Below are 141,037 nucleotides of genomic sequence, written 5' to 3' on the forward strand. Positions count from 1 at the left end.
TATGAAAATAAAAGGGAGTGTATTTTACATTTCTTTCCCTTAAAATGCTTGTTTTCTGGTACACTGAAAGAACCAAAAAGGTTTATCTGAGACTCATATGTTCTAACATAAAACTGTTTCTCCTGGATCTCTAAACAGATGAAATAATCTGGAATTATCTATACACATATCTTCACAGTCATTTAAAGCGCGTTTAGAGATAACTGAAGACAAAATAAATAAAGAAAATAAAAATAAAAATAAAAATAAATAAAAATAATAAAAATATAAAAATAACAATAACAATAACAATAACAATAACAATAACAATAACAATAACAATAAAAATAAAAATAAAAATAAAAATAAAAATAAAAATAAAAATAAAAATAAAAATAAAAATAAAAATTAAAATTAAAATTAAAATTAAAATAAAAATTAAAATAAAAATTAAAATAAAAATAAATAAAATAAATAAAATCTTGCAACACTTTCTAGAGACAGGATTAATAAAACAATTCCAGTATCAAAATGTATGCCTAGAATTATTGACTTTTAACTATTTTAGAGGTTCTGCTTATTAAGTACCACCAATGACTTGTTATAACATTTTCATTGAACTAATTGTAAATTTAGAAAATAGGTAGACCTACCTCTTTGGTTTTCCAGGTGAAATAGCAAGTGAGCATATTTTTCTGCCCAAATTAGCATGTTTGAATTCCATGTAGGTATGCTAACCTGTAACTCTCCCACCAGCTACAGGTCTGGTTTGGACACTACATCTTTATGGCTCTTGATTCTTTAAACTCTGAATTAAAGAGGTATTTCTGACAAAAGCAACTGTCCAACATGGATCCTCTAAAAAATTACACTTTGAAAGAGCTTGCAGTGTATTTTGTAACAATACCATTTAAACAAATCACTTTTGTGTTTATAAGAACATGGAAATTGAGAACAAAAAGACCAAATTATCCATCTTGCTATCCTAGAAAAATGTCAGGTTTTGAGTCTCACACATCATCAAAACAATGACACTAACTGTCTCTTGAGTTCCAGGAGTTTTACAAGCCCAGAGATATGTTGTGAATTTCTGTGCAAAGAGATCAGAAAGTTAAACATGGGAAAACGTTTTAGAATAATCAGAGGATCAGTATCATCGATATTTTTAGTGTCATGTCTCCAGCCTCTGTAAAGCCTATTTTTATGGTTAAAATATGGTGAAAACCAAACAATATTTTATCTAATGTATTTAGATCAGAACTCCTTGCAACCTAGGAATACGGTGAAACATTTTAAAATACACATAAAATGGAGGAAATGTATCTTTCACAAGAAATACGTGAAATCTTAATTTCAGCCAAAGAAGCAGGCCATGGAGATGATAAATGGCATTGTTTAAAAGAACCAAACAGAAGACTTAATTCCTATAATTCTTCCTAGACATAAAGAATTCTATCCAAATTAACAGAGGCTCTTCAAACAAGAGACATTTATATGAATCCATGTTTATCTAATGTGCTGGTACCTCACGGTATTTCTGTTCAAGACTTGGTTCTAATGCAAAACTTAACACTTGATTATGAGATGGGCTGTTACATGCATACACTTACAATAAACGTCTGAGGTGAAGGACTCCTGTCACCGCTCACAGATGGAGAATAAAAACTACAGCGAAATTAAGACCACTTCTATAGCTTGAGATAAAGGTGTACTGTCTTAATTACAGTTTGACCCTGTAATTTACAGTGGAGGATTGTCCATTATCATCTTCAGGAAGAGGTGATGAAAAAATAAGCAAACTCCTTTTCTTTCAGTCTTCCAGAATATTGTGCTCTGAATTTGTACAGATGCCTTTGAAGAGATAGAGTTGCAGTCTTAATTGTCAAACCTTATTAACCCATGATGTTTGCCTGTTTTGTACTAGGATGTTACACATTCCCAGAGAACATTGCTGAGACCTGGAACTCAACTATCAGTACTGTTTAAAATGCTACATTTGCTGCTGGTGACCTTTTTACCAAGACCAACCAACCTTAACACAGTGCAGTAGTTAGTTTGGGACAAGGGTCGCATTCAAATTGGATGGATCTGAAATGTTTTGGAAAGTAAAGGAGTTTATGTTGTGCACATTGTTGGACCATGCCAGTTGTCTTTAAGCTGAAGAATAGGCTCTGAGACATCAAGTTGAAAGCAGAGGTGTGCTGCTAATTGCAGTTCAGTAACACTGGTTTTACTGCCAGCCAGTAACACAAGCATCATGACTGTACACAAGAAACAGAACACACGTGCATTCCGGTATTAGTGTACTCTAGGAGAGGTTGTCCTGATTCTAGCTAGGATAGAGTTAATTTTCCTCCTAGTAGCTGGTATGGAGCTGTGTTTGGGATTTAGGATGAGAATAATGTTGCTATCACAGTGATGTAATTGCTGCAGAGCAGTGCTTACACTAAGTCAAGGACTTTTCATCTTCGTGCTCTGTCCTGCCAGTGGGCACGCTGGGGGTTCAGCAGCAGTTGGGAGGAGACAAAGCCAGGACAGCTGACCGAAACTGACCAAAGGGGTATTCCATACCATCTGACATCATTCTAAACAATATATAGGGGTGCCTAGCTAGGTTTGGGGGCCGGGGATAGGCTGGGCATTGGTCAGCGGATGGTGAGCAATTGCATTGTGCATCACTTGTCTTGTACACATTATTAGTAGTAGTACTATTATCATTATTAATATTGTTTTCCTTTATTTTATGTCCTAATAAACTGTCTTTATCTCAACCCATAGGCTTTCATTTTTTCTGATTCTGTCCCCCATCCCAGAGAGGGAGAGGGGAGCGTGAGCGAATGGCTGTATGGTGCCTACCTGCTGGCCGGGTTAAACCACAACACAGGTTTTCCCAGCTAGCTCTGTATTTCTGCTCTGTGGCTCCCTTGTGTAAGTGTCCTCACTAGCAATAGCCCTCCCAGAGTTACCAGGCATCCATTAAGTTTATTCTGTTTCAGAAGTACCTTTGGCCAGCAAGACCCCTGAAGACACCGTTTGTTTCTCCCTTGAATAAGTTGTAAAAGAGAAAACATTTTCATCCTCATGACCTCTTGAAATCAGTGAGTTGATAGCCCCTTCTTCACACTCCTACCATTCAGACAAGTTTTTCCAAACCAAATATGAAGTTCCAGTTTTTGACCACAAGACCATAGCAGAATAATGGGGCTTGTGGTCAAAAACATCTAGTTTGAACCCAAACTGGTGTAGCTTTGTGCTGTTCCCTCACATCCTGCCATTGGTTACAAAGGAGAAGAGACAGATACCTCCCACCCCATTTTGCTTCCTCAGGAAGTTGTAAAGAGTAATGAGGTTACCTCTTAGCCTTCTTTTCTCCAGACTAGATAAACCAAGTGTCCTCATCCTCTCTTTATAGGACAAGCCTTCCAGCCTTCTTACCAATTTTGTTGCCCTCCTCTGGTGCAATCAAGTGTCATAACATCTTTTTCATATTGTGGAGCCCAGAACTGCACAGAATGCTCAAGGTGAGGCTGCACCAATACTAAACATATTAGGAGAGTCACCTGTTTTGACAGGTTGGCTATTCTGTGTTTAATGTACCCCAAAATGTGCTTTGCCTTCTTGGCTGACAGGCACACTGCTGACTGTTGAGCATCCTGTCAAACAGAACCCCCAGATCCCTTTCTGCTGAGCTGCTCTCAAGCCACTCATCTCCCAGTCTGTACCTGTATTCAGCATTACTCTATCCCAGGTGTAGAACCTGGCATTTACCTTTCTTGAATTTCATGCCCTTGATGATTTCCCAGTGCTTCAATCCATCTAGATCACTCTCATCCCTCTGGAGAGTCAACCCAGTTTAGTATCAACAGCAAAACTTAGCAAAAACTTGCTAACGATTCTCCTGCAACCAGATCACTGCTAAAAATGTCAAACAGAACCAGACCTAGAACTCAGCCTTGGAGAACACCTTTTGTGACTTGCCCTCTGGAAGCAGACTTCTGTCTTACTTACAGAATATGGCCTTCTGAGTAATCCTATCATGAATTCATTCTGAGGGCAATTATTTCCTTTTATTTATATAAAAGCATCTTGCAAATACAAATCACAAATACGTTCTGACAGACAACAAATCTAACCTATAGTGGTTACTTCAAAGTTAGGCACCTAACTAGTTGTTCAAAGAATTATTATAAGAGGAACCAAAGCTATTGCTGATGGTTGTCAGAGTTGCCTGGGATAAATTTATAAATTACAATTAGAAGACAGTTTCTTTGTAATTATAAAGGAAAAATATGTTACTGAAAGAAAATTCTCTTACTGAATTATGTCTAATCTGCTAATATATTTACTAGGAATAGACAAACAATTAGATAATTTGAGAAAACATATTCAGGTGGCCAAGAAGGCCAACAGCATCCTGGCTTGCATAAGAAGCAGTGTGACCAGCAGAGTTAGGGAAGTGATTGTCCCCCTGTACTCGGCTCTGGTGAGGCCGCACCTTGAGTACTGTGTTCAGTTTTGGGCCCCTCGCTACAAGAAGGACATCGAGGTGCTCAAGAGAGTACAGAGAAGGGCGACAAAGCTGGTGAGGGGTCTGGAAAACAAGTCTTATGAGGAGCAGCTGAGGGAGCTGGGCTTCTTCAGCCTGGAGAAGAGGAGGCTCAGAGGTGACCTTATCGCTCTCTACAGATACCTTAAAGGAGGTTGTAGCGATGTGGGGGTTGGTCTGTTCTCCTACGTGCCTGGTGACAGGACAAGGGGGAATGGGCTAAAGTTGCACCAGAGGTGTTTTAGGTTGGATATTAGGAAGAACTTCTTTAGTGAGAGGGTTGTGAGGCATTGGAACAGTCTTCCCAGGGAAGTGGTTGAGTCACCATCCCTGGAGGTCTTTAAAAGAAGTTTAGATTTAGAGTTTAGTGATATGGTTTAGTGACCTAACACTTGTTAGTGTTAGGTCAGAGGTTGGACTCGATGATCTTGAGGTCTCTTCCAACCTAGAAATTCTGTGATTCTGTGATATATTCCTTTTATAATTGTTCTATATTTCAAAGATGTAGTGGTCAATGTCAAGAACAGACATTACTCTGAATCTGAGGGAATCATCGCTTCTACCAGACTCAATTAGGTGTGCTTTTACTTTGCTGCAAGACTTCCTGCACAAAGCAGAACAATGTATGTATACATTAAATCATTTGCTGCTTCGCTCAAACATAGATAAATCAAGGAAAGGACAAAGCAAATTTACTTCAATTTGAAAAAAGCACCACACAACTGGAGTTAAAGAATGTGTAAGAAAATAATATTTTTTGAAATATTTCAAAGGTCACTTACAGACAATTCACATCCGGTAAAAAATAAATAAATAAATCAGCAGCAAATGGAAAAAGGTTTTTCTCAAATATCTCATAGACATTGTTCTTTTATACTAAAAAATAACAAAATATGAAATGTCTGTCATACCTCACATAACAGTTTTGGAAAGAAGTCAATATTTTTGAACTAAAATTTGCAAGAGTTGTTTAGGCAAATAAAAGAGGATATTCACCCTCAGAATAAAATAATGATAGGATTATTCAGAAGGCCATTTTCCATAAGCCTTCCTCAGTAAGTCCAGGTAGTTACTTGGATGAATTTATACACTGACCTCAAATATGTACTACTTCATATTAAGCTGTAGACACAGAAGAACCAGGGCTTGTTTTACTGTTATTTATTACGTATCTGGGATGAAGTGCACATATCATGTCTATATTGGTAACGAGTTCGTGCCAGCTACTGGTACCAGCCACAAGATATGCCTGCTTAGAGAGCTAACTGCTGAAGACAGCTACATTAGACAGCTACAGACAGCTACATTACAAGTCAATGCTCCCCACTGTGGATGCACAATGCTTTCCCTAGGGATGACTTCAAACTCAGCTACACCAGGAAGAAAACTATTTCAAGTGTTCCTGGTGTGCATTTAAGCGTGTATCAGCAGATAGTAATTGACAAATAAATTTGTACCTAAGAACTCATCCAGTGTACTAAATCATTATTGAAAATCCACTCATTGTATTACTAGATTACTTTTTAGAGCAAGGTCATGTCTCAGTTTCCATCGCTAATAAAATCCTCATATGTTTTCCTAGTAAGCAACTAGAATCATAGAATCACTTAGATTGGAAAACACCCTTGAGATCACCAAGTCCTAAAACTACCAAGCCACCATTAAACCACATCCCTAAGCACTACATCTACACATCTGTTAAATACCTCAAATGATGGTTATTCCATCACTTCCCTGAGGAAGCTGTTACTGTGCCCAACAGATTTTTTCTGCGAAGAAAATCTTCTTGATATCTAATCTAATCCTCTCATGGTGCAACTTGAGGCTGTTTCCTCATGCCCTATCACTTGTCACCTGAGAAAGAGACGTATGTCTACCTCATTACAACATCCTTTCACGTACTTAAGGAGAAAAATGAGGTCTCTCCTCAGCCTTCTTTACTCAGGGCTAAGAAAACCCTGTTCCCTCAGCCACTCTCCATACGTCTTGTTTTCTAGTCCTTTCACCAGCTTTGTTGCTCTTCTCTGAACATGTTCCAGCAACTCAATGTCTTTCTTGTAGTGAGGAGCCCAAAACTGACCACAGTGTTCCATGTGCAGTCTCACCAATGCTGAGCATGGAGGGGCAATCACTTCCCTAGTCCTGCTGGCTGTGCTATTTCTGATACAAGACAGCTCATGTTCAGCTGTCTGTCAACCAGCAACTAGAGGTCCTTTTCTGCTGGACAACTTTCCAGCCACTCTTCCTCAAGCCTGTACCACCACACGGGGTTGTTATAACCCAAGTGCTGAATCTGGCATTTAGTCTTGTTGAATGACACACAATTGCACTTGGCCCACTGATCTAGCCTATCCAGACCCCTCTACAGAGCCTTTCTACCCTCAAGCAGATCAATACTCCTGCCCATGCCAGCATCGTCTGCAAACTTACTAGCGGTACACTCGATCCCCTCATTAAGATCATTAATAAAAATATCAAACTGGCTTCAATACTGAGCCTTGAAGAACACCACTCGTGACCTGTCACCAACCAGATTTAACTCCATTCACAATGAGTGTATGGACCTCGCCATCCAGCCAGTTTTTCACCCAGCTAGCAGTACATCCATCCAAGACATAAGCAGTCAGTTTCTCCAAGATGAATATTGTGGGAGACAGTATCAAACACTGTGTTAACATACGAATAAGAAACATCCACAGCCCTTCCTACATCTGCTAAAGGTATCATCTTATCATAGGAGATAAGGTTTGTCAAGTAGGACCTGCCTTTCATAAACTGATGCTGATTGTGCCTGATTTATCTTGGATTTTTAATTATTTGTTTTCTAAAGATGTTTAAAGATGTTTATAGATGTACTCTCCTAATTTATCACAAATTACCTTTACAGAAAGTGCCTTTTAAGGTTAAAAACCGTATGTTTCTTTTATTTATATTAAAATATGTCTTTTCTACAGTCATTAGGTGAATTATATTGCTTGAGGTAAAGCATATTCAAGGATCTAATCATAAATAAAACCAGGTACATTACAATTACTATTGTGATGTTTATCACTGATGGAGCTTATGATTGCAATACTATATAAAAATTTTTAGAGGTTACCTTAGCTTAACGGTGTTCTTCCCTTCTACTCACCATCTATTTCTTATTGCAAACATCTGCTTGGAAATAAAAAGGGTTTTATATTTCCCTGGGACATACTTGGCTCTACAAGAACATTGTTCATTTTATTTAAGAAATACTTAAGTTTAATCAAGTTTTTAATTCCAGAAATATTACAGCCACTCATCTTGAATGACTTACAACTCTAATCTATATATTTTAAAATGTCATTAATGGAAAAGAATAATGTAATACCTATTGTTGGATTACATAGCAGAAAATGAACTTCTTTCCTTTCTCTCTTGATTAGTGCTCTGGCATTTATTCAGTGGCTTGTTCATTTTAGCCTTGATGCAATAATAATAACAAATGAACCCTATTACTCTTGCTGATTATTTACTTCTGTTCTGATGCTAAGGTATTCTCCAGTTCATCTTGTAAATTATAGTTAATATAAGGAAGAAATATCTCTATGTGTATAAAAGAAAGCAAACTCCTTACAAACTATACAACAATCTTTTAAAATAAATCTAAGAGTTTAGGAGAGAAGAAAATTATGTGTTTTGCACTCGCGCTGATGAATGCAAAAAATATATACCGTATTTTACTTACTAATATGAACTAGTAAAATTCATGGCATGCTGTTTTACAGGCAGTAAAATACTTTTTCCAGATGTGACTGCATAATTCTCCAAAGACTATCATAGTTATCATAAGATTTATGGAGGATAATTTATTAATCACATTTTTTTAACTTTGAAAATCTGTTTAGTAAGATGAAAGAGAGCTTTAAAATAAGTCATTTTAACCAAATGTGGATGGTATTATGATATCAAGTTACCCCTTTTGTTCAAATTATTTTTAATGACTTTATTTGTTTTATAGCCTCCAAAAGTCAGTACCAACTTGGTAGTAATGATATATCCGGCAAATCTCTAACATTTTGAAAAACAGCAAGGAAACTTTTTTTACTATGCTAAATTAATTGAACTGTGCTATACTACTGTTATAGTTTATTTAGGAATATGTAAGCTACTTAAACTTATTTTTATAAGATTTGAAAGATACAAAGCTTATAAAAACTCTGCCTCACTAACTCAGCTTCCTTAATGAAGTCTATAAGTGGATCATATGCATAAAATAATGTAATGAATAAAAGTTGATTTAAAATCTGCATTTTAGCATCAAATTTGTGTTGTTCAAGCAGTTCCGTTAAACTGGATGTGAACATTAAAGTCAAGATAGGTATGATGCCTGAAGCTATTTCATGCACAGATGGCCTGATCCAAAGCATTGCAAGGTTAGGGAAAGTCATTTTCTTAATCTTTGTAAACTTTGGACCATAAACAGAGGTCCTAGTTAATTGTTTTCAGCACCTGGGCTACTACTCCTTGATGGATCAGTTCCTTCATTGGTACCTTCACCTGAACCATGTGAAAGGTGACAAATATATATATATATATATATATCTGTATGTTAGATTTGTGAACATCCCAACCACAAGGGCTAAAGTTCAGTCTCCTACAGATAGGCTTTCAGTGCCTAGTGATTTGCTTTAGTGTCCTGCTAAGCCTCCAGCTGCTGCTAAAAGAGAGTTCAGATCTCCAAAGGGCTTGTGTCACACCTTCCAGCCCCATCTGGTTGTCTTAAGAAAGCTTAGGGTGTTCTAAATTGCATTACAGATTTATTTGTAAGCAAACCAGTTGAGCTTTAGCTCTCCCCAGCTCTAATGGGATCTCAGATACTAGCTTGTAGATACCTACTTGCTGACATCCATATATGGGTGTCTTAACTTTAAATCAAATCGTCCTCTGTGTGTCATGAAACCATGGGGAAAAAAAAAAAAAAAAAAAAAAAAGACATTATGGCAATTTGATACCCAGTTTACCCAGTTGACATTTCTCTTACTGAGTGCAACAGGAAGAAAGGTTTAAAACAGGTTAGGGTTACTGGCTCAAGTTCTAGGGAATATTGTCAGAAAAGACTGTTTTGATGGAAGAAACTGGAGGAAATGGTAAGTATTACACCATCTCCTCCTATGAGAAATGATTCAGCACTTGCTGTATGGGTTTCTAAATTGGTGGTCTTAGGTAGAAATGTCAGAACTATTTTTCATCTATACCATATGACACAAGCCAAGCTTCAGCTTTGTGATGTGAGCACCGAGATAATGCTTTTACCACTTCACAGCAGACTTTATGCAAACAAAAGAGGAAATTAGGTGTTCACCTGACTGTTAAAGATTTTCACACAAACTTTAGAACCCCTTATGTTTAACCTTTTATGAAGCACTGCCTAAGAGCTAAGCAACCCCTTAACACAATGAAATTATTTCTCATGGAAAGGGTTTCTTATGATTTTATAATATACGGATTAAAATGGTTAAATATTTCCACAGTTTACCTTGTCTGTTATGTACTGTAAGAAAGTGCTTGTAGCTAGTAAGGTCATTCTTACCAACCTTCTGGTGCAGAGCTCATCTCCTTTTAATTTCCAAACACATGTATGAATGAGTTGGGAGATGGTGTGGCATTTATTTGGAGCTGGGGCTTACAAAATAAGTGAAGAAACTTTCTATTCCCAGTACTGTTAATGCCGTTTATTATTTGTTTATGTCTTTAACATTAATTTCACCTCTCTCTTTAATACTAATGATGGGACCTGGAACCACTGGAGCCCTGGGTTGAAAGCCCATGATGGGGAAGTGATAAGTTTCCAGCTGACATATATAGGACTTGCTGGTGCAACTGAATCACTTAAATCTATGGGGCCCCATGGGATTCATCCCAGGGTACTGAGAGAGTTTACAAACGTTATTGTGAAACCTCTATGCTATAAATAGCATTCCCAATGATCATGGGAATCTGGAGAGGTCCCAGGTGCTGCAAGCTTGCAAATAATGTCATCTACCCAGACTTGTGAAAAGCATTTGAAACTGTCCCACACAACATTCTTCTTTTTAAATTGGAGAGGCATGGGTCTGATGGATGGACCACTCAGTGCATAAGGAATTGGGTGGGTAGCTGCACTCAAAGAGTTGTGATCAAGGGCTCAATGGTCAAGTGGATGCCAGTTGACGAGTAGTGTCCCTTAGGAGTCTGTATTGAGACAGGTGTTAATTAACATCTTTCTTAAGACAAGGACAATGGGATTGAATGTACCCTGAGCAAGTTTGCAGATGACACCAAGTTGGTGGACTCGCTGGAGGAAAGGGATGCCATCCAGGGGGACTTTGACAGGCTTGAGAGATGGACATATGTGAGCCTCATGAAGTTCAATGAGGCCAACTGTTAGTTCAAGCAACTGGGTTGGGGCAAATACACTCTGTGTAATGAGTGGATTGAGAGCAGCCCTGAGGGGAATGACTTGGGAATATTCTTCAGGGAGTGTAGTAATAGGGAATAGGATAATATTTTTAAACTAAAAGAGTGTAGATTTAGATTGGATATTAGGAGGAAATTTTATACTGTGAGGGTGATAAAGCACTGGAACAGGTCGCCCAGAGAAGGTGACGTCCCTGAAGAATTCCCCATCCCTGGAAGGCCAGGCTGGATGGGGCTTTGAGCAACCTGGTCTAAGTGGGAGCGTCCCTGCCCATGGAAGGGGGGTTAGAAATAAATGATCTTTATGGACTTCTTCCATGCTCAGGATCGGTGCATCCCGAGGAATAGGAAATCAGGGAAGGGGGGCAGGAAACCCACATGGATGAGCAAGGAGCTCATCAGTAAGATCAATAGGAAGAGGATGGTCTATGAAATGTGGAAAAAGGGCCTGTCCTCTTGGGAGGAGTATAGATGTGTTGTCAGGGCCTGCAGGGATGCGACGAGGAAGGCTAAAGCCCACCTAGAGATGAGGTTTGCTAAAGAGATAAAGGATAATAAGAAGAGTTTTTTCAAGTATGAAAACAGCAAGAGGAAGACTAGGGATAATGTGGGTCCCTTGCTAAATAAGGGGGGTGTCCTGGTCACGGGAGACTCTGAGAAGGCAAAGATACTGAATGCTTTCTTTGCTTCAGTCTTTGCTTCAAGGACACTCCTCCAGGACTCCTTGCCCCTAGCAATAGGACAAAGGGTCTGGGAAATGGAGGGCTCCCCCCCGGTGGATGTGGGAGTGGTTCGGGAGCATCTGAGTGGGCTCAACACACACAAATCCATGGGTCCCGATGGGATGCATCCACGTGTGCTAAGGGAGCTGGCAGATGTGATCGCTGAACCACTCTCTATCATCTTTGAAAGGTCCTGGAGAACAGGTGAGGTGCCTGAAGACTGGAGGATAGCCAATGTCACTCCGGTCTTCAAGAAGGGCAGGAAGGAGGATCTGGGAAACTACAGGCCAGTCAGTCTTACCTCTGTCCCTGGAAAGGTATTGGAGCAGCTTGTTCTGGATGCTGTCTCCAAGCAATTGGAAGAGAAGAAGGTTATGAGGAGTAGTCAGCATGGATTCACCAAGGGGAAGTTGTGCTCGACCAACCTCGTTGCCTTCTATGATGGCATCACCATCTGGGTAGATGGTGGGAGAGCGGTGGATGCCATCTACCTTGACTTTAGTAAGACTTTCCATACTGTGTCCCATGACATCCTACTAGCAAAGCTGAGAAAGTGTGGGATAGATGAGTGGACGGCAAGGTGGGTTGAGAACTGTCTGACTGGCCAAGCTCAGAGGGTGGTGATCGGAGGAGCAGAGTCTGGCTGGAGGCCTGTGACTAGCGGTGTTCCCCAGGGCTTGGTGTTGGGTCCAGTCTTGTTCAACATCTTCATCGACGACCTTGATGAGGGAATAGTGTCTGCCCTCAGCAAGTACGCTGATGACACAAAGCTGGGAGGAGTGGCTGACACGCCAGAAGGCTGTGCTGCCATTCAGCGAGACCTGGACCGCCTGGAGAGATGGGCAGGAAGAAACCAAATGAGATTTAATAAGAGCAAGTGTAGAGTCCTGCACCTGGGAAGGAACAACCCGAAGTATCAGTACAGGCTGGGGGACAACCTGCTGGAGAGGAGCTCTGAGGAGAAGGACCTGGGGGTACTGGTGGACTACAGGTTGACCATGAGCCAGAAGTGTGACCTTGTGGCAAAGAGGGCTAATGGGATCCTGGCGTGCATTAAAAGGAGCATGGCCAGCAGCTCAAGGGAAGTGATCCTCCGCCCCTACTCTGCCCTGGTCAGGCCTCACCTGGAGTACTGTGTCCAGTTCTGGGATCCCCGGTACAAGAAAGACAGGGATCTCCTGGAAAGAGTCCAGCAGAGGGCCACAAAGATGATACAGGGCCTGGAGCATCTTCCTTATGAGGAAAGACTGAGAGACCTGGGTCTGTTCAGCCTGGAGAAGAGAAGACTGAACGGGGATCTCCTCAGTGTATATAAATATCTGAGGGGTGGGGGACAGAAGGATGTAGCCAACCTATTCTCAGTTGTTTGTGGGGATAGGACAAGGGGCAATGGCTGCAAATTAGAACACAGGAAGTTCCTCACTGACATGCGAAAGAACTTCACGGTGAGGGTGACAGAGCATTGGAACAAGCTGCCTAGGGAGGTTGTAGAGTCTCCTTCTCTGGAGATATTCAAGGCTTGTCTGGATGCCTACCTGGGCAGCCTGCTCTGAGAAACCTGCTTTGGCAGGAGGGTTGGACACGATGATCTTTCGAGGTCCCTTCCAACCCCTAAAGTTCTGTGATCCTGTGACTCTTCCAACTCAGACCATTCTATGATTCTAAATGTTATCCAATTTTCAGGAAGGGAAGGAAATACCACCCTAGTCTCACTTCAGTGCCTGGGAAAATTATGGAGATTATTCTGTGAGATACTGAAAAAAGATGATGCAGTCATTGATCAAGACCAACATGAGTTCATAAAGGGAAAGTCATACTTTACTAACTTATTATTTTTTTTATTTCAAAGTTATAGTGGACAAAGGGAAGGCAATGGATGTGGTTTCTTTGGATTTCAGTAAAGCTTTTGATACTGCCTTTCACGGTATCCTTGCCAAGCTGTCCAGCCTGCAGGTAGACTTGTACACAATACTGGGGGTGAACAATTGGCTAAAGGGTTGGACCCAAAGAGTTGTAATAAATGGGGTGACATCAGGCTGGCTGCTAGCTGCTAGCTCCCCAGAGCTCAATTTTAGGGTCAGTTTTCTTTGGTGTTTTTTACAATGACCTGGACACAAATGTTGAGTACACACTAAGTAAGTTTGCAGACAATACTAAATTAGGAGCAGCTATTGATTCCCTTGAGGATAGAGAGACCTTGCAGAAAAATCTTGATGGATTTGAGCTCAGGACAATTACCAACCACATGAAAATTAAAAACAGCAAAAGCCAGATTATGTACCTGGGACAGTGTAATGCTGGATGTACATATAGGCTGAGGGACAAGTGGCTGGAATGTAGCTGTACACAGAAGGATCTGGGGGATTTGGTTGATGGCAAGCTCTGTATGAGACAAAGATGTGCCCTAATGACAAAAAGGGACAACAGCATCATGGAGTGCATTAAACATTCTATCTAAATTGTCAAAAGAAGTCATTGTCCCACTATACTCAGCACTAGCGCAGCCTCCCCTTGAGTACTGTGTGAAGTTTTGGGCTCCACAATGTAAGAAGGATATAAAAATATTACAATGTGTTCAAAAGAGAGCAACAAAGATGGTGAAAGGACTAGAGGGCATGACATATGAGGAGCAGCTGAGAAGACTTTGTTCAGCTCAGATAGAGACTGAGAGATGACCTCATTACTGTATACAACTCCCTCATGACAAGGAGCAGAAAGGGAGGTGCAGATCTCTTCTCTCTAGTGGCCAGTGATAGGATGCTAGGAAATGGTTTCAAGCTGCATCAGGAGAAGTTCAGAGTGGATATTAGGAGATGGTTCTTCACTAAGATGTCAGTCAAGAATTGGAAAAATTGTTTGTGACTCCACAGATGCAAGTAATAGAGAGTACTCTTTCTGAAATTTTATGATATGCCAGTCTTAATAGAAATTATACATCCTGCATATGCACAAAGGTAGATAGATACATAAATGTATGCTAAATACACAAATTTTGAGGTAACAAAGTTAAACCTAAAGAAATCCAATCATGTGGCTGATTTACATAGCAGAATTTGAAGTACATGGTCGACATATTCATACACAGTTCAGATAATTTATTTTTTCTCACATAGCTAGAAAGTCTGCTGTGATATTTGAAATAATAAGACATCAACATACTGTTCTAATCTTTCATCTAGAGTTATTTATTTTCTAACCGATACTGAAGGAGCTGGAAGGTAGTTCACAGCCTCTAACAGCAAGTTCACACAAACCTTTATATTTTCTGTGAAACCCTACTCAATGTTGGTACAAAGAATATTGGAAAGATATTTTCTTGGAGTCCTGTACAAAAATTGGGAATGTTTCTGACATTTACTTATTTTTTTCCTTGACAAATAGTTCAGCAATTAAAGTTCACTTTAAAGTTCACTAATAGATTGTATTATGAGAATATGCATTTATTTTGAGAGTGTTTTTCAGAACATTCAAGCTATGATGTGACTATAATAATTCAGGCCCCACAACTCTACAGAAACATTAAAATATCACAATTTTACTACTTATTCACGGTTTCTTTTTTTTAAAGCATCTCTTATACCATCATGAGGGGTAGAAAAACTGTTTACTGTTTGCAAATGAATTTTTGGATATTTACATATTGCATTTCTCAGCAACAAGGGAAGGGAGAAACTACCAAAGATCACCATACCCACAGGAAAAAAAAAAAAAAAAAAAAATGGGAGCTGAAAATCCTGTGCCATTCTCTAACAAACTATAAAAGGTTTACAGACCACTGTGCCTTATCAAGCAAAGATGTTAAATAGAAACCTAGCTTTGAAAATGGAGATCAACAGGTTGGCCTTCGTAAGTCTGAAGAATACCCATTAGTTTCATTTTAGATTTCATTGCCAGACAAGGTCTCCAAGACTAATCTCACTGAATTTTAACACCTAAAATCATCAGTCTAATCTATATTATGGAGCTTGTTCCTTCATGAAACAATGAAAAAAAAAAAAAAAAAAAAGAGTTTTTTCAGAGTATGACTCACTTATTGGTGAATAATTCTCTGAAAGTGCTCATTTCTCCCAACTTAGGGACATGTTTGTGAATCTCAGTGTCACTGATTTTAATGAAAAGTAGATCAGACTTAATAGACATTGTGGGGTTTGCTGTGGTCACCAACCTCACTGAAAAGCTGTTTCTCACTCCTTTCTCTCTCAGCTGCATTTTTTCCCCCATTTCTTCCATTTGCTCTCTCAGAGGCAAAAATAACATTGCTCATTGGCTCAGCTCAGGCCAGCAGGGTCCCCTTGTCTAACATGGAGAAGCTTCTAAACTCTTCTCACAGAAGCCAACCTTATGCCCCCCCTTAAGCAAAACCTTGCCACGTAAACCCACTACAAAAGTGCACAGAAAGCAGCGGGTGAGAGGGAGTCCCCAGTAGCTTCAGCAGCACCCACAAACCCAAGGCATGGCCAGGGCCAGGCCCATGCCTGCCCCAAGCCTCCTGGCCCAGGCTGGCCAGGCCCGGCTGGGACACGGCCTCCCCTCCCAGGCAGGGCCTGCCTCAGCACCAGCCCTGACTCCTACCTGCGGCTTCGCCCTGGGCATCAAGAAGTAATAGGCAAACACCAACAGAAACAGCCACAGACATAATGCAAAGAAGGCTTCTGGGCTGGGGAAGAAGCTCATTCCCCAGGCATCAGCCATGCCTGTGACGTGCCACATGGAGCCAAACTTGGCTGGCTTGAAAAGGATCAGCTGGACCGCACTCACGGTCCCCTTGCTCCACCTGCCCTGCTCAAGCTTGTCCCTCTTCGCTCGTCAGCTCGCGGCAAAATGGCAGCCAGCCTTGCACAGCCCCACTTACATAATCCGCCCTTGATTGTGATGCGCGTGGACTCGGGGCTGTCATCCCTCACCAGTTGTGGTGACAGCAGCGCTCAGCCATGGCAACGTTTGTGATGCAGGGACAGCGGGGATGAGGTGGCCCTCCCTGAGCTGAGCTAAACCCCAGGAGGTGACCTTCACCCGAGCACCAGGCAGCAGCCAGCCCAGCTGGGCCAGCTCAATGCAGCAGGGCCATGGCCAGCCCACCCCAGTGCCAAGAGCTGGCCCTGCGCAGGGCCCTGCAAAGCCCCTGGCCTCTCCCTAGGTAGGGTTGAACCCCTGGTCATGGGATTTCAACCCCCATGAGCTGTGCTCCCCCTTCTGAGAGACCATGAACTTCTTCATGGCCCTCATGCATCCAGCGAAGCAACCATGGTGACACAGTGACAATGGTGAATGCCCAAGGGAGCACCCCAGCCAGGAGGAGCACTACTCCCCAGAGTATGACCACTCAGCGGTCCTTTGCTGAAACGGGAATTAAGGTGGGGAGGGCTCGCTGTGGCTGGGCAGCCAGGAACCCCCACAGCCAGCTCAACTCCCTTACCCTTACTCCGAGTGGTACCAGGGAGATAATGTGAAGGACAACAGTGAGAAAACTCCTGGACTGAAATAAAAGCTGGGCCACTGGTCACTGACTACTTTCACAGGGATGGGTTACTAAGCTTAGAGAACTCAATTTTAAGCCCCAAATTAATGGTTTGGCATAGGGAAGTGAAGGTCATAAATATTTCCACACTTAGTGAAATGCAAGTGTGGAAATGCAAGACTTTGCAAGAGCACTTGCAAGAGGGACGTGCAAGAGCTTTTCGCTGGTGTTCCCCTGTGTCAGCTCTCACTGCTCTCTTCCTCTGGCTTGGGGATCCTGCTCATGTCCTCCTCCTTGGCCTTTTGCTCACCTCAGCACATGCTAGGGCTGGTAGAGCTGCTGCTGAGTCCCAGAGCTCAGGGCTGTCATCCCAGCAACCTCCCAGGACCTTCAGACCACCACCTCCATGCTACAACCCCGACCCTCCTTGAATGGGAGAGGCAGGGGTTCAGAGGAGATGGGCCCAGCCTATCCCACAGCAAGAAGCAGAAGTCCTGCCCACAGAGGCGTCTGTCTGCTGTTCTGCCTGTCCTAGTGCAGCCAGAACAAGAGGCACCGGGCCTCCATCTTCTGTCCCTGGCAGACACACAGCGTGCTTTCTCTTTGCCATTTGTTGTCCTGAAGGACCTACACTGCTCCCAGACCCAAACTGTAGTTGTGGTGTGCAGGGGACTTCCAGGGAGGGGGGCAGCCCACGTTGCCTCTGAAGGCCTCGGGTGGAAGGCCAGCCCTATGTCCCTGCTACCAGGCACCTGGAGCGCCATCCTAGTCCTGGCCTCTCCTCCAAAAGGTGCTAACAGAGCTGCCCACCTTGCTCATGCAATCAGGTATGAGCAGTGAGCAGGGAATGGTGCCTCTGCTCATCCAAAGGAAAGAAGAGACACACATGAGGTCGCTTGGAAAGAAACATTTATTGGGAGAGCTCCTGCTCCCTGGTGACTCCAGGCAGGGATGGTTGCAGCTTTCCATTTCTGCAGGAAGCCCAAGCAATCCCCTAATCCCATGGTGAGACTCTGCTTTCCAGCACTGGTTCTTTTCCTGTGAGGCTCCTCATCTCACTTCTTGATGCGGGCAAGTAGGGCCTTGCCTGCATCTCGGAGCGTGGCCCAGGCACACTGAAGGCAAAAGCAGATGGGGGTGAGCACACAGCAGAGGCTGCCTGGCAGAGGTGGTGTCTCTGTCCTAGGGCTCCTGTGTCTGGCTGCTGCACGTCTGGGGAGCCTCTGTGTTCCTGATGGCAGGGTCCAGGCAGGGGCTTGCTCGGATGGAAGCCTCTCCTGCTCAACTGGAGGGATCAGTATCACCTTTTTGTACAAACGGATCCCCTCCTGCTTCTGGGTGGCAGCAGCAGTCACCTTCTGGCCCTGCTTCCTCTTGGCTCTTTCCTTGGGTGGATGCCTCTCTCCTGATGTCCTGTCTCTTCCTGCGCCTGGGGTTGCAGCCTCAGATGGAGCTGAAGGCCGGGAACCATCGCTGACAGGCAGGTTGTAGTGCGGGCATCTGCTGCACTTGGGGCAGCGTCTTCTGGAGCCAGATCCATCTTGGGTGTGCCTCTTGCTCTTCTGTGATTCTTTTGGTCTTCTATGTGGTGAGGCAACGGGGTGCTCTGCTGCATGCTCCGTGCTTGAATTCTCCTCCAGCCATAAAGCCAGCAGCTGGTTCTGCAGGTTTTCAGCAGCTGTTCTGGCCATGAAGCAGTCCACGAGTGTTGTGAGCAGCTCTTCCAGGTAGGGGATCTGAATACTGGTCCCAGCAGAGTCTGGAGGCACTGGCAGAGCTGAGGGTGTCTCATCAGAGCAGCGCTGTGTCTGTGGGGAACTACTTCTTGGAGAAGATGTCCTGTTGGATGGCAGCTCAGGTGACCACACATCCCCACTGATGCTGCTCTGGCCTTCCTGGGAGTGCTCTGCTTCTCCCGTGGGAACATTCTTCTCCAGTTGCAATTCTTGTGTCTCAGTGGAGATGATGGGGCTCACACAGTCCTGTCCTGATTGCCCCTGGGGAGCTCCCTCGCTCAGTGGCGGTGCCTTCTCTTCCTGGATGGAAGGGGAAGTACCTTGACCATCACTTTGTGTCCCAGAACCCTGATCCTTCTTGGTGCAAGGCAAAGTCTTCTTGCTGGTCATGCTGCTGCTTCTGGCTGTTCCTCCATACTTCCTTTTCCAATGTGGTCTCTTCCCATCCTCCTGAGGCATCCCTTGTGCCACTCTTGGAATAGCTGCTGGCACAAACTGGGCTGGTGTCTGTGTCCCTCGTGTGCATGTATTCTTCTGGGCTGCGGACTCTTGCTGCAGGCCCAGGGGTCGTACTGCTGACTTTGTGGTGCGCCTGTCCCACTGCTGGAAGGGTGACCGGTAGGGCTGCCCAGTGCGCCTCTGCGAAGATGGGGGCTGGGATTCTTGTTGCTCCAGGATAGGTTCTAAAAAGTCCTTCTCATAGGCCAGGACCTTTGCTGGCAGCCCAAAGCACCGCTGTATCTGCTTTTTTATAATGTGACGCTCCAGCTGCCTTTTTACAGCCTCATCCAGGAATGGTATGTCCTTCACAATGGGAACCACTAACACATCAGGCTTTGGTGGTCGCTGAGGCATTTGAGGAACTGAGGCTGGGCTATCCTGCCAAGAACACACCCCATCGGTCGGCAGCTCCAGCTTCACCTCTTCTTTCCTTCTTGGGGCAAGGCAGTGCACGGTCTCCTGGGTTTCTTGATGTGGGACAGGCACCTCTGTTTCCCTGGACTGGGGGTCAGGCACCAGTGGAAGTGGGGTGGGAGCACCCTGCTGGTCCTGGACTTGTTTCTCTTGCACCTCCGTTTCCACGGACTGGGAATCAGGCACCAGTGGAAGTGGGGTGGGAGCACCCTGCTGGTCCTGCACTTGTTTCTCTTGCACCTCCGTTTCCATGGACTGGGAATCAGGCACCAGTGGAAGTGGGGTGGGAGCACCCTGCTGGTCCTGGAGTTCCTTCTGTTGCTGCTTCACTCTGTAGGCCCTGTGGCAGCTGGCCATCTCTTTTGTGCAGGGTGGATGTGGGCCCATGTCATGCTGCTCCTCTGGGACAGTACTGGGAAGTAGACAGGGCTGGACTGTGGAAGCTTGAACCATGTCTGCTCCATTCAGAAGAGTTGTGAGTGACAGCTGTGAAGCACTTTCACTCATCCTGGTGTAAGTGTGGGAGTCGTCCTTGTATGGGATCAGTGGGGCCTTTGAAGAGCAACTGGCATTTGTTGCCACAACGGCAGCAAGGGAGTTGTCACTCCAAGTGGAAAAGGAGGCCCTTGAAGAGCAGCAGGGATCCATGTCCAAAACAGAAGTGATGGATACATTGCTACAAGATGATGGAGAGGTCTTCGAAGAGTGGTGGGCTTTCATTTTGACGACAGAAGTGCAGGAGTTCCTTCTCCCAGTGGACAGAGACATCCCTGAAGAGGAGCTGGTTTCCGTTGTACTGATGGGATTGAGGGAGTCATCAGTGCGCTCAGTAATCTCGAAGCTGTACCTGTGGGAGGAGGAGGAGGAGGGAAAGGCTGAGTCCAGGACTCCTGAGCACTTCAGGGCTCTACTGCTGCCTCAGAGGATCTGGCAGGCAGTGTTACTGCCATGGGGTCCAAATCAGTGTGTGCCAGTGACTCCCTCCCTACCCACCGCGTACAGAAGTTCAGGACAAGTGAGGAATGCTGTCAGGCTCTGAATTTTTCTGGTAAATCCATTGCCTCTGTAATGGCATTGCCCCTCAGACTTGAGGTCCGCAAATTTCCCTGTGTCCTCCCCCAGTCTTTTTCCCCTGACAATGTTCGCTACTCCATCCCCTTCTCCCCTTCCCATCCCCTCTTCAGTGGCCTCACATTTCAATGTATCTGTTGAGGTCCTCGAGGATCGTGTTGAACTGTTGGGTTAGTCTAGGCACACCATCCAGCTCCGGGTGTTTGGGACATCTGTGAAGAAGCAAAGCACAGTATTAGCAGGACCTCATTTCGTGGGGTTGACCAGAGAAGGCTGTCACACTCCAGAGTGAATGGCTCCACTTACGGTTTCTTTGAGGGCTGTGAAGAGTCATGGGCATCCCGAACTGTTGGCAGAGAAGACAGACAGTCAGTGGACTGGGAGCCCCTGGTAGGGCAGCTGGCACATGGGGCCAGGCGGTATCTTTCCAGGGCACCTGTCCTTGTCCTGGGCTGCTCACCTCTGCGAATCTCCTGGTTTCTTCTGTAACGGCGTCTTCTCAGCCTCCTTTCCTATATGGGCACAGAAAGCAGTGGGTGAGAGGGAGTCCCCAGTAGCTTCAGCAGCACCCACAAACCCAAGGCATGGCCAGGGCCAGGCCCATGCCTGCCCCAAGCCTCCTGGCCCAGGCTGGCCAGGCCCGGCTGGGACACGGCCTCCCCTCCCAGGCAGGGCCTGCCTCAGCACCAGCCCTGACTCCTACCTGCGGCTTCGCCCTGGGCATCAAGAAGTAATAGGCAAACACCAACAGAAACAGCCACAGACATAATGCAAAGAAGGCTTCTGGGCTGGGGAAGAAGCTCATTCCCCAGGCATCAGCCATGCCTGTGACGTGCCACATGGAGCCAAACTTGGCTGGCTTGAAAAGGATCAGCTGGACCGCACTCACGGTCCCCTTGCTCCACCTGCCCTGCTCAAGCTTGTCCCTCTTCGCTCGTCAGCTCGCGGCAAAATGGCAGCCAGCCTTGCACAGCCCCACTTACATAATCCGCCCTTGATTGTGATGCGCGTGGACTCGGGGCTGTCATCCCTCACCAGCTGTGATGACAGCAGCGCTCAGCCATGGCAACGTTTGTGATGCAGGGACAGCGGGGATGAGGTGGCCCTCCCTGAGCTGAGCTAAACCAGCCGGTAGCAGCCAGCCCTGCCAGGCCAGCTCAGCACAGCAGGGCCATGGCCAACCCACCCCAGTCCTGAGAGCTGACCTGGCACAGGGCCCTGCAATGCCACTGGCTTCAAAACACAAACAGAGTGAGAAAACTCGTGGTCAAAATAAAGGCAAGGCAAACTTTCTCTAACTACTCCTGTGGGTATAGTTTACTCATCTTGGCAAATTGAAATGTATTTTAAACATCAAAAATTTGTTTATTGCATTGGGAAATGAAAATCATAAACTTTTAAATGTTTAGAATTAAACACTTAGTGAAATGCAGTGGGACTGCAAAGGCTTTTCGCTGGTGTTCCCCTGTGTCAGCTCTCACTGCTCTCTTCCTCTGGCTTGGGGATCCTGCTCATGTCCTCCTCCTTGGCCTTTTGCTCACCTCAGCACATGCTAGGGCTGGTAGAGCTGCTGCTGAGTCCCAGAGCTCAGGGCTGTCATCCCAGCAACCTCCCAGGACCTTCAGACCACCACCTCCATGCTACAACCCCGACCCTCCTTGAATGGGAGAGGCAGGGGTTCAGAGGAGATGGGCCCAGCCTATCCCACAGCAAGAAGCAGAAGTCCTGCCCACAGAGGCGTCTGTCTGCTGTTCTGCCTGTCCTAGTGCAGCCAGAACAAGAGGCACCGGGCCTCCATCTTCTGTCCCTGGCAGACACACAGCGTGCTTTCTCTTTGCTACTTGTTGTCCTGAAGGACCTACACTGCTCCCAGACCCAAACTGTAGTTGTGGTGTGCAGGGGACTTCCAGGGAGGGGGGCAGCCCACGTTGCCTCTGAAGGCCTCAGGTGGAAGGCCCACTGCATTCTGGTGAGGCCGCACCTCGAGTACTGTGTTCAGTTTTGGGCCCCTCGCTACAAGAAGGACATCGAGGTGCTTAAGCGAGTCCAGAGAAGGGTGACAAAGCTGGTGAGGGGTCTGGAAAACAAGTCCTATGAGGAGCGGCTGAGGGAACTGGGCTTGTTCAGCCTGGAGAAAAGGAGGCTCAGGGGCGACCTTATCGCTCTCTACAGGTGCCTTAAAGGAGGCTGTAGCGAGGTGGGGGTTGGTCTGTTCTCCCACGTGCCTGGTGACAGGACGAGGGGGAATGGGCTAAAGTTGCGCCAGGGGAGTTTTAGGTTGGATGTTAGGAAGAACTTCTTTACTGAAAGGGTTGTTAGGCATTGGAACAGGCTGCCCAGGGAAGTGGTGGAGTCACCATCCCTGGAGGTCTTTAAAAGACGTTTAGATGTAGAGCTTAGTGATATGGTTTAGTGGAGGACTTGGTAGTGTTAGGTCAGAGGTTGGACTAGGTGATCTTCGAGGTCTCTTCCAACCTAGAAATTCTGTGATTCTGGGGTAGAATATGCAATTCACATGATATCTTTTAAAGTTTATTGTTTTGTTTTCTTTTTCCATTATGTGAATATTTAGTATTTTGCACTTTTTTTTTTTTTTAGTTTTATGTAGTTACTTAATTTTCATGTCTTTTTTTTTTTTCTTCTCTGTTAATGTAACTCAAGGTAGCAACACCATAAAATTCTTCTGTGTCTCTGCCTTTTCTAATTGTCTTCAGGAGGGAGAAGGATTATAGAATCACAGAATCACAGTGTCATCTAGGTTGGAAGAGACCTCCAAGATCACCAAGTCCAACCTCTGACCTAAAGCTAACAAGTCCTCCACTAAACCATATCACTAAACTCTAAATCTAAACGTCTTTTAAAGACCTCCAGGGCATTCATAAGATAAAAACAGCAGTTCTAAACAAACTTTTTGTTAATGCAATATGTCTCATGGTTTCAGACAGACATTTCAATCTTTACATAATAAATTGCTTGCAGTTTGAAAAGTCACAGACAGGTATATGAATTGATACCATATTTCTTTTTTAATGTTCAGATGGTAATTCAAAGGATTATTCAAGAAATTATACACTGATTTCTTGAAATAGACAGTTAAGTAGAAGCAATGTTGTACTTATTGCTGGGTTCTTATGATTTTACTGCTTGTAAACTGATATGAAAGACTGAAACAGTAGGAGAGGACCATCTTTACTTAATTTATACAGTTGATTCAACCAAAGGGAACATTTTTTCCCTTTTCTGGGAGTAGAATGGTGTCTTTTGCAGTAACTTTGCACACATGTTCATCATGGCTCATAATGGCGGGTGGTTTCTCATCTTCATACCATCTCTTAATCATAAATTTTCTGTGAATCACGGAATGTTTTCACTTGAAAGATTCACAGGATCAACATCTGTTGTGGAGATTGATACAGCAGAAGAAGACCTAATGCAGACTGTTTAGTGTTAGTTAAAGACTGGAGATTGCAGAGAACGCCTTTATACACACTCTCAAGCAATTTATATATCTTCCCCAACTTCTTCCCAAAATTTCTGTTCTATCTCAGTTTGCACTATTCATGCAACCTGTCCTTTTTCCTTTTGTACAGTTTTTAAAAGACAAAATGACTGATACAAGAAAGGAATGACACATGGTTCTATATAATCATGAAGAAAACCACTGCAGAAAAAATGTTTGTTACTTATATACTGTCTGAATGCATGAACTTTGTATTATTTATGAGACAGTAGTGCGCAGCAGAGACTTATTTAGTATAAAGTCCCTTTTGCTCATTTGCAGAGTTGTTTGCAAAGAGGTACTTGTATTATAAACAGTAAAGCTGTGGGAGAAAAAAAAAAAAAAAGAAAAAAAAAAGAGGAATTTTGTTTAAACCAAAACCTTGAAGAAGAAAATCCTGTAGTAGAATCAAAAATTGAATTTACGTAGGAGTTCTACCAGAAGTACTTATTGTGTCTTGTCATTGAAATTAGCTCATCACTACATTGAAGTTTTCCTGTTGAATCTTATCCAACAGTTTTGCCAATTACTAGACTGTGGCTTGGGAGATTTTCAGGTTCTGATGTAGAGTGTACATGTTTGTTTCTTTATGTTGGTTTTGTTTGTTTGTTTGTTTGTTTGTTTTGTGTGTGTTTTTTTTTAGTAAGAGATTCAAGAACAAATATAGGCATAGAGTGACAGTGAAAAAAAAGTAATTTACTACAGCACATCTTCCAGTTATGTATAATTTCTTTTGCATGTCATGTTGTTTGCATATGCAGATAGTGAGAATTGGTCTCAGCATGTGTACATGCAGAAAACTTCAAAGTGCTTGGAGCATGAAACCTGTATTTTCACAGTCCTAAAAATGTTAAAAGTTTGACACAGTTAAAACAATCATCAAATGTTTATAATGTTAAACTAAAATGATTAGGTTAGCATGCAAATATATTATACAAGAGATCTAATGGCTGGTACCATTATATAAACTTTTCAGATGGACATTTTCTCATTTTCTGATTTCAGGTACTGCTGATTTTTCATAACAGGTATGAATATGGAAGAAGATCAGAAATCAAAATGCACTGTATTCATGTCAGACTAACTACCAAATACTGAGTTCAGATGTTGCCAAAAGGTGGAACATAAAGTAACACCAAAAAATAATAATAATAATATTTTATTTTTTTTAAAGGGGGCTTTTCTTTTTTTTCCCTAGGTCTAGCTGCTTCTCATTACCTGTTACTCCAGGAATTTGACTGAGATGGTGTCCAGCCTGCCTCCATAGCCTAGTAATCCTTGCCAAGGGCAAGTCCTTCTGGGACTGGAAGATATTTGGATCTATGAAAAGAAAGTTCAATGCATCTGGAAGTTACTAGTAGGCAGCAAAGACAACACTGGAAGAAAAAAAAACATGATTGAAAGAGTATGACTGAAAGGTGGGAAATGAGACTAAGAGAGGAAGAAGGGGGAAAAAAAAAAAAAAGATTTGCATAGAGACTATAGGGAAAAGAAAGGGGAAATCTGTGCATATATTAGTAGTTTGGAGCTCACCAGAAAAAAGAAAAAAAAAAAAGGAAGCGGATTCTGTGATCTTGTTTTAGCACAGTGAAGCAAAATGACTGAAATCACCTGAATGGAAATGCTGCTGAAATAATGCTACTGGCTTACTGGCTTTCTGTTTGCCAAATAAGCTACCTTTCCCCACCATTTCTGTGTTTGCCAGGTTGTCTTGGCCTATCTGAAACAGTTCAGTGGCACTCCCAGTGAATCCATCTGCCTTTGGATCTTGTCCCACTGGGGAACTATTACACCAGCCTCTGAAATACAACCTTTCTTGCTTGAAACACAGCTATTGTTTAACAGTTCAGAACAACAAGCTGAGGGCAGGAACTGAAGAATAATGTCTCCTCTTGAAACAGCTAATTATACTTGTGTTGATCTAGTGTTAAACTTTTTCTGTTATCGTTGGCTAAACAATCTTGTGTATCTTGCCTTTGCTGAGGTTTTCTAGTGGCTTCATCTTGGGCTGCAGCCTGTATTATGCAGAAATGTGAGAGAGTCTTATTTGACACAAGCTGTGCCTTGCTTTTCTTTAAACGCTGCTTGCCAGGATGGCTGTATTTTTAACATCAGGTTACCTTCTTCTAGGATGGCACACCACGCATCTAAGAATGCAGGGAAGTTTTAATGCCACCTTGGATAAGTATTGTCAGTTAGCAGTAAGATCCTTCCAAGCTAGGGAAACATTAGCCAGTAATTTTGGTAGCAACATTCTGTGCTTTACTAAAAGAACTTCAGAATCCCAGCACCCATCTCTTTTTTAATATCAAAGTCAAGAATGGCTTCCTGAAATCAAATCTGAAGAGGTTGTCTTTGTAGTAGAACTAATGCAAGTAATCAGGACTAATATCTCTGAGGTTCGATTAGCTTAGCGAGCAATATGTTTTTGTTTTTTAAATAAGATAATGTGTAGTCAAGTTACTGAGTCCTTCCTATGGCTGCATTCATTCACAAGCAGAATCTGGAGGTGCCTTGTCACAAAGCCACCTAAGGTATTCATATCTTTCAAAAAACTGAGATGCTTGTTCTTCAGTGTCTTTCCACAGTAATCCATTTGTGCACAGAAAAAAGCTTCATCCAGCTGGATGAAGATGGGATCCAAAGCTTGTTCAATCAAGTGAAATAGGAACATGGGCTTTGGTTCCTTCATCATGAAAGCAGCTGACCTGCACTGAACACACTACCAGAGTTCAGTACAGCAATTACATGTTAAAAGCAGAAGGCAGATGTAATATCCAAGTACACTCTGCAATGGAGGCATACAAAACACATCTGAAAAGCTGTATGGTTACAACTATGAACTGCCATGCATTTTAGTGTAGCCCATTCAAAAGAATACAGGTGTAGACTGGTACAGAAATCAGAACATCTCCCATAAAGAAGAGTTCTCATGTATCAGGTTTCCAGGAGTTGTCCAAAATACATGCTTGGGTGGGAACTATTAGTCATCCTGCTTGAAATTTGAGACTTTCATAATTTCATGAGAAGAGAATGCTTTGTATTGTTTGGGTTCTGTGAAGCTGGATTTTCATGGCAAATATATTGTTCACCCACAATATATTTGTGGGTGAACTGCTCTTCCTTGATAAAAGCAACATTTTTAAATGACAGAAAGTAAATTCCCCTTCCCAGACTTTTAAGAGTAGCAGCAAGACCATACATCTGTTCCCAAATTTTCAAATACATATACTCTCTTTTTAACCTATTCTTCAGTACAAAAGGAAAGTCACAGAATCACAGAATTGTAGGGGTTGGAAGGAACTTCAAGACATCATTGGGTCCAGGCCTCCCCCCACCAAAGCAGGTTCCCTAGAGCAGGTTGCACAGGTAGGCATCTAGGTGGGTCTTGAATATCTTCTCCAGAGAAGGAGAATCCATAACCTCCCTGGGCAGCTTGTTCCAGCGCTCTGTCACCCTCACTGTGAAGAATTTCTTTCGCATGTTGGTGCAGATCTTCCTGTGATCCGTTTTTTGTCCATTGCCCCTTGTCCTGTCCCCACAAACCACTGAAAAGAGGTTGGCCAAATCCCTCTGTCTCCCACCTTAAGATATTTGTATAGATTGATAACATCCCCTCTCAGTCTTCTCTTCTCCAGGCTGAACAGACCCAGGACTCTCAGCCTTTCCTCACAGGGAAGATGCTACAGGCCCCATATCATCTTTGTGGCCCTCCACTGAGGATTCCAGGAGAGTCTTTTTTGTACTGGGGAGCCCAAAACTGGACACAGTACTACAGGTGAGGCCTGACCAGGGCAGAGTAAAGGGGGAGGATCACCTCCCTTGACCTGAAGGCCACACTGCTTTTAATGCACGCCAGGATCCCTTCTTGGCCACCAGGTCACACTGCTGGCTCATGGACAACCTGTCATCCACCAGGGCCCCCACGTCGTTTTCGGCAGAGCTCCTCTCCAGCATGTAAAATGATGTAAATCTTTGCAGAACCTTGTATTTATTTAGCAGTCTTCTTGAAATTGGTGCTTATATCAAGAACTGAGTAGCATAGCAGTGGTTTCTGGCTCTGTATAACACCTGGCATCTTTGACTACTTCCATATTAGTGCATTAAATGGGGTCAGATGTTAAATTATTAGCACACCTCTTGGAATAATTTTGATACAAAGTAATACCCTTCTAGATAATGCCACAGTTTTCAGGTCTTATCTAGTCCTAAAAACAACTGCCTGTTTGGAGGCAGCCACATGTTTTCAGAGAGTAAAACAGTTTAGCTAACTGACCGTGAGTTCACTCACATCAACAGGCCACAGAGCCAGAGGAGAACCCTGGTCCATTGTATTTACTGGTATAAATGTAGCCCCGGAGTTCTGCATCCTAACTGTACATAGTGTCATCAGTAACAGAATATTTGCTGTCTGGATTCTATTGCTATGTGATTAAGAAATATTCTACTTTTCAGTTATTACAGCAGACTCAGCAATCACCATCATTTGCATTAGCACAGCAGATGTCATAAACACAAATAAAAATGTTTGATTTGTCGTCTGTAGATAAGCAGAAAGTTTGGATAGCTCCCATCTTTTCTGAAGATATAAGTAGCCAGTAAAACAAAGGAAAAATAAAATAAAGAAAAGAAAGTAAAGAAAAAAAAAATCAAAGAGAGAATTTTATTCAGGGTGACTGCATGACAGATGAATAGCACAAGTATATTTCTCAGCCAGTAGGAAGAAACAGAGGAGACTGACCAAAGGTTATGGCTTACAGGCATAAATTTATCCTCTGTGATGAATTGTAACCAGATCCTACCAGTTTCAACTTTGAAGTTTTCCTGAACCTGTAAGGTTACAGGTCTGAACATATCTCTACCTCTGGTTGGCATGACTCTTGATTTTCTGCATTTTTTAAAATACAAAAATAAAGGAAAGAAACTAAAACAAACAATAACATATTAGTAATTTAAATCTTAACTATATATATATAATATATATATAAAGGTGTATTCATAAGCACAGTTAATGCTTCTTTAAAAATACAGACAGCAGCTTAATACTACAATCAGACAATCCATTTCATCCATATTTCTTCTAAAAAGCATGTATGCAACTGAAGTATAATCATGACATCTATTCTTGGGATAAGGTATGCATTTCTTCCTCTACTTGTGGAAAAAAAAAAATTGCTTTTTAAAGCTTCATAATTTGCACTCATCCTCTCTGAGCCCAATGTGAAACAAAAAAGCAAACAAAAAATCTAGGTATAGACAATGGTGGACAATGACTAAAACTGTCTGCTGTGTTTAGTGATATGGTTTAGTGGAGGACTTGTTAGTGTTAGGTCAGAGGTTGGACTCTGTGATCTTGGAGGTCTATTCTATAATAGGGAAATCTATTTTGCTACTAATATTCATCAGTAAAGGTGGTGAATGCTGTTTTTCATGAGTATTATTGTCAGTAGTTCTTTTCAGTATACACACAGAGTACATGTAGGTGAATCAGCCCTGTTATACTGAAACTTGCTTTTCTCCTAGAAGCTGGTCCTTGAAATGACCCCAGATAGAAAATGCTTCTTCTCACAGAGACTAAAAGTATCAGGATCTGCTCGAAATGCTCCATAATTTTCCTGCAGAGCTGTATGACGAGATGTGAACCTTGCCTGATATAACTGTGCCAAGAGGAGTTGTTTCGGTAGTATAAAATTTCTGTGTTATAATTTCATTTCACCCAGAGGAGACAGTATTGTTTCATTCTAATATAAAAGGAAACCTTCTTTATGTTGTGTGCTGGAATGGGATTCAGATCAGTTAGTGCAACAGTCTGAAAGTACAGGTCCAGTCTAAGACAGACTTAAACTTACATGTATGTAAAGTCTCTTTCTATTCACTGGAGAAAAAGCGGTACCTCTAGAAGACATCTTAGCTTTCCCAAGCCAGATGTCCAAGCAAAGTAGCATAAATCACCCTTTCTCTCTCTGCTGACAATAAAGGGAGCTGAGGCAACTGATTTTGTCTGGGCTGTCTAGCTTTCAGACCTGCATAAGGACATGACTGTGTGTATTGGGTTCAACCAAAGGTCCAGCTTATCCATTTTACAGTGTTCAGCAATAAGCTGTGAGTAAATTCACAGTTAGTATGCAAACACGGAAACATCTGCAAACCTAGCAATTTATGTCATTTAAGCTCCCACTGTTGGGATGCTTTGTTAGCACACAGCCATTCCTTCACCTGTAGAGAATGTTGGCCTTCATAGTCTTTCTCAGGAATTGTTTGAAAGTGTTTTGTTTGTTTGTTTGTTTGTTTGTTTGTTTAGGGACTAATCCAGTTTTGAAAATGAAAGCTGGAAAAGCTTAGATGGAAACACCATCACCTTTCTGGGGAAGGGAATGATTAGGTATGGATCTGGTTTGCCTTTATTATTCCCTGTGCCATTCAAACAATATGCATCTACCTGTTAGGACAGCCTGCAGTCAGCTTCTATAGTCAACATCGTCATATTGCACAGCAGTTCTGTGCCACAGGAAAGCAATATTCCAAACTTATAGATTCACCACAAAGTTAAAAAAAAAAAATGCAAACACATAAAAGCTTACAAGCAAAGAACGTTAAAGCTCCAATGTCAAACATCTGAAAGCTGGGGAAAATTTCAAATGAAGCATTCCCCATGCCACATGAAATGGACCCTCCTAGCTATGGTCTGGCTCATGTGATGCACAGAAAGGATCTAAACTAAGGCAGAGCTATCTCACTCAGAGCTAGTGAAAGGAATGATGATATGGCTTTCCCTGGCCTTCCATAGCTGAATTTTTCATTCTAAGAAACTTTTAAAACAGTAGATATGTGCACATGAATTCATCTGAGTAATATGAACTGTATTATATAGGCAGTCAATCCTCTATTGCTCATGTCCTCAACAATAAGCCTTCTGATAGATCAAGCCAGGAGAAATTGTATGCTTGTAGAAGACAAAGTTATAAGGGCACATGCCTGACACCTTCAACAGAAGTGGGAGGGACTATGACTGTTGCATCTGGAAGTTAGCGCATAGGTCTCAATGACCTCCATGAAGCTGTCATTTGCCCCGTGGTCATTTAGAGAATTAGAATCCTGATCCCCAGTGAAAAATAATTTATTACATAGAATGAAGCTTTTAAAATGCTGGTAAAATAACTAAGTGTTATTCCCCAAAAGCAAGGGTATTTTGATTAAATTACCTAGGGAAAACATTTATTTTCCATAGGCAATATGGTGTAATGAAAATGTAACATGTCTATTTTAATCTTAAGAATAGTTCTCCTCCCTTAGGATTCCCATTTGTTAGAAAATTCATATTGGGAATATAAAGAGCTGTAAATTTTGCTTCATCTTGATATTAACCCATTGCTCACTTCCATAAATTGTCATTCTAACCAACCACAGTAAGAAAATGACATGGGGTTTTGCACCCTCCTCACCTTTGAGGAGGCCAAAGAGATGGGGAATAAGTCAAAAGGGCTTAGATCCTCACCTGAGACATCTCCAGAGTCTGGAAAAAGCACTGGGTTAAACCCTAATAAGGGTGAAGCATCACCCAAACTTGGAGTCTCTTCTATAATAAGCCAAAAGTCTGTTTCTATTGGTCTCTCTTACATATATATAGCTGGTAGTGCTTCTAAGGGAGGCAGACAGCCAAAAAGCACATTGCTCAGTCATCTTGGTACTTTTTTTTTTTTTTTTTTCCTCACAGTATAGACCTATAGAATAATACTCTGAGAGGTAAAAAAGATAATACTTCCTAACATGCCTTCATTGGACCCACATCACTCCTGTCCTCCCAGGAGCATGACCAGCAGAACTGTTTCTCAAGAGTCCTGCTTTCTCAGCACAGGAAAACAGAATTGTTTTTATCCCTAAATCCCTCCACTGTTAAAGTTAATCTATAAGCCATATGTGCAAAAGATGCCTTCTAAACTAGTACCCATGCTCAAGTGAATTCTCAAGGACAACCTGTCAGCTGCACATGTGAACTCAAAGACCATATGCAAATGTTTTTTCTGAGCACTGACAGGGTCTAAACTGAGACCCTTTTAGAAATTTGTTTCTAGAGTTTAATAGTTGAAGTGGATGGACTTCTTAATTTAATATTTTCATCGATAAAGCAAGATTTATGTTTTTGGTCTCTGGCCATTACAAAAGCCTTTCTAATTCATGATCAAGATGTTTAAAAGAACATAATTTACCTTCAAAGCCCTTGATTTGGGATTATATTATAGTCTCTATACCTTTACAGAATTTCAGGGGTCTATATGTTTATCAAGGACATTTTTATTAGACACCTAGGATTTTAGGGATCCGTGATATGCATAATATAAAGACTTTTGCTAAGGTTATGCAAGTTGCTTTTGGAACAGGATCAAAACATAGTCCAAAGCTCCCTACCCCCTTTCTTACAGAACTCCTGTTATTGTATTTAGGTTTGGATAAACTTTTCTCTGGAAGGTGATTGCTCACAGCAGTTAATTTTAAACTTTCAGGCTTAGATCTGGCTCTATGTGTGTGAACAGGCTGTCATCATACATTCCAGGTTACTCTCAGAAATGAATGTGTCTTTCCTCAGTGTTTCTCAGTGCTGGGGTGTCAGACATTCCTTCTGCTCTGCATTAATCCAATTACTAAACACCTGCAGACATGCAATAACAGTTTTTGTGCCAAGTCCCTTAGAAATGGTTTTACAGGAGAATGTAATCTGCTGTCCTGCTATCAGGAGTCGCGTTACACACCTGCCAAGTCCTGAGCTGAAAAATAACAACCAACGTTCTAATTCATTGCAAGAATGTTTGGGGGCACATTAAAGAGACAGAATGACATTCTTCTTAATTTTACTGCCATGGAATCCATTAAATATTTTGAACTTGTAGTTAATTTTATTAAAAGCGAATTTCAGTTCTAAAATATTTACAGTATGGCATGATAAAAACAGGCTTCTTATGGCAACTTAGGCAAGTTCCAAAAGATCCATTAAAAAGAGAGCTGCTTCAAGAATATATATATTGTCATTCTAATTCTGTTCTTAAGGTTTTATCTGATAATCACCAAAATGCACTTCAAAGTGGAATTCTAAACTATGAAATAATTTGTTTTTCTTTTGCCTTCTTTATACTTTTCCCTAAAGGAATCCTTTTTTCCTTGTCTGTTTTTAAATGGGTTCTTCTCTGCAGATCTGAAACAAAACTTATTTCCAAAAGGAAAGACTTTTCAAGGAATGAATATTAGTTAAATGCCAAAGAATAATACAATAGAATGAAACAGATTTAGTAATATGAGTCAACTGCTGACTGCACCACAAGTTTTAGTACAGCTTTGGGTAGGTCATTTCATGCCTTTGCGGCACAGCTTTGTTTGTAAAATGCATATTCATGAATCATAGAAATGTCAGCGTGAGTAGTAAAAGAAATTAGGACTTTCCTAGAAAGCCTCTCTGTGTGTTCTAGAATTGCTACATGAAAGATAAGTGTGGTTATTTACTAAGCTAAACTGCTCATCTTTTCATCTGTAAGACTATTTTTATGCACCCACATGTCATCTTATTCCATCAGCCTCCATTAGGTTCAATTACAAGCGTAGGAATGCAAACAATGCAAAATTATTTAAATGATACAACAATTCCAAGCATAAATTTGAAAGAAAATCTCTATAATAATCTGTAAAATTGTTATCCCTGTTTATCTTGGCAAGGAATATGCACCAGTGATAGTATGTGCTCCATTCAGGAAGAGAAATTGGATTTGACCGGAGTCACCTGCAGTTTATAGCACTACACTCACTGCTGAGGGCTATACATAATATCCTAAGGGGTCTTTTGCACAGCTGTAGACAAGACAGCAAGAGACCGCTAGCCAACAAAGAGCATTCCAAGGCTACAGCCCTGTGTACTAACCCTTTCCAACTAACTTTACATTCCCCTATCCCATATGTAACCTTCATCCCCCCACTTGAAACAGGCAGTCTGACAATAATAATAGTAGTCACAAGAAAATGTAACCTCTGTCATACTAATAATTTTTGAAAACTTAAATGCCCAGGATGTGATTTTAATTAAAATGCACACTGCTTGGCTTGTCTGTTTCCAGGAGAAGGTTTTTCTCTCACAGAAAGAAGGTGATCCATTATGCCTATTTGCACTCCCATACTTAGAGGTCAGTCCCATCATTACACAGCCTGATTTGTAGGGAGCACATAAAGTGCTATATAAACATGGAAATTAATCTGTTTTGCCTTAAGTTTGGTTTTGCCCAATAACCTTTGCATGAATAGTATTTTGGAATGCTTAAAAAAGAGGATATTTTTTACTTAGCAGCTACAGTAGTTATTACATTTTTGCACTGTCTATTTTACAGCCTCTAGTAAGAGGAAGATATTTCTAATAATTACCTGACTATTATAGTTCACATAAGGCTAATACATAAGAATGGTGAGGTATGACTTTACAAGGGGAAGGACCAACCTCTTCCTTCAGAATATACCGTGGAGAAGCACAAACACAGTTTTAGTTCTCCACCCACCAAAGTGTAGCTGGTTCTAGGCTTGGGTATTTCTTCCTTAATAAATTTTTGTGGTTTTATATAACATTTTCCAGACTTTTTTTTAGTCTTGTTTTACAAGAGAAGATCCATATTCTCATGTACTTTTTGGAGGAGTAGGCATTAACTACGATCTGTGTATGTCCATGAGCATAGGTGAATGCACAATCAAAGCCTTTGGAACAAATCTTGAGTACTTTAGGTTTGATGCAGTACTGCAGAAGTTAGAAAACTCATTTTTTCCTAAGCATACAAAAACTTTGTATTTTTCCTTTCATAAAAATGCATAGCAAACTCTGTCCCAAGATGTTCATGATGTCATGGAAATTCTAAGAGATTGACACTGGAAGCTCAATATCACATAATACTATACTGGGATCCTCTCTCAAATAAAGGATTTGGTGCTTTATTTTATAATCAAGTGCTTTTCCTCAGCCCTTCCATACCCTCTATTCTTCTTCTAAAGGTATTGCTGTTCACTGCAGTGTCAATGCCACATTATCCAGTACTTTGCACATAAAAAAGCTCTATTTGTAAAGAAAATATAAAACATTGTTATGCATTTTCCAACTAATATGCATTTTAAACAGTCTCAATATTACATTTGCATGAGTAATTACTATATTATGGACTTTCAAGGATCTATATAACTTGTTGTTTTATTGTTTGTTTTTCCAGAGGCAAGCACAATGCCCAGTCCCCTTTCCACAGAAGTCAATGAGAGTCTTGAAACTTCAAGAGAAGGAAGGTCTGTCCCACGGAGGGTCCCATATTGCCTAAAAATTACATTTACATTTTGTACAGAGGAAGACCCAAATGTCCCATATGTTGGTCTCATGCTAGGTTGACTTATTTGACGCGAAGGTCAGCCTAGTGTACAAAGAGGAAGGGAGCAAACAATATGTTTGCTTCATCCCTGGGAGAGGAAGCTTGTTTCTAGGAAGTAGATCTGTATTTTTAATTTCCAATAGACCTAGCATCTTTCAGGAGTTGTTCCATCTTGGAGCCTTTACAGCCTTAGCGTGTGTCTTCGTGTGCTTTTTATTTATTTATTTATTTATTTTTAATTTTACCTCTTTTAAACAGAAACAAAATAAAACAGGAGTCTCATATTCTGTACTGATGGTGTACTTCAGAAGATGATGAAAGATATGAGCTCCAAAACAGGCCACATCCTTCTCCATCTATTGTCAACACTACAGTGTGAATTGCTCAGCCACAAAATGCATTTCAAGGATCTTCCTTCCCACAATATATGTGAATGTGTACATAAACACATAGGTACATCGTTTATTATTATTATGATTATTATTATTAGTGTGTGTGTGTGTGTGTGTGAATCAGCAGGTGTATTGGAGGACATAAACTTTATACCAATGGACTCTTTCCCCCTAGGAAACAGTTCCCTTTCTATGGCGGTCCATCAAAACATTCCCTCAGGTACTGAGTAACTTCCACAGCTGTGCTGTCTAAATGGCACAGATCCTTCCCTAGTCTTCCCTTTGCCTCCATAGAAGCAATAACGAACTGGGCATGATAGAAAATTAGATGCATTTGTCAGGCATTGGAGAGAAAATATACAGATAAGAAATCAGTTTGCTGTTAGTGATTGTTTTTGTTGCTTGTGTATCACTTGACTTCTTACAAATTGTGTATTGGTTATAAGATCAAAACCAAAATAAGTGTGAGATGTATTTTTTCTTATTTCAACAGACAAAGGCAGTAGTTTAATATTTCACCAAGAAAAAGAAAATCATTGCTTTGATCACCTGCCTTTTTTCCCCTTGCTTAGAATTGGGCTCAGGCAGAAGGAAAAATATTTAAAGCTGCTATCTTACATCAGAGTAAATCAGGTAGGACAAAGACTACTAAATAATCCTCACATTCCAAAGGGTAAGGTTTGCCAAATAAAATTTGTATTTATTTGCAACAATGCCCTGATGCCAGGGTTATTAGCTGAAAGAAGACACACATTAAATGCTGAAGGAACTGGAAAGATAGAGCACTGGAAAGCTGTCAAGAGAACAGATCCAGCCACAGGTAACCAGAATCTATGCACAGAACTGGGAGGTACTATAATCTCTCTTAGGCTTGTCCTCTTTCTTTGAAATCCGTCATTTACCACAACACATTAATGTAATGCATCTAAACTATGAGGGAGCAAGTTTCTACCAATCATCTTCAGCAGCATCTACTGAGATTTTGTACCTTGACCTCTCCTTTTCTGCTCTTCATGGCAGAAGATTATGACTGCCAGTGTCCCAAAAGATTTACCTCAAATTTAATTCTGCATTCAAAACAGACAAATTTTGAAGGCCTCCCTCAAAAAAGTCTTAAAATGGTGAATGCAAAGGCAACCTAAAAAGACAAGCTCTAACACACTTTCATGTATTTATACTACAAAATATCCTAGAGACATGTACTATCATTTTTAACCTATAATATCATGCAAATTGCATATTCACTGTACACTCACTGTCCATGTTAATATCTTAGTCTTCACTTGTTCAACACAACTTTGTCCCTGTATCTGGCTTAGGTGAAGGAGAGGAGCTGAAAACCATAAAGCAACTTTAACAACTTAGAGAAGTGCATCACTTTCGCAGAAGCTGTCACTGAAAAAATCAACATCATATGATACACAGATGTGTCAGTGATCCACCTCAGTCAGTAAACTGAAGGAACAATTGAAAACTTGCAAGGATAAAGCTGTGTTTAACACCAGCATTGAAAGCAAGGTTCAGCTCTAAACACAGTTCCAGATATTAGATATTACACCAGCCACCTGAGGATTAAGCAAAGAGGTAACACTTTCCAAAATGTTGGAATGTTTTAGAGCATTTCAGAAACTTTACCCAAAGTCAAAGAGCTGTATCAGGTCAGCGAATATTATGTACATGACATTTTGAAGAGTATTCACAAAGGCTCACTTTATCGTCACAAGATTAGTCTCTCTAGACATCCTCTATAGTGAGAGGAGCAAGATGGACTTCCCCAGAGGGCCTTTGTAAGTGACTCTATTAGACTAAGTTAACCTTTATGAATACCTCCTTTCAATGCAAAATAAACACTATATTTGGATTACCTCTCCTGATTTTCAGACCAACTCTAGCCATAAATCTAAATGCAATTCACAATGCAAGTCATGTCACAGTACCTCCTTCTTGGCTTGAGCCCAGGGGTTCTATGCTAAGTGGTTGGTTAAGTGCTTTGCTGGAGCACAGCCACGTTGCTCTGCACCTTACCGGATGCAGCCCCAGATGAGTATGTGTGTATCTGTATACACAGGATCATCTCTGAGGTCATCAAGGAATTAAAATTAGACAGTCCACCTACCACAGCCCTTTGAGCTGTGATCCTCTCAAATTTTACAAGCTAAACAGGATCAAGCTGGGTCATGTAAGAATCAGAGACATATAAATAACCCTAGAGGATGCAGGGAGTGATTTTAATGATATAGAAGATAGCACTTTTTCTCAGTGCACTAACACTGAAACACAAGTCAGATCCCCCAACCAATTGTGACCAGAAAAGAACCCACAAACAGTTGAGGAATGGGAAAAGAAAGAAGGGAGATATGTTCATTTTAATGTTTTAGCAGGATTCTGTTATAAGGTAACTGATACAGATAACCAAATAATATAAATAAATAAATAATAAAGTAAAATTTCCTACCAAAAGTCAAAAATAGATAAATGTTTTCCATTTTAACAATCAGAATATTAAAAAGTATTTTTCCAAATTTTGGTATAACCTTTTCCCATTTTTTTTTTTTCTAAACAAAAATATCATCAAAAACCTATATTTTTAATTAACAGGCAAACATGAAAAATGCCCTCATGTATTCATATGAAGGAGGGGGGAAAGTCATCCCAACTCTAATGATAGTCCCTACATTTCCAAATTGCTTAAATGGAATAAACAGTATTCACATCTTTTGGATCCAGAGAGTATGCACAATGGTGTTGGGCTCTTTTCAATTACTGAATTTTATTACTTTTTATTTTTAACTCTGAAATTGAGCAATTTCAGTGCACAGAAGCAGAAGTCTCACACTACATTTAGCAGGTTGCAAGTCATTTGGGGATACCAGTGACTGGAAAACACCAACACATAGTACCATATATTTATACCATGCAATACAGTCCAGCCATAAAGATGATGTCAATTTATTCAGCCACAAAAAGCCAATATTTTTAACCATTTATGTTTAATTCTTCGGTTAGTGGACAAAGAAGGTTCAAGCAGACAGATCCAAGGCTCAGAACCCAAGGTTTGCCACTCACTATTGACACATTGGGTGTTCTTGCTGGCACAGAGGACAACAGGTTTCCTAGCACAGGCCTCTCCACTGAGCACCTAGGCAAAGCATGCTCCCTGAAACGTCTACCCAAACCCAACTGCTTAGAATGCAATGCCTCTCTGAGGAGCTCTTCAGAGGGGAATTAGAGCAGGGAGGAAACTGATGCTTCTCCTGACAACTTTTCAAACAACAGCTTTGGTTTGTAGGCAAGTGAGAGCAGATCAGCGTTCAGTCTGTGCAATTCTTGCACGCCGTATCTGCCAGCGCCATCTGGTGATGTCTACAACCTCTCTCCTCCTTGCCTGACCGCCCAGGTGAAGGTTTCTAGACTGCTTTCCTCCAGCAATATTACAGAACTGGGAACAGATTTAATTACTCGAAGTTCTATAGTGGACCTAAATGAATTAATATGTTTGGCTGCCGGAAATGTCCCTGCTATGTTTTTTGTACCATCTATTGCAATCTTTTTTTTTTTTTTTCAGGAAAATACTGTTGGCAATATATTGCTTCCAAACTAAAAGAAATAGCTGACAGAAATGGATTAATTTCATGAAGAAACCCATGCTAAATTAATAGCAGCTTATCTTTTTTCTGGATTTAAACACAAACAAACAAACAACAACAACAACTGCAAATGGCTGCCCAGTTCACTCTTGAACACGGAAAGAAAAGGAAAAGCCCAAAAGACAAACTTATCTTCAACTCTCAGGAAGCAGATGAGAAGGCCAAACACATTCTGAGACTAGATCATGCCTCCACTGCATGGAAGAACATTCAGCCACTGATGTTGGTGTGAGCTTGTGGGTTTGGGGAACTGTCTATCTGATCGCTGGTGTCAGCCACAACTTAGGGTGGATGGAAGTGAGCATGGATATCCATGTGTCCCTGAAGGAAAAGAAAGCAAAATCTGACTATGCAGGAAAAAAATAATAATAATAATAAAAATTTAAAAAAAAAAAAAGAAAAATAAATAATTTAAAAAAAAAAAAAAAAGTAAATGAAAAGGGTGATGAAGTGAATGAAGATTATATTGCAGTAACAGTAAGAGCTGGATTTCATAAAATCATCAGTTCGTAAGTTCAAGGCTTGAAACAAGGCTGTTCAGTATAGCTTAGATACAGCTCCAAAATGAACAGTAAAGAAAGGGCATGATCATTGCATCTTTGCATTTTTCTCTCTCCATTAATAAATATTGGTATGTGGAATATAAATCTGGGAGGAAAACAATAAAAGTAAATAATAATAATAAAAAGGCATAACTGCAAAAGCAGTTTCTTAAGAACATTTATCTACCTGGTATGGTATACACATAATAAAATCTAAGTTCAGTAGAATAAAATAATTTTAAAACAATCTATCTGTGCATTCAGATGCGTTATAGGTTGCCTTAGATATGTTAAGGAAGAAAGCTATTTTCAGGGAACCAAGACTTGCAACCTGAAACAAAATAAAGAAATACTGTGGAAATCCCTTTTAATTAATCCAAGAAAGCATAATAGTAATAATATTTATTATTTATCCATGATATTTTATTGTTTAAACACAAAAAAAAAAAAAAAAAAAAAAAAAAACAATCACCAGAGTGTTTGAAGCATTCCCTAATTAAGTCCACTCAGGTTTTCTAATATTTAAGTGTTCTTACTGTGAATGAGTAATACAACTCTGACAAAATATATGAAGAGAGTTGCAAAGTATAGCTTCTGATGAACATGTAAACTGCATCATACTCTAGGACTAAAAGTTGGAGATCTGATCAAGTTCACCTAAATAAACCCTGTCTAAATGTTCTGGCCTTAGAAAAGCAGATTTCCCAGGTTAAGGTGTTATTTTTCCTGACAGTACATAAGTCACACAGGCTCTCCCTCTAGAGGCATTCAAATGCAACTATTCTTACTACAGATTGTACAGGAAACTCAGGCATTTCTAATAGGAGGCCTGGCTACCTCGAATTTAGGAGCAGGCTAGCTGGCAGAATTAAGAGAACCATGAAGAGCAATGGTAGAATGTTCCTGAAGAGCTAAAATGACATTTTACTGCACAAGTCATAGCTTGTTTGCAAACACATTTCTTCACTATGGTAACTCAAATATGGTTGCATTGGACAAGGGAGGTAGGTGCTATAGGTATAGGTAGGTGCTCTCCCTTGCAGAGACCTTCTAACTCCTTTCAAAGATCTTTTGAGGTCTCCAGAAGAAAATGAGATGAGAAAGACAAAGTATTAATTTCATTCTTTTGGCTTTGTTTGAGACCATTCTACTAGGCTGAAGCTCATTTTGCCCTCCTGTAAAATTTGTACAGTTGGTCTGTGGGAAATCAGACTCCAACTGTTTTCCAGTCTAACCTCTGGCATTGGTGCTACTCCAGTCTTAGCTTTTACCTGTTTTCTAGAGCATGCTGGAGTACTGCAGGCTGCCCTTCTCAATAACATGCAAGGAAAATTACATTGTTTTCTCTTGTCCATTTTATTAGGAAAAAAATACAGCTCATCATGATAAATGCTTGACATTTGTAAACTTTTTTTTTTTTTTTTTTTTAATTCTCTGTATCTATTCCAAAGGTTTTTCACCTGTCTTAGCACTGATTTTGTGTCTTTCCTTAGGTGGTTTTTGTATTTTATTCTATTTCAAACCAAAGGTGTGGGGTTTTATTTTGCATATTTGTTTGTTTGTTTTTCCCAGGCTTCTTATCGTTGAACCAGCTGAGTCATGAAAGAAAATCCCTGAGACATCTGAGGTGCATGAGAAGCCACCACTGCCCTTCCAACTCTTTCTGCATCTCTATATAACTGCAGTTTATATTTTGTGTGGGGCATTCTGCATTAGACACATTTATGTGAGTGCAGTCCGACTTTGTGGTTGCTAAACTTGGTGTAATAGCAGGTGAAAGATTCTCATTTTGACTAAGAAAGCTATTGTTACCAATGATGAGCATGTCATTTCTGGTGGTCCAATTACACTCCAGTTGCACCAACATGTTGTGGCGTCCTGTCTGTTGCTTCTCCAGGAGACAATCTCCCTAGTTACATTCTTTTTCTAAATTTCTTTATTATTTTATTTTATTTTATTTTATTTTATTTTATTTTATTTTATTTTATTTTATTTTATTTTATTTTATTTTATTTAACTTTTACTCCATTCTTTCATATACATATATATAGAGAGAGAGATTTTCCTATTTTTAGTTTTGGTTAAGAAATGTAGCTGAAGTACTTTAGAGAGATCATCTCATGCATGTCAAAAAAAATCAGCCTTTTTTCTGATAGGTTTGCATTTCATGGTTTGCTGACATTTTTTACATGAATGATACAAATGTTGTATCATGAGTTTACTCTTGATGGTTGTTATAGAATCTACATGGCAGAGACATCATGAATATTCCAAAGTGAGAAAAAATTAACTATTAGGTATCATAACTCTTCAGAGGAGAGAATCATGTATTCTCCATTAACTAATTATGAACATATCTCAAATTAAGCTTTTCTATGGTGTCTAGTTTCATTTTCAGCTGAGTTTGCACCACAGCCTTTCATCATCAGCGTTAATAAGGCCTTTGTCATTTACACAGCTGTCTGCCTTCACAGTGCATGCTGGAACTTCATGTCTGAAAGATATCTGAAATGTGGAAACAGTCAGCAAATTCAAAAGTTATCAGAGGGGCATCATCAATTATGCACACATTTAGTCACAGGTTTAGGCAACCCTAAAGTATTTGCCTAAGCTGCCGAGGATGTCCCTGGAGAAGGATAGGAAACCCCAGAATTTAAAAGGGAAATCCCATGGGTTTAACCTTATAATATTCCTACCTTACTTTCCTGACTGGGCAGTGTACAGGTTTGGGCTTCTCCTGAGGTGTCTGTATTTTTATACTATTATTAGTATTAGTAACTTATAGTATTTATATTATTAGTAGTAATATTTATAATATAACTAATATTTAATGTACTATTAATATTAAATGCAATTTCTTATAGAATTATTTTTATCTCCTGTCTCTGTAGACTTCTGGTCTGTTCTAGTTCTTAATACATTAACTTCAGTTCCTCAAGAAAAGTGAGACAGAATTTGGACTGTATTGGACTGTCATTGTGTTAGGAAGACAAGCATTATGTCCCAGCAGCAAACATCTCTGGCAGTGCATGAGTGATAAAATTTGCAAAGTGCCTATGGGCGTTTTTTGGTTAAGAAGAGAGCTGCCTACTACTTTGAGATGCCTGAGACTTAGGCAGGAGTTAAATACATTGGATGCTGCCACTTATCGCTCAGGAAACCAATCTAGAAGTATTAGTAAAAAACTTATGTTCTACGCATAATAAGCTTTTATCAGATAAGTGAAAGGCTAACAAGAAATGAGTGATGTTTTTTGAAAGAAATTATAAATATAGAGACTGATAATATAATAATATAATACAGATAATATAATCTATAGAGATTTGATACTGGCTAATGACACATCTACACTGGGGAACATCAGCACGGCTCACAGCATAAGTACTAGCAGACAGCTAAATCCAGCTAAATAAGCACCTAGAACCAGATTTCCCTTCACGTGCTAAATGAGTACATTTCATGAAAGAATAAAGGTGGAAGAGGTCCAATGGGAAAACTTACACTATATGCCAAGTATTTTGGCTGAAGACATTTAAGAATGCAGTGAGATTATCATTTTGTGACTCCCAGATTTCTGTTGTACATTTGTGTTAAAGTAATCTCTTTCCAGATGTACATCTTTTGTTTAAAAGCGTTTATGGCTAATTCTTTTTGATTCACATAAGGATTTGAATGAAGAGAGTAAGTAAACCTGAAGAAATCTTGTGAATTCAATGTCTAGTATCTTTTTTTTATTATTATTTTGTTTTGTTTTGTTTCTAGGTCAGAGGTTTCCATTGTTTGTTTGTATGATAATCTAACTGGAACAGCAGAAGGTGCTTTCAATGAATGAACCACCTGTACAATATTATAGGAAGCAGAAGAAAGATAGCTTTCAACATTATTTAATTGTAGGGAGGGGAGGGAAAGGGAGAGGGAGGGGGGAGAAGGTAAAAGGACCATTTATTTCTTAGGTAACTGGATGACTTTCTGGGAATTGTTTGGGAACACTGGATACAGATATGCTACATTATTTCCTCTCCATGTACACACACAATGTCAGTGAGAATGTTCAACTGGTTCTTCTGTGGCAAAAAGTTAAATTCAGTCTTCAGGCAATCACATTGTTCCTACCACTGAAAATTCCTGTCATTACATGCTCTTGTTTTTGCACTCTGCTGGATTATTATTAGAGCATAGCAAAAGTACTTTTCCAAACCTAAAGTTACGACTGCTCCCTTATTTTCTCTTGTTACCTTTCTCACCTGCTGTTTCTCTTTCTCTCTAGTTCTTCCCTTCCATTGCTAAGAAAAAAATAAGCTGAATCTTCTCCCAATTACTTTAGATGAATAAATAGGCAGGTATCAACAGATATCTATGTATATGTAATGTGAAGTTATAGGAATAACAGGAATCATTCATTTTAAAGGAAGACAAAATGAAATATTTTCCAGAATTTAGTTAAAAAACTAGTTTATAATGCTTTTATTTGGCTTTTGTTTGTCCCTTAAAATCAGCAAATAATAAATACCAAATAGTAATAAAATAATAAAATATTGAAAATAGTTTTAAAAGATACAGTTTAAGAAGTGATTTTAAACCATATTTAAACAAAACAAAACAAAAAGAAGTAAATCAAATGTGCAATCTCTTTCATACCAGAAAATATGTACAAAATAGCACTTTGATTTTGTAAATAGTTTTAGTCAGCCACCATTTTTGTGTGTTTATTCCTGGGTTTCTCAAACCTCAGTTGCTTACCTATGGCTTACTTATTAATATACCTATCTTCAGAGGAATGAGGTTTTTTATCCCTCTAAAACTTAGTTAAACCCTGAGCCTCCCAAAGTCAAAACAGAGAGCTTTGCTGACTTTAGTACATCTACATGATGTGTAGTTATTAAAACTTTGAAAAAAAATATCTTTCTGTTGTAATTTTATTCTTTTTCCTTCAAAAGTATATAATTTATAAAGCAGTTGCTATTTCTGTGCTGGTTGAAAAAAACCTACATTTCTCTCTTACTTTCCCTCATTTTTTAAGCATGTGAATTAGGACAGTTTAGACTGCATATAGTGGTATGATTTCAAACTAGTTAGTGCAACGTCGGCATTTTTGGCAAAGCATCCAGATAGTAAGCTCAAGTTATTATTACTATTGGTACACATTGGTCTGGTGGCCAGCATGTGCACTGGGGAAATGAAGGGAGGAGTAAAACTATCATGGTATGTGACCCCAAACCGTACATTTGGGGAAGGACTCTTTATCAGGGAGTGTAGTGACAGGACAAGGAGTAACAGCTTTAAACTAAAAGAGGGTAGACTTAGATTAGATGTAAGGAAGAAATTCTTTACTCTGAGGGTGGTGAGGCCTAGGGTTGCCCAGAAAAGCTGTATATGGCCTGCCCCTGGAGCTGTTCAAGGCCAGGTTGGATGGGGCTTTGAGCAATCTGGTCTACTGGGAGGTGTCCCTGCCCATGGCAAGGGGGTTGGAATTATATGATTTTTAAGGTCACTTACAACCCAAACCATTCTATGATTCTATGATATGAGTATGTTCCTCAAAGTGCTAAGTACATCAGAGTAGAAAACAGCAAGGGAGTCGAACATAAAGCCTATCCCGTATATACCAGGAGGGCTGCATTTGACTTCGTTGTAGTTACTTCTGATTTACTCAAGTGTCAGTTGGAGAAGAACCACAGCCCATGCTTTAAAATGTTTTTATATGCTCCTCTGAGTACAAAACTTGGAGAACTTTGTGAAAACAAGCTACTGTTGCTGGTTTGCCAGGTAGGCAACCTCTCTGAGTTCTGGTTGAGAGCTGGTCCAAATAAAATGTTTCTCACAGCTATGACTGCATTGCACTAATTCAACTAGAATCAACAATTACATCAGAAAAATGTGTTTACTTTGGTTCTGGGCCATAGAAACTGGGCCCAAATGTGATGTAGAACATATGCCTGTTGTTCTTATAGGGACAAATAATTTTACAGGTGGACCTCAACATTCCTTCCTTTTGCTAAGTATACTCCCTCTGGAAAAGGACCTGGAATACTGTGTTTATTATTTATGGAATTATACTTAAAATTACTTTTTTAAATAGGCAGTGTAAACAGTCACTCAAAGATTAGAAGTGATCAGAATAAACTTTTATTTCTCTCTTTGTTTACAGGTACGTGGCCACAATCCTCACATTAAATATGCATCTGCTGATATGGACAAGAACTGAGATCTTTGCTTACAATGGTGTAAATCAGGATTAAAGTAACCAAAGTCAGTAGAATTACACTCATGTACAAATAACATGGTAGAGATGGAGTTGGATTCTATGATTCTTGTGGATACCTTCCAACTCAGGATATTCTACGACTCTATGATTCTAGATTACAATCAGTCTTGCTCTTTGTTAGCAAACTCATCAAAGAATTGATCCAGACAGCCAAAAGTGAAGGAAAAGACTGTTTAGCCAGACTGTTGGTTCAAATGTCATACAATATCATTTCAGTCTAGAAGTTTCATCTCTACTGCCAAGGAAATTAAACAGAAACATTACATGATTTTTACTTGCCTAAGTTTAGCCATCTTGTTCCAGTATTGAAGTAGAGGAATTATAAATTGGAGTCATGTTTAAAAATCCTTGACTTAAACTATCTGAGAGCACAGGTCTTTGGTTTATTGGTAAACTTTCTGTCATTAACAGAGGTGAATATAAACAATCTGTATGGGATAAACTTTACAGAGTAAATATAAACCACTTAGGGGATACATCTGAATAAGGTATGACATGTACTTAAGCCATTATAATACAGCAGCTTTTATTCACATGAAATAACAAACCACTGGATTCTTTAAATTTTATCTTAAAAATAGAATGCGTGATTTAACACTGAGTAGAAGTGAGTCTGAACTACTGCCCACACTTATCCCATGTGTGAGAGGTTTTCTAATATGGAGTTTTGGGTTTAATCTATTCAGACAAAATAATGAGAGCTGTGCAAATTAATGCTATATCAAACTTGCATCTGCCTTTTAACTTGGGAATATGTCTATTAGAGAGAAATAACAAATGGGGATGTTTAGTTATTATCAATACCATCAGCTCATACAAAATAAAGCAATAAAAACTCATTTAAGTGAAAGAGCTGACCAAGCCAAATTGGAAGAAATAGGGACACTTCTGAACTTCATCTAGAGCCTTAAATTCAAACCAGAACCTATATGAAGTTCCAGAATTGCCAGAAGAGAAGCTGAAAGCAGAATTTCTGATGTTTCAAGAGTGGCTGCTTGCATATTTTTTCCAACCCCACAGTAAAGAGCATATACATTTAAATAACTCACATGGACCTTCATGCTTTTGAGGTTCTCCTAGTTCTCCCACATGTGTAGATTCCTTCCATTTACTTCACTAATCATGTGCAGTAGGATCTTAATGACATCACTAGTATCATAAAGTAAATGAGGGAGAGTCATTAAAGTGCCCAGAGTGAATTTTAAATACTTACCATTCTGTCCAGACCAAATTCTCATTTGGGTTATACTGTGCCTAGCCTTCATTCCCTAAGCAGTTGCATTTCAATGCAACTTGATTTTAAAAATATTTTCACAAACTGCTCAGAAGCACTTCAGCACTTGCTGAAACTAATGGAACAGTCATGAGGGTTTACTGATCTGTAAGTAACATAACAGGAATGTGAATTTTTTCATTGATTTCAAATATTATCACTTTGGGATATCCAATTTTAAGATGGATAAGAACCTTTTCTCTCTTTCCTCGGAGAAAGAACTAAATATCCAGAGAGAACGTGAACTGTTAAGTCTCCTTTGCTTAAGAATCAGAGCTGTTCAGTCTCCAGGTGTGCAGTTAAATAAGCACTAACATGAAGGGAAACTTCTGAGAATGTTGCTCCTTCCTGACAGAAGGTGAACTGAGATCCTCCAGTGTAAAGCACGTGAGAAAAACAATGTTTTCATAACTTATTTGCCACCTAAACTGACATTTTCTACATTGTATGAACTGCAAAATGGCTTATGTGTTGCTGAAAATGTCTTGATTCTATACATGAATGATAAAATTATAGTAAATTATGTTTGTGTGTTTTTATTAACCCTTGAACTGCTGCTGAGCAATGCATGTGTTTGAACAAGAGTTGAAAAGCTATTAAAATATTTGCTTAAATACTCTACTACAGCCTAAAGATTGAGCTCCAAAGCCTCTGGGATTTGTAGAGACACAAGAAAGTTAACAGAAGGAAGTCTGAGAGAGGTGAGTGAGCTCAAGCATATTCCTGCAAAATCCTCCACCTCCCTTATCAGCTTTAATAAACTTGCCTCCTACTTTCTGCTCTTGAAAATCAAAGAACACATGCAAAAAATTCACAGCTATGTAGGCTGTGTTCACAGTAATCTCATACTTGCTGTATAAACGTAGAATCAGTTAAATGTCTCAATCATTTTGGGTTTATTTGTTTGATTTGCTCCAGTTTCACACTTTCAGAGTCTACTGCAGCATTATAGTACACAAAAAGCAAGTCACCTGCATACTATGTAAAAAATGATATGAACCAGGGAACTATGATAGTACCTCTGATTTCCTTTATAAAAGTGAAATATTTTTCCTCCCGTGAGACATATCTTTTCTCATTTTTGCATTTCACATATTTTATCCAGGATTTATCTCATGCCAAACAGTAAAACTGTTCTTAGAATACTGGCTATAACCCAGTTCACTCACTTCTCCCTTCACCTATGCATGAAGTCTTTTATCACTAACATTCAAATGTCAGAATCCCATCTGGTCTCTCTGGTTCAATAGATATTTTAAATTTTGGCATTAAAAAACAAACAAACAAGCAAACAAACAAAAAGAACTACCACCTCCAACAAGACAGATGGAGCCTGTGACCAGGGTTAGGGTGCTTGTGGACAAGGTGGGAGATGTCATTCTAGAAGCCCACAGGGTGAAGGGAAACCTGAACCTCCTGTGCCAGGGGGACACAGCCACAGCTGTATGCATGGTAGAGGCCCTTGTTTGGAGTTCTGAAAGAAGAAAGCCATAGCAACAAGCAACACTTCGTTAAGATACTTCACCTGTCAGAGCATAATGGTGTGCTCTGAGAGGCCTTTTAGCATTGTAATTCCCAAAGGATTTAAGAACAGAGACACCTTACTTCTACAGCTTAGATACGTCCAAACACTAAGTAGGTGACAAGCTACTCAGTGCTGTCAAAACTGGGCTAGTTCTCTGTGTAAAAACAGCCAAAATTCAAGCCCTAGCATTCATCTCACATGAATTTAGACCTCTTCAAAAGATGCCTTCAATGTAGAAATTGACACCTCAGCCAGTCTCTTTCCAGATATTTTTATTGGCAGTAAAGTCTTATCTGCCCTAGTTTAGATATTTACTTCAGGATGAGATTACTGTCACCTCGGAAGTGACAGTTTCCCTCCATGGACAAAAAAAGGAGTGAGCTCAGATACAGATTTCTGTAGTGCAAATGACTATACTTGGTCAGATGAACCCCATCTCTGTGTCTAGAGAATATTCACACCAATAGTATGATAGAATAGTATGATAGAGAATATTCACAATAATAGTATATAGCACCTGGAGGCTTCAAGATGACCACTTTTTGAATCCTACTTGTGTGTGGACTTGGTGTTTAATCCTTTATGGAACATAAAACCTTACTTTCACTAAAGTCAGAGCCTTAAGCACCTTTGAAAATATTAACTTTCTTTCGTTATGGTAGGAGTCACCAGGTGGTTTTGTTAAACATAATCTTATACATTCCTTTTTAGTCTATGAGGAATACATGCACTCTCAAGGAATGTTGTACTATTAGTTTTTGGTGATTCACTTTTATGGGGGAGCTTTTGTAAACAACCAGAGAGTTCAGCCTATCTTATGCTCTTTGATTACATCCAGTTCTTGGTGAGAATTATTTCCTGAGAACTGGAAAGTGGCTTTTGGGTTAAGACTTCTAAATAAGGTTTTGCCTGCATGTAGTCTGTGACCACCTATGTTCAGTAACTATTGTATACAGTATAAATAAATGATTCTACAATATTCTACATCACTGGTTTTTCCCTGGTAGGAAGATGTATAGTATTTGGGGGTTTATCCTTCCTTTCCCAAATGTGCACAACCACCATGAATTTTCATTGAAATCACTTGAACTTAAATACAAAATAGATGTTAATTTGGGATGCAGTCATTTAATATAAGAACCTTCTGAGTCTTAGAATGAATCTGGGTTGTGGGTGGGTTATTTGTTTGTTTATTTTATTTCTTAATTTATAAAAGGAATGATGGCCCACCCAGAGGAATTTTCCCATCAAAATAGTATGAAACAGAATAATGGAATGCAAGATTGATTAGATGGTGTGCTTGTTGGCAATGCATGCATGTACGTCTTAATCTTAATGGATCATAAAAAAAAATCCTTTCATACTTACCATAATACATGTGCTAAATTGTGGGTTCCCAGCCAATGAAAAGAAATATTCTATGATTTCCAGAGATGCAGAGTAAGAATTTCATACAGCACATAAGTGGGGCCTCTGTTTAAATGCATAAAGATAATTTCTTAATTATGACAGTGATACTCATTAAAAAGCTTTCCAATAGTACATACAGTTCCCACACTGGTCTCTCTCCCACTGTCTGACAGACAGACAGCTTGGTTACACATGCTCAGAAATGAGGGTGGAGACCCAGATTCTTGGCTGTCTTGAAGTGGCCACATCCTGCCATCTGCAGAACCCTCATGCTATTGGCTAATCCAGGGAAGAATATTTCTGAGGTGTCTTAGAATATTCCACACCTCCGTGTTAATGTTTATGTAAGGACAAATATTGAAATACCTTCAGGGAAATAGAAAACAATTTAAAATGCTAAAAGGAAAAAAAAAAAAAAAAAAAAAAAAAAAAAGAGGAGAAAGGAGAAAGGAGAGGAAAGGAGAGGGAAGGAGAGGGAAGGGAAGGAGAGGGAAGGGAAGGAGAGGGAAGGGAAGGAGAGGGAAGGAGAGGGAAGGGAAGGAGAGGGAAGGAGAGGGAAGGAGAGGGAAGGGAAGGGAAGGGAAGGGAAGGGAAGGGAAGGGAAGGGAAGGGAAGGGAAGGGAAGGGAAGGGAAGGGAAGGGAAGGGAAGGGAAGGGAAGGGAAGGGAAGGGAAGGGAAGGGAAGGGAAGGGAAGGGAAGGGAAGGGAAGGGAAGGGAAGGGAAGGGAAGGGAAGGGAAGGGAAGGGAAGGGAAGGGAAGGGAAGGGAAGGGAAGGGAAGGGAAGGGAAGGGAAGGGAAGGGAAGGGAAGGGAAGGGAAGGGAAGGGAAGGGGGAAGGGAAGGGGGAAGGGAAGTGAGAAGAGAAGAGAAGAGAAGAGAAGAGAAGAGAAGAGAAGAGAAGAGAAGAGAAGAGAAGAGAAGAGAAGAGAAGAGAAGAGAAGAGAAGAGAAGAGAAGAGAAGAGAAGAGAAGAGAAGAGAAGAGAAGAGAAGAGAAGAGAAGAGAAGAGAAGAGAAGAGAAGGAAAAGCAAAGCAAAGCAAAGCAAAGCAAAGCAAAGCAAAGCAAAGCAAAGCAAAGCAAAGCAAAGAAAGAAAAGAAAAGAAAAGAAAAGAAAAGAAAAGAAAAGAAAAGAAAAGAAAAGAAAAGAAAAGAAAAGAAAAGAAAAGAAAAGAAAAGAAAAGAAAAGAAAAGAAAAGAAAAAAAGAAAGAAAAAGATCTAATTTTTAAGACACATACAATTCCATGTATATTTAGTGCAGAAATTCAGAGTAATGTTTCATTTTCCTACTCCCTCTCTCTCCTCTCTCCCTCTCCCTCTCTCCCTCCCTCCTCCCCCCACCCCTCCCCACCCCTTTTAAACAACCTTGGAGTCTCTTCCAATAATTTTCTCCTGTTTGTTATCTAAGAATTCACATTATTACTTTCCTACTTTTTTTTCCCTACTTTTTTTTCCTACTTTTTTTTTTTCACCTGCCACAGAATCACAGAATGGGTGGGGTTGGAAGGGACCTCTGAAGATTATCTAGTCCAACCCCCCTGCCAAGCAGGATCACCCAGAGCATGTTGCGCAGGATGGCATCCAGGTGGGTTTTGAACTTCTCCAAAGAAGGAGACTCCACAACATCTCTGGGCAACCTGCTCATGTGCTCTGTCACCCTCACAGTAACGAGGTGCCCCCTCATATTGATCTGGAATCTCCTGTGCTTCAGTTTGTGCCTGTTTTCTCTCATTCTGCCACTGGGCACAACTGAAGAGAGATTGACTCCATCCTTTCAACACCTTCCCCTCAGATATTTATCCATATTGATGAGGTCTTCCCTCAGAAGAAGTTGCTTTTGCAATCCACTTCATTTTAGACCTCAGTCTCAGAGCTGGTGTCTTACACCTCAAGACCTTCTGGGAAATAGCACTGTATTTAATCAAAATGAGCCTGGCCAAAAATACAGAGATTATTATTATTATTATTATCATTATTATTATCCGCAGATTATAGTTTCCATGCCATTTTGGTCTGGGAAAGCTTGATTTTGAGGATTGACCTTCATTGTTTCAGAAGTTAATATTTTCTCAATTCAGTGCTAATTTTATCTACATAAATGTTGAGTATTCCATTTTGATCAAGCAAAATTCCCTCTGAAATACATGATGTTTTTCTTTCAACAAGTACCTTTGAGCAAGACACTTAATTAATCAGCACTTAAATTTACAAGAATCACTGATATCTGCTATACCAACAGACTTGGTTTCACTTCCCAGAGGTGAGAGTATAAATCTGTTCCATCATAAGAACTTATGAAGACTACCTTTTTCTGTAATGTAGCCCATTACTTAATGGAAAAATAAAGAGTAATGCGTACAGTTACAAAATGGCTCAGAAAAATGCAACTCTTTATATATATATTAAATATAAATATATTTATATTTAATTTATAAATATATTAAATATATGTTTAATATTTACTTTACTTACTTAATACTTTTTTTCCATGTTTTTAAATGCATGCACCTCTTCTGGACTTGTATTACAGTTTATGGTGTAAAGCTGGTTTGAAAGTTGCCTACTTAGACTACATTGGGGTCCATTCTGCAATGATTGTATTGCATTACAATATTTTTTCTTTTAATACTAAGGTGGTTGCTGGAAGAATAAAAGCATATACAGATTCCTTAATGTTAACTAAAAAGAAGTGAATAAAAATTACATCATACAAAGTGATCATTTAAGGGTTATGTGTTTTGGTCATAAGCTCCAAGCCGTTTCTGAGTATCTGAGTAGTGCTAGATGTCCTGGGCCAAAACTATGCCAAGAACTTTGCTTATAATTTAATAGTAAAAAGTAAAACTAATTAATATAATTACAAATAGATAATTCCAGGTAGGATATCTGTTTCCCAGTTCTAGCTTTGCAAAGAAAACAGCCTTGTCTACAAAGAGAATTACTTCTGTAATTAACTTTATTTTCTACGACTGTTTGGGGTGGGTCACAGGCTGCCTTCATGACCTGAGCTATTAAAAAAACTGGAGATCCCCAGATGGACCATCTCTCTAAAGATTTGGAGGTTGGATCCTAGATTTTCTTAAGTCTTGACTTTCACATACCTATGTGACTTTATCAGCTGCCAAAACTTCATTCCCAACAGGAGGATTTGTATAAACTGCAGGCTGTCCAGTGCTGCCAAATTCTGGGACAAATTGCTCCCTTCAGAGAACTTTTGGATAGGACAGAAACAGAGTAGCCATGATTGATAATTATATTAAGAAATAATAACAATAGTTTATTGGTTGTTTCAGGCCAATAAAGAAAAAAAGAGACTGGTAAAATGTATGAAATATGAATTGCACCTTCTTCAAAAATAATCAGTAAAAGGTCAGGTATTCACAAAAGGTGGTGTGGGGGGAAAAAAAAATAAATAAAACCATTGGGTCCAAGGAACATCTTTCTTTCTCTCTCACAGACAACTGTACACTTCAAAATCCAGTGATACTACAACTACATCTTATTTTGCAGCTGCCGATATACTGTCGGCCAGACAATATATCCTGTAGGGTCTTGTAGTCTGAGTGAATTGTGCTGCAGATGCAAAGTTCATCCCTTTTCATCTGAATGGTTTTTTAACAATAGCCTCTTTTCTCCCCACTACCCAAACAGTAATATCTATAAACTGCAAATTCCCATCCCCTCCCTACAAAACCCCAAGGTATCAGAATGAATGCAGCACACATGGTGCTAAGTGTTTTAGAGCAAGAACATGCCTAATACATGCAAATACTGACATTAACCATTATGAACAGACATGATTTATATGCCTGTCAGCAAAACATCAATCATGACAACAGAGAGTCAGCAGCAATATCAACAACAGTAGCAGGAGTGGAGGGTCAGAGCCAAGATGGGATGGTCCTTCCCAGCCACCCAGGGGGAAGAGAAAGAGATGGATGAAGTAGTGGTAATCCCAATACATTATCTTTTAGGGAAATGGATGATAAATTTTAAAGCATCTCTCAAGCTCAGTTAATGTCTGACATTATTTCTTTGTTAGACATATAACAAAAAGACAACCAGTGGGGACATTTGGAAATGCCATCAGAGAAAGGATCTGGACATATCAAAAACAAGAGAGTTTAAAAAAAAATGACACCAAAGGTATTTAAAAGGATCTTCACAGGAGACATTTTGAACAATGGGAGCTCTGATTTACAGTACAGTACAGATGGCAAGTGTGTTTAACTATGAAACTATTCTTTACCACTGACACAGAAACCAGAGCCAAGAAAGAAACTGCATCAGAGCTATGTTTGTACAGATTGATTGTACAGCTCAGAGAACATAATACCTAAGACCATTCTTTGATAACTAACTTTGGCTTCTAAGTAATCTAGAAAATACCAGATCAAACTAAGAATAGGTGTGGAAACTTGTATTTGGATTTTTTTGGACTTTTGTTGCTGGTAGAAGAAGCCCGAGCAGGTAGATGTTGGCTGAGGTGTCAGTAAAAACAGTGATGTCTCAGGCTCCACTTGCTGTTGGCTGGGACCACTGGATAAAGGTGCCTAGATTTTGCTAATAAATTTATACAGAAGGAAATTTCTATACCTTCTTGGAAAAAATGCAGAACAAATTTTAAACCTAAAATAAATTTCTCTTTTAGATCAGGAGTAAACCATATATAACAGAATTTTTTTCAGCTCTTTGAACAACATGAAAACTGAATGGTTTTGGTGTTTGCTTTATTATTATTGCTGTTACTATCATTATTATTATTTATGTGTGCATAACAAGGTTTGATACTTTATCTATGATTTAACACTCCAGAATCTCAAGGGCAGTAGAATGATATTTATGCTTGTTGAAAAGCACCATTGAATACTTAGAGACATAGTGAAGTGTTCTGATGCAATAAAAACATTTTTGGACTCTGAAAGTCCACCAGTACCAAGTCAAGTCATCTTAATAGTGATCAGGAAGGAAACATTCTCCTAACAGCTTTCATGACCCAGAGAGATGAGACAGGATCACAAAAACAAAACTCCTGAAAGTATGTCTCTAACTCCACTGCAGTGCTAAAAGGTTACCTGAAGAAAGAATTACTTAATTACTTAAGGTTTTGGGTTTTGCATCCATTTGTCATTTCATCATCCTGGTTTGGTCACAAAATGTTCAGTATCTAATTCAGAAGCCTGAGTTCTCAGGAACAATAGTTAATGAAGGAAGAGCAAAATAGTAATACAGCTATGTTGGCTGTATAATAAACTCACAGTCATAACAAACCTATTATTCATGGGTCTCTGCACTATGACCTATGTTGTGGACTAAAAAAAGTAGACCAACTACATCCAGCAAAAATTAATTTCTTTTTTTTTTTTAGGCAACAAACAAGCCCTTATCATCAGTAACCCCATCCTACATTTAATATAGGATCCAGAAATCAAATAGATAGATAGATAGACAAACAGACGGAAGCATGCAGCATCTAAATACTCAGTGAGTAAGCACTACTCTCCCCAACTTTTCACCTGTTCCAAGTTGAAGAAATACACAAGGTTATACATCACAATTCTTCTATGATGTGAGTTTCAAAAAGTTTTGTAGTTGAACCTCAGTTATAAATCTATCTATTGCTTCCACTCTCCCTGCCCTGCCTCATTTTTGCTCTCTTTCATAAAACTGGCTTCATCTGGAGTGTATGTACACTTTAGATATGAGGGCCGTCTCATAGGTTAGGAGCTAATTCTTAGGTTGTGCTTTTCTAAGTCAGCTATGTCTTAGGAGTCACAAAAGCATATATTATACAGTATTTCCAATATTATACTGTAGTATTTCCAAGTAAAGTAGCTAAATTAATGTAATCAGTTGAGCTTTTTTGCCTAAAAAGTAGAAATACCGTGCCACACCTACTAGTATTAACATGTTTTCCTCTTTGGTGATGAAAGATATTCTGAAGACCTAAACTGTCTACAGCTGCGGTGATGGATCTGTCAAGTGAAATAGAAATATAAACACCTTCTTCTAGAACAAAAAAAAAAATGTCTATAATGGTTAACCCCAATGTAACTTGCTTTGCATAAAGGCAGCTGCCTAAGGCACCTAGGAAATATAAACAAAGACTCTTAAGAAGGCTTTCCCTCTTTTCTATCTACATTACAATAAAACTTATTGTTCAGGATTTTTAATGTTAAACTGTTCTGGCAAATCCTCTCTTACATACTTTGAGACTGAGTCTAATAAGCTACTAATTCTTCACAAGGAGATTTTCTCTTTATTCAGTATGTATGAATATTAGCTCTCATCAGTACATAAAGAGTTTTCCTGTTAAGGATTAATTGGTTAAAAATACCAACAAGCTTTCTGAAAGCAAAATGAGGGGTTTGTCCCTATAGCTGCAACTAGGAAGTATAAAGCAAAATAAAACTCCCTGTATCTAACTGCTGTCATTTCTAAGCACAGACATGACCTATTCATTAAGGTGCATTTCTGTTCTCAGCTACACCAAATCTGATCACTTAGAAACAGTAATTATATCTATGTTATATTATATGAACTATGATCTATGTTATGTTACATATGAACTGATATAATCTAATGTTAGTCATATTTGCAGAAGTGGTCCAGTTCTCCAAAGAGAGGAATCTTCATGAAGGGATTACAGGAATGAGCCATTTTGCCTGCACACTGTTTTTGAAGAGATAAAAAGAGACGGAAAACACTCTTAGCCATTTTCTTTCCTTAAAATATTTTAAGCTTCTTAAACTGCAGACTCAATATGTCTACAAAGGATTCAGGCTGAGGCCTCACTCAGCTTATGTTGTAAAATAAATATAGGTAGAGTCAGACTGGAGAGGAGAGGAGAGGAGAGGAGAGGAGAGGAGAGGAGAGGAGAGGAGAGGAGAGGAGAGGAGAGGAGAGGAGAGGAGAGGAGAGGAGAGGAGAGGAGAGGAGAGGAGAGGAGAGGAGAGGAGAGGAGAGGAGAGGAGAGGAGAGGAGAGGAGAGGAGAGGAGAGGAGAGGAGAGGAGAGGAGAGGAGAGGAGAGGAGAGGAGAGGAGAGGAGAGGAGAGGAGAGGAGAGGAGAGGAGTTTGTGTTTTGTGTTTATGGAGGGGAGGGGAGGGGAGGGGATGGGAGGGGAGGGGAGGGGAGGGGAGGGGAGGGGAGGGGAGGGAAGGGAAGGGAAGGGAAGGGAAGGGAAGGGAAGGGAAGGGAAGGGAAGGGAAGGGAAGGGAAGGGAAGGGAAGGGAAGGGAAGGGAAGGGAAGGGAAGGGAAGGGAAGGGAAGGGAAGGGAAGGGAAGGGAAGGGAAGGGAAGGGAAGGGAAGGGAAGGGAAGGGAAGGGAAGGGAAGGGAAGGGAAGGGAAGGGAAGGGAAGGGAAGGGAAGGGAAGGGAAGGGAAGGGAAGGGAAGGGAAGGGAAGGGAAGGGAAGGGAAGGGAAGGGAAGGGAAGGGAAGGGAAGGGACTGCTTAATCAGCACCTATGCAGAGGATGCTGACAGCTTTTATTGGACTGTAATGTCCATACCTCATTGAAGATAAAAGCAAGAAGCTTTAGTGTTGAGTTAGACCTCCTTCTGCATTGAGCTATCTGCCTGAACCATGCTAAGCCTAAGAACTGTTTACTATAGCTGGATCTACAGCATGCTAAGCAGTAAGATGCTGGCACAGTGTTCACAGTCTGGTATGAACACTAGGAAGTCATAGCAATATTGGTCAGTTCTTCATAACTTCATTTCCCAAATGTTCATAATTAAACAGTTTTATTTAAGTAATCAGCATGAAATCCTTAGCTTTGTTTTTGCAACCGGTATTGTGTTTATGGAGCCAAATATTGAGAACTTTGATACTGAATACCTTGTATGTGTTAATTTTGGCAACCCTTAAAGATTCTGTAGATGCCTTGCTATGTTACCACCACCCACTCTTCAACCCCCCTGGCCATCAGGCCCTCCAAACCACTGGGACATGTTTCTCTTTTAATACTTTCTTACAGTATTTCTCATGAAAATCACAGGGAATCGTGTGTGATTTCAGCAGAGTGAAACTTGATCTCAAAGTGTCTGTAGGACCAGAAGTTTTTAAAGAAAACATTTCTTAAATCTTGTGTTCACTGCTGCTTCAGCAGGCCAATTAGACTTGATGGGAATTCTAGAAAGCTGTCGCCAGGCATTGCAGCAGGAATAGCAAACAAGGCCCAAAGCAAATAAACGAATGGGTGAAGTGTGGCCATCCTCAGAACCTTCTCACTGATGACCTTCTCATCTTTGCACAGGGATGGTGGAGATACTGGATGAAGGGACTCCAGGTTAATTAGGTTTGACATTAGTTAACAGCAGCAATTACTAGAGAGTAATTAATCAGGGAAAGTCTCCAAACAGAAGGAGAATAAATAAACGGGCAGTAACATTCTGATCCATTTACCCCCTTAGATAAGGATGTGCCCCAGGTGTCAGGCTGAGGTGGGACTAATCTGTCTTGCTCAGTTTCTTCCTGGAACTTGGATGACTCTTCACACATCCATCTTCCTTCACATAGAGACAAACAAGAATTCACCAAGCCATTAACAGCACAGTTCTTACAAAAATCCAGATAAAAAAAAAAAAAAAAAAAAAAAAATAAGAACATTAAAATTCCTCTGGCCTCCCCAATTTCTTATCCTCAGCCCCCCTCTTTTTTAAAGAGCTCTTCAATAAAGTTATAGTGAAAGTGAAATCACTTTTCTGTTTTCACTAAGCTAACTATATCCACATTCCAGTAGTGGTGGTTTCTGCATCTACGGGTTTTCATTTCAGTCAGTACCAAAGATCTTCAGTTACCTAATTTGTAAACAGTGAGTCCCTGTTTTCTGCTTTTCATGTGGGCAAAAATGGAGAGATCATGTGGTATGTCCTGAAAAACTACAGTGTGCACCACTGACTAATTTAGAAATTAGCCATGCTTTTACCATGAGCACAGAGCATGATGCAGCAGGAGCTGCATTGCCCCAGGGGCAGACTACAAGACTGTGACTCAGCTGTAACGCAGTCTCTGGTCTCCATGCACTGATCAGCAAGAGTCCCGCACCTGTCACAAGTTATTTCCACTCTCACGTGCCAGCTCAGTTCTACTGGCTGGTGCAGCATGGGGATCAGATCCAAAGCTCAGAGCAATCCAAACTACACAGACCAGGATTAATGCTACAAAGGGTGTTCTCTTTCACAGAGCAAGCTAATAGGTAAGAATATTCTTTGCCAGGTCCTTTCTGTCTTAGGTAGATATGAACTGAACTCCAGTCCTAATCTTCCAGTTTATAAGGATATTTTTGCCCCTGGAATATTCCTGAATGTTAAAGGACAGAAGAGAGAAGAATAACACAATATGAACCCCTCTTAAATAAATAAATAAATACAACTTAATAGTTCAAGTTTTACTTAGCTGCCAATATGTTTGTGTGGAAAGAGAAAGTAAAGTCTTAATCAGAAAAACATGGCTGTTTCCAAATAGTTTACTGAAAGAAGATAAATTTATAAAACTCAACTCTGCAGAAGTAGCCAAAGCCAGTATGGAAAAGGAAAAAATAAAATAAAATAAAATAAAATAAATAAAATAAAAAAAAAAAAAAGGAGAGAGAGAAAGAACAAATTTATCAGAAGTAAACAGCACATATCTAAATTCTAAATCACTGCACTTTGGTTTGCAATTATTTTTTGAGCATACCTTCCACCACCAAATTAAAAATAAGCAGTGTAGACTTGTGGAAAGTGAAAGCATAATGCATAGAAAATCTGCCTGTGAAAATCTGGCCCCACTCAAGCCAAAGTCAAAATTCCCATTGACTCTAGCAGTGCTGGGTATTTTTCTACACATACAACCTCCCATTGACGTGGAGTACAGAAGCTAGCCTGTAATTCCTTTTATCTTTTGTATATATATGTTTTTTTGTTTTTTTTTTTTCCTTTTATAATGCTTGTCATCATGTGTTTGTTTTTTTTTGCCTGTCTCCACTGGCAAGTGCTCTAGCCACACCTCCCAAGTCATAAAATCTAAAGGTAAGGCCTGGGAGAACAAGGTACTGCCCACTGTAGGAGAAAATCAGATTTGAGACCTTTTAAGTAGCCCAAATGTGCACAAGTCCAGGGGATGTGATAAGATTATCCTGAAGGAACTGGTGGATGAAGTTACTAAACCACTATCCATCATATTTGAAAAGTCATGGCAGTCCAGTGAAGTTCCTATTGACTGGAAAAGGGGAATAATAACCCCATTTTTAAAAAGAAAAAAAAGAAAGACCTATCAGTCTCACCATTGTGCCTGGCAAGATCATGGAGCAGATCCTCCTGGAAACTATGCTAAGGAACATGGAAAACAAAGATGTAATTGGTGAGACCCAACATGGTTTCACTAAGGGCAAATTGTGTCTGACAGATTGGTGACCTTCTACAGTGGTGTTACTGAATTGGTGGCAACTGACTTCATCTACCTGGACTTGTACATTTGATACTCTCCTGCACAACATTCTTGTTTCTACAATGGAGAAATACGGATTCAATAGATGGATCACTTGTTGGCTAAGGAATTGGCTGGAAGGTTTCAAAAAGTTGCAATCAACAGCTCAGTTTTGAGACCAGTAACAAATGGTGTTTGTTTGACCCCTTAAGGATCTGTACTGGGACCAGTATTACTTAACTTCTTTGTCGGTGACATGGTTGTTGGGATTGACTGCACCCTCAGCAAATTTTCAGATGACACCAAGCTGAGTGGTGCAGTGGACACGCTAGAGGGAAGGGATGTCATACAGAAGGACCTGGACAGGCTTGAGAGGTGGTCCTGTGCAAACCTCTGGAAGTTCAACAAAGCCAAGTATTAGTTCCTGCAACTGGGTTGGGGCAATCCCAAACATGAACACAGGCTGGGTGATGACTGGCTTCAGAGGAGATGGACATGGGGGCGTTGATGGACCAAAAAAAATGAACATGAGCCATCAATGTGTACTTGCAGCCCAGAAAGCCAATCATATCCTGGGCTGCATCAGAGAAATGTGGCCAATAGGTCAAGGGAGGTGATTCTTCCCCTCTCTCCAGTCCTGTGAGATCCCACATACTTTGTCCAGTTCTGAGACCTTGAAAGTAAGATATGGACTTGTTAGAGTGAGTCCAGATGAGGGCCACAAAGATAATCAGGGAGCTGGAGCACCTCTCTTACAAAGACAGGCATGGGGCATCAACCCCATCACTAGCAAGCCTGTTCCAGTGTTTGACCATCCACATAGTAAAGGAGTATTTACTAATGTTCAGCCTGAACTTCCCCTGGCACAGCTTCGCATCATGTTCCCTCAAATCCTATCATTGGTTACCAAGGAAAAGAAATCAACAATTCCCTCTCCACTTGCACTCCTCAGGAAGTTGCAGAGCACAGAGGTCACCTCTAAGCCTCCTTTTCTCCAGACTGGACAACCCAATGTCCTCAGCCTCTTCTCAGAGGACATGCCCTCCAGCAATTTCAACAGATTTTTTACCCTTTCCTGGATGCTCTCAAGGACATTAGCATCATTTTTATATTGTGGAGCCCAGAACTGCATACAATATTTAAGGTGAGGCTGCACCAATGCTAAATATAGTAGAAGAATCACCTCTTTTGACCAGCTATCTACACTTAATTAAATTCACCCCAAAACGTGATTTGCCCTTTTGGCAACCTGAGCACACTGTTGGCTCATGATGAGCCTGCTGTTGACCAGCACCCACAGATCCCTTTCTGCTGAGCTTCTCTCCAGCCACTCATCTCTCAGTCTCTACCTGTGTCAAACATTACTCCATCCCAAGTGCAGCTCTCAGTATTTTCATTTGTTGAACTTCATGCATTTGCCTGTCACCCAGTCAGCATAGTCAATTCAGATGTGAAGATTCTTTCAACAGTTAACTAGTATCATCTGAGTTTATACAATCTCCTGCCAAAGAGTGCAGTAGGGCAACTCAAAATTAACTCATCTTTTGAACAAGTACAGCATTTGATCTATATGCTGAAGCACTTTTATAACCTAGCAGATAGGAAGAAGTGCTAGTATGAAGACAGAAAGATATCTGAAACATTAAATTCAGACTAGGATGCTATTTAAATTATTTAGATTTTGAGGTCCTCTAAGTCAGTGGAAGGAAATTGGCATCTCAGGGGGTTTAAGTTTGACATTTCAAGTAAAATAGGGTGGCTGCATCTGCCTTGGACACTCTGTGACCATGGATATGGTTAAGTTACAAGTCACTTAACCTTTCTGAGCCTCAGTTCTTCATTTGTAAAATGGACTAATTGCATTCCACACTTAAAGAGGAAATTGGATTACTGAAAATGCAGCAAAATGTCTGAAGTTTTCAGAAAGCAAACTAGTAAAGATCATAAAATTAGAGAAGATGATGGCTTATTGTAGATGCAAAAGGTGTCTGTGCATATGGGTGGAGTATAATGAATAGACACCCTTGATGGTATGCAGAGCAAATCACAGCATTTATGCAGAGCTGCACTGTGAGAAAAAGGTCTCAACTTCGAACGGGTTTGGTCACAGCAAGGAATGAACTTGACTGTCCTCTTTTTGGATTTCTGTCAGTATATCAGCAGGGTGCTGATGCATAGAAAGACTTTACTGACTTCCATTTCCATGAGCATAACCATATCTGTCCCACTCCACTGCATGATTGTAGAGTAGGACACACACAATTAACAATCATTGATTTTATGATTGATCTGTGGTTTTAGGTATAAAACACTGTGAAAGAGGTGGTTTGGAGAATTCTTTGAAGTAAAATTCTTTGAAGTAAGATGATTTTGTTTTCTATTGTTAAGTATAGTGTAACAAAGGAAAAATGAACTTTCCTTTTCCTACAGCAGTGCAAGTTGACACTAGGCACAAACACAAAGTTCAGTTTGTTGTTATTTAAACTTCTTTAATCCTGGCTACTGATGCTTGTGGAGAAGGAAGGCATACTTGGAGAGAAGCCATACTTTCTCAAATTGATTAAAAACACCTTTTGAACAATAAATAACTTTAGGGGTCTGACCTTTAAATGCAATGATACTACAGAGTTCTGCAGTATAAAATAAGATTCCTGTTCCCAGCATTTTTGAACGTTGACTTGTCAACTACTCTTTTTGACAAGCTTCCGGCTTAAAGATCAGTTTTTTACTTCTTGTCAAACAAGTATGCTTCCAGTAGACTTTACAGGTTAAAAATATTCAAGAGAAACCAGCATATCTTTGCTCAGTGTGTGGGTAACTTTGGTGCTGTTTGATCACATATAGATAGCACTGGATAAATTGCTGGCATTGTTTCTTGTCATCTGATAAAACAGGGCAATAAATTTTACTGCAGGTTGGCAGCAGGAAGAGCTGCTGCAGGTCAGGTCTGAGGTGAATGGTACTTTTATAAGGATTGAAGGAGACTGTAAAAATTAATCAAATTGAAGGATCAGTAGTAATCAGAGACAGCCTAAAGCCAAGTGGTTTGGACCCAGCTTTTTTTTTTTTTTTCTTTTTTTTTTTTTTTTTCCCCCCCAAATAATTGGTTTCTAAACTTGCAGTGAGAATGAGATTGCCTTTTTCTTGATCTGGTTTCATAATTGGTGTCTTCCACGTTCAATCCACAACATCCATTAATCATCATCACACACACCAAAATAAAAAAATAAATAAATAAAGGAGAAAAAAAAAAAAAAAAAAAAGAGAGAGAGAGGATAGCAAGAAAGTGACATACACAAACAAGGAATAAGGAAATTTAATGTGTATAGACATTACCTTACCCTGTGAAAGGACCTCACTCTGTCGGGATCTCACTTGCTTTAAAAGCTTGGCTGTATAAATGAGGAGTCTGAAAATGAAAGATATTGGTGTTTTCACAAATGTTCCCCGGCTGTGGGTGCTAACCTACTGTTACCCAGATGCCTACTGAGTTCTGCTTGCTTCTTTTTTCAGCCCCACATAAACTGATATAAAAGTTCTTGTCAGAAAGATATTTTAATGTTATTTCCCCTCAGTCCTAATGTATCAAGGCCCAAGTTGCCTGAACTAGCTCAGCTCTTTTCCAGCAAGAAATTTGCTGAAGCCTTTGTGTTTCTCTTTAGACACTCCTTTAGCAAACAGTTTCCATCATCAGATCTATTGCAACTTAGGATGAGGGAAGGAAGGACCTTTTACGCTTTTTATGAGTTTCAAATTGTAAATGAAAACATTGATCTCAAGCTAACTGTTGAGTTCAGTGTAACCTACTCTCTCTGCTATAGATGAAAACATTGGAACCGCAAATATCTTCTATGGGTTACCAGGTTCTATTGCAGTTTATAAAGAAAACACAAACATCATTAAAGCAAAGCATCTTCTTCAAAACTGTTTATTCAAGCTCCCAAGAGTCCTCTTCAAGACCTCAAAGAGAATCTAAATTTCAGAGATTAAGTATATGAATTCCAACCTAAGAACTCAAATGCTGCAATAGGCCCATTGCTTCTTGTAAGGAATGCTGTTTCACAGAATTGGAGAGCTAATTTGAGCCTTTTAAATGGACATAACACTTATTAAAAGGCATGCAGAAATTTAAATTCTGTATCAATTTTGTCTGTGTGACATAAAGCAGTGATGAATCATTAAGTCTAGAATACTTCAAAGCTAGATCATTATGTTATATACCTTGCATCTTCATAATTTGCAGTGAAAGACAGCCTTTGCAGAGAACAGCTAATAAAAAAGGAAAGTGTATCTGTAATTATTTCAGACTTTAACTGAATGATATAGGTTCTCGTCCTAGTCTAAAAGAATTTGTAACACCAAGCAAAAGAAAAACTTCTTAGAGTGAAACATCACAGATAAGGGGGCAAATACAGGTCATCCTTGCAAACATTCTCATGATGTTGACGGTAGACATTTTCAGCATTTGGCACAAAAAATGAGCTACTCTAAAACTGTGATCTACATTTTCTTGCATAGATAGCTGGTGCATTTGAGATAGACACCCTGAAATCTGTTAAATTGCATTAATTGCATTGAAACATTTCCAGAAGAACAAAAAAGCTATCTGTGAAAAAGTTGTGTTTTTATGAACAGGGCAGTAATTTTTGTATGTACATCTGACTATTTCAGGTTTACAAAACCACCAAGGTGCCCCATGCTTGTATCTACCATGATGCAAATTTCACGTTGGATCATTTAACAGAATGTGAAAGACCAGAGTCCTTGAATCTCAGGTACATTGCTTGTTACAATAGGTCTCTCCACTACACAACAGTCCTCTGAAAGCTCTTTATACCTATCTGAAATTTTGCATTATGAAAGGAAGGAAGGAAAGAAACAAAACAAAAAAGGCATTTTTTTTCATGCAAATATCTACAATATGTCAAAAAAAATAGTAACTTATACTTTTCAATATTATGATTTTAGATGCATTCTCAGTTCTCATGAAAAAAAGTACATTAATAATCCCTGAAAGCAATAATCTGACCAGAATTTTTGAATTTTAATTTGTGTATTTTGTTAAAATAGAGAATTTCAATGATAAATATACTTTTTTTTTTTTTTTTGAATTAAAATATTTCATACAAGTTTTTTTTCTAGAAATTCTCTGGTTTGGTAGACATTCTGTCTGCAAATACATGAATTCTACTTTTGTCTGGAAGCTTTCAAAGCTAATCAAAGTTCTGACATTCTTAGAAATTAAAAAGTGAACCTCATTTAAAAGGGGTGTGTTAGAAATAATTTGTATAATTGTTGTTATTTCAGCCAGCATTAATATTCATCTTCTTGAGCTAGAAAGCAATTCATTCTTTTTCAAATTACAGGCAAAATCATCCCCTGAGCCATAGTTCAGATGTATCAACTTTAGAACGAGGATGTTCTAATTTGAATGTGGAAAAAAATAGTCATTACAATAGCTATAAGTGGAGGACATTCACATTCATCCCCATTTGTGCTGAAATCTATAAATCCTACTAACTAGAATTAAACGTATTTACTAAGCTAAGTTATCAGCAGATTTGCCAACTTATCTGTTCTCTAAGTGTGCCTTGATCACTGAGAGGGGGGCGGAGAAAGAGATGGAGGGAGGGAGAGAGAAAAATATAGACTTTTTTCTATGGTTAGTTTTAATGACTGGAAGTTGTTTGTGTAACTCTTGAGAAACTTGCACTTTCAGGGTAATCAATCTATTGTTTGGTGACTCCATGGCAAGGTGTTAGCCCAAGGTCAGCAAGGACCAGGAGGGCTGCCAAAAGCTCAGCCATTTTTGGTGGGCTGTGTGAAGCATCCAGAGAGGCAGTCCTCATTCTTGGGATAAGAAACAGTATGATTTCCATTTCTACCTCAGTATTCTTTTAATACTTCTAGGAAACTTCTAGGAAAAAATGGTGGCTTCAGTCCTTGGGGCCTTCATTTCAATATTTGATTCAGCTCTTTTCATATCCCAGATAAACACCAGTTCAAAATACTAAATGATTTTCATGAACCTAATGAAATAGCAAATTTTATTCACATAACTTTGAAAATCTGCCTTTTCAAGCTCTATAAGCTCAAAGATTTTTCTAGATGACCCAGTGTCACTGTAGATGACACATCAGACCAACCATTTTTAACTTACATATAAGCTCAAACTGTGCCATTTAAGATAGTAAAACTGACCATCTCTGGGTTAGACAGTTTAACCTATATAAAAGTACTACTGAAATACTTTCTATTGGCTTTTACATGGTAAAATTTAAATGATGGAAAGTTTTGTTATTTTTTGTATAATGCACAAAACTCTTTTAATAGCTCAAAAGCTCAAAGTACCTATTTAACTTCACCATTTCTCAAATATCAATATCATGGACATTGTAGCAAGACAGGTATTCAGGAACAAAATTTACTTTTTTATTAAGAGAGAGAGGGAAAGAGAGCCCCCTAAAATTAATGTCTTATGATATTAAATTCCATGGGACATTATATTTTTGAGCAATTCAGTGTCTTTCAAGAAAAACAACAAAAAAATCGAAATTAATTATGAAAGTAGAATTCTAAAATAATTAAATGTTTTATTTGAAAATAACAAACATAATAAGTTTGATCTTACCAAAGTAGTTTTGTTTTGTTTTGTTTTATAAATAATTTCATTAAAAACTATTTCTTTTCATAAAGCAAGTTGATTTCAGTGAATCAGCAATTTTTCAGTGGTAAAAGATTCTGTGGGAAAATTTCCAAGAAACCCTAGTTGTGTTATCAGCTTTGTGGTGCTTGAACAAAATAACAAGGAGTAGGGGAGAGTGTACATACAAACCTAAGCAATATATAATTTATATTTATTTCTTTTAATGGGACTTTGAGGGGGAAAATATTTTGTTCTTTTTTTTTTTTTTCAAAATAATATTTGCTGAGATAATGTAAGTTATGCTCTGTTATCTACCAACATTTTTACAGGCAGGTCTTTTTAAATAAAAATTATTGATACATTTCTTGAACTGGCAGGCTACTTATGATATATTTATAAAATTGTTACTAAAATATTGTTCACATTTCCTGCATTATGAGGTTGAGACTCATATGCCCTTACAAATAAACACATACATGCAATCATGAGTTTGACAGCAAATCTTTGAGCAGTCTTTGGGCAACACTCTAATATCTACTTAGAAGAAGTATTCTGTGAGGTTTTATAAGCATAATATGTCAATGTAAAAAGCTCACAAGAAAAAATAAAGGAGTTGAAATATATTTGCAAGACAAACTTTTCTAAAGGCAGTGTTGTAACCCAGAGAGAAGAAAGAGTATATAAAATATTTTTATTTTCCTACAAATGGATTGGCCAGCTGTAACAAGCACCATGAGGTTATTTTTGCAAAGGCTGCTGCATGCAATGCACAGAGTAGCTAACAACTTTTGATCACTACCAAATTTGAAGTACGTGAGCTAGCTCTCTCTCACATCTCCCATCCCATGAGCTTTCTGTTTATTTTCTCCATTTTGTAAATCCTTTAAACATAAAAATAGAAATGAGGAAACAAGTCTAAAGATGTGAGGAAAACACAGGGGGATGGAAGGGGTTTTAACAAGTTTTTGAGCCAGACACATGTTACCACATGGTTCACATTACAGACCAGTGTATTAAGAGTAGACCACCACAACACACAGGTGGAAGTGTGAGTCTGGGAGCCACTGAAGTTAGAATACTGAGAATTTTCCCAGTGTATCACAATTACAGAAACATCTGTGCTGAATAACTTTGTGCCTATTGCTGTGAAAATGCGGTGTCCAACAGCCCTCAATATTTCTAATTTCTTATTTCTTGTAGGGTGGTCTTGTGTGACATACTATGATCACAGGTTTCAGAGCCATGAAACAGTTTCTTTTTCACACCTTCATTTTATATGTGTTTACTGATTCAGAATTCTTTCCGTTTTAACATATACCATGGTAGATATTGAAAAGAAAGTAAAAATTAGTTCAAAAAATATCTATGTAAGGGGCGGATCCTGTGTTGGATTTAATAGATTTAAACATACATTTACACTAGCTTCAGAATTAGAAACCAAAACTTTTACAGTTACTTTCCCCTGGCAGTCCATGCAGTGTTGTGCTCTGCACTAGTAGCAAGAATAGCATTGATACAACAGTATCTTGGCTGTTGCTGAGCAGTGCTGGTATAGCATAAATGCTGACTACCCCAACCACACACTCCCCAAAAGGCTGGCAGGCTGGGGGTGGGAAAGAGACATTGCCAGGACAGCTGACCTAATCTGACCAAAAGGATATTCCATACTGTATTATATCTTGCTCAGCAAGGGGAAGAGGAAAGAGAATGGGACTTACACACACTCTTGATATGAAAGTGTGGGTCTTCCAAAGCAACCACTACAAATACAGAGGCCCTGCTTCCATGCTGTGGCTGAACATCACTTGCTGATGAGAAGTAGAGAATATCTGTTTTCTCCTTTTGCTTCTTCACGGCCTTTGTTTCTATTTTTTCTTTTCCTTTAATTAAACAGCTCCTCATCTCAAACCATGAACTTGTTTTTCCTTGTTTTTTTCTTCCCTTGTTCTTTTGACAAGAAGGAGTGATAGAAACACATGGTAGAGTTTGGCTGTCTCCCAGTGTGAAACTACTACACCCGGGCACTTAAGAACATTCAACTGATATGGGTTGGTCCTTTACAGTTTTGGTGACCACAAAAGGAAAGTCACTACTCCCTCAGTCATGTCCTCCAACTCAGAGGACCGCACATCCAATATCTATCATTAATATTAAAAACTGATGTTAAAAAAAAAAAAAAAAAAAAAAAAGTCATTAAATGCCTTCACCTTTTCCTTGTCTCTTCCTGTTAGGTGACTGTCTTCTCCAAGTATCAGTCCAATGTTTTTCTTAGACCTTCTCTTGTTGTTTACATACTAAAGTGTGTAAAAAGCCTTCATTGTTGTATTACACCACACTGGCCAATGTCAACTCAAGTTGAGCTTTGGCTTTTCTTGTTTTATCCATACAAATATGAACTGCAGCACTGTAATCTCACTGTGAAGCCTGACCTTGCTTCCAGAGATCATATATTTTCTTTTTCTACTCAAATTCCAATAGGAGTTTTACCAGTGATGGCTGTAACTCCCACACAGGAATAGCACAAAGCAAGACTGTACCAACTACAAACTGTCCTGTCAGTTTGACCTCAGTGCCAGGAAAGCTCATGGAGCAGATCCTCCTGAGAGTCATCATGCAGCACTTGAAGGGGAAGCAGGTGATCAGGCCCAGTCAGCATGGCTTTATGAAAGGCAGGTCATGCCTGACGAACCTGATCTCCTTCTATGACAGAGTGACGCGCTGGGTGGATGAGGGAAAGGCTGTGGATGTGGTCTACCTTGACTTCAGCAAGGCTTTTGACACCGTCTCCCACAGCATTCTCCTCAAGAAACTGGCTGCTCTTGGCTTGGACTGGCGCACGCTTCGTTGGGTTAGAAACTGGCTGGATAGCCGGGCCCAAAGAGTCGTGGTGAATGGAGCCAAGTCCAGTTGGAGGCCAGTCACTAGTGGCGTCCCCCAGGGCTCGGTGCTGGGGCCGGTCCTCTTTAATATCTTCATCGATGATCTGGACGAGGGCATCGAGTGCACCCTCAGTAAGTTCGCAGATGACACCAAGTTAGGTGCGTGTGTCAATCTGCTTGAGGGTAGGAAAGCTCTGCAGGAGGATCTGGATAGGCTGCACCGATGGGCTGAGGTCAACTGCATGAAGTTTAACAAGGCCAAGTGCCGGGTCCTGCACCTGGGGCGCAATAACCCCAAGCAGAGCTACAGGCTGGGAGAGGAATGGTTGGAAAGCTGCCAGGCAGAGAAGGACCTGGGAGTGATGGTGGACAGTCGGCTGAATATGAGCCAGCAGTGTGCTCAGGTGGCCAAGAAGGCCAACGGCATCCTGGCTTGTATTAGGAACAGCGTGACCAGCAGGGCTAGGGAGGTGATTGTCCCCCTATACTCAGCTCTGGTGAGGCCGCACCTCGAGTACTGTGTTCAGTTTTGGGCCCCTCGCTACAAGAAGGACATCGAGGTGCTTGAGCGGGTGCAGAGAAGGGCGACGAAGCTGGTGAGGGGCCTGGAGAACAAGTCCTACGAGGAGCGGCTGAGGGAGCTGGGCTTGTTCAGCCTGGAGAAGAGGAGGCTCAGGGGCGACCTTATCGCTCTTTTTAGGTACCTCAAGGGAGGCTGTAGCGAGGTGGGGGTTGGTCTGTTCTCCCACGTGCCTGGTGACAGGACGAGGGGGAATGGGTTTAAGTTGAGCCAGGGGAGTTTTAGGCTAGATGTTAGGAAGAACTTCTTCACTGAAAGGGTTGTGAGGCACTGGAACAGGCTGCCCAGGGAAGTGGTGGAGTCACCATCCTTGGAAGTCTTCAAAAGACGTTTAGATGTAGAGCTTAGGGATATGGTTTAGTGGAGGGCTGTTAGCGTTAGGTTGGAGGTTGGACTCGATGACCTTGAGGTCTCTTCCAACCTAGAAAATTCTGTGTATTCTGTGTAACTAGGGTACTTATAGCTATAAAACATAGCACACGTAGGACACCCCAGGTTTGAGCAATTTCCACCTGGAATGAGGCAGAACCAAGAAAAAAGTTTCTCTGAGATTTGGTATTCACAGAAGCCACTCCCACTCCTAGAAGGTTGAAAATATAGTGTCCTCTCTCCTCACCTTCTCCATCCCAGGAATACTTTAAGTAAATAGCATAGGCTAACCCTGTTTTTGTTGTCATTGAAAAAGAATCATTTAATAAACTACTGAATTTGAGCAAGAGATTCTCACAGAATGAGAAAAGCAACTCCAGAGGACAGTTTATCCTGTCTTTTAATAATAATCATCATTATAATGTAGAATGCATCAACACCCGAAAGGACTGGTGTTTCTCCACTGACTACAGAATGAACAACAGTAACTAGTTTAAACTAGATGCTAACTTTCAAATGGGTGAAATCAGATGTAAAGGATTTTGTCATCAATAATGTTGATGGGTCAAAATTCATAGCAGCGACAGGCTTCTTCAAGGCAGTCCTCCAGCTGTGCTTCAAAACAAATCTCTTCTTTAATATGCTAGTCTTTAGCTGACAGGTGCTTAGTAGAAGCAACAGTCTATGTTAGGGATTAGCTCTGCCCTTTTCCTTCTAGAGGCATTCAGCATAATTTTGCACAATGGTACAAGCATGAAGACAGGAAAAGCTCTTCTAAGAAAAGTGATGCTGAGGGTATATCTGGGACAGAATCAAACCATTTGGCTTGCCTGGCTACATTCCTTTCAAAAAGGGGATCTGCTTATTTGCAGTGTATGTACAATTATATATTCAGTCAAATCAAACACAGATGTCAATAAATGCCCAGATGTTGAGTAAAACAGAGAAAGGTAGCAGAAATGGAAAATTCTACTAGTGCTGATAAGTAAAATGTATACTAACTTTATAGAGAGAACTGTCAGCCAAAGGAAAATTGAGATTTCGTGTAGATCTTGCATCAAAAGTAGTGTTTAGGATTAATGTAGATACCAAGTTAATATGAAAATTTACATCTGCTAACAGAAAATTAAAAAAAAAAAAAAAAAAAAAAAAACATTTAAACTAAATTTTTCTCCTTAGTTGAGAGTCTGTTCAAAATCTATACAAGAATGAAACCCTGAAAAAAGTGCTAAAATGTGACTTACTTAGATATAGCCAAAGGTTATATTCATAAAGGAGATTTAGTGATGTTGGATACCTTGGGTCTAAAAGTCTTGCTTACCTTACGAGCTTTGTGAAGGTTAGACTTCAGGTTCATCCACACAAATTTCCAAATGTTTTTCACCACTGCACAGCTAAGTCATCTCTTCACTGAGTGACAGCTCATAGCTGCACATAAGAAATCTACTGCATCTGAACATATCTTAGTTTCCAAAGGTTCACATTTTGGTCAAAAGGCAGTCAATGTCTACCAAATCACTTCCTCTCAAAAGAGATTATTTCCATGTCAATTACGTGCCAAATTTTCTATATGGAAAAGTGACTACAAGTCCATTTTTTCTATTGACATTTTCTCATTTATACCAAAAAAAGTGTTTGGCTCCTCATCCTCTTCCTGAAGCTATTTTAATGGAAGCTATGCATACAAGGCAGAGTCTTTCAGTTATTTTTATGGGAAAAATAATGGTTTTGTAGGATTGTTTTTGTTTTGGGTTTGTTTTTTGTTTGTTTGTTAGTTTTTGTATTTTTTTTTCTCAAGAATTGTTGGAACATTTTAAACATAGATTTCTGCCAAACAATCAGTTTCAGATGGGAACTATGAATATAAACTTTGGGAATGGATAGTGATCAATTTAAAAAGCTATGGGAGAATTAAAAAGAGGATAGAATGGAAGTGTTATGCAACCTTAATTATATTTGCCATTGCACTTCCAGCTATCAGCATCACTAAGAAAAAGTAAATTATGAATCCTTATAACCTTAATTTGTATTGTTGTTTCACATTATTCTTGTTTGGCTCAATGAAATAAAAAGTAAATACATAAGAAACTGTGTTTGAAATATTGTTTATTTCAAACTAACATATTACTACACCAAGAATATTGAGTCAATAGGAAAATTAATTTGATATTTAGAGTCATTAGCTTCACAATATCCATTCTAGCATTCTGAAAACATTCTAGAGTGATTGTTAGGACAAAGCTAGTGTACTAATGGATAGAGTGAATGACGATAGGAAGATGCACAAGAAGACAGATGAAGTCTAACTCTGCTTTAGGCCTAATGTTTCATTACCTTGCATATTAAATAATAATTTATGGAATTAACATTAAAAAAAAAAAAAAAAAGTCATGAAATGCATATTCAGGACAAAATATGAGAACATCAATATTATTTAAGATATATGGAAGCAAAAATAATATATTAAAATCTTGTTTCTTTATAAGTAAGTGAACAAGGAGATCAAAAAACAGGTCTTCTCAGCCCTTCCCTAAATAGGGTTGTGTGGCAGTTTCTTCTATAGTTTCAAAGACAACAAGCAGTTTGACTGATGAAGGGTTTTCCCTCATTTTCCTTGGTGTAAGTAGTGGTGTTGGTGTGGGGTAAAAATGCCATCTCACACTGATAAGAAATAACCTGGAGCCACAGAGATAACCACTCATGACATCCTCATTGTATAACCAGAGCCTAAAAAAATAGTAATCTAAGATGTTTCTAGGAAAGGAAAAATAAAGTGGATACCGAGATCGTGTCACTTCAAGTAAATAAAGCAGTCCAGGACCCAGTCTCTGGCTGCAGGCTGAAGGACGTGGCATGACTCACTCCCACACAGCTGCATCCCCCCACCGCATCAGGATTGGGACCAGATTGTTCAGGCAGTTCCCCAAACCTTGCCAGGCATTGTGCAGGAGACTGTTCACTGGCTGCAGCCAAAACTGTGCCCAGGACCAGGCTAATAGTTTAACGGAAATTGCATGCAAGTGCGCTGACTCCTTTCATTTGCCAGCACTGACACTGCAACAGGGAACTGATCTGGGGAGCAGTGGTAGAGGAGAAAGGCAGTGCTGCCTCTGCAGAGGGGACTTTTGTCTGTAAGCTTTTGTTACTCAGCTTAAAGGACTACTTTCAGGGTAAAGCTGTACATATTTCAATAGAAGATCAAGTCTCAGCAAGGGTTGCCTGAGTTCTTACTGTCTAATAAAGATTCAGCAAATTTATGTTGTAGTAAAAACAATTGGGAGTAAAATTTCTTTAAAAAAATACCCCATTCATCTGACTACAAAGTGAGTTGCAATAAATACAGTATTGAGAAACAGAGCAGCTTAGCAGGGTTGTAAGTGGTCTCTACATTCTTGCTGCAGCTCACACACACACATACACGCACATATACCATCACACTCTCCTCCTCGTGCTGCTAAAAGCAAACAGTGTAGATGACGGACAAACACTGCAAGCACAGATGTGTCCATTACAACCAGCATGAACTGCGCTCGTGAGGAGTACTGTCACTTCTGAAAACCCGAGTGTCTCCGGCTGTGAAAAAGCAGTGGGGTGTGAGAACAAAAGAAAGAGATGTTGTGATTAAGGCAGGGCTAACGGTTCATTAACAATATCCAAGGCCTGGCCCTCCAGCTTAGAAGTTGAGGATTTATCTCGAAATTACCTTTTTTTTTTGTCATTGTTGTTGTTGCTGTTCATTTCTTTTCTCTGCCTTTTGAAATGGATTTTGTTTCTACTCTTGCCCTTTTGTCTGATGGCTCCTAAAACATAAAGCAAATGAAAACACAGATTGAGTGAAAACAATTTTTTTTTTCTTCTTCATCTCTTTTTTCATCTCTATGTCTGATGTGTGAGTCTGAGAAGAGGATAGAGGGGAGAGGCAGCATTCCTTTCTTGAAGGATGGCCCTACCCTGGTTTTTAGGGTCTAGCTTGGCAAACTCAGGGCATCCTTTAGAGCAGGTACAGTACTGACCCAAACCAGTAACACCACTGAGACCTTTCCAACAGTTTAACAATGTCATGGGTGTGTAGCAGTGCCCATTTGGCACTGGATAATTTACTGTATAGACATGATGTTAGCAAGTCTCTGGAGTTGTCCAGATGTTCAGTGTTGTATTCATAGTTGCCACTCATGTTGCCTCAGTTGTCACTCAGCTGCCTCACTCACTGAGGCACACAACAGCACATACTTTTATTTGGATGCCACAAAAGCACCCTGCTGATGGACTGCTGCGTGGCTTGAAACTTGTTTCAAACTGTCTGAACTAGAAGAAAACAAGCATACACACAACCATAACATAAAGCCATAGAGATTGTACATAATGTCTGGAGGAGCCTCAGGGTCAAGTGCTATGCACTGGGAGGCCAGTCGGTCTGCTACAGGGGGAGTCAGTCATGAAGAGCTGGTGCATAACTGGGTGTCTGGGGTTGCTCCCTGCCTCAGTAACCAGCACAGACAGTTGTTGATGTTGGCGCTACAGTTCACAGAGTTCTGTTTTAGAGCACCCAGTAGTGACTCATAGCACTTAAAGTTTCCTTGATTGAAGCCACCTTAGGATGTAATTTTGAGATGTCGGGAGGGAGGAATCTTCCTGTTCTTCCTCAGACACCGGAACAGAAATGTGCTCAAGTATTTCCAGGTCTCATTTCTGTCTTCCCAGCCAAAGACATGTCACAGGTCTGGTCCTGGTCAGGTAATTCTTCCTATTTGTACTGGTGGTACAGAATGATGTAGGCAGAGCATACAAAAGCACTGAAGAGTATTTCAGGAAATGGTTTTGTAATTCTCTAGGCAACAGTGCATGTTAGCAAGGTCATCCGAAATCTTCAGTTTCATGTGGAAACCAATACAGTGTCACATCATTGCTGTGATGATTCTACTGTAAGTCTGGGGTGACCAAATAGTGGAGGTTATCCTCCACTACTGACAGCTTTCAGTTACAGAATCACAGAATCACAGAATTTCTAGGTTGGAAGAGACCTCAAGATCATCGAGTCCAACCTCTGACATAATGCTAGCAGTCCCCACTAAACCATATCCCTAAGCTCTACATCTAAACGTCTTTTAAAGACTTCCAGGGATGGTGACTCCACCACTTCCCTGGGCAGCCTGTTCCAATGCCTCACAACCCTTTCAGTGAAGAAGTTCTTCCTAACATCTAACCTAAAACTCCCCTGGCTCAACTTTAGCCCATTCTCCCTCGTCCTGTCACCAGGCACGTGGGAGAACAGACCAACCCCCACCTCGCTACAGCCTCCCTTGAGGTACCTATAGAGAGCGATAAGGTCACCCCTGAGCCTCCTCTTCTCCAGGCTGAACAAGCCCAGCTCCCTCAGCCGCTCCTCGTAGGACTTGTTCTCCAGGCCCCTCACCAGCTTCGTCGCCCTTCTCTGCACCCGCTCAAGCACCTCGATGTCCTTCTTGTAGTGAGGGGCCCAAAACTGAACACAATACTCGAGGTGCAGCCTCACCAGAGCTGAGTATAGGGGGACGATCACCTCCCTAGCCCTGCTGGTCACACTGTTCCTGATACAAGCCAGGATGCCGTTGGCCTTCTTGGCCACCTGAGCACACTGCTGGCTCATATTCAGCCGACTATCCACCATCACTCCCAGGTCCTTCTCTGCCTGGCAGCTTTCCAACCATTCTTCTCCCAGCCTGTAGCTCTGCTTGGGGTTATTGTGCCCCAGGTGCAGAACCCGGCACTTGGCCTTGTTGAACTTCATGCAGTTGACCTCAGCCCATCGGTGCAGCCTATCCAGATCCTCCTGCAGAGCTTTCCTACCCTCAAGCAGATCGACACACGCACCTAACTTGGTGTCATCTGCAAACTTACTGAGGGTGCACTCAATGCCCTCGTCCAGATCATCGATGAAGATATTAAAGAGGACCGGCCCCAGCACCGAGCCCTGGGGGACGCCACTAGTGACTGGCCTCCAACTGGACTTGGCTCCATTCACCACGACTCTTTGGGCCCGGCTATCCAGCCAGTTTCTAACCCAACGAAGCGTGCGCCAGTCCAAGCCAAGAGCAGCCAGTTTCTTGAGGAGAATGCTGTGGGAGACGGTGTCAAAAGCTTTGCTGAAGTCAAGGTAGACTACATCCAGTTAGAAGTTAGGCACTTCTATTTCCTTTACGATACCTGGGTTCCAGATGGAACTAACATATACATATATACATATACAATATACATAAGCATATACAACCAGGGAGGTTGTGGAGTTACCTCTTTAGATATTCAAGGCCTGTCTGGATGCCTACCTGGGCAGCCTGCTCTAAGGAGCCTGCTTTGGCAAGGCGGTTGGACCCAATGATCTTTCAAGGTCCCTTCCAACCCCTGAAATTCTGTGATTCTGTGATATAGAGCAGAGAAATCCTAAACAATAGCACAGATCTGGGAGCTACTTAAGTTGGTTAGTTGGGAAGCATTACATGCAAGGCTGTATCTTAAATCTCATGTTTTATAGTAATTCTTCAGGATATTCCTTTTTCTCCTCTTCTTATCCAAAATCTCCTCTGGCAGTTGCCCCTTATGCATTTGCTCTCAGATGTGTAGTGAGGGTGACTCCTTTATATATAGTTTTACAATCCTCAGTACAAGGCATATATCAATGAAAAAATGAGTTCTGCAAAGAGCAGAGGAGCTGCCTGGGCAGCCAGGGGAGTTTTAGGTTAGATGTTAGGAAGAACTTCTTCACTGAAAGGGTTGTGAGGCATTGGAACAGGCTGCCCAGGGAAGTGGTGGAGTCACCATCCCTGGAAGTCTTCAAAAGACGTTTAGATGTAGAGCTTAGGGATATGGTTTAGTGGGGACTGCTAGCGTTAGGTCAGAGGTTGGACTCGATGATCTTGAGGTCTCTTCCAACCTAGAAATTCTGTGATCTGTGATCTGTGATTCTGAGCAAACAAAGGTTGATTGGAGGACTCACCTTGTGAGAAGTTGAGAAAACTAACTTCGTTCAGCCTAGAAAAGAGGTAGTTTCAGAAGGACTTAACAACAGCTGGACAGTACCTACAAAGTTATTACCAGCAAAATGGAGGCAGATTTTTCATGGTGGAACATGGCATGAGGATGTCATACTGATAAATGATGTAAAATGAAAAAGAAGAGTTTCTGACTTTTTATAAAGAGAAGAGGTTCTGATTCTGTATAGGGAAAAACCTTTTTATTTATAGGACAGTCAGGTTTGGAAGATTTTTCCTAAAGATGTTCAGTCTCTATCATCAAAGGTTTTAAAGACTTGAATGGAAAAAGCCTTGAGAAGCCTCATCTCACCTCATAGTTTACTCCGCTGAGGAGGCTGCACTAGAGGCCCACTAAGATCCCTTCTAATTTGATTTATTCTATGATCTGAAACTTAGATGTATAAGTCATCATCAGCTTCTCTTAGTCAATGGAGAGAAACAAGAACCTCTGAAAGGTTATTCATCTGATCTAACTCAAATCTCCAGCTTGGGTTGAGCTGGCTTGCCTGTATAAATTCTTATTTCACTCAGTAAACAGAACCCAATGTAAGTAATTTAAACTTAGTCACCTAACATACAGATCACTCAAATCTTGTGATAAATATCTCAGTCTTGTGTCCTGTCCCTTCTTTTGCCTGTTAGGATTCAAAATTTCCTCTCTAATGATTAAATCCTAGGCTGCTCCTGGAAGCAAAGAGACAGCCACAGGATACTTTGTGCAGACAGCTGTTGTAAGATATACAGGCTATATCTGTATTAGAGAATAAAATGGGAAGAAAGAGCTGGCTAAAGCAGTGAATGACAATTGTACTCCTTAACTGTTAACACCCTCTCTGTAACAGCTGTAGTTCCTGCCAGATACCACTCTCAGGCATAAATCTCAGTACAGCTTGCGGACTGTGCCCAATAAGCAGTGTGGATATAGCTACCTTGTTTGGGAAAAAACACAGAAAACACAGAAATCCAAACTGTGTGGATACAAGGCATGCTTCCCCAGCTTGGGGACAATCCCTAGCCCTGGAGTAGGCAGTCTTGTTGCCCTAGCTTAGCCAGTGGACTGTCTCAAACAAAACTGGTGGGAGTGTAATCCTTTAATGATCACCAAACTTCAGTTTATAAAAACTATTTTATTTTCCTAATAACTAAATGACCTTCCTCTGCTAGCTTCATGACTGTAGATTAATATGCTCTGGGATCACTGCCCAGTCACTTCTGCCAACACAGGAGCCATTCCAGGAGACATGTTCCTCTGACTCCCTGGTTAGATTTCAGTATATTTCAATTTTCCATTTGTAGATTATATTTTTTTTCCAGCCCATGGTGTTCTGGTAACATACTAGATCTATTGGAAAGTAGAATCAGCAGCAGTTTCCCATGCTAATTCATCTGCCACAGTGGCGGTATCTAAATGTCCACTTGAAATCTCCCTGGATAAATAAATCATGCCCTATTGTAGTGAATTATGTAGTGTTTTTTCTCTTTGCATCATCCTACTTCAGAAGTTTTGCACTAAGGCTGATTCTTAGAGAAAATTTCCATAGTAAAACTGTACAGTACAGTATTCTGCATCAAAACGCTGATCACAAATGTGAACAATGCATCACTTTGAATCTGATCCTGCCTGGTTCTTCTTGTATTTTCAACTTGAAGTTCCTGTGGGAATGCCTACAAGTTATTTTAAGATGCTCCTCTAGAACAAATTAATTGCAGATACAGGCAGAAAATCTACAAGCACTTCCCAGGCATGGCTGGAAGCCACCCTCTCAAATGAGCAGAGCTCTTTAAGCTGTGGACAAAACACCTCTCATTTTAAACCAAGGAAATCATTTAGTGGAGTAATTAATTAGGAAATCACTAAGCTTGCCTGGACATGAGGTAGGTGGCTTTCTTACCATATTTCCCCACCTCTCCTCAACTTCAATATTTTTCTAGCAAATATATGAGTATATTCAACAATGTTATTAGAACATCAGACAAGTTTCAGATAAATACTAGTGGCATAAAAACCCTCCACCTCAGAAAGCATTTGCTTCAACAGCAGTAATGATATTAATCTTAGCTAAACTACCTGTATTAGAAGTTTGTAAATCATTATATGTGGAGCTTTTAAACTGTTTTGTTAGTGCTAATATCCAGTCCTCTCCATGTGCAATATTTTACAAGGATGGTGGGATAAGTACCTCACAAATCCTAAGACGTGTACCCCTGCAGCATCAGGAGTTGTGAGTGCCACTGCATTGCATATAAATTAACTGGAGCTGACTCTCTGAAGCATCTGGCACTGATGCACCATTTTGAAAAATATAAGCAGAACTACTCTTCTCAGAGCAACCTTTGTGCAGCTGTGTGCCAGGCGGGGATGATGGCCTAGGCTAGAAGAGTGATAGGATCCTGGGATATTTTGTCACAGTACATGCATAGAGCTAAATGAAGGAATACATATGGACTAGAGGTTTAAACAGGTTTGACAGAAAGATCAGCCAGGTGAGGGGCACAGGTCTGGAGTCTTGATTTGAGGAACTTAAAGAGGACATGGAGTTCAGAAGCCAGGAGATCAGGAGCTGCTCTAATGTTTCTTCTGAGAGCAATCTTCAAACAAACACAGTTTGAGAAACTCCCATTTTAACTCTCTTCCTCTGAAGGGATCCCAGTACTATGCATAGACCAGAACACCAATCCTGTGCACACTCAGCTACAAATCTAGGAGAGATCTTTTTGCCAACATGGGGAATGACTACAAGTGATGCTACATGTGTATACAGTTTGCATGCTACTGTGATATACTGAATAAATAATAATAAGTATAAAAACAGACCTACATTTTAGCAGCCATATCTCATCTATATTTGTAGATCCAGAGTCGTAAACATAATAAATATAGCTGAGATTGTCCAATATGTATTTAATGCAGATATTCCAGGATGCCCAAAAAACACATTGAAATATGTGAATTGATTACATAAGCAGCTTTTTTAATGAATAGGGTCTATAGATTTAATAGTATTTTCTCTCTCTTGAATCTTGTAAAATACATGGAAGTCTTAATTATAGCTGAAGACATCTGAACTATGTTGGCCTTTGATTTTATACTACAATATGTAATTCCTGCTGGTATAATAAACCAATAAGCTCAGTATTGTTATAAATGACTTTAAATTTATAAGTCTATCAAAATACCTCCTGGTTCCTGTTAATGTTTAGGAAACATTTCAGAAATATTTCAGGTTCCTGGCTGAAAGAATTGCTTCACTCTTTGCTGAGCTTCTGTTGATCCAATGTCTTGAAATAATCAATGGTTTTAGGTACTATATGAGTAGCACACATATAAATGTTGTGTTTACTTGAGAGATACAGAAGGAGGTGAAGGAAAGTAGAAACCAGTTTGACTGCAAGGACTTCCTCCAGTAAGTTTTTTGGATGTAAGAGTTCCATTATCATCCAGTTGTAAATCACATTTTTGTTTGGAAGGTAGGAAATGGATGGACTGCCTCTCAAATATCACCCTCAAATCCCTGCCATTTTGCTAATGGACAGACAACTGGTGAAGTTCATGCAGTATTACTGTTACGTGCCTGATTTTCCTGCTTCTTAATGAGATTTCAGCTCTTGCTTGCTTTTTGGCCAAATTCATGTCAATACTTTCACAAAATGAGTTTCACTTCTCACCTTGAAGATAACTAGTATGTGGATGCTAGCAAAAGGTGACAAAAGTCAGGTGTTGTAGCTGAAGATAGTTAAAATACATTCCCTCTTTTTCTTTGACTAAGTGCACCTTGATATGGCTCCTGGAAATTCTGAAGCTGGAAGCAACAAAACCCAGAGTGGGAAGGGAGGGCAGTAAAAGGAACTGAGACCTGTTTGCTGATATTATCAGGCTAAATACGTAAAATGAAGAAGCATCTGATTCTACTTTTAAAACTCAAACTTAGATCATGTACTAGAAGAACCTGGTAATGTTTTATGACAGAAAACCAGTAAAATCTTCTTGTCAAAATACTAAATACGACATAAAGCAGTTACAGATGCTGTATTCATGTAGATTAGCTAAAACATGGCATAAGCTGTAGTTTCCTGAAACTCTCTCCTGAAGCCAAAACTGAAATGTTCGATGTTTATTTTTTGTTGGTGGTGGTGGTTTTACGTTTGTTTGGTTGGTTGGTTTTTGGTTTTTGGTTAGTTGGCTGTTTTTGTATATTTGGTTGGTTGGGTTTTGGTGATTTTTTTGGTTTGGTTGTTTTCTTTTTTTTTTTTTTTTTAGTTTTGTTGTTGTTGTTCCTCAACAAAATCAGCTTTAAAAATATGATATTTAAAAAGTGTTGTATTTTCTAAATTATACTGACTTTTGGCTAGGTATGTTTTCTATTGAAGTTCACACCATAGTCTGAGACATGTTAATTTAGGGTAGGCGTCTACTCTGTCAGCTGTTTGGTAGAATGTATAGACATATCCATTCAAGGTCTTTCATTCCCTGGAAGTCTGAGGAACATTGTGGATATTGCCTTTCAGCACTAAAACTGGTCAGCTTATGGTAGCATTTTCTCATTTCAGTGTCTGCAGGTCCAAACCGCAATGATCCACAAGGGGATTAGAGCATATATTAAAGAGGTTTTTAGCCCCTGTAGATTTCTCCTTCTAATTTGCCAGAATTTTATGTACCCCTTTCCTGACCCTAAAAGTTATATTTTCTTCCATCTGGAATGATTGTTTCATGTTAATATGTTGGTTTGAATATAAAACATAGGAATGTTGGTTAGCAGAAAACCTAATGAAGGCTCTGGGTTTTTTTCCTTTGGGGGCTTTTTTTTTTTTCCTTAAAGAAACACTACTCATTTGTTCAGGCCAAGAATGTAAGATTTCCAATGTTACTCATGCAAATCTAACATAAAACATGAACATTAGGTAGTAAATCCATGTTTAGGCACCTAAATAAGCAGCCTGATTTAACACATTAGCATTCTGGTAAAAGCCCATTTTTTATTACCAGACCTCTGTCATCTGAATTCAGTCAGACTTATTAATAATTGAAACCCATCTTATTAGAGGGACTTGTGTCTAATATCTGCTGTAACTACCATTATAACAATTACACTGGAATAAGATCCCAGGGAAAATGAGATGTGAACAAACTGGATGACATTTTATGTAGGTACTTCATCTTGGACAGCAGCTTCCATCTGAAATGGACATTGTAAAATGGACTACACCTCCCACTGGCTGAAAATCCATTTTGTGTAGTTAACCATGAAATGTACCTCATAAAGGCTCTGGTAGCTGAATACATTTTTAAGAGCAGAATTTGGTTGCAATGTTCTCTTGTTGAGAATTTCCATTTGTTTGATTTTTTTCTTTCTCCCACGTCCTCTACTTATTCTAAAGAAAAATTGTGTTTTCTTTTGCATAAATGAAAACCCAGTAAACATTAGGCCCACTGAATTTTTAACTAAGTAGTTCTGAGAGAATGAATAGGAAAAAAATACACACATGGTAAACTCAGAAGTACTTAAGTAGACACCCATATATGGTAATATGTATGGGTTAAATACTAACATATTTGGCAGAAACACATGACAAGAATCCCTGTCCAGCGCCAAAGTCTCATAGACAAAGGGCAGAATTTACCACAGGCTTCCCTATCTCAGCTGCATGCAAAGCACGTTTCTTTTTTGGATGCATCTGGACCATCATCCATTATGCATTCCATATGACATACATCTCAATGGGGTTTACTTTACCTGCTTTCATGAAGTGAACCTTCTTCTTCTTGCTCTCATATAATAAAAAGGTTTGCTACTGAGTATTAAAATGTGTGCAACATATGGCAGGCATCTGTGGTGTGCTGCCATTGCACTTGACTCTCACACAATACAGTGAGCCGTCTCTCCTTCCAAAATCACCTTATTTCAAAAACGCGAATACAAGGCAACACACCTCAGTAAACACCGAACACATAAAGAGCTTCAAATATGTTCTGTTCGACTGCATTTTGCTTAGATGTGTCGTGGAATAGCACATATATAGGAATCAGTTTTAACATGGTCTGTTCCAGTTTTCATTCAGTGGGGCATTGTTTTAACTTCTGCTTTGTTTTCACTAATTCTTTTTTTAAATGAAATTTAAGATTATCATTAAGAGTGCAGGCCACTAGTAACAAAATGCTTTTCCATGGTGCCAATACACTGTGCACTACATCAAGACACTCTGTGCCCATCAGCTGAGACAAGATAATTCTTTGAACTCCACGCCAAGTGTGATGTAAAATGTATAAAAATGCATTCTCAGTAAAAGGTTTAAAGTAATAAAACTTACTTCGTATTTGCAATGTCTTCAATGTATGCACAGTCTGTTAGTTTGGTAGTTGTGCTTGTTTGGGAAACAAACAGATATAATTGAGATCCTTTCCTTTTGAATGGGTTCCTGAAGCTTCTTAATTATCCTTAACTGATCCATTTTAAGAACTAATTTACACTTCTTCTCCTGAGCATCCTTATGCCAGCAAGTTCTCACTTGCAGGTATTGAAAGTTTAAAATTTTCTGCTGCTTTCAGGCTGCACCCACAGAAAATGTACATGCAAATGTCAAGCCTCTCATGCCCAAATGTCAGCACGTGCTGCCTGTGCTCACATAGCCCTGGTATAATCATTTACATCTGTGCAATATGAGTTCAAAACTCGGGTGTTTCACTCTTATTTACTGCCTGGCAAAGTAAAGAGCTTGAAATTACATTTTCTTTAAGACCAATCTAATATACCAGCTAGTATAAGAGTGTATTAATGTAAGGTTTCTCTTATCCCTCACTTACAATAGAGACTTACACTTCTTTGGTACTTGCCCAATCACCAACTTAAGGTGCAAGACCCTGGAAAGCTAGACCCACTTTATGCAGAAGCTGAACATTTGTCTTGTGTTACTTTCTTATGTTGTATTGCATTAGAAATGCTTCCCCGGTCAGATACTAATATGTAAATGAAACGGTATTCCCAAATTATTCATCCTCCATGAGAATGAAAAAGATATTGAAAGAAATTCAAAACAGACTGAGGATTTTTGAAAGATATCTTTCAAAAAGGAAAAGAAAAAGGGCCATCACACAAGGCATTTCTAGAAACAGGTAATGGGCCATTCACATCTGCTATCTGCAGTGAATAACACAACAAGCATATTTCTCGGTGATATCTATAGCTGTACCACTATCACCTTACTGTAACCCCATGCAACCTCTGTTACTGCAAGAAGAGGTGATGCTCTGACTGTTCACAGGCAGGAGTAGGAGGCAGGCATGTAAGCATTGCATGCCACAGGGTCTGTTTCAATACTGAAGACTGACGCACATAGACACGTGCAGAAATATATCAATCCTTTGAAAAAAACAGTGAAAGAATTTCTGGCATTCACCACTATACCTGGCTCTGCAAAGATTACAACTGTGAGCCATGTTGTAGGCGTTGCAGGCATGGAGAATTTGCAATGTATCAAGAGAACATATTGCCTCTATGAAATGAGTGCAGCAATTCAAAGCAATTTTGACTGAAAAGGACTCTTTTTAATTTACAGTTATGGCTCTTTCACCATCCCTGAAGTATAAAATTGCCTTAAAATGGATATAAGTAATCCTATTCTATCCCACTCTAAGGCTCGTTTATGTTGCTTAAGTGCAAAAATGAAATGTCTGTCGAATGGCTCTCGAATTATGTGTGCAAAGCGCTTACTGGCCTGCTATCTTTTCTTTGATTTTAATACTTCAGGGAAAAGTACAGAATTACAGCTTCATCAAATCAAGTTACAGAAATAGTGAAATATATAGAAATAAAGAGAGAGGAATAGTGTGTACAAAAAATATAAGTCAATAGAAGATATGCAGGGCCAGATCCAGACTCATGCTACAGTTAAGAAGTTCTAAAACCACTTTAAAAACATGGTTGGAATCAGGAAAAATAGAAGAAAATCACTCAGAAAGAATAATCTAGTCTGAAGGAACATCATAATTTTACTTTGAATTACCCTGAGGGTTTATAATATCAGATATTGCATTATTGTATTTATGATAATTTGATTGCATGAAGGAACTGACATCTGAAGGCTCATGGATATAACTTTAGATGTTTCTGAAGAAGAAAACAGTTTTGGAAAAGAAAACAGTGTTTGGCAATTATTTCCCCGCAAACCAGCAGTGCACTTTGCGGTAACCCAGTGGGCAGCACAGCTGTTGTATTGTGGTGGGTAAGACAGCTTGTCTCAATGACATGAGCTATGCTTCTTGTCCTCAGGGCAACTGGACAGTCCCTATATCAGTATTAAATGTCTTTAGTTTGATGGCCAACTGGGCCATAGCTTGCAATAGATGTGAGAGAGCCAGCATGGCTTTACCAAGGACAAATCATGTCTGACCAGTCTGGTGGCTTTCTATGATGGAATGACTGCATAGGTTGACATGGAAAGACTGAGCGATGTCATCTACCTGGATTTCTGTAAGGCTTTTGATATGGTCCCGCACAACAACCTGATCTTCAAATTGTAGAGAGATGGATTTGAAAGGAGGGCCATTTAATGGGTAAAGAATTGGCTTGAAGGCCACACCCAGAGAGGTGTAGTCAGTGGCTATATGTCTGGGTGGAAGGTGGTGATGAGTGGTGTCCCTCAGAAGTCCAGACCTGGACAAGCTAGAAAAGTGGGCCCATGTGAACCTAATGAGGTTCAACACGTTCAGGTACAAGATGCTGCACCTGGGTCAGGGCAGTCCCAGACTCGAGTACAGACTGGAAGACATTGAGAACAGCCCTGCATAGAAAGACTTGAGGATTCTAGTGGAGAAAAAAAAAAAAAAAAATGTCCTTTGGAAGTCTTTGGATGCGACACAATACACTGTCTCCATTTAGAGGAATGAAGATAGGAATATTTCCTATACCTTTCAGAGGTGTGAAGGTTAAATCCAATAAAGAGGTTTATATAATGTGAATATGGATATCTAGAGGAAGCATGGTGTAGACAGGACACCTCTGTAAGTCCATGTACTACCACACACAGCAGAGTCAAGCAAGGCATGGCAGTGTTTTTCAGGGAAAACTATGTGGATGTTGGAAGCAGCAGAGCCATGTTAGCACATTGCTGCACCTGAACCAATAACAGTGGCACCTGAACTAACAGGGCCATGATGAGGTGATCACATACTGAAATAGTCAGGGTTAGCTCAGTAACTCCACATTACACTTTGTAGTGTGTCCTTCCTCAGAAAAGTCATCATAACACTGCCAGCTATGAATTGGAATATCTTTTATTTAACTAATTCAAAATAGTTATTATTTAAATAACTTAAATAAGTTATTTAAATTAGTTAATTTAATTAAAATTTATATTTATTTTTTATTTAACTAAGCAAGGAAGATGCCATCTGTCTGTGTTGAAGCTGCAGATGGTGTTGTGCATATCAGAATAAATGAGGAATATCTTCCCAGAAGACATCAGAGTCAGACAGACAGAGAAATAGGGGAAGTGAGGTGTGAATTCAGCTCAAGAGTTGTTTCATTCATTTTTTTCCTGTCCCAACTGATGTGTGGAGCGAGTGAATGACCCTTGGCAGTAGACCAGAATGAAGGATATTGAGATCAAAGGAGTACCAGCATACCACTGTACTTCACAGAATAGTGTGTATTTGGCATAGAAACCCCTCTGATAAGCATTAAAAATACCTTTTTAATGGATATTTTATTCTCTTGATAGAGTTTGTTTAAGATTTGAAAGTGACACAAAAGTAATTTATCCTCACATGTAAAAATGCACTCTCCAGATAGAGATAACGTATTAATTTTACTCATTCATGTAACACTCTGAAAACTAATCTTAGGTTCCTCCCCCAGTGCTGTGGAAAGTAAAAATTAATTGACTTGGGTACAAGGAAAGGAATGAATTTGCATTTGCTTTACTTTAAGATTCTGCTTTCAAAGTAACAAACCTAGGTCATCTTCAAGCAATCATTTGTTTTCTACTACAAATTCTGCTTCATCATGTGCTTAATATGTCATTTGTTCATTAGCATGCTTGTTCATTAATTTATATTTAACAGCACACTCTGTGGTCCATCATACTAATGTATTTAATTTCTTCAGTCATCCAACATACAGTGCATAATGTGGTCAAAGTTGCATGAAAATGATCTTATATTTATACACTGTCTTTCAGCCAGAAGAATCCCAGATCGGGTTCATAAACTATCTTCTGTGAATAGGTTTCTAGACAATGGTTTAGTGCAAATATAATTATGGATCTGTTTTACCTTTGTATACAAATATCCAACTGTTCTTTTTAAACTGGACGTGTATTGCATATTGGCTATTTGATCCTTACTTTTCTTACTAATCAGAAACTTTTTTCTCTTCTCCACTTTGAACTTTCTCTTGGTTAATCCTGGTGCTCTTATCAGGGTTTTGAAGTAAGGAAAAAATTAGCAAGAAATTACAAAATAAGAAAATCTGGAAGTGAACACTAAAGAGAGAACATTGTATGCTTTCTTTGCAAGACATTATTACACCAAAGACAAAATGGAGGCCTGTCTTTGAAAACAGAAGACTCCTTTAACAAAGTAGATTACAGTTTAGAGATAACAAAGACAGAAGGGTGTTAGAGTTACATAGTTCCCGTGAGCCAAATTTCAAGCACTATTTACACAGCACTATGAATTATCTATGCCTCATGAAACAGAAAGAGGATTCTCTATAAAGTATTGCCTAATCTTAAAGACAGACAGACACAGATCATAAAGCAGTACATTTTGCAAGATCCAGAAAATATAGTTCTGTTATGTGGAGAAAATCAGCTTTGCTTAGAAGTCAGATTAGCTACTCCAGTTCAGTGCCATGTTCGTCTATACATAAATTGAGATAGGTATATTCCCCATTTTTTTGTACAGATGTGTTTAAACACAGAACAGGTGCTCTTGGTTGATTGGTTTGGTTATGGGTTTGTTTCTTTTGTTTGTTTGTTTGTTTCAGGTAGGAGATCATATAAAGTACGTTCTACCTGAAATTAAAAGGAAAACATTTAGAAGGAAGGATTTCTCTTGGAAAATGGTAACAACAGCAACAACAACAAAACTTTCGTCTAATTTTTAAATGGAAATCAAGTATTCAGAAACAAAATAAAATCCCAGAAGAAAAATGTAATGGTTTGGGGGGGCTCAGAAACCTACAGTTCTGATGCCACCTGTCTTCTTTCCCCTAAGACTCCAAAACTAGGCTACATTTTTCATTATAGCCACTTATTTCCTCTCTCACTGAGCTGCCATGATGCAGCATGGAAATATGTGGCCACTGTGCTTTTCAATTATAATAGCTTCATGAGTAATCTAAATGTTGGAAAAAAAGTAAAGACATGGGACTCTTAACCTAGAAATTCCTCAACCACACTTACCAATACTTTTCTTTGTTTAGTGAGCTACTCAAAAAAAAAAAAAATGCCAATACTTTATTATGCATATTTAATATTTATTATTAGCCAATACTTTTTTATGGAAAGCCAACACATTCAGTTACAGGGCTACATTTAGAGATTACAGATTTGAATAGATTAATCTATTCTAGGTGAACGATGCAGGGCGATGAAGTTCATCATAACTAACCAACTCTTTCCCTCCTTAATCTTGGACCTCCTTTTATGAGCTAAGTTAGTTGAGCTACTAGCCATCTGGAGACAAGTTGCACACACACCTTCCCTTTCCTCTACAAGTATTATTATATAGTAGTATACTATGGTATTATATAGTAGTATACTGTATTAATATATAGGCTAGATAAAGTCTTTAATCATGCACTTCACATACATTCTTCATGCATTCACGTGCATTCTTGATAAAGCAGGGTCAGGTACAGGACTAAGTACTGCCCTGTGACTGTCCCTGCCACTAAATTGTTAGGATGCTCACATGCACAGCCTCTTGATGTGATAATTCACAGTGCCAGAACAGCTTAGAAACAGCCCACACCAGACAACACTGACAACTAATCAGCCTGGACACAGCCACTCTTTTTGCTAGGACAAGCCAGTCTGGCCAGAAACTGTGCTCTGCCACTTAGCTTCAGAGACAGACAAGAAGCCTTGGATTGTTTTCTTTAAGAGTGTGTAGTCATAGTGGTTAAATGATTGACCCCAGAGGAGTATCCTCCCACTTTTTATGGTCTTCTGTTCAGACTTTGAACAGACTCTTCAGGAAACACACATTTTAAAAGTTTATTGAATTGACAGTGAAATGACTGTATCTTGTGGTTTCCCCCAAGTTTTCAAGTCACTGCTAAGAATCACCCTATGAGTCTCTGATAGATTTTGAGGTGGCAGTTTTTCATTCTCCAAGATAGATTACAGGTCTCTGTGGTACGTATTTTATTGGATGTTGTGAGTCTATTGTTAACCCATGTTAGAAATTGTAGGCTCTTCATACTTTTAGTTCTGGAGTTCCTCATTTTAATCCAATGTGTCAGGCAACATGAGATCTGTCGCATTAATCTTCAACTGCTGATCCTACACCACTGTTAATTGGTAAGATAGAGTGTCTCAGCTCTCTAATATTAAAAGGATCTAATTTTTTGACAAGTAGCTTATAAGATATCCATATACATATGCATGTGTTATATCAAATGATTATAAAATTCTATTTAATGACACTGTTATTTAATGACATTTTATTTTATGACACTGTTAAGAACACTGAAACAGGCTGCCCAGGGGGTGTGTGTAGTGTCCTTCTCTGGAGACATTCAAAACCCACCTGGAAGCATTCCTGTGTGACGTGATCTAGGTGTTCTTGCTCCAGCAGGGGAATTGGACTAGATGATCTTTCAAGGTCCCTTCCATTCCCTAACATTCGGTGATTCTGTGATTCTGTGACACGGTTACTTGCCTGAAGTTATTATTCTATTTGAAGTTAGTCAGTTAATAATGACTTAATTGCATATGAAAGTATGTTTTCTACACAAAAATATCCTGAAATGAAGTAAAGGCTCATGGGCAAAGTTTAGATAAGATTCATCTTGTATACACAGAACTTCATAATATGCATATAAGACTCAATGTCTTCCTTGGTATTTCAATGAGATTTGGACCATTGTTTCAAGTCAAACTTGTATTGATGTGTTCCGGAGCAGAAATGGATTTATGCACATCCTTCATTGGTCTGTTCAACCAGCAATTTTAACACTGACTTCTATCAGCATTAAAAGCTCCACCAAGATATTACACTGAAATTCAGCAAAAGCAGGATAAAATTGCAGCATGCATTCTTTAAATATTTATACAGTACATCAAAACAAATGAAACTGGAGATTCCATTTCCAGTGTGAGCTACAGCATAGCTAGAATGGGGTCTACTATGTCATGCCACTTATTTTCATTTCTTTGATATATTTTTTTATAATGCTTCTGCTGAATTAGTAATCAGGAACAAGGGACAGAGTCATACTGTTTTAAACCTTCAGTATTCCTAAGAGTAAACAGATACCCAGTGAAGCAATTTAGAGAAGCCTTTAACCCTATGAATTATTTTGCGAGCATGAGAGTCACTTTTATAGATCAAGTTTATCACAGCATAGAAAAAAAATATATGTATTTCTAATTATGTTAGACTTTTTATACTTCATAAAAAGAATAATGATAATAAAAAAGAATCTTTCCTTTTAATATATATTAATCATTTTTTTAATGAGGTCTGAGTGTCTCAGGTCTTAGATACAAAGTATCTCATGGAGATTAATATCTCTACAGAAAAAAAAAAAAAAGGCTGTAGAGTTTCACAGTAAGAGCTCTTTTTCTGTTATTTTGGTGCAATATGAATGCAGTAATACATGCATAAAGGGCTGATGCAAAGAAAATGGGAATAATATACTCTTCCTTTCCAAGCTGAATGGACCAAAAAAAAAAAATATATATATATATATGAAATATATATATATTTTTTTTTATATATTATATATATATATATAATGCCACTAAAACATGGAAGAGTCATATCAGGCCTCAGGAAATCACATTTATACTAAAGTAGAATAACTGCAGTCCATTTAGTTTCTTTCACTGTAATGCACGACACTGTCCCATCTTGAAACCCTTTTTAGGAGATAAGGACAGGGGTGAAATGATGGTCCAGATCTCATTCTTTTTTCACAAGAACTGAGCATTTTCAATGGCAGTAGGATACCTAACTGTTGTAGGATATCTCTAAATTGCATATTCAACACTTTCTATATTAAGGCCCTGAGGCCCCGGATCTCTTTATTTCCTTACATGGGGAGGGAAGCCTTAAGATATGTCTTAATTCAACAGTTCATCTTCTAAAGAAACACCAGAAACAGTTCTGTCCTAAAGGAACACATAGAAACTGAGGAGGACTGTTCCCAACCTTATGAAGCCCATAAATCAAATACCATATTTTAGACCTATATTACAAAAACATTAAACTTCTAGTAGTTTACAGCAGAAAAGACAAATAGCTTCTTGTAATTTGGTTGATATAGTTATAGTCCACACACAACCTATCCAGACTTACACTGACTGGAAATAACATTTTTTAAAAATCACCTCCCACATCACCTGTATTTTCCCAACAAGTGTCTCCTGTAGACCTGATTTCAGCACACTGAGACAAAAAGTGCTGAGCAACCTGGGCTGAACTCAATTCCAGTGAAAATGTGTTTGTGCTAGTTCAAGAGCTTATGAACTTGCACAGTTTCAGTAAGCCTTTTAGTTCATCCAGTTATATGTCTGAGTTTCAAAGAATTTTAACTTTCAGAAGTTTCACACTACAAACTCAGAGCTTAGCCAAATGCACAAGCTGAATATCACGTTTATGTGTTTATTTATGTATGCTTTATTGATTTATTTATTGGTCCTAGAATAGAAGCAGTATGAAATCCTACTACTGGATTTTGTTAATAATCATCTGCCTGAGCCAGGCTAACTGAAAGAATTGCTGAGGTTCACAGTCTATCCAATGAACCTTCCTCTGTTCTTTTCAGCAAAAGCCAATAGCCATTTATTTCTTTTCTCTGCTTTCTCTCCCCAGCCTTGCTACAGTACGGTGAACTTAAAGTGTCTCTGTCTTGCCCTCTGTGCATGCTCATGAAGTTTTTTAGTTCTCAAATTCCTAAAGAAAATTCTGATTTGGCATAGCCTCAAGTTCTTTTAAACACAAACACTATCTCCCTTGCTTTGTCATTCTCCTTGTTTTTTCTGTCAGCCTTTTCTCCTCCCTTCTTCCTTGCTATGTCTACCTTCATCTCTCCCTCACTCAATTCCTCAGTGAAGAAAGCTAACACTCAAAAAAAAGTAATGTTTATATGGTGATTATCTTAGCTTAGACCAATGCTACTGGCAACATCATAAATAAAACACTTTTCTAGGGCATTGTTAGATAAACTCTATCTTACAATTTCCAAAATTTTCACGTGCTTCACTCTTTTGGAAATTTCTTTTCCTTCATGTCAACAATATCATCTGTTCTAATTTTGTAGGTTAGTAATAATTCTGCTGCTTAAGACTTTGCCTCACTTTTGCATTGACTCTAGGAAAATTAGAACTTGAGCATGAGTTTTGATCTTCAGCATGTAGCAAGTACTTTGGAATGACCTAAGTCTTTCTGCAGTAGCTAGGTACTCAGAAGAAACATCTGTATCAACATCAGGTACACCACCACAGACAGACTATGAGCTCCTGAATGATACTTCAGGCAACCCCACTCCAAAATGAGATGAGGCTGTGAACTATACTGCTGAATATAGCTCTTGGATCTTCAAGCCCCCAGATGTAAGGGAGATGAAAAAATTATGTAAATGGATTTTGCCAACCTGTTACACAAAGATCATGACAGAAAGAGGCTTATTTGCTCTTTCCCAGTCTTTCTTATGTGTATATGGCCGTGCATAATAACCTCTCATTTAGTGGGGAAAAAAAAAAAAAAAAAAAGAGAGAGAATGTTGTAGTCCTTGCAGAAGAAGATCTCTGCCTTATGAAAATAAGACTTGTTGAAATTGCTGCTTTGCTGATCTCCCGGGCAGTTTTGCCACTGACCTCAACAGTATGGGTATTTTCCTCTTTGGTTATGATAAATGAGGCCAGCAGAAAGTTCTCTGAAGGTAACAGTTGCTTATGGACAAAAAAGAACTTGCAGAGCATATTTGGTCTTTTCACTATTTTTTTCTGATCTGCATATTCATTTACTAAATTAATCTGTGTTAAAAATAAATCTGTACTTATGCATGTTAATGTTAGCTTTTAATAGAGAATTCCCATATATTAAATTAAAAACTTCTCTCTCTTGTTTTTTTTTTTTTTTTGTTTTTGTTTTCATTTTTCCATAAGAATTACGTCAAAAATTTATTATGGTTTCTTTACAGTTTTCAGCATTTCATTTATGTTTGTATTCAGTGATTTTCATAGGAGCAACTGACAGATGCATTCATAGTGATTTATGTGGAAAGGGAAGCATAGTCACATTAAGCATATAATGAGGGCCCTGGAACATTAGTTTACATTTTGCTGGCAGTCACAGTGGCTTTGGCAGTGGATTTTAGATTACCTTAGCATTCATGTCTAAAACATATGTGATAACTAGCCTCAGCCTTCATCTTACAGTTGATCTTTTAAAACAGTGAACATAAGATAAAGATCTGTTGTGGTTCTCTTCTCAGCTCTTCATAACATTTCATAAATAGGTCAGTTTTAGCATGTTTATATAAATTGATTCCCCTTCTGGGAATGCTGGGCTGTAATAAACAGTTCTTTCCAATTAGTTTGTTTTTATAAAAATAGTTGGGGATTACTATTACAGCTAAAAATATTCTAAATATAAGTATTTTCTAAGTCAGGAAAATGTTTTCTGTCTGTTACTGACAGATGAACTGCAAATGCACACTCCTGTTCCCTTCAAAATCAATATTGCAGTCTGTATGTATACAGACTTCTTCTTTTTGACATTGCATAGCAACATGAAGATCTAGACCTGCAACGTGGTGCTCACTATCACAAGTCACTGTAACCATAAAGGAAGAATGACTAAGGCCAATGAAACTCTCTTGGTTTGTAATCTCTGCACTTAACAAACATCTACATGATCAGATTATGTTTTGTCATATTTGCTTTAGAAGTCATTCTGTTGGCTTGCAGATTTGTACATTCCTTTAGATGCCAGCTGTCCTTTTAATTCTCATTAATAATTCATTTTATTTGATTTTGTTGTCAGGCCCTTTCCTAGAAACAATTTGTTTTTTAAATCAGGTCAACCGGTAAAACATTTGCCCTGTAAACTCTTTCAGCAATGAGTAGCATTGGATATATCAGAAAAAGATGTAAGAAATTGTAAGAAATCATTACTTGCAACACAGAGAACTTCTATTTTTTTACCATTACTACTCATCTTGATGATTATATCTTTCTTCAGAATAGTTAACAGAATTGTGGTGATAAATTCTGTGCCTTGACCCCCTACTTTTTCATACCATTGCCCACAGCTTTATGGGAGAGACTGAAGTTCTGAGTTGCCTAGCTCCCCTGCTCACTTTGTAGTAGGTTTGATCCAACAGCAGATGGAATTCCCAAGGCATGTCAATTTAATTTTAGGTTGTGCATGTAGTGCACATGTTGCCAATTACAGTGGTGTATGATGTCTTTCTAGGAAGGAGGTCTCTCTCTCACACTGGGTGAACATGCTAAGGATAAATTTTGCAAAAGTAATTAAATCTGGTCTCAGTCATGTCTTAACAGCCTGCATAAGGACAGGACCATATTTCAATTATTTCTTACTGTCTAGAAATAAGAGATTCCTCTCCTGCTTCTCAGATACTCTCTTAGCAGTAATGCACTCAGACTCCTAGGGAATGGAATAAAATCTCTAGGTTTCAGATGGACTTCAGTGATGATGTTATTATACGGCTCCATCTGAGCACAGAACTTTAGACTTCATTTGTTAGAGCCCTATGACCAAGGTTCTGACAAAACTGGGAAACCCCAAAACAGGCTCTCAAACAAGTATTCAGATGGATAGATATATGGCATCAGTTATCTAGAGTAGGGAAAAATACAGAATAACTGGATAAGGAGCATTAGTGTACAAGTTGATCAAAAAACACTGTTGAGCTCAGAACAGCTTCAGACAGCAAATTTGGGAAGAAGGAGAGGGCTAAGTTTTTCTAAACCAATTCTTCTAGCTATTCGAAGCAGTGGAAAGAACCTTTGCTTAACAGAGCAAGGCACAGTCTCTTAAAAATATTCTAACTGCTGGGCAATTTGGTCTTTCAGATAATTGCAAACATTTCTTGTTCTATATTTTATGTTCTAAAAAGACTTTCCCTGTTTTCCTCTATCCCAACAACTTTGGAAGTCTCCACTTCCCTGTACCCCATTGGCCTAGTCCCACAGCCTTGCCAGATCATTGGAGATGTGACTTCAAAACAAAACTGCCACCAGGCTTGCTTTTAGCATGAGGCTGAAAAGACAGCACGATTAACTTTCTGGGTAATATATTCATGATACAACACCCATATATCCCAATTTCAAATAGTTTCCTACAGAAATCACAAATGGTTGAAACAATTGCATACCTAATGCTGTTATTTCTTTATCAACATATGGGATAATACATTTTTATGATATAAAAATAAGTTTTAATTGCTCATTTTTAGCTGTACATTCATAAATTCCAGCTGGTCTCGTAGTTAGAGAGTAGTCCCTTACCCATTTGAACTGCTGGCACAGATACAGCTTCAGAAGCATATTATCTAAAGATCTAATGGTTTATCACTCATGAGCAGTTCAAATGTTATGCTCAAACCATATATGATTCCTGCTGTCCTGCCAAAAGACCCCTTTCCATAAATCCACAGTTTCACAAGAATAAGGGCAAGATACAAAATATATTCAAGTGCAACTTGAACCTGAATCAGTTGGAATATGAGAAGAAACTGCCACCCACACACAGTTTGCAAGCAGGAAATAAGATCCAATTGTTTCATTTATGTATATTTATTTATTTTTAAGTATCTGTATTGTCTATCACCAGACAAATGGTGTTTGTGTGTTACTCTGGGGAAAATGGTGCAATTAATTTTGAATACAAATATATTTTTGCTTTTTTCATTAATTAATCTTTGAGCCATGATTTCCATGAATTTTTGCAGCACAATGTATTCAGAAACATCAGATTTGAAGGATGCATATGTGAGTATTTGGGAAATCTGGAACTGCAAAAATATTCATTGGAAGTACTACTCACACATCTACTCAAGGAAAAGGAATAGTGCCAGGCAGACAGTCCAACCAGTGATAGCTTGAGAAGCTATAGCTTGAATAGCTTTAATTACTAAATATTGGCTGTCCACAAACTATTTACATAGCAAAGATCATCTGGATAATATAAACATTTTAATACTCTCAAACAGCATATTTCTTCATTAATTTGACTAATTTTGTATTATGTTTTAAACAAACATTCTGAATATATTCCTTTTTTTATCTACTTTTGCCAAACTTTGGCTACAGATTGTTGTATCTAAGTTACAGAAGTAAACATTGAGCCAAATAACATATGGCTGGATATGCTGTGAGCACATAAACATCAATAGTAAATGAAAACAGTGGACAACATAAATAAAAAGTTTTGATTTATTTTCTTATTCATCCTCGATCACAAGTGCTGTTGATTTTCGTGTATCTTCAAGACACTGTATCTAGAACACTGTCTTCAAGTAGGAAGATATGTGACCATTAACACTGTGAGCTCTTTCCATGCCACAGATATAAGAAACAAGAAAAGAGTTGTAATTTGAGATATTATGAGATGATCCATATGATAAAGTAGTCAGACAAGTCTGCAGTGCAATCAGCTCCCTATACTAGTTATTTTAAAGACAACTCACATTTTGCAGCAAATTCCCCTCCATTCCTCACTTCACATCAGAAGAAAAGGGGAAGGGTTTAATCATAAATTACTTCCTTCAACTAGTTTGTCAGCATTTTGAAGGACTAATCCTCCCCAGGAGTTCCACATAGGTCACAAATAAATAAATAAATAAATACATACATACATACATACATGGATGCAGCCAAGGAAATAAGCATATACCTCTTCACATGTGCATGTTCAGAAAGGAATTTCTGCCATCACCAGTGCTGATTGCAAGGATGTCATGTATTCTCAACAGGACTTGGTAACTCTTGCTCCTGACAGCAGCAATATAAAATAAAACAGAGATCGATGCATACAATTTTGGAAAACAAAAGCCCCACTTAGCATGTCTTAAACACTTTTCTGTATGAAACATATAACGTGTTCATATAATGTGTTCATATATGAGTTAACATATAACATGTTAACTCATCAGACTACCTGATTTAAAGCAAGCCAGAAAGAGTGGCATGGCCAATAACATAACTAGGTTTATTGTTAAGAGCCCCAACTTTTAAATAATTAATTAATGTAAAAAAATAAAGATTGCAATGACTCTAATTGATACTTTGCTTTTCCTTTTTGTTTAAAGAGAATCAATATTTCAGAAATCAATTAACTTAATCATTTGTTAGAAGTCCAGTTGGGTGTCATTTTGCCATAGCCACACTGTTATACACCTGTTTTCTTCTTTAAGTATTTTCCTCGTATCTAAAAAACACATTCTTCCCTTCCAAGCTTGAAGAGTTCAGATAATCACAGAAGACCTGTCTTAGACTCCCATAAAGAGTAACATGATAATGCACAATGTTATGATTATCACCAACTGGTAAGGACAAAGAGTAAGTAACAAGGTTTAATGAGAAAAAAATATTTGTACTTTTTAATCTTGCACAGGTTATAAATTCAGTATATGTTAATTTATAAGTCTTTTGCATGTATGTAGGAAGAAATGCTGCAGTATATTACATACTATTCAAATCTCCAAATGCAGTGAATAATTTCACTATAAATACATTTAAACTATATTTCTACATATACTATCCTTCATTTATGAGGTGCCTTTTTGTTTCTATAAACATGCAAATTGTTCATACAAGGGCATTTCACTCTGAACTTTATGCAAACTGTTCACTTTCAATCTGTTATATAAAATGTGTTACCTGTGTTCCAATAAGTCATTCTGCAATGAGTTTTTGGCTCTGATTCAGGAAAGCAGCCTTTTTAAGGACCAAAATTAAGGCATTTGCAGCTATATTAAATCTAATTGTTTTGATTTTGTGGTTTTCTGCTTTCATACCTAGATAACATACAAAAAAATAATAATAATGTCCAGGGGAGGGGAGAATCTCCTCTGAAAATATCCACTCACCACACACGAGAAATAAAATATTATTTATATTAAGTATTATTATTTTTGTTGGTCCACTGAGATTTTCAGTTATCAGTTCAAACTAACAATGAATAAACTTTATTTCCTCAAAGCAACCTTCCTCAAAGCAAGAGATGATATGTGAAGAAAACAGTATCTGTGATCTGAATTCTGCAACTTTTTTATTTTTAATGATCTTCTTGGAGTGTACAACATAATATATCAGTATTATAATGACTACAAAACTTTCCACATTTCAATCTAATCTCTGAATTTTATATTGGCATGAAAACCAAATACAGAAACACAAAATACAGTTGACATTACCTCTCTTACCCCTACTTGAAACTCAGGCTACTTGATCTTTTGTGATACTCCAGCTGTCTTTCTCTATAATTGTGTTTTCATTACAGCAGTTGTGTTACATTGACTCATAAGGCTGAATGTCTGAATTAGGATTAGAGCTAAATATAGAGCTGCTGTGCCACAGCTCCCTCAGCAGAGCAGTGAATGATGCTGACTGACTGCATACTTCAATATTAGTGAATCTATGGCATTCATTTATTCATAACAAGACTGTGCTATTGACCTAGTTTGCTCATTAAATTAATGGAAGTTGGAGAACCTAAAAAGAAAATCTTAGAGAGGTTTCATTTCTGTGCCTACTTGGTTGGATCAGTAACTCCTTTTATTTTCATTTCTTTTCTCCTGGCTCTATAACAGGATGAATTTGTTTTAGATTATTTTCCTATTAACTAAAATTTCCCAGAGGTTCCTGGTATTTGCATTCAGCTATTTCAGTAGCAGATATAACATTGTACTGAATACACCATCTACTGAAATGATGAAGTCGTAAGGAAATCAGACACATGTTCCTTACAGATGTTTGACCTAAGGCATACTGGAGTTGCCAAATCCACCTTTGGGTCACACTCTTCTCCATATGGAGATCTACAAACATTGGGCCAAAGGAAAAGAGTGATTTATAAACTGGGTAGCCCTACTAAAGTCAACTAACAATCTTGAATTTAAGTGCCAAAATCAGTGCTGTAAGTGCTAAGAAATTGCAGCCAACAAAGACTTCAGTTGGGACTTTCTGGCACTCTGTCCCTGAAAACTGGGACACTGTGAGTTTGGTGCTTACATGTTAAGTTTAAAAGTGTGGTTTTGGAGTCCCAACTTCTAAATCCATATCCACACCTCCACGTTTAGCCAGTCATCTCTTGATCTTTTGTCTTCCATATTCTACTAATTGGCAGGAATAGGTCAGAGAAATATATGATTGCTGCACAGACTTATAGCCAGTTTACCTGCTTGGCTGCTTGGCTATGGGATTGCATGCAAGCAGGTATTCCTATCTGGGCTTTTTCTCTTGTTCATTGTTCAGTTTCTTCTGATGAGACTAATGACTCTCACAGGATCACTACCAATGATGAGAGCTTTACCCTCATGATCAAGATCTATACATATTAATTTTACTTTATCAAGATCTCCATCCAAAGGAAGCTATACACTGCATCCCAGGAGAAAAATAAAATAAAATAATAAAGTGTCATTCACCTGTGGCTGAAAAGTCTCTCATTAAATTGGCAGACAACTCTATAATAGATGGTTCCCCTTTATGACCACACTCAGAAGCCACAAAAGTCCTAATTAATGTAAAATTTCAGTAAAAATGACAACATTCTTAAACTGTAAAGTACCAGAGGAAAAATGCAGGAGACTTCAAAGGTCACGAGGGCTTTGAGTAAATGGTACCCAGCACCAAGTCCCCCCTGCTGACTGTTTTACAAAGAGTGTAAATCTTTGCAGAAAATTTGTGTTGTTTTCATAACGTGATAATCAGGCTGATACCAGTTCAGTGGAAAGTTTGGGTTCAGGAATTCTCCATCTCATTTCTTGTTCCATTTTCTTTAACAGATGAAGTTTATTTTATTAAGTTTTATAATTTATATATTTTATTAGGTACATTGGAAAATTAAGAGAGCTCTGAGACATTGATTTAAACATTTCCTTTATAGTGCAGGAAAAAGGGAGTTTGATGAAAACACTGTGTCACTGGATGTTCTTCCTTCCCCATTTCAAAAATCCAGTTTTCCTTTTTGCAGCACTTTGAAATAGGCTTATTAATCCACTGAGGGAAATAAACAGCTGGAAGTAAACATTTCCCAACTGCTGGAGAAACACTAACTGTTTCCTATGTCATATCCAAGTGGTCACCAAATAAATGCATAAGGGAAAACCAGTTCTTGGCCTGAATCTATGCCTGTGATAATGAAGAAATAACAGTAGAGGGTTAGTTGAGTCATTCTTCTTTATGGATCATCAAGTATCCAGATTCTTAATTATTTATTGGTTGCTAAGACCAGTAGCCAACACTGTGCTCAGTGCTGTACATGGCATCCTTCACCACAAAGTCTAAATTTGGCATGCCAATGTTATCCAGCAACTCACTGAATGTTCAATACACATCCAAAAATTCTCTTAGTGGGTGGCACAACCCAGAGCTGTTTGTAAAATGTTGAAGAAGATATTTTCCAAGAGAAGTGCATTTTAAAGAAAAATCCAAAAAGAATGGGCACAATAGGCACCAGAAGAATTAACCAGAAGTTCCAAGGAAGGTAATGAAAGGCATTCTTGAAGGTCTATGAATACCACGTTGCACACCTGTTCTGCTACATATTATGTTATTTGTCATATGCTTTTCAAGAATGCTCACATAAACCAACACAAAAAGCTGTGTAAAGAAACCAATAAGAAGAACCTGTAAGCCCACAGCCAATATAGACTGAACATATACAAATAAAATAAAAAATTAAAAAAGTATATTAAAAAAATAAATAAAAAAATAAAGTTGCTCTAAGGGCAAATATGAATATATATATATATATTATTTTGAGTGCAATAAGGAATTTCTATAATAGTCAAATCAAACAATTATGGAATAAAAATAAGAGTGTGTCCAGTCCAATTAGCTGTCCATGAAATGAAACCCAGCTTCCCAAAAAAAAAAAAAAAAAAAAAAAAGAATCCATCCTTCAGGCCTCATGATATTGTGGTCAGCCACATTAAACAATTAATACATCCCAGTCAGACCAGCTGAGTGTCAGACTGGATGAGTTACCAGCATAAGGCTACAGGTGATCCCTGTACACAGGTGAGACAACCAACAGAGAAGAAAACCTGCAAGATAGAGGTGGCTGTGCCTTGACCTGAAACACTGAAGTAGCCTCAGCAGCCTGCAGAAGAAATGTGGGTATAGTGTTTGTGAGCTCTGAGAATTAAATTAATAAGCATGGGAAGTGTCTGGAAGACACTTTTCCTGAGCAGAGAAAAAGTCCAATAGCCCTAGATAGTTAAGTACTGCTTACATCCCAGTTAACTCTGAAATGTTGTACAATCCCTCCTCTGGACATGTGCCTGACCAGCCTTGTGGCTGTGGTAGGTAAGGAAGGACAGCAGGGTCATGAACACACTGATCACTATGTACTTACTCCCTTACTCCCTGTGTGCATTTAGCACACAGATCTCTCCTACCTAGGATAACTACATCTAAGATTTGCTTTTACTTATTTTAATGTTTACATATTGGGAAGTTTTGTCCTCTGTCCTCTGAAACTACACCTGAGACTTTTCTGTAGCCTGGAGCCAAACGTCTGGAGATAAATAGATAAACAGATAAAGGAAAAAAAAAAAAAAAAAAGGAATTTATTAGACATACATAAATTGAAATGTCTTCACATATATTTGGAAGAAAGCCATGTTGTGTCTGGACAACTCTTGAATGAAAAAAAAAAAAAAAATGTTAAATAGATTAACCATTCACCCAAAACATCTGATTTGAGCAGCCCCAGTTCAAAGCCAAAAGGCCAGAAATGGAAAATGTTTTGGTTTTCAGTAGCCATTCCGTCAGAAACTATAATGCTAGCATTTAAAATAATAAATAAATACATAAAGTATATATTTGGTGCAATATCACAGAATAGGAGACTATCACAGCCAAAAAATCCAGACAGGTTTTCTAAACCAAGAGCTTGACTGATCAAATGAAAGCATACTATCAATTAATATCTATCAATTATACAGTGCTTCTGTGATCAAAAAGACTGTGAATAAGTGTTTATGTATATTTATATATACACCTTTCAAATTCTAATACAATTCTTCAGACTCTATCAAGTCTTTCAGAGTATCCCTGCATATACCAACTGAATTAATTTCTGTGCACTTTCCAGTATTAACCCTGATTTCAAAGCCACTGCAGAATAAAGCATTAGAAAGTTGTGGGGAATAATGAAAAAGAAAGAATGTATACAGATAAGTCCTCATAGAGATCATTTGTGTGTGGATATGGGAAGATCTATCTGGGAAACAGGATACAATCTCTTAGTTTCATGACAGTAACCATGACTGAAATGCTTTAGTAACAGAAATAGAAAAATTTGTTTTCACATGGATTTTGTAAAACAAAAAATAGATCTCCACAAAAGTCTGGTCTGGTACAACTGCAAATTCTGTTATTCAGAAGAGGAAAATCTAATGCCTCCCAATACACAACCTATGTTGTGAAAGCCTTTATATTTACAAACTATTTGCATGTGCATGCAGAAGATCAAGGCTATCTTGTTGCTTATGTAGGAATAAATCAGTGACCAGTAATGCTGCCACATTTGTCATGTTTCCAAGCTTTTCATTCACCTGCGGTCACCTCTCATTCAAAAATGCAATACCAATGAAAATATAATGCTAACAGAAACAGAATCAGACCTTGGTATGCATTAAGAGATCTTAAACAGTGTGTCTTGTCCAAAAAATAATGGATTTATATTTGAAAAGTGCCCAAAGGCCACCTACAGAAGAACTGGTCTTACCTCACTGAGTAAGGCTAAGGCTTAGGCAGAGAAATCATCCTCCATAGGAAGATTACCCAATACTAAAACCATGGCTACAGAGACCCTCTCATCTGTCTTGGTGGAGGAAGAAACATCCCTTTTGGTGATTTACCATGGTTTCATCAGGTGTAACTGGCATTGGAATTACAGACCCAGAGAGCTGACTACAGGAAGATGAGAGCCAGAAGCAGCAGAACTGTATGAGCATGATGTGGAATCTAGAATAACTATACCTAATTAAGAGCAGAGCCAAACAACTCCACCACAGCACCATGCTGAAGCCACTGTTCTGCTTGCAAGCCTCATGCCAATATTCCTGCAGAGTGCTGCTCTCTGTTGTGTAAACATGTCTGCTAGGTACCCATGGCATAGCACTGCATGTACCAGCATGGGCAAACACAGAATTCCGTTGAAAACTAACAATATATTTCAGTAACTGGGGTTGATTTTATATACTGCTGGATGCTGAGTGTACTTCAGCTGATCCTTAGGTTTAAATAAGGTACACCTGACTGTATTAAACATGTCAGTGGTTTAGCATGTATCTCCCAGACTCAAAAGTGTTTCTTTCTAAGACAAGGAAAGCTCCCTTCACTGCTGCAGGTCTCTGAGCAGTTAAATATGTATAGGGCTAAACTCAGTCCTCTTAAAACCCAATTGACTTCATACAAAAAGCTCCTATAAAGATGACTGATGTCATTGGAGTCCCACCAAGGATGAATTTGGCCCATGACATTTCTCCTGTTTAGTCATTGGATAGGAATGAAGGGAAGAAATGCATTCTGGGCTGTAGGACTCCATTTCTCAACAAATCTGCCAGGGCTGAAAAGGAAATACATATGAACATAAATTTGTCTTGCACGCTCTATTAGATCTCCCAGATCAGCCACTGCTTTCAGCTGTCCAGGTATAGGTTACATACGAATTGGAATAGCTCCTTTCACTACAGGAAGATTGAGCAGGAGTTTATACAAGAGTGTGCCAGGTCTCTTGGGAGCAAAAGCAGCAGCATTATCCCCATTTTACAGATGACAAAACCAAAACAGGTAGCTGATGTGATTTGCTTCAGCTCACAGGTGGTGACAGAGGTAGAAGTGGTATTGAAACTCAAGTACTTATGGCTCCTGGCTACTTAGGCCATGTATTCCTGTGATATATCTTCATAACTTCCTTCTCCTTTCCTCGTCTCCCTTCTCCCCTGCCCCCAACCTCATCATAATTATCTGTAGCCACACAACTAGGAAGTTCGGATTAATCCATCCCCAGAGAAACTGGGATTAATATACAATTCATGCAGAATCTTTAAAAAAAAAAAAAAAAAAAATCCATGATTTGTGGTCCCCTTTTCAGAGACCTATGTAATCCAAAGCTGAAAAGTAAGCATTTGCTGTTCCAGTACACATTCTGAGAGATGCTTATGCTCTGTTTCATGAATGTGCACTGTGAAGACCCCATTTGACACAATTCCTGCATCCAGAAGAAGACCAGGCTGAGAAGGCCGTGCAGAATCAGGCTGTTGCAGAGTAGTAACAGTTTATGGGCAGAAAAAGAATGACTGGAATGCAAAGGAAAAGAGAGAGAGGGAGATGTGCCAAGACATCTCTACAATTTCTCCTGGAAATGGAAACGGTTAAAAAAAAAAAAAAAAAGTTTCCCTTGTAAATCTTGCAGGAATATACAACTCTAGATCTCTAGTCAGGTGCCTTGGTTTTTACTCTTGCAAACCATTCAATGATATTTTTATGATGAAAAAGCTAAATTTAAAGCAACTGTGAAAACAGAATCAAGAATCATCTCTCAGTTGGCAGACTGAGGCCTATGCAAGTTTTATTTACCGCAAAATAAAACACATGCAAAGAGAGAAAAGGAAAAAAAAAAAAAGGAAAAAAAAAAAAAAAAGGAGATGAAGAAGGAGAAGAAGAAGAATAGGGAGGGAGGTAATTAATCATTGAAATTATTTGTGACCCTGATTCAAAAGGCACTTTTCCTGTATAATTCCCCTCATTTATTTTGGGGTTAGTATGATTTATCTCTTTCGACTGTTGCGATTTCATCTGTTCTTTGCTTTCCTTTGAATTACTGCACTGATACTGCCTAGCAAAATTCAAAACACTGGAAGGAATAGGCGAACTATTCACCAGTGAAGCTGAGAGCATGACCAGAGAGATAGCCTTTTTTTTTGCACAGGGAAGAAAGAAGCCTTCTGGGAAGAGGAAATGCTCACACATGTACATTTAATACAAATGACATTAAGAGGCTGTGTCCATCCTGTGCTCGGTATGACTATGTAATTTTAATACATCTGTACATCTGATTATGTCCATTCTTTTTATTTATTTATTTTTTATTGCACATAAAAATGCATGTCCAGGGAAAATCTTGGCAGGCAGATAAGCAGGCTTCAGCCATACAAATGAATCTCTTCTCATGCCCAGCTGGGAGGAATGGTTTATCCACCTTCACGACCCCGCAGTTATAATGGTTCCCATGAACCGCTGACTGATGCGGTTTCTTACCTCTCTCCACGGGTGTTTCGTTATCCCGGTGTTAAGGAGGTGGTGGAGCGACCGTGGGAAAGCCTCAGTGTAGTGACCCTCCCTGCGTTCCTTCCTCCCTCCCTTTGGAGCCGACTCGGAGAGCTGCCTCGTAGTCACGACCCCTGAAAAACTGTTGGCTCCAAAAGACAGAGCCCTCCGTTTTCCCGCTCCGCCACTGGACCCTGCGTGCATGCGGGTTCCTTTACTCCATGCCATAAACGACGCGAGATTATAAAGCGGCCGTAGAAGTTCATCGGAGACTTTCTCCGTGAATCTCCTTCTAGAAGAAGAGAGGGGAGAAGGGGGGAAGCGGGGGGGCGAACCACCCAGTCCTTAGGCTGGCAGTTAACACCGTGCCAGCGCTCGGGGCTGTGTGTCCCTGGTCGGAGAGGCGCAGGGTGCGGTGCCTCTGACCCAGCAGCGCCGTATGCCGGCGGCAGCCGGGCCCGGCCCGGCGCGCTGCGTGGTGCGAGTGGACTTTCCCAAGCAAAACAGTGCAGACAGAGACCTGCACGGCGGTAAGGCGGCCGATCCCGCTGGACTCGAGCAAAACGATGCAGATTAAACCCAAGGAGGGCTTCAGAGGCAGAGCAAATCCTCCTCTTCCTCCCCGCGCCCCCTCCTCCCCCCAAGAGACGCGGTCGATAAAACGCAGACCGATCCGGATTGACAGCGCACGGCCCGCGCAGCAAAGGGTCCTGTTCGACACCCAGCCCGCGGAGCGCCGCGCAGAACACCGCGCTCCTCAACTCACTGTGGCATCTACAATGCTGTCGAAACGCAGGCTTCCCGCAGGCTCGGGTGATTTCGCCTCCGCACTCTCCTTGTTTATTCCGAATGGTTGTTTCTCAGATGCCTTTTAAGACAAAACCAAAAGCCTTTACGCGGAGCGGAAAGGGGGAGGCGGTGGGAAGCAAAGCAAAAGCAAGCTGGCTTCAAACTCGGACTGTTCCCACAGCCTCCGAAGCTGGATGAACACAGAGGAGTCATCCCAGTACCCTGCGTTTCTCAGGGGCCTTCCTACAATGAAGGTGGACTCTGCAACCCGTCCAGCAAGTGCATTTAAATTAATTACGATGCGCACGAAACGGTGTCCAATAAATAATAATTTTTAAAAAAGGGTGAGGGGAGGTTTCTTCCCTCTCTCCCCTCCTTACATTAAGAGAAATACAACCGCAACTTTTTTCCCTGTCGTTGATAGGATTCCTTGACCAAATAAAGAAATATTTTCTAAAGGCAGAACAGGGAACGGGGAAATGAACCTCTTTGGACTGAGAGGCTTGCGGCATCAAGCATCCGATTTTCGGAAACGCAAAAGCTACCAGTGGAGGTCCGTTGTTACTTCGGACGTGTCACCGTGCTAATTTGCAGGAGGCTTTTCTTATCTCGGGGCACTGACTTGTGACAGGAGAAGAGGGTTTAGGGTTTACCGAGAAGACTAGAAAGGACGGCAAGAGGAGCTTCAAAGGCTAAGGCGGATGCCCCCGCTCTGAGCTCTCTCCCCCGTCTCTATCCGAAGAGGTTTCGCAGTGGAATAAACATCTCTGATCTAAGACAGCTGCCGGGAATCAAAGGCCGCCCCAATAAGCGCTATATCGGCCGAAGATGCGTCTGAAAAATGCCCACTCCCGACAAGCTAAGAGAAGGCCGCTCTCCGGCAGAGCCTTCAGGCTGTGAAAGAAGTAACAGTCTGCCCATTATTCATCTGATTTGTTTTATAACACTTCTGACACCTAATCTTATCAGCTAATACCCAAGATTTAGTTACCCAAGACGATTTTTTTCCACACTGGAAGCAAAATTATTTGACTCCCAACAGTTCTGTTTACTTTTGTTAGCCTTTAAAAAAGAAAAGGGAGGGGGGGATGGAAGAGGGGGCGGGGGGGGGGGGGGGGGGGGGAGGAGGGAGGAAAGGGAGGTAGGAAAGGAAAAAAAAAAAAAGGAAAAAAGAAGGGGAGAAAGTTTATGCATTAAGGAAAAATACAGACTTTCCAAGACTGGTAGAAACAAGCACTGAGGAAATATCAAGCTCACTTGGAAAAAAAAAAAAATGTTCTGAATATGGATAGAGAGGGTTTGGTAAGGGGGAGATCTGAAACCAAATGAACACATATGAAGTCCGTGCAGACTTGCCTGTAAAATAACGATTTATTTTAATACTTAAAAAACACACACAATCCAGTGATAAATGTCAATTACCAATAATCAGCATAAAGTGCCAAACAGCCATACAACTTTTTTTTTTTTTTAATAAACAAAACTTATTGGAATGTCTCTTAATTTGAATACACTGTTCAGAAAGCCAGCATTTAGAAAAATATGCTCTCAGGTTGAGATTTGTTCTGTCTCATCAAGATGCATGAAGACTTTAAAGTACCACTAAAACCACGTTGTGCATACCATCAGTTTGACATATTGCCATCTTTCTTTCCTTTGGGATTTTTTAAATAAGTCCACGCATTACAAACCTCCTCGCAGCACACTAGACCGCAAGGCAAAAATAAAGGTCTCCATGTCCCAAGAACACTGATTTATCCTGATACCAGGGACCTGCGGGTCTAAGATCTGGATTCATTTTCCATCACTTTATAGGACTCTTCACTTGAGAGTTTTAGGTCATTTCCAAACATTAATTTTCTTCTCCTTTTAAGAAAACAAAATAGCAAGTCTCCCTTCTTGTTCTAATGGTGCTGTGATGAGAAACCACAGTTTCAGTTCTTAATCATCTTCCGGAATTCTCTGTATTTCCTGAAGTGTAAAAATAAGAAGCTTTATACAGTCAAAAAAAAAAAAAAAAAAAAAAAAAAAGTATAAAATAAGAGTTTTTTTTTTTCCTTTTTCTTTTTAAGTAATACTTTTGGAATCTACGACTTCAGGTGGGGTGGAGGGTTGTTAGGATTTTCTGTGGGAGTATTTTTGTGGATTTGTTGGTTTGTTTGTGTTTTTTTTTTTGGTGGGTTTTTGTTTGTTTTTAAACAGATTCCTGTCCAACACGTGAGCACCACCTTTTGGCATAAAGTTTATCAAAACCACACAAATCACATAGCACTTTCTGCATCATTCATGTATATTTTAAATGCCAAATATCATTTTAACCCATGGCTGAAGAAGTGGGTTGCCAGGGGGGATTTTGCTCTTTTTAAACTACAAACAAAAACAAACACAAAGTTCTGTGCTCCCATCCTGACAGGGTTTGTTTAGTTTGTCTTTTTTTTTTCATTTTTCTTTTTTCTTTTTTTTTTTTTTTTCTGGTTTTGGTGTAAAGTCTGAAGGGGAGGAAAAGTTCATGGAAGCTGGAAATTCAGCACTTAAGTTTGGCAGGTTTCAGTTCCTTTACTTGCGTGTGCAGTGTCTTGTGGACAGCTAGCGTTCTGGACTGGCAAAATCCTTTCCCACATTCTTGACACTTAAAAGGCTTTTCTTTAGAATGGATATATCTAGGAAGAGAAAAACAATCAAGATGTCAGAAACAACTGGCCTGAACTCAGCAGTGATCTTACTTGATGGAAAACACACTGGAGATTTTTACACCTACCACTGAGACTGAGAGCACCAGAGTGCAACCCTAGGGTAATCAACTGTTTGTGAGTGCAAGAAGAGAGGGAGATGTCAGAGGTGCACAGGGGTGCCCTTCTTAGGGACAAGGAGCTTCCCTCTAACTTTAGGGTCACCAGGCTTAGTGTCTTCATGACACTTCTAAATGATCAAAATGTAGAGGGTACAAGATGGTGCAAAATGAGGGTGAAAATATCTGTGGAAGCTAAGGAGACTGTGCAAGTCATCTCTGCAGGGTGGGTGAGTACAACAAGCTTGTCTTACAAAGTGACTTGTCTGGGTTTCTCTACCAGTACTGAACAGAGAAAAACATGGAAGGAACACCGCCGTGGGACTGGGGATGTGACCTTTCTAACAAGCACTTTTACAACTGTAGGTGGGTAACTGGGAAAGCACAGATACAAAGGGAAAAACAGCAAGGAGAATAGTTACCTGTGATCCCTCAGGTGATCCTGTCTTCTGAAGGCCTTGTGGCATATGTCACATGTGTAGGGTCGTTCATCAGTGTGGGTTCTTTCATGGATCAAAAGGTTGTAGGACTTGGTGAAGTGCCTGCCACAGAATTTACACACAAACTCCTTCTTGGTTTTGGAAGGTAACCTTCCCCGTGTGGGTTTCTTCTCTGGAGAGAGTTTAGTCACCTCAAGTAAAGACCCCAGCCCTGGGGGGGAGCCCTGGCTGTCTGCCTGTCCCAGTTTAGAGTGGTCCTCTTGCGTGGCAGCCACTGCTAAATTGGCAAAATCAAAGCGAGGTTTGGCTTTGAGGGTCACATTAGTAGCCTCTTGCTTGGGCTGGATGACGTGTGGAAAGAGTGGGAAGGTGGGCAGCTGGAAACGTGCATCCACTAGGCTCGACACGCTGGGCACCTTGGAGAAAGAAGAACGAGGCAGATGCATGGCTGGGTACCCCAAAGTCCACTGGTGCAGGTGTACGGCGTGAAGGGCGCTGAAGCCATAGAGGTTGGAGAGGTGATCAGAGGGCACAGCAGGCAGCCCATTGAATGCTTGCAAGAAGGAGTAGTTGGTGAGCTGGAGGGAAGGATGGATAGGCACTGGGGCCGGCAGAGTCTTACTTCCCATGGTGGCTGCTTGGGACGAGGATCTTGGGAACAGGGGAGGAAAAGATCTGGAAAATAAAGACGGGGAAGAGAAGAGGAAGAGGTAGATTTATACAAAGAAATGGGTATTTCTCACCTCATCCTTTATTAATTCCCCTCTCCAAAGCCACAGGAAGAAGTTGCTTTGGACTTGGAGAGGCCCAACCAGTTCTTGACTGTGAGTGTATCCCCACAGGTCTCCAGAGTCTCCTTCTCCCCATCCATCACACACAGAGGGTATGCCCCATCTACAGTTATTCACTCCCTCAATAGCACTTGTGTGCCAGGTATGCCCCTGATGAACATCTGCACTTAGACAGCAAGAGATAATATTTTGGACCATATAGGTAGATGTTCTCCAACAAAACTAAAAATCCCTTAGGCTGAGGGACGCCTACTTTCTAAAATGGTAGGATTTTGCCCACTCAGTCTGTCTCCCAAAATTGTCTTTATCCCTGACTGTTGAGTTTATGTAGAGAGCGGGTGCTTAGTTCTTGTTTGCTCATCTCCCCATGGTCTTCCCTCAGCCAGGCCTCTGCCTCTGGGGTGGTGGAGGCGGTAGGGTGCTCAGAACTAAACATCCTCCCTCATTCAAACAGAGAAAATACACTAAAATATCTTGGGGGGAAAAAAAAAGAAAAAATAAATAAAAATAAAAAGAAACAAACAACAGCTCTCCCTCTATGTACTGCAAAAAGAAATGGGAAAATGCTGTTTCTGGGTGACAAATCTGAAGTGCCATTTGCTCTCCCCAAGGGGAAGTGCCTGGCTTTAAGCCCATGTCCTAGTCTAGGACAGTTGCTTAATTAAAGCCCTTCACAAGGGAAAAAGACAACGGCTGGAGGGACCCTACCCGCAGGAATACCCAGCCCACCAGCTGCAGGGCCACAGCCTTTCTCTTGACTGGGTACCACCACTTTGCTCTATGTTTCGGGGGTCTTGCCAAGCCCCCAGCCTCTACTCTGGGCCAGATCCCTACCGATTCCACCCCACAAGGCGGAGGAGAAAATGCTACCAGACAGCAGCATCGAGGCGCATCTGGCCCTGCCTGCAAACTGAGCCCTCAGCACAGCCCTGGCTGCTGTCAACCATTTGGCAGGAGATGCCTCCTTAGGGCTGGCAGAGGGGACAGAGCCTACCCTTTTTGTGGTGTGAGAGAGCACCCATGGGTTTTAGAAGCACTGCATCCCTACACCCCTGGGAGCCTCCTTATTCCACATCCCAGAGCTTATGCTCCTTTCCCCTGGTGATTTCCGGGATTTGCCCTCAGTGGGGCTCCTTTCCTATGGGATCCATATAGAGTGCCCACAAGTGTGCCTATATGATTCTTCATAGGATCCCTGCAGGATCCACACAGGGTCCCGTAAAATCCCCTCCAGGGCTCCTGCTGAGTCTCTTTAGGATCCCTGCAAGATTCCCACAGGGTCCCTGTAGGATCCCCGGGACACTCAGCCTGAGGAGGTACATTCCCACATGAAGAGTGAAGCCCCTTTGGAGAAAAGGAGGCAGCAAAGTGCTGCAGAGCAAAGGTTGTCTCCCCGGGCTGGGGAGATAGGAGGAACAGGACAGAGAAGCACTGGTGACAGAAGAGTTCTAATGACCAGGGAAACAAATCTGATTTATATTTGGGCTGTAGCCTGGACTGAGGAGCTGTGACTGGGAGGGTGTGAGAGCAAGAAACTTACTCTGAGCGGCCCTGTACACCATGTCCACCTTTCACACCGCTTTACATAAATCAGCAGCAGGAAGAGAGACTCAAACCTTAGTGGAATTCCATCGCAATGACCCAGAATAAGAGAGTGTGACATTTTGCTTTCTTTAATTGGATATAATTTAGATAGTAGCTGATCAAAAACCTAACATATTATATTCTCCTCCCTCTTTTCTTTATTTATATATATATATTTTTAACTGTTTAGGGCTGGTGAACCAACCAGTTTTGTTCTTCAGTTGGGGAAATGCTTTTTATTTTGTTAGTGCTGCCCTTACATTAGGAGTGTCCACTTCGCAGCACAAGTGCCTCGATCAATGACCCCAAGAGCAAAGTACATGGAAAACACTCTTGTCTGGGTACCTGAAATGTCTGTTTCTGTATGTCACAACGGCTCTGTGCCTGTTTTCCTGGCCAGGAACTCCTAGATCTCTCAAGCATGAAAGATGCTATTGCAAACTGAGTTAGTTTCTGGACTTATTCCTGTCTTTCTTTGGATCCACAGAAAACATTTGATTTGGAACGTACAAGCAAAAATCTATTATGCGAATTTGTATTAATTCTTGCCCGATAAAATTAAAAATAAAATAAAAATAAAAATCAGTTTCGATTTTCCAAATGAAGAAGGGGGTAGAAATCAAAAGCAAATACGGTTGATTGGTAATAGAATCACATAGCATCCAGTGCCCTCGCTTTTTTTTTTTTTTTTTTTCCTTTCCTTTGCTAAAACAGTTCTATTAAAAAAAAATAAATAAAAAATAATAAAAAAATAAAGAACATAGGGGGAAAAAAAGGGGGGGGGGGGGTGAAAGAGGGGAGAAATAGAAGGTGAGAGTAGAATGTTCACGTTACTACAAGTTTCTTGGCACTCTTCCAGAAATGTAAGCTACACTTTTGCTCTGTGCGACCGGGATAGTCAAAAAATATAGAACCAGAGTATTTCATAGTATTTCATAAAGAAGTCCCCTCTCTTCGGGACATCAAAGCGAGAGTGTTTCACAGCACAGTAATTCTCCGCTTTCCCGCTTGCCCGCAGAGAGATCAATGTTTCTTTGATTTCGGTGTCACCTCCACCTTTAATTCAGTTTCATGTAAACAGATCGTTATCGGGGTTTCTTTCTATTTATTTATTTATTTTTATTTTTTAAAAGAAGACCCCACGAGTTCTCTGCTTCAGTTCCCCCATCACAATAAAACTGTGCGAGGTTTTATATTTTAACACAAACTTGCTCGGTGAGTAATTAAGAACAAACCACTTGTGTTCTGACTGAAACAAAATCCACTCATGCCAAGATAAATTTATGCTGCAAAAATAGGATCATAAACTTGAAAGACTGCATCTGTGTCCAGTTTTCTTACCCTTTGTCCTGTCTGAAGATACGGTAATGCTATTGTCCAGTTGCCATTGTTTTAAGACCATTATAATCTTAACCTTCCAGACTACATTTTACCACCGCTATATACAAAATAAATAAATAAATAAATAAATAAATAAATAAATAAATAAATCAGCCGTCTTTAGTTGGTAACATAGCAAGAAGTGAAATTAAATGGATTTTTAGGTAACTGTGCTAGCCAGTATTTTTCCTTTCTACCTTGAATTATCAATTTCCGATGTGTCCTTTGAAAGGGATATTTGTTACATTAAATACCTGACTCATAAATAATGAGGTTTGCTAATTAGTTCCACATGGGAGAATGGAGGAGGTAAATTACCCTGAGAACGTTGCTTATTTTTACAAACATGATAAAGTAGCGGGCATAAAATGCTGCATTCCTGGGATAGCCTCAAACTAGAGCAATCAGGTTCATCTGTCGGGAAGAGTCCTCCTGTTTTGCCAGATTCCTTTAAAGTCTGGTAGCCCTGTCCCTTCGGCTGTATCGCATCGCTGTGCAGCATTTTGCCACCAGGTCGGCCACTCATTTTGTCCCCTCTGGAGGAAGAGATTTTCCCTTCCTATCAGTTTAACCGAGGAAATAGAACTTACAATTTATCTGTGTTTGGGAAAGTAGCTAGAAAGGGAATGAAATTGCCCTTTCGCTCCGCATTGTTCGAATGTGGTGTTCTTGAGGAATACAGTGCATTGTTCAGCACAGTTTTATTCAAAGTATTAATGAAGTGTGCAGAATCTATTAAAGCGGGTTTATTCGGGGCTAATTGAGCGTGAAAGAGTTAATTGCTAACATTAATGAGGACTGGAAGGACTCAGTCAGCATGTGCCTTGGATATCTCCCTTCAATCCTTATAAAATCATCATTCACATTTTATCACGAAATCAGTGTTGACAAGTTTCGCCAGACCACCATTGCGAATGCTGATGAATGCGGTGGATCTTAGCCTCGCAGTAATAATAATAACAATAATAACCAGGGTCCGACTGCAATCACCACACTGGCCGGGGCAGCCTTCATCCAAAACCAAACCAAATATTAATAATAATAATAATAATAATAATAAAATCAAACAGGGTCCCCATCCTCGCGGGCCGGTGGCTGCGAGGGCCACGGGCGGGAGCGCAGCTGGGTGGGTGCCGGCGGGGTGGCCGCAGCGGCCAGGCTCCGCAGCCCGCTCTCTGCAGAAGTATTTTTAATAGGGTTGGGAGTTTTTTTGTGTGTATTCTGTTCACCCACCCCCACGCACAACCCCCAGTACGGGATTCATTCTCGATTTCTCCCCAGAGACGCCCGGTGCCTCCCCTACGTCCCTCCTCTCTCCCAGCAGCAAACTTGATTTCTTCCCTCTGCCTCCCCACGGCCACAGCACACTCTGCCACGGGTGGTGGACAAAACCCTTAGCGGTGACACCTCGGCAGGGCACCGAGGCGCATCCCTAGGCCCTGCAGACCGAGGCGGAGCCGTCCCGGGCCACCCGGCGGCCAGGCTCCGGGAGAGGAGCTGCACGGCGCTGTCCTACCGCTTTCGGGTCCCGAGCCCACCGCTGGTTTAAGGGATGGCCCTTCTCCTCCACTGACTTGGGTCGTGCTGAACTGGACCCATTGTGCACCTGTCCGGGAGACGGCTCTCAGCCTCCCGCCCTGCTTGCGTTTTATCGGACAATTCCCGCAGCTTGACGGTATTACGCTCGATTTTTTATAGTTTCCCTCCCAAAAGCCAGGAATAACAACTGTACCCTAATCCTCGGCTTTGCACTGACAGTTTATAGGCTCGGCCTCGGGAGAAGCCCAGTTTCTCCCTACATAGAACTTGTTTTGATCCATTCAGACAAATATAAACAATAGATCCATTTTTGTTATGGCCTTGGGAAGAAACAGGGAAGGCTTCTCAGACCCTAAAATACTAAAAATTGAGAAGAAAGAAAGAAAGAAAGAAAGAAAGAAAGAAAGAAAGAAAGAAAGAAAGAAAGAAAGAAAGAAAGAAAGAAAGAAAGAAAGAAAGAAAGAAAGAAAGAAAGAAAGAAAGAAAGAAAGAAAGAAAGAAAGAAAGAAAGAAAGAAAGAAAGAAAGAAAGAAAGAGAGAAAGAAATCCAGGAAGAAGCTGAATGATCAAGTCCATAAAGGACATTCAGACTTTCAGACTTCTGGTTTCAGACTTCTGGTTTGCAGCTAGTATGTGTCATTTTTAGCTCGGGTTAAAAACACAGCTCCTCCGCAAGGGGGGATAAACAACTTTGAGAGGGAAAGACAAACCTTTAAATAGCATCAAAATATCCGAGCCCCATGTGAAGGCTTCCCCCAGCCCTTCGCCCGCCCCAAGGAGAACAGTTCTCCTCACGTGAACCAGAATCTCCCCACTTCTGCACCATCCAGAGGATGATGAGAGAGGATGGGGGGAAAGAAAGAAAGGAGGGAGAGAAAAGAAGGTGTTTGGATTGATATCCCCAACCCCCGAGGCTTGGCAAAACAAAAACCAAACAAAACGAGTTGTTCTTTTTATTTACCTAATCCCGATCTGTGCTCCACCGCTGGCAGCAGTTAAAAGATCCTGGGCTAAATTGGAGCTGGTAAAATAAAAAGATAATAATAATAATAATAATAATAAAAAAAAAAAAAAAGTAAAAAAAAAAAAAAAAAAACGTTTGGCTAGGTCAGTGTCTCTGCTGGCCCTGGGGGGCACAGCTTTCTCCCCACCCCACCCCACTGCTCCTCCAGCGGGTACAGGCAGATCCGAGCGAGCAGCGGGGCCAGGTGTCCAGGTGCTCTGGCTGATGGAGACGGAGGTGCTATCCCTCCTCCCGCTCCCGGCGCCGTGAGCGTGTGCCGGAGTGCAAACGCGCCCGGGAGTAGCCGAGCTCAGACTGAACCGATCCCTTCCCTCCAGCCTCCTCCTTATTTCAACCCCCCCCTCCCAGCTCCCCCCTCAACCTCCCACCAGACTCCGGGCATGCGCACGCAGGGAGAAAGTTTCTGGCTGGGAAGAACCAACTTTTCAACCCCGCTTCTCCTGCAGGCGTAGCAGCCCGGGGCTCGCAGCCCGCAAACGTGTGATCTCTTCCTCCCCGCCCCGGCTCCGCTCCCGCAGCACCCCCCCAGGGGCATCTCCCCGGGGTCCGCTACTCTCGGGACCCCTCCGCGGAGTGGAGAAGCCCGAGAACCCCGGGGCGGCTCCGCGTAGCACCGCGGAGGCTCTGGGATGCTCTCGCTCCCCGGAGGCGCTGCGCGATCGCGCTGCTTGCGCCCGGGCTGCGCGCCTCTCCGCACCTCTCCGCACCCGGCTCGCTGCGCCCCCTCCCCGCCGCCCGGCGGGACACGACCGGCCGGGATCTGCGCAGAGAGGGGAAAAAAAAAAAAAAAAAAAAAAGGAAAAAATAATTTAATAAAAGGGGGGGGGGAGGAGGAAGTGGGGTAGAAGGAGGGAGGGATCTGCTCCCTCTGTGAGGATTCAGGGGGTTGCAAGTTGTTGTCCCCCTTTGGAGCCGTCCGCAGGACGATTCCCGGAGGCACTTACCTGTGAGGAGTCCACCCCCGGGTTGGAAGCGCTTCCCCCCGCCCCAGCCTCCTTCCCGGTCCCCGTTTTCCCCCCGGCACCCCTGACCTTGGTGCTTTCCTCCCGTCCCTCCTCCCGCGGCCCGGGACCGTCTCACCCCGCACCCAGGCGCGGATCCGCGGTGCGCGGAGTCCCGCGGAGCCCTCGCTTCAGAGCCCTGATAAGTCCGCGGGGATCTTACTTCCCGGGAGAAGCAGGCAAAGCAAAACAGCCCTCGAAAGAAAAAAGGGTTAAACGTGCTTTATAATTAATCCTGAGGCCATAATCTCCTTGCTTATTTGTTTTACTATTCATCCATCCATTCACACTCCTCTAGACCCGTGAAGGGGGAAAAATTGCTTGGGTGTATTACATTGTCCCGAGGAACTAGGGTAATATAATACGTTAGCGAAGACAGATCCGTCAGGATAACATGGTACCGTGCTCAGGGACACGCGCGTGTTTTTTTATTGTTCATGTCACTGCTGTTATTACACTGATTTTTGCCCATCTGAGAAGGAAAAGCAAACAAACAAATAAATTAAAAAAAAATAAAAAGCGGCAACAAGAAAGCAACTGTCCATCGCGTTGTCATCCTGGAGAATAAGTGTTCATAAACACGACGGCAGAGTGGAGAAATAAGCCCTAGCATTGCAATTTCATCTCCAAAACATCCCAGTTTCAGGGAAGAGTCTGGGGTCTAACACTGCTCACTGCTCTGGGCAGGCGAGATTTTCGTTCCCTTCTTTTGTAAACGAGTGGCATTTTTATGGGGCAGAGGCAAAGCAAAGACGTTCCCCCATCTCAGCTTCTTCAGTTCTTTCTCATTCCGTGCTCTTCTTTCCTTTCTTTCTTCTTATTTTTATTTATTTTTTTTCCTAATTTCCTTTAATGTTTCTTGTCCTCCCACCTACACCCCTCCCCAAAGCTAGCACTTTTATTTCTATTCTGGGGATCGAAATGCCGAAAGTGTCATCCTGTGGCCGAAGCTGTAAGCCGATGCCTTCGAATAAGTTTGCCTTTTCAAAAACAGTTTTCAAGTCCTATTGTCAGAACACGACTGTAAGATCCCCAAGCGTCCCTAAGCCAGGAGTAAGACAGGAGATACACCCTTCTAACTGGACATTTCTATTTTCCCGGAGGAAGACTCTCTCTCTTTGTATAGCTGGGGGTGGGCGCTTGTATTAAATAGAAAAAAAAAAAAAAGCCATGCAATTCTCTTTATAAAAGTAGCAGACGAGTTGAGATGGTAAACTCAACAACAGCAATGATACCTGCACGTGCTGCCTGCAAAGGAACCAAAAAAATGCACTTCCAGTTACAGAAACCATCACTCCCGAATAAATACTTAAACATAGAAATAAAGGGCAGTAAAAGATCTCGGCGTATGGGGGGGGAGGGAGACGCAGAAAATTATTCCCACGCGAAAATATTTTAAAATCAAAGCGGATCGTTAGGATATTATTCCGCCCCAGAGTATAACTGGAAGCTGTAGCTGAAGGCTGCCTGGATAACGTATAGCCTGATATATAGGTATTTGTTAAAAAATAAAAATATTTGGACTTGTCAACCCACTGGCGATTGAACTGAAGTTTCAGGTTAACTGTCTTGTTAAGTGCATTTGGTTTAAATATCTGGTGTTTAAGTTATGAAGGATATGCTGTTCCAAAACCTTTATTCTCGGATGGATTTTTATGATGTCCCTTGCTAATTTGCATTATGTCAACTTGTAACGGTGGGGAACCTAATACCGGGAACGGGATACAAAACCACTATTAGCACTGACACGCAGGGAATACGTTGCGCTTTTCCACAGCGAAGATCTGCTGTCGATTAGGAATGTTACAACTTCAAGAGACTCGTAAAAAGTGAAGGCATCTGCTCCCAAATCCAGCCACGTTTGTAGGATTTAGACGTGACAGAGAAATCCAATTCGTTTCAAGAGAGATCTGCGAGGTGACTGGGGAGACCGCAGCCCCCATCCCTTTTTCCACCTCCATCCCCTGCCCAAACCCATCCCCGCTTCCTTCCCCATCCTGCCCCACTTTGTCTTCCAGGTGAAGCCCCCCCCCCCCCACTGGGGGCTGCGCCCCGTTTTTGCGGGGAGCACCGTCCCGGACGGTGCCGGGGCTCCCTCCCCGCTCCGCTCCCGCAGCGCCGGGGCCAGCGCGGAGCCGGGGCCGGGGCCGGTACCGGGGGTGCGGCTTCGAGCCCCACCTGCGGAGCAGACGTGAGGCACGGGGAGCGCATCCGAGGGCATTTCTCCTTCCCTCCCGCCCGAAGCCGTCTGCGCTCGTCACCTCGTCTTCAACGAGTTTGGGGTCCGAGGGCTAATCCTGCGCAGCGCAGGTACCGGGGGTCGCTCCTCCTCTGGGTTTAGCTCGCGCGAATGCCGGGCACCCCCGGATTCGCCTACACGCGTGCTGCGAGGGGGCTGAGCAGCCCCACTGATGCTCCTCTTCCCTCCCTCAGCCGGGGCACCAGTCTTCACCTTCGGGACCCGCTTGACCTTTGGAAAAATAACGATTCCCGGCCCCATCCCGTAGCCATGTGCGGGATAAAACTCCCTTTTGCTTCTCTGGGATTTTCTCCCCACCAGGGAACGGCGCTTGCCCCTCGGAAAAGCTTTTATCGAGCAGAAACCACCATGCCACTTGCGAAGCATCAGCCGCAGGCGCCTCGCTAAGCTCGCAAGGAGGAGAGGGTCCGGCGGGGCAGGGTGGGGACATTTTGGTAGCTCGGAGGGTTTCAAGGGTTGCTTCGCCTCCCCGAGCCCGGCAAACATCTCGCCCCCCGCAACGCGGGGGTGGGTGGGGGATGGCCGGTCAAAGCTGCCTCCGGTCGGCAGCCCTGCAGTTCCCAAACCTCCCGGGGGAAGGGAGCGGGGAGCAGCCGCCTGGGCTCAGCGGAGGCTCCAAAACCTCCTCGCTCCCGGAGCTGCCCGGAGAGGGATGGAGCCAGCCCCGGAGGCAAAGAGAAGGCACAAGTGCACCGCAGCGTCCCCCCCCCCTTGTCCTCATGCCTCTCCGGGCAAGCGCCCCAAGAGACAGGACCTCTTTTTCTCAGTGCCACCTGGGGCATATATATACACATATTTCTGCTCTGCTTTGTCTTGCCGGATTTTTTCCCCCCTTCCTGCGTTTTTGCTATTGACCGCGGTGAAAGATTAAGTGTGCGGGCTCTGACCGCCCCCCCGGAGAAACCGGGCTCCGATTTTCCGTCGGAGAAGAGAGAGGCAGAAAGGGCCAGGAAGGGAAAAGAGCCCGTCGGGGCTGAGCACGCAGCGCCGGAGCGAGGGGGCGGCGGAGCCCGGGGGCTCCGGTACCCCCCTACCGAAAGTGACCCCCCCCTCTCCTCGACCCCTGGTTGGCCGCTCAGGTCCCACGAAGCCTTATTATTTTAACTGCTAATGACAAGACACGGAGGAATAGCAGCAAACAACGCGGGTGGAAGCTGCTCCCGCAGTGCAGAGTACATACCCTTGTGATAGCAACCCCCGCCCTCCCGAACCCAAATCGGCACAGATGAGGATAAAGCGTTCTTCTGCCAACTTTTACCATTTTTTTTTTTAAACTTGTACTTCTAGGGCTCAGTGAAAATCAAAGGCAAACTTTGGAGCATCTCCATTTTGTTAGCGAGGGGGAATTGTTCGCTTGATTTTTAGTGCGGTGCTGAGATGTGACCCAGCGCATTAATATATTGCTGCCCTTCGCTAGCGAGCTACTGCAGACGGGGAGCGATCCGCAGGCGCTTAAGCAGCCGCCCTGTAAAAGTCTAAAGTGGAGTCTGTGCAAGGAGTTACGGCATGGCATGGCCCCGTGCCCCCTTACACATCGGGTGCTGGTCACCCAACAAGGGCAGAACTCTCTGCCAGCAGCTTTTGCAGACTGGGAAAGAAAAGCCAGAGCACGGAATGGAGCGATAGGGGATTTATCCTCTTTAAGAATCACAATGGACTTCACAAGCAACTAATTAAGTGCAAAATCTCCCCCCCCACCACCCCTTGTTTGCAAAGTGGTGTGAGGTGGTTGTGTAAATGATTCCACTTTAACTTCCAGCCCCTTTAGATCACTAATAATGCCGTGGTGGTTCTGCTCACACTGCTGCAGTGAGAGTCAGCATTTCCATTATAATTTCCTATTTTCAGGAGTTTTTACAGTGGTCATAAAAATTCAATCCAGGCTAAAACTTGGCATCCTAGGGCTCCTCCCAGGAGTCATTTCTTTTTGTTGTATTTGAAAGAGGAAACCATTTATCTGTTTTTACAGTACAAGAGAGCAACAAAAGGAAGCGAAAGCAGAGTTTGGAGGGCTTTTTTTTTTTTTTTTTTTTTTTTTTTTTTTTTTTTTTATATTGCTTGCTTTTGCTTAGCTTTACAGTATCTGCCATAGATGTTAAAGGAGTACAGTACACAATAATCAATAACACGTGAAAAAGCATCAGGTTATAGAGGAACCTGAGTCCACAATCAGTACTGGTCATAAAATACCTTTATCTTTCTAAAATCCTTTGCTTTTCTAAACTGATAATTTGCTAGCAATATATCCAAAATGTAACTTGATGCTGGGGGTCACTTTGATTTAAAATAAACTTCTCTTTTTTGGAAAACTGATAAAGTTTATGTACATGCTCATATTTAAGAAGAATTTCCTAAAGGTACAGATGTTTTCACTGCCGATTTTAGGGGTCTATCCTCCAGCCCCCTCAGTGCAAGTATGTATATAACAGTCAAATAATCTTTGGATTTAGGTGTCCCTAAGTATTCATTTATATGATGGATTGTAATGGCTATATGGTTCCCTTGAAACCATTATATTCTATCAGGTCAAAACCAGCTTCTTAAAAAAGTTCATTTAATGCAAGGGTGGCTGGAATGATTTGTGTACGTTGCATTTGCTTGCATGCAATTCCCATATCTGCTGGAAAATGAGTAAGGATTTAATGACCTCACAGGAACCAAAGGTTTTGGTGACATGAGCTAAGATTGGGCCTATGAGAAAAAGACCAGTGTGAATTGGGACACTCAACTGGAATGCCAGCAAAGCCTGGACATCACATCATTTTGCTGTGGATTATGCCTATGCCACATGTTTTACAGAAAAGCCCTCTCTCTACTGCTGTGATATATACATTTCTGCTAGCCTGGAAACTTGGTAGGGGTATCCTCCCACTCATCAACTCCAGGCTGGTCTATGGAAAAGGATCAAAAAGAATTATAACTCACAGAGGTGAAAGAATTTTTTCTAGGTGGTAAAATAATGGAATGCAAGGAATTGCATACATAGTTACAAACACAAATACACATGTAGAAAAGGAAAATGCCTTTGTATGCAAACAGAGACAGAGATAAAGACAGACAGCTTTATAGTGTACCTGATAGAATTAGGGGTACATGTATATTGATTCAGGGAATGTCAGCCACTTTTACCTTGTGATTTATTATTTTCTTAATATCATGTGATATGATAAGACTCATATTCACTATATTTAACAATTAAAGGAAGACTCCATAATATGGGGGGAAGAAAGGCAACATTTGCTTTCCATGGTCTGCTAATCCTATGACTGAAATCAGGATTCCACAAACTTATTCTTTCCTTTAGAGATTTCATCAGAGTGTCATTGGGCTAGCAACCTACAGCAGATCCAACACTTCCTGAAGGGAAAAGAAACTCATTCTGTGACCTCTCTGATACCTGTATATTAGTCTAAATGTGCTGCTTTTCCAATAACACTGATGCTCCTATTTTAGCAGTATGAGCTCCCAGAATCTTCAGGGTGGAAGTAATTACTAATTCTAGCTTACCCTGAGGTCTGAAATGATTGCCACTCTGCAAAGACATTATTTATTTATTTATTTATTTATTTATTTATTTATTTATTTATTTAAGATTGACCATACACAGGCACATACCAGAGAGAATGATACCAGTTTTAGGCATCTCAGCTCATTACCTGAAGGTAAATGGGGCATATATATATATATATATATATATTTTTTTTTTTTTTCCTTTTTCTCTATTATTGTTCTCATCAGGCTTTGTCTTCAGTAGTTAATAAAATACATACCTGTGGTAGTTGATAGATGATACAACAACGTGCCAAGAATCTTGTTACCAGTAAAAAATGAAACATTTTATGTGCAAGAAACATTTGGAGAACTTTTCCTAGAACTTACCACAGCAACACTTTTAATGGCAGCAGCTCAGCATCTGTGCATCTCCTTTGGGCTTAACAGGACTGGAGACAGCAATACAAACAGGACTCCAAGTTTTATAACCTAATCATTTGGGATCTCATTCTGGCTTTGCTCACTGCATAGATCCTGGGATAAGCTGTGAATCAGAGCTCTATTTTCGGTCAGCTGTCAGTACTTATATCTTCTCACCTGCACAGTCTGGGTGTCAGAGCCCAAAGACAATAGCACATTCAGTGCACATGCAGTAGAAGGAGGGGAGATTACACCAATTTTTATACCACAGAACTCCGACCCCATTCACAGTGCTGTGAGCATTTTAGTTCCATGTCTTTGATGCACCAGTTACCATGCCTGTTCAGTTCGGTGAAGAAATGTGCAGTGCTGAAGACTATGAAGATTTTGTGCAAATCTGTTCTGCAGCCTTGGTCTGGCTCTTGGGGAAGCTCCAGTGGCTCAGATCTGTTAACCCACAGGCCACTGCTCAGAAAGTGGGTGACGTTTTAAATAGCCTGTGCCCACACCTTGAAAATTCTTCATGGGAGGCCAGAATTTAGTCATCTGTGGGGTTCAAATTTAAAACTTTAAAAACAAGTGTGGGACATTGACTACCTCAGTGAATATTTGGGACCACCACAATTTCACTTTCTGTATAGTAAAAGAGGAATCCCTTGCAGGATTAAAAGATCCATGGTCTGGGGCCATCTCACCTGCTATGCAAAAATATGTAGTCAATGGCTGGTGATCAGCTCCAGACCTTATCACTGCTTTCCATTCAATAGATGAAGTTCTGAAGCTAACCTGGCAGAGGCAACGGCCAACCACTCATGACGAGGACCTTGTTAATCCAGAGGAATCTGTCCCTAGTCCTTTAAACCACATCTATGCCCCCTATATTTTCTGTAATAAAATTACTACCAGAGGCCTATCATCTCCAGACATATACACTGCTGAAATGACCTCATGACTTTGCAGCAGTTGTGGGGTTCCAGTTTTCCTCAATACAAATCTATATAAGTTTTTATGGTTGACTACAGTGACATTAATATCTAACAACTGTATCGTTGTGTCACTGTAGATTCAATCTCTTGGTTTGTACTCAGTGGAAAGACATTATTTTATCACAAAATATTGTTGTGACTAATACAGAACTAGTGTCTGACTAAAGGATATATAAATAATGACCCAGCAAGAATTTTGTTATTTAGAAAAACCTTAAACTGGGGGTTATTGGAAATAATATAAGAAATCTGAATTTTAGTTATATAATAACTCACAGTATCTTTTCTGTTTGTAGCAATTTCTAAATATATTACAGAACCATAGAAAAATCATATACCTTTTTGTTTGTTTGTTTTAGTTTGGTTTTAGATTTAGCTTTTTGATAGGATACAAATTCCTACTGAAGCTACAGATAATTAAGGCCAAGGGATCAGGTAAAAGTCACAAAAATAAAAGAAGTTAAGAGTCAAGTCAGAAAGACCAGTTTCTATCATACCCAGCTATGCTTAAGTGTTAGAGATAGAGGTCATCTAACGGGGGAGGAGGGGAGGGAGCTTGTGCCGTCAGGTGATCCTAAATACCAAATATGCTGTAATATTGCAGCCCAAGGGGAACGTAAAGTCCTGACAGAGTTTCAGCCCTAACTAAGAACTTCCTGCTATTTGTGGTTTAAGATCAGGCCTTTAAGGTTATTTTCAGATAGCCCTTCGTGTGCAAAAAGTGTAGGAATATTACCGTCAGGGCGCTAGACGAGACCATAAAATCCTCTCTTAAAGTGCAATTCTGAAGAAAACTCGCCACCTGCTGGACAAAAAGCTCATAGTTCTGAGCTTTTCTAAACAATATTTGCTAAAGTAATTATTTATCAGTTTACAGCACCTGAAATCATTCAGGGTTCACTCTTTCCAGTTAAACTGCTGATTTTGGGAGCTTCTGCTTTTAAGGAAAAATACTTTTCATCTGAAAATCCATGTGACAAAGTTTTTTGCTGGTGTTTAAATATGATACTAATCAAATATTTCTGTATGAATAATAGGTTCTAAAGGTTTAAATGTTTTCATATGTGTGAGTTTTTTTAACTGCTATTCTAATATGTATATATCCTTTATCTTTCCCTTATGATTGCATCAGGAATCTTTGTGGTTTCCTTCGTGATGTTTGTGTTGCTACGGAGTCTTTTATTTGCTGTTACTGCTTTTATTTACTGTTACTAAATAGTAACTGGAGATTCTGACATCTCATTAGAAATATTTCTCATTCCTGTAGTGGAAAAGGGAACACCTCTCAGTGCTAGATCTCACCATCTTATGACTTACCTTTTTCCATACACTTTTTGTTAAGCAAAACTATACTATCTAGTAGAGATAACAGATTTTGAGTGTGCATGTCTCAGTTATGCAAGTTATGTAAATATTTATTTATTTATTTATTAGTGTCTGATCTACCATCAGCTAAGCCAGATGAAAGTTCCCATTGATTTCAATCAGATCTGAGTACTTTACATAACAACCCACAATACAATGGATTAGTCAGAGCTAATATTGGGTTCACAATTTATTGGTGAGGATTGTGAATGCAGAAGCCACAGAAACAAGTTTCACACTCAGAAAGTTCTGACCTCAGAAATAGGGAAGGTAGTGAAGTCTGGATTCTTCCAGACTTTGTGACCAAGTATGCTGTGAAAAGGAACAGTATTCAGTCCAGCATGTAGCAGGGTACAGGAATTAATCTGCCAATAAAGCCAACAAAGCAGAGTAGAAAAAAATATGGATAGTGAATGATTCACTTCCAAAATGGAAGTGAATCATAGAGAAACCCAAGAGAAAATTTGTAGGAAGCAGAAATAGTGGAAGCAGAAATAGTAGAATTATCATAAAATGTAAGCATATTATTGAGAAGCTAAAATAGAAATATTGTCTAGAAGAGCTAAAAGAGTTAAAATATATTCTTGTAAGCTCATTTAGAGAATGACAAAGTAGTCTAATAAAAAGATAAAGTGAGAGAACTCCGAAATACCATTTTCTGTTCAATTTGCTGTAATAAGAATGATCAGAGAAGAGACTAGACTAGACAAGACTAGACTAGACTAGAATCATTCATTTGGAAGGGACAGAAAAAAGATCATTGAGTCCAACTGCCTGAACACTTGAGGGTTAAAAGAAAGTTAGAGCATGTTATAGAGGGCATTGTCCAAATGACTCTTGAACACTGAAGGGCATGGAGCATCAGACACCTCACTAGGAAGCCTGTTCCAGTGTTTGACCACACTCACAGCAAAGAAATTTTTTACCTCCTGTCTGAAGCTCCCCTGTTGCTTTGTGACATTCCCATGTCCCACCAGTGACCAGGGAGCAGAGACCAGCATCTCCTGCTCCACTTCCCCTCCTCAGGAAGCTGCAGAGAGCACTGAGGTCACCTCTCAGCCCTCTTCTCTCCAGAATGGAAACCCAGGTGTCTTTGGCCTCTCCTCACAGGACATGCCTTCCAGCCGTTTTACCAGCTTTATTGTCCTCTTCTGGATGCTTTCAAAGACATTAGCATTCTTTTTATATTGTTGAACAGGAACTGCATGCAGTATTCAAGGTGAAGTCACATCAATATTAAAAGTAGTGGGAGAATATTAGGAGAATACACAAATGCAGTTGAAGCAACTAACTGGTGTAAGATGAATGCATGTTTCTCTGACCAAGATAAAAAGGGGGCTATGAATCAAGAAGCTTGAGATTAGGTCAACATCTTCTAACAATTTTATCTGTTTGAATAATTTAATAGATTCTCTGCTCTGGTATATCCATCTGTAAAGGGTAAGTAAAAACACACACATAATTTCCAGGGATTATTTCAAGAAAAATATTAGGTATCGTATTTCACAAAGGGGAAAATAACTGCTAACAGTCTGTATTTTCTTTGTCTTGGCCTTTCTCTGAGCTACTGTTGTATTCAGTCCTGAGTTAGGCACAATGCAATTTTTAAGAAATTTGTGGAACATTTGTCTGGAACTGTTCGTGTTTTCACAACACCTTGCTGACACAAACTAATGATAGGCTGTTAAACTTCTGGCATCTCTTTTGAGGAAGATTTAGGGCAGGACCAGAGATGTGGATTTCTTAGTTCAAGTGTAACTGAAGGAGGGAAAAAAAAAGCAGAGGAAAAAGCAGAGGTCTCATGCCGAACTGAATATAGGAACCTGCCTTTTAGTGAGGTGACAGTGGTGCCCAGAGAACAGGGTTTGTTGGAAGTGCTAACTAGCTGTGATTTTAGTGTCCTTGAGCATTGGACCAAACTCCATCAGAGTCCCAAGTCCAAGTATGTCAGGGTTTGAACGAGAAAATAGGTCACAGAATTCAATTACTGTTCAGCAACTGATCAGTTATTCTGTGGCAATTACATGCATGCTAGAACATGTTTTATAGAGGAACTTTAGCTTTAATTTCTACCTTTCTTGCTTTTACTTGCAGTATACCTGTATATGTCACAATGCACAAGGAGAGCAGTATGGCAAAGCTGAGCTGTAAAACAGATGCTGTAAGCTCATATCCTGGAGGTAAATTATCCATATATTTGTCCTGTCTACATCCAAATGTTAGAGAAAGAAATCCAAAACAAAACAATAACATAGATGCTAGGAACATTTGCGGACTGCCAAGAAAAGTTAAAAAAAAAAATCTGCAGAATGATACCTAAGCCTTGAGTAAGAGCATCTTGTATCCCAGATTAGTATATCCAAAATTAAGCTAATGACTATCCTGAATAGCTTTCTCTACTCTGACTCTGATGGAAAACAACTATTAACTTAGGCAGCTGAAGATATTGCATACTTCTCTGAGCTAGGAGTAGATCCTTAAAATTGAGCTTTACCTCTTCACTAACCACTGTTATCTGGTCAGACATCATGACTTTTTCCAAATTCTTATAACATTCTTAACATTATCATCACCTGCCAGAGAAGAGGGACAAAGCTGGATTCAGGTGCTTCTGCTTTCCTCAGCTGTGGATAGCTGTCCAAGAAAGAGGTCTACACTTATATTCTTGATTTTCTTTGGAAACAGCAGAAGCCTTGAAGAGGCTGTCATTTAAATCTTGACTTTTAGCACAGTCCTTAGGAAAGGAAAAAACTAAAAGATACAACTGAGCCCTGTAGTTATGAGAATAATGTAAGGTTAGAAACTGGACTTGAATGGTTCTTCTGAGGCAAGGCAGTTTGGTCCTCTGCTGTCTGGGGAGACATTTTTTGTGTTGTGTTGTCTTCTCAAATTCTTATGCATCGTGTTCTGGGGGTTTGTTTGTTTGTGCCTGTTAGAAAGCCACTGCAGACTCTAACATCCCATATCTTACATCTCATGGTCAATTTCATATACCTATTTCTTGTGTTCTTGTGTTAACTTAAACTCTTCCTTCTGTGGTATTCCTTCCTTTTTCTTGACTTTTGTATCCTAAGATAAACAAGCCCTGTTTAGAGAGATAGATGCTTTGAATCCAACTCCTTTTTGATCGACCTTCTCTGCATTTTTTATTTTGAATTTTTACATAGGCAAACAATACCAATTATTATTGATGAGGTCTTAATTGTGGCTTCTACAGAAATGTAAGTGCCAATAGTACTTAGTTCCCAAGACACGGTTTCATTCAATGTTTGCACATGCAGTCCCATTCATTCATACAAATAGGGTTTATTAAAATATGCCATCTCAAATATTGTCACCTTTGGAGAAAGAATGTGCTATCTACAAACCAGTGAATACAGTTGTACAATTTAACTTTTTTTTTTTTTTTCTCCTTTTTGACTGACCTAAACAATGTAGTTGGTTAAAAATCTGCTTTCTGAATAGATGCATCCTGTCATTCATTGCACATCTCTGTACTTGAAGCCTTTCAAAGTACAGACCAGCTGTCTCTTCCCTTGTAACAGAGATCTTCTTGAGATTCTCTCTGGCTCAAGGGAGAGGGCCTACTGAGGAAAGAGAGAATGGAAAGGTTTATGATCTTCAAAGACAAGATCCTTATTGTGTCTGACAATACCTGAGCTCCATTTCTTCCAATGAAATCCAGACAGGGACCATGGGAATCTCCTATCCACTCCATTGGGACTGGTCACGTTTCCATCTGGGAGCCATTAGCCTCTTCCAGTAACATTCACCTTGAACAGTATAAGGCTAGTTTTAACGAAGAGGACAACTGCACCTGCTTCCTCTCAGCCAACAGGGCAGCTGAGCATCCAGATGTTTGTAACTGTGGTTAGTTTAGATGTTTTCCATCTACTTCTCACAGGAACTAACAGTATTGCATTCCAGTGACCATACAATCCTGGCTTCCTGTCTTACAGGACTACAGTATCCTTTTCACCTTTTTTGTCAGTGTCAAAGACCTTCACATTAGATTTCTCCTCTGCAGCAGAGTCTTTTTCCTTCTTTCATTTTCTTTTCTTTTCTTTCTTCCTTTCTTCCTTCCTTCCTTCCTTCCTTCCTTCCTTCCTTCCTTCCTTCCTTCCTTCCTTCCTTCCTTCCTTCCTTCCTTCCTTCCTTCCTTAAAAAGTATTTAGGCAGTTTTTTATTTTTATTTGTGTGTGTGTGTGTATTTACTTCCATAATTTAGATTTTTAAATCCAGTGTTAAAGTCACCTATAGCTGGAATTAGCTGAATTACCATATTGCTAAATGCAAAGGGTGTGCTGAGGAATAATTTAATGAGTTTAAATTTTCAGATCATATGAGACTGTCATATATCACAAATCATGGCATTTTATTTGCTAATACTGAATAGGAGCTCTTCCTGTTTTTGTTTTATTTTAAATTATTTGATACACATTTTATTATTATTATTATTATTATTATTATTATTATTATTATTATTATTTGTGGCTGGTGATGGATTGTTTGCAACTATTTGCAATGGAGACTGCTTTTTGTTTTCACACATTTATTAATTTTCTTATCATACATAATTGTTCTTCTTTGACTTAATACATTCTATTAGAGAGTTCAGCATGGGCATGTAATCTGCAGACATTTTACAGTACCCCTACATGTCCTTAGATTTCTGTGCAAACAAAATTTCACTCTCCAAAATATGCTTTCAGAATAAAATGAATAAAAGTTGTAAGTGATTAAAATCTTTAGATGAATTCTTATCAGATATTATTTTTGCATTATTTGGACTGTCTGAATTTGACTGTCAGTCTTAAGGTTCACTTCAAAGCAATTTTCTAACAAGAAGTTTTTCCTTGGTCTTTCTGACTCTACCATGGTAATTAACACTGAATTCTGTTGAACTTAAATTCTGTGTCCAATGAACTCTGCCCAGTGAGTTTTACCACTGATACATGCACAGTGTATCACAAAAGAGAAATTAGGCAGAAGATATATTTTTTTAAGTTTGTTTTAAACTTAAGTTACCAATAGAGTGATCACTGGTAATAACTAACAATTATGACTGAATTCAGTTTTCTGAAGAGGAAGTCTGAAAACAAAGAAAACAAAACAAAACAAAACAAACAAACAAACAAAAATAAAGGGAAAAAAAAAAAAAGAAAGAAAAAAAAAAGAAAGAGCACCATCTTATTCAGTTTTAGAAATCTACAGTGTGAAAGTTTGCCTCTGCAGTTGGCTGTTCTGGAGCCATTGAGAAGAAACAGGCAATTCCAGAGTGCTATTCATCTAACCTATATTAGACCCTATTTCTTTAGCATCTGCTGCACACAAATACACTCCTGCTATATTTAGCACAGAACCCCTTTCACAAATTGCTTGTGGCCTTCAGGCTTCAGACCTTCAGGATGCAGGGTGGTAAAAAAGATAGCCCCATCCTAACCTCCTTTAGTCTATGTTTTCTCTGTTGATGCTTCCAGCAAGCTTTGCCAAGTAATACCAGTGGGTGGGGTGTAGCCTTTACAGTGCACAATCCTGTCTGGTAAGACTTGGCCCGAACCCACCAAATCTGTTGATTTCATGTTTAGTTAAGTGAAGGTGACGTTACAACTTGGTGACTTCTGTTAACCATATTTTTCCAAATAACATATGAACATGCTTGAGCCTTTTAAGTTTTATTAAAGAATAATCATTTGAAGGGGTTTTCTTTTTGGCACGGATCACAACCACCATTCATTCATCATGAAAACAGAATTAATCGGTACAAGGACAGAACGTGCAGAATTCATTCTTGAAAGGGGTATGTGATGGGGCTGGGAGGATGAGTGGCTCTGGATAACCTTTTTTACTAGCTTTCATAGCCAAGAAAAGAAGTCCAAGTCATATTTCCTTCCTGTGCCATCTGTTCATTGATTATGCATTTTCCATTTAAGCAGGTACAGATTTCCTGGGGGGATAGAGTTGAGGAGGAGATATTAAACCTTATCTCCAATTCCTTTCTGTAGCATTGGGCTTCTCTCACTTTCCCAAAGCAGTAAGGACAGAAGTTTTGCCATCATAATGTCACAGGAGAGGAAACAAGGTGTCAGAGGGAGGGGAGTCTTGCTGCAGTCATGGTAAGTGGGAGCAGCCTCATTGGATAGACTGGTTGTAGTCATGGCTGAGGTTAGGATCTTGAGCCATGGGCTATGTTGCTTTCACAAGTCCTGCAATGGTTGTACATATGTCACCATCCTGGTCCTATGTCACTGACTTAGAGGCTGTATTTAGAGCCATTTAATGTTACAAAATAGCACTTCTTAAAAGTGTTAGAAACAAGGATCAGAAGGAGGGATTTCCACAGTTTTCAGGGAACCGTTCTAATACATGATTTCTTGATGAAGCACAATTTGTGGCTACAAAAAGATAACACATCTTTCCTTCTTTCTTTGCCAGTTTAATACTTTGGCTACTTTCCCACAGGGTGGGAGCAGAAGGTTTAGACTCCTTCAGGCTGAGGTGTGTCTGAACCAATGTTCCAGCCAGAAGTAGCACCAAAAAAAAAAAAAAAAAAAAAAAAAAAAAGACACTTCTCTAGTTCACATCTATGTTTTTAAAGTGGCTGTGTGCTGAATATAATAGGTCAGGCTATCTCCCCATATTCAGGTATTCAGGTCCTAGACCTCTTGTCCATATGTCAACAGCTTTTAGGCTGGACTCTCCACTCGGTTGTCCTATTTAAGATACTAACTATGTCTTGGTTACCTACAGAAGCACTCCAAAGTCAAAAGATTGATTTTACTTGCTTACAGAGAGCTGGAATTACTCTCTGAATCTCAGAATCTTTAGTTGGAACTTATGCAGACGCAATCAGAGTCTCGCTCTTATTTGCTGCAGGAATAAGAGGGGAAAGGTTTTCTTTCCTCAATTCTAGTGCTATTATAGACTTCTGTTAGTTTTATTCTTTGTTCCACTCCTTTTGTTCTTTGCAATATCATGCTCAGTGTCCCACAACAGCTATTTTGTTTTACACTGTTTGCCTTCAATGGGCTATCTTTGGCAGAGTGTTTCTGCTAAGGCAATGAAGAAACTGTGGACATGCTGAGGAAGCTGCCTGTGATGGGAGCAGAGTCAAAGACAATTAAAGAGAGAGTTTGTGCAGAGATTTTGTAGCCAAGTTTGGTTAATGAAAGTGTTTACAACATGAATTCTCTCCATCAGTCAGGGGAGCAGCTCCCTAACAACCATGTATGTGGTAGAGAGTAAGAGACAGATTTGTGTTTGTTTTAGGCTGTTTGCACAGAATTTAGTACATCCAAGAGGTTTGATGATGTATGGGGTAAACTGTCATCCTTTTCTCTTGTGGACTGTGCCTGGGATAGAAGCTGGCCCATACACATATGTGCTAGGGAGTATGGCTAAGGAATGTATAAATACAGCAGAAACAAAATTTGAGACCTAAGAGGACAGATTCAATGAAAAGCTCTTCGCTTGGCAGCACTATAAGCTTGTTTTTATTGGGTCATTGGCTTTTTTTAAGACCTGAAATACTACAGAATGAGTATTCTTTAACATACTTCCATCTGTTAGGGATATGCTTATTTGTAACATAGATTTTCCAGTAAGAGTGGAAATTCAAAGAGAAACTGGGAGGAAAAAAAAGTGACAAATAATGCAGAAAAACATTCAGGTGTCTAACTGCCACTTTTAAACACCTAAAGCCAGCTGTAACTCCAAGATGCCTGATTCAGTGAATCCTGGAGACATCCAGGCTTTTGTCAGTAAAGTGTATTCATGCTTGCATATCTCTTTGCACACATGCACAGCTCCCAGACATTCTTTAATAAATATTTGTTGGAGGAGGGTCTGGGGCCCAGCTTTTTCAAGTTAATACACAGGCTATGTCCCAAACCAGAATGTTTTATCAAGCAAGCTAGAGAGAGAACTTCAGCCTACATTCACCTACAGAGCAAAGGTGCCTCCTCCCTGGAGTGAAATACTCTGATTCAGATTCCTGTTATAAATCACGAAGAGAAGGATACAACACTTTCATACCCAAAAGAGTGGTCTAATTCCTGCCCTGATGGTCATAATACCAGTAGATTATTCCTTGTGAAAAAGACATGGTCTGGGCCAAACACATAATTTCAGGTGAGTATTCACAGCTGTAAATCCAGATTTTAAGTACAAATGGGGTAGGCGGCCATATAGGGAAGCAGTTGAAGGCTGGAAGCAAATAAGAAAGCAACGGTCATTCTACCTTCTTTATGTCAGAGCCCAGCCATCAGGGCTTTTCTCTGCCCTCTGTTGTTTTTTTTTTTTTTTCCAGTTTCCTTTGTTCCCTTCCACAACAGACCAACCCATTATCATCTTTGAAATGACATGTCTCATTTGGAGTAAGCTTCTAAGAAACCTCAAACTGGTTCTGTGGTATGGAGGGAGGGTATAACTCCCTGATGTGGTGGAAGGAGAAACCAACTTCTTTGCAGGATTGTTTCCCCCTTCCATTAGCCAAGGCAATTATGCACAAAGGACAGTGTTTTCTTAGTCATGTGCGTAGGATCATGATGTTTTTTTCCCCAGGCTAAGGGTTCCACAGAAAGGCAAATTACTTGTGATGAATATGGTGCAGTGCTCAATATCCATCTTTACCAGAAGAAATACTGCTCAGGAAAAAAAAAAAAAAAAATCATAGCAAAATCCATCAGTATCCGAGACACAGGACCCATGGAGGATCAATGTACTTACTTGTATCATGCATCCTTTATTATCTTAGATCAGCAGTTGGGGAGAAGACTTAAAAGCTATAAGAAATGCCAAGCAGGAGGAATCTGAAGTATCAAACTTCTATGTGTAAGGCACTAAATCAATTTAAATATGTACTAGTAAATGAAAAAAATCCCAAGGAATGCCCACTCTTCTCTTTCCCCTCTCCTCTTCCCCACATGTCCCACAGATACATAGACTGTGGGCAGTCCACTGTTTCTAGCCCTCTCATCTGGCCTGTATACTGAGATAGTAAACACACACATCCTATGTTCAGCATGTTCAGTGCTGGGTCATGGCATCAGTCTGCTGTTTTCCCTAGCTTACTCCTGCTCCAGGGACTTAGATTTTCTTGGTGCTACGTTCCTCTTCTGTTAATATAAAAGAGGTTTCCTGCCTTTCTTTGTTGAAACAAGTCCTTCTAGGTTTTGAGGCTCTGCACATTCATAAAATGGTTTTGTTAAGCAGGGAGATAGTTAGATAGATTTGACTAAAATCAATCAGAAAAACAAAAACAAAAACATGTATTTGAGCATTTATAAAGCTTCATTCTTGTTTTTCTTGCTGCAGGCTCCTCATCCTCTTTGAAACAGAAGTTTTGTCCTCAAAATGCTCAAACAGCAAGCCATATTTTCTGTTGACTCAATTTGTGATGTTTTTGGCTTTAAACTTTCTGTCTCTTAATTTTCTCTGCTATAAAACAAAGGTAATAAAGATTTTGTTTTTGTTTTCTCTAAAATTATATTGAGTCCTGTAGTAATTCACAGAACAATTCTAGTTCCCCTGAGCTACAAATATTTTGGCTAAAGAAGGTGTGTGATTTTCAGAGGTGCTTGCTTAACAATTTCTACATCTTGGACTCTTGTGAGGTGTGTTGTGCTAAGTACCACAACATGGACAAACAAACAATGACATGCAAAATGCCATCTTTGCTACGTGTTTAATAGGAAAATACATCTGAATCAATAAAAGGTAGCAATCTTCTGTATAATGAAATCTGATATTGAACATATATTTTAATTGACAAAGATTCCACAAAAAAATATGGATCCTTACATACAGTAAGCATTACACCCGTCCCTTTAGAAAGCAGAAGTTACACATGCCACTAATTGTAATCCAGCAAAGCTCTCTTCAGTAAGATATCGCTTGAACAGAATACACTCTGTGAGGGGCAAATCTCCTTCAATAAGTGAAGAGTGAGAGTTGCCTGTACAAGAAATGGTTAAAAGAGGCAGAAGGGCTATAAGACAGAATCAGAGAAAGCACATAATCCCAGCTTGATGCAATTACTCTAACATGAATTTAAAATAAAATTAAAGTTAACAGTTTAAGCTGATGTTTGAGGGGTTTTAAAAAGATTTAGTTTCCCTTGGAACCACTATGTTATTTGAGCCACTGTAATCTCAGAGCGCAGTGCTCATAACTTCTCTCAAGCACTGTTACTACTAGATTATGCCCACAGGTTAAGTTACAAATGTCTAAAACCCCTAAAATTATTAAACCTAGATTAAAGTGTTCAGAGAATATGGTGTTATTTTAGTCTCCTGCCATATCCTACATTTACTATAAAACTGTTATATTGGCATTCTAATAAAATGTCATAAAGCAAGTATGTAAGGAGGTGTTTTGGGTTTGTTGCAGTCTGATGGAAGCCAAGTTAACATGGCAACCAAAATGTGTAACAGAAACACTTAAATGTTTTTCATAAACTGCAAACCTTGTAAGAGCCTAAAAGTACATTGACTACTGGGCAGTGCATTACTGAAGATTACTGTCATATATTCTTCTTGATGCTTCACTTAGATAATTTCTACAAAACTCAGAACTTAATTATCTGAAGTAAATATCCTACTTTCTTTCAGTCATACTCTTACTTACCTGAGCTCACAGGTGTCCCATGAATTCCAGCAGCCATATGTAAAGAGGAATGAATGGTTTGTTACTTAAACATTGGGAGCTAAGCTATCACACTGACCACAAGATTTAGGAAATGTAGACTCAAAGGTACCTATGAGGTCCTCTGGGTTGATCTGATTTTCTTAAAATGCCTCACACCTTGAAGAACATGTTATCACAAATGATATGCAATGTTAACAGAGTCTATAATGTCTGTAATGCCTTACCTGCAGAATATGTGCTTATTATATTTCCTATCTGTAATGCACTTGTTCTTTGTTCTGGTACACAGATGTTTAAAAGTTCTTTATTTAACTTAAATAAGTAAATAAATAAATAAACAAACAAAAAGTCTCATTATTAGGGCTCAGTTATTGTTCACAAAAATAGAAGGGTCCAATGAAGTCTGCACTATAGAATCCTGGAGATTTACAAGCAGAATAGAAACACTCCACCTTGACTAACACATCATCTCAAATTTCAGGTCTGATACACCTAAATCAGCACTCTATTTCTTCTATCAAGGAACAAACAAGTTTACTTAGGCTCAGTTCTGAGAGGAAGAAAATGACTTGGTGAAGCTCTTTTCACCTAATGAACTCCAGATGAATGCTTTAAAAATGTGCAGTTACCTGCAATAAGGTTATTTTTTTCTCAGTGGTGAATTTCCCAGGAGCTTATAGAAACTTCCATTGAGAGTATGAGTAGCCAAATCAATGTATCCATATACAACACAGAAAGTTACAGTAAGAAACTATATGGAATTATAAAAGAAGTGTAGGGCAGGAAGAATGCTCTGTGAAAGAAAAATTCTAATATTCTCTGTGTGGTTCCATTCTTAAGTCACAGAATCACAGAATTATCTAGGTTGGAGGAGACCTCAAGATCATCGAGTCCAACCTCTGACCTAACACTAACAAGTCCTCCACTAAACCATATTGCTAAGTTCAACATCTAAACATCTTTTAAAGACCTCCAGGGATGGTGACTCCACCACTTCCCTGGCCAGCCCATTCCAATACCTCACAACCCTCTCAGTAAAGAAGTTCTTCCTAATTACCAACCTAAAACACCCATGGTGCAACTTTAGCCCATTCCCCCTCATTCTGGGGATAAGGTCACCCCTGAGCCTCCTTTTCTCCAGGCTGAACAAACCCAGCTCCCTCAGCTGCTCCCTGTAGGACTTGTAAAGTGATGGGAAAGAAAAGATGCAACATGTTACTCTACTCTCCTGCAAGAGGCTGTATGGTAATTTAAAGACTGATTATAAGTATTATTATTATAATACTTATAATAATTAATTATTATTATTATTATTATTATTATTAATAATAATAATAATAATAATAATAATAATAATAATAGTAATAATAATAATAATAAAGCATCTTACCACACCATCAGGCAATACACTTTGCATTGGCCTGCAAGGTTTGGGCAATCTGGAGAAAAACAGTTCATTATGAACTACTGAGATCCAATGAGAAAAGATCTTGAGGAATAGAAGGAGGTCTAGTAATCCAAAATAAATAAATAAAGAGAATAGTTAAAATATTTGAGACATAGAGCTCAGAACTGATTAAAACTTGCACTGAACTGAATTTGGTTTTAATAAAATCATTTCTGCTGAAAGAGCATTCCATAAACATTCAAAAATATTTAAAATTATTCTTATTGTATATTCACACCCAGACACAAACACGAAAAAAATACTACTAAGCTTCTCACGTCCTGACAATATTTAGAATTTGAGAAACTATTTTTTTATTTGAGAGCACAGTTCTTCTGCAGATAAAATTAAAATTACCTTTGGTTTGAACAAGATGGTGAATAATCAGTTATTCATTGTGGCTTTTGTTGTTGTTGTTGGTTGTTTTGGTTTTAATTTTTGACAAGAAAAAAAAAAATGAAAAGCAATAGTTGATAAAATCTAAGGTGCAGCTACAGGCCTCAGCAGCACAAAAAAAAAAAAAAAAAAAAAAAAAAAAAAAAAAAAAAAAAGAGGTCTAGCATAGGCAAATGACTTCAAACTGGTCATTAATCACTACCTAAAGTGAGCAGATTTGTTCTCACTATGGGCATACAGCTCCTGCTCCCTTACTCCCTACCTGTCTGGTAATAGATAGACTTTGTCTGTATTAAGAAACCTTACGTGATACATAACAAGAAAAGTGCAATCTTTGTGTAAATCCAAAGACAAGACTGAAGTTAAGGGACACATTTTATGCAAAGCCTTTAAAATCCAAACAAATTCAATTACATTCCAATAGTTCATAATACAAAGAAAAGAAAAAGGAAAAGAGCATCTGCAAGCCAATCACATCACTAAAATAGAAGCTGTAAAAATACTGCTAGATGAAACACATAAAGGCTAGGGAGAGCCTTCTTCCTGTTAAATCTACTGTATTCTTTTCCATACTAAGAGTAGAGGGGATCATTTGTAGTTCCATTCATGCTTCACATAGTCTTATGGAAATTATCAATGAATATGAAGCGTGGCATCAAAGTACATAAACATTTAACAGAGAGGTCTGGCTTTCTAGCACCAATGGGCTTGGTATATCTTCCGAATCATTAATGGTTAAAGTGTGTTGCATTTGAATGTCCATTTGGCTAGCTCACAGATATCACTGTTTCTGTCGGTACAACTGGCAGAACGTGCAATTCCTCTTATTATCAAAATGTCTCCATTTCATGAATTATAAACCTTTGCTGATATAACTGGTAGAAAACACCATGAGATAATGAATTATGGTCGGTGATTCTTGAAAGGTCTTTCAGCACAAGTCCTCATCACTACCAAAACAGAAACAGTCATGGGTCAAAGTAATTCCAACTCTTTGCTAGCTCAGATGACAGATAATGTAAGTTCCATGGTGGGAAACAACTATGGTTCATGACATGTTGAACATCATAGTCAGGAACATTTACAAATTCTGGTAGTATGGATATTGGAGGCAGATGAGAAAAGGACTTTGAACATATAACAGTTAAAGAGTTAAAGGTGTTTCTGTTAGAGTTTGCAGTCTTTATAATAATAAATAAATAAATAAATGTTATTAAAAGTCAATTAAAAAGAAAAAAAGTACTGAGTTTTATAAATCTGACCAAAAAAATGCTGATTTGTTTGGCATAGAACTGGAAAGGAAATGACACTATCAA

The 141,037-nt window shown here is 39.9% G+C and overlaps 2 protein-coding genes across 3 annotated transcripts; both read right to left on the reverse strand.

Annotated features, from left to right (window-relative positions):
• Positions 1 to 18,051: 18,051 nt before the first annotated feature.
• LOC311434838 (uncharacterized protein) lies at positions 18,052 to 108,490 on the reverse strand. Its single transcript, XM_084515338.1, has 9 exons — positions 107,364 to 108,490; positions 75,365 to 75,461; positions 53,878 to 53,987; positions 50,737 to 50,841; positions 25,568 to 25,669; positions 21,311 to 21,362; positions 21,157 to 21,196; positions 20,973 to 21,062; positions 18,052 to 20,626 (listed from the first exon to the last, which is right to left on the reverse strand). Coding segments are annotated over exons 8-9 (2,445 nt in total). The 5' UTR covers positions 20,975 to 21,062; positions 21,157 to 21,196; positions 21,311 to 21,362; positions 25,568 to 25,669; positions 50,737 to 50,841; positions 53,878 to 53,987; positions 75,365 to 75,461; positions 107,364 to 108,490; the 3' UTR covers positions 18,052 to 18,183.
• A 1,749-nt stretch (positions 108,491 to 110,239) lies between these two features.
• OSR1 (odd-skipped related transcription factor 1) lies at positions 110,240 to 118,367 on the reverse strand. 2 transcript variants are annotated; one of them, XM_084514574.1, is made up of 4 exons: positions 118,130 to 118,367; positions 117,645 to 117,704; positions 111,372 to 112,064; positions 110,240 to 110,821 (listed from the first exon to the last, which is right to left on the reverse strand). In XM_084514574.1, the coding sequence occupies exons 1-4, from the start codon at positions 118,240 to 118,242 to the stop codon at positions 110,686 to 110,688; spliced, it is 1,002 nt and encodes a 333-aa protein (XP_084370700.1). In that variant the 5' UTR covers positions 118,243 to 118,367; the 3' UTR covers positions 110,240 to 110,685. The 2 variants fall into 2 exon arrangements, with proteins under 2 accessions (XP_084370700.1, XP_084370701.1); XM_084514575.1 differs by lacking the exon at positions 118,130 to 118,367 and adding an exon at positions 117,840 to 118,002.
• Between the last annotated feature and the right edge of the window lie 22,670 nt (positions 118,368 to 141,037).

Source organism: Aythya ferina (assembly GCF_964211825.1).
Source record: "Aythya ferina genome assembly, chromosome: 3".
In the NCBI taxonomy this organism is placed as follows: domain Eukaryota; kingdom Metazoa; phylum Chordata; class Aves; order Anseriformes; family Anatidae; genus Aythya; species Aythya ferina.

Excerpts from the sequence above, each read along its gene's own strand:
- OSR1 (XM_084514574.1), bottom strand. The coding sequence starts at position 118,242 with ATGCCCCTGGGGGGGTGCTGCGGGAGCGGAGCCGGGGCGGGGAGGAAG. Across the intron at positions 117,705-118,129 it reads AGGAGAAGCGGGGTTGAAAA|CTCCAATTTAGCCCAGGATC; the intron begins GTTGGTTCTTCC and ends TTATTTTACCAG. Across the intron at positions 112,065-117,644 it reads GGAGCACAGATCGGGATTAG|ATCTTTTCCTCCCCTGTTCC; the intron begins GTAAATAAAAAG and ends TTTATTTTCCAG.